A 138,999-nucleotide genomic window follows, 5' to 3' on the forward strand; every position below is an offset into this window, starting at 1 on the left:
AGATGTTTCGTATGCCTACAATGTATTCAATTTCTATTAGAGATCTCCCGTCTAATCTTTAGTAATTCTGAATAAAGAACACGTTTCTTCCGTTATTCTGAATAAAGAACATGTTTCTATCACAACGGAAGGTTATCTACTTTACATGTAATACTGATTATGTTTGGTCGCGTTGAAATAAAGATGATAATTCAACTCTTAAATATATTCAAAGATACGAATAAAAGAAGAGAAAATATAGATTGTAAAGTCAATACGAAATTTAACAAAACAAGAAGACATCAAAAGACTTAGTAATAGTCTTCAACAGTTTTAATATCGGATGTCCAGCCCATATCACCCCGAGGAAATACATTTGACAAAGACAACAACAGATTTATGTGATACTCTGAGGATCTGGGGGAGGGGGAATTGCCCTCACTTTTTTAAATGAACGACGACACTGACTAACTTCTGGACTATAATTTAATAGAAAAGATTTTGTTTCGCTTGTTACTTTCAGAAGTTTTATATGAACATGCGACAGGGATAATCAAGTACACCCACCTTTATTAATAAAAGCACAGGTTAAAAATGAGTTCAGAACTTTAAAGCTATGAACAATAAACTGAATTAAATCACATTTCTGAAAGACAGTTAAAAAGTACTAGTAATGTATCTTCTGATGTAGGAAGCTTGTCTTTTTACACTCTAATATCGGTCGCTGTACGAATTATGTCTAGGTTGCAATAGATCGATTATTTATATGACTGGGTTGTCTGGGCTGCTGTTTGTTTAGTTTTATAATGCGAATATCCTTCTCCCATTAGCTAAGAGTTATCATTTGCGGGATCAAAACAATTGGTCCATGATCAAGTTTATAAAAATATAATCATAGCTTTTTAAGAGCCCGTACTTTCCTCGCACATCCAACCATCTCGGTGGTCACGTGTTAGCGTGTTTTCCTCGACTAGTGCGTGAGGTTGTAGGTTCAAACCAGAGGCGGATTTAGGGGGGGGGGGGGGGCAGGGGGCCCACTTTTGCGGGAAAAATTTGGTTGATTACATAGGGAATCACTGAAGCGTGACTGGAGCGGGCCCCCTCTTAGGCAGTCAGTGGGCCTCCTCTTATAAAAATTTCTGGATCCGCCACTGCGAACCCTGGCAGGGTCAATCCAAAGACATGATAATCGGTATTTGCTGCGTCTCCGCTAAGCACGCCACATGTAGTGTAAGAGCAAAGACTGGTCGGCTCGGAGTTTTATAATGTGTCCGCGTAGGATGACATGTTTTCTTGTGGACTGTTTTAACTTGTGAACCAGCAGGTTAAAAATCCGACTCAGCGTAGGCGTCGGTCTAGTACAAAGCAGGGTTTACTCTCATATCACATTATCATGTTCTCGTCCTGAAAATGCACTTAATTTTCCACTGGACGTTAAACAGTCATATGCATCCATTCATTCTCAGTCAGACCCTACAGGTCGTGCCTCTTCAAATGTGATATGTCTAAAAACAAGAGCAATTTTTTGTTGATCCCCGACACAATTTCATGTTACTATTATAGTATATTTGTACAACTATTGTTACCTAGCATACGAAAGATAACGGACTTCGATAAGTCGGAGATATTAATAATAAAACCACACATTTCTCTTAACAGGTAGGCCACTTGAATTTTATGTTTGAACAAATAAGACTTATTCATTTAGGTAGCTTTAGATTTATTGAATATAGAAAACCCACTTCTATTCGTTAATTCGTACTATTGAGTTGATCAGAACCATTTTAAACCAGACATACGATCGATAGTAGTATTTTGAGGTGAACGCGCTCTTGGCATGATAAATTTGTAAATATTCATGAATTGTTATGAAACTTGGACAAAAGCTAATCTTCAAGATTAAGAAATCGTTTGGATAATTACATTTGTTTTCTGTGTTTATCTGATAATTGGACTTTCTTTTTACAGTCAACTTTACACTTTTACACTGACAACAATTATCGCAGACAAGACACAGGGCTCCACGGAACCGTTTTCGAATTGTTTTGTATGCATTGCAAATACATGAGTGTACATGTATGAACTATACCTGTTTGAATGGTTTTACACTAGTCATTTTTGAGCCCTTTATAGCTTGCTGTTCGGTGTGAGCGAAGGCTCCGTGTTGAAGGCCGTACTTTGAACTATAATGGTTTACTTCTACAAATTGTGACATGGATGGACAGTTATCTCATTGGCACTCATACCACATCTTCTTATATCTATGAACTGATATATGAACAAAACGATTGGAAAGGTCGCTAGGTCTGACCAAAAACCCCCAAAAAATAACACTCCCACTATTCATGCAGGAAAAAGTGTTGTTTGGCGTACAATTTACACTCTAAGGGTTCTTTAAATTTTGATATTTGAAATGGTGGAATATTAAAACATTGTTATTCCATATACGATAGCAAACGGAAAATCTTTCAATCAGCTGACTCGATGCGCGACTACAGGAGAATTTATTTTTCATACATTTAACCAGGACTATTTTGCGCGGTTTTAGCAGTATTTGGATAAGTTCTCTTGTAGAATTGTCGGAAAATGATAGACTTAATGAAAATTTTGTTATTGAGTTTTATGGGAATAAAACATAAAAATCATCACACGAATTACCGAAAGATATGATTCATATATTGTACAGTACGACAAACCACGACAGACCACGACAACCAACAACACCCGACTCATCCGAAAAAAAACAACCCCAAACAATCAAACAAACAACAACAAGCTACACATGGTCCAGATAACCAGACAAGGTATAGGCACACAATGTGGTGGGGTTAAACTAGTTTTACGTGCACATACCCCTCACCATCTGCCTATTTAGGCCAGTAAAACTCCTTATTGAAAAAGATTTGTCAAGTGGACCTACCAACAGGATTCATTTTTCTGTCGTTAAACATGGTTTACATTACCTGAGCTGTATTTGGCAAAACCTTTTGAAATTGGCCCTCAATGCTCTTCAACTTCGTACTTTAGTTGGCCTTTAACTTTTTTGATTCGAGCGTCAATGATGATTCTTTGTAAACGAAATGGGCGCCTGGTATTCAAAATTATAAGCCTGGTATCTTTATAAAACAAAGACGATGTAGCAAGATTTTCTGAGTTGATTCCAATTTTATTCAAATAACGCGGAAGGTCTGCAGTGTGGTTTCAAAGTTTATATTTGTTCCCCCTTTTCTAAATGCAAAATTCTTTTATTCTTAGAAAATGGAACAAAACAGAACCAAACTAAATTCAAGGTAAGAACATGTAACAATAAAAAGATGTGGTATAATTGCCAATGAGGGAGGCAAATCTCAACCAGAGACCAAATGACGTAGAAGTATAAGCAATTATAGGTCGCCGTGTGGCCGTCAACAATGAGCAAAACCCATACCGAACAGCAAGCTATAAAAGGCCACGAACAAGCATACATCACATCTTGTCCTTTTGGATTATTTGTGGTTACTTGCCTCTATCATTAACAATCCTTAACGCATGTGATCTTTTTGATTTTATGTTTTTAAATTGACATTTCACGTTTGAAGTGATGTAAGATCATTTAAATAAAATATGTAAAATTAACTCGTCGAAAGAAACACTTTCACAGAAACTGTTAGTACTGTGTTTTAATTATTCGCCCTATGCTTATCTGTACTAAGATCCATCCCCTGCATGGGTGGGTAGTGATTTTTTAGAGGGTGCAAAAAGCTTCTTATGTTTGAGTGTCTGTTCGTCTGTGACCATTTAACTGGACATTATTAATGATACTTTGAGTGTACTAGGTTTTAAAGTTTTGAGTAGTAACTAAAGTTGAACAAATTCGGCACTAAGCTAGTTAGGAAAATTTTCTTGTCAAAGATGAGGGTTTTGCGAATTTTATCTTGTTGTATTATAATATTTTAAAATAATATAATCTAATATCATCACTCTTTATATGAAATCATGAAATATAAATATAAGATTAATAAAAAATATATTTGAAATGAAATGATTCGCCAATTATTTCTTTAAATTTTAAATTTTCGTGATCTGTTAAAAGGGTGAATTTTGAGAATTAAATCTTATTTTTTGTTTGACTATAGATGTCATGATTTTAAATATTTGTCGTTTTTATAATTGTTACTCATTTGAACTTGGATTAACACTTTACTTCGTCAATGCATTCTTACATTTTATTTTCGTTTCAGGTCCATCAATTATTGGTTGAAAATTCTTTTACTTCTATTTTTCACAGCCTCTATATTTATACTTGGACAGAGCGTGAACTTTCCTTCGAACAACTTTGTCCTATCATTTACATCAAGATCAGAAGATGCCTTTTTAGTGTATACCTCCGCCTGCAAGATTCCAAGAGTAGATCCCTTTGATCCATCAGTCAAAAAACTATTAAAACCGGGAACAGTGTTGAGATGTAACCCGGATGTTGACATTGTTTACCAAAAAGACAACAAACTTATCATAAACCGGACGGCCGTAAATGAATCACGCAGATATAAAGATTTATCATACTGTAAATATGAGACAATATGGCGTCCATTTAAAAAACCAACGTCTCATGACTTTTTCCGGTACATAAATGAAAGCGAGGCTTTCACATCCGATATCAAACTAAGAAGTGAGGATGAATTTGTTAGATTGAATTGTTATGAAAAAGACGACACTAGTATCTATACCAACTTTTTTGCGTTTGTTCAGAGAAAAGATCAAGTTGAAAAGAGATGCAATAATGTGTATCAAAAACATTCGAAAAATCGGAATGAACGTTTAAGCGTCATGATGCTTGGAGTAGAATCTGTTTCACAAATAAATATGATTCGTTATATGACTGAAACACGTAAATACCTTCTACAAAATTTGTCTGCAATTGAACTTTTAGGATACAACAAGCTAGCTGATAACACTTTTCCAAATATCGTCCCAATGACAACGGGTAAATATCTAGAAGAATTACCATGGAACGAAACTGTTAAAGATGTGCCACTGGATAAACATGATTTTATGTGGAATAAATATTCTGGTGAAGGTTACCGGACGTTTTATGCAGAAGATGCACCAAAGATCGCCATTTTTGATTACCACAAAGCTGGATTTGAACGTCCTTCTGCTGACTACTATAATAGACATTTAAGTGTCGCCATGGAAAAGGAGTATGAACCGTGGAACACAGATAATAATTGTATCCATGCACGTCCGGAAACTGCTTTTATTTTGGATTATTTAAAACAGTTTATGACCGTATTCAAATCCGATCCGTATTTTGCATTTACTTTTATTTCAAGACTAACGCATGATCGGATGGAACGCCCTGCAATGGCCGATCGTTTGTATAGAGATTTCTTTGAAAAGTTAAACAAAGGCAATACTTTAAATAATACAGTGGTATTCTTCTTCAGTGATCATGGAATAAGATTCGGAAAGGTTCGGGAAACTTTTATTGGAAAATTAGAGGAGCGCCTACCGTTTGCGTTTTTGATGTTCCCAAAATGGTTTTATGAAAAATATCCAAAAGTAAAACGAAATTTAGAAACTAATTCACGAAGATTAACAACTCCGTTTGATATTTATGCTACTTTAATGAACATTCTTCATTTCAAAAGCAACAGAAAAGAGAAAATACATAAAAGTAGATCAACAAGCTTACTGGATGAAATTCCGGAATCTCGAACGTGTAATGATGTTGACATGCTACCTCATTGGTGCTCATGCGCAGATCACGAAAAATTGTCACCTAAAGCAGAGCGTGCAGTACAATCAGCAAGACAAATGATACAAGAGCTAAATCAACAACTGAATAAAACGTCTGTGTGTGAAACGTTATATTTAAATGAAATAAAATTGGCTACAAAACTGATATTGCCGAATAAGGTTCTGACATTTAAAAGCAGTGATTGGGACGTTATCAATCGAACCGTAGTGTTCGGTAATCGGATAGATTCTTATGTTGACTATCAACTTATGTTAGAAACTAAACCTGGTGGTGCTCTTTTTGAAGGAACCGTGCGCTACAATGAAAAATACAAAACTTACAAATTAATGGGCGAGGTCAGTCGGATTAATATGTATGGCTCACAATCACATTGTGTTAATGACTCTCATTTAAAAAAGATTTGCTTTTGTAAACAGCAGACTTAACTATAGCATATCTTACTTTAAGACACAAGTCCTTACTTGAGCTTAGCAATTCCTTGAAAGTTTTTCGTCAATGTGATTAACACGAACTTTCGAGCAAATCAACTGTACCGAGTACACATGGTTACTTATAATGTGATCGTTTAAAATCATTTTCCAAGACAATGTTAATTTTGACCCAGATTTCATGGTTCACTTAATATGGTAATATGATTGTGCGAGCAGGACATGATGTCCTACAGACTGATATTTTGTTTTTTAATGATTTACATTCCTTGTTGATAGAAATTCAAGAATTTTAGTTTTGCTGAAACTTTATCAATATATTATTGATCCCGTTTCATCAGAACTCTAGCTATCTTGACAAGAAATCAATAAATTGACTTATACAAATGTTGTATTGGAGGGAAGATACATGAAAGTTGCAGTTTTGATGCATGTACAATGGTTTTACTTCTAAGTGGTTTCTTTACAACGTGCTCGACTTGAGTGCGGGATGTAAAAGGTCCAACAGCAGATTGGGACAAGAGACTTTAAAATTGCTATGCTATGATTCCTCATGTACACACTGTACGCTACATTTAAGAGTAATAGCAAAGACTGGCATCCTTGTGATAAACGTAATGTGTCCCGGTCTATAGGGTTGTCAGACCGCACACTGTAAGTGTTTACTTGAAGTGTCGGTATGTTAATAATCTTATCACAGTACCAAATGTACGTGTAATATCTGTCGATTGACGTTGTAAATATCACTCCATCATTCGATCTATATTTTTAGTAGAACTAAGATAGGTAGAAGAATATATGACAGTTTAAACACTCTACACGATGGTCTGGATGGGGATACCTTCATTTCTTTGATTTTTAATTTTAAGCCATATTTCTCTATTCGTTTCTGTCCATCATTCTCTTTTGTCCCATTCTTCTCTATTTTTGTTTTTATTTATTTATATTTTGCACCTTTTGCCCATTATCATTATTTCTGTTAACCCCATCCAGAGCCTTCTACTCATTTAACTTTATGCCTGATATAAAGACTAGACAAAGAAAGACCAAAAACTGCTGTTTTCTGCGGGTGCAGATAAAATCTTGTTTTAGAAATCATGATTTTTTACAAAGCTCAGGTATCGACAATCGTAATTCTATATAATGAATTTGGTGGGCACATATTCCAGCAAACTATCGGAATTCCCTTGGGCACTTATTGTGCCACCCAACAAATAGAATTTGTTTTCACTCGTAAGTTACAGAATTAATATAAATCTGATAAAACAATAAAAGTTAAAACAAACAAGCAAAAAACAAAACAAAAAAAAACCCCCCAAAAAACCCAACAAATCATCCAGTTCCCGTGCGCATGGTACGGGATTGCTAATACCCTTCGTCATTTCCGATCTTGACCAAAAGTAAACATCTTCAACAGTACGATAATCATATTATGTGTCTGGTGAGAAGATTGGTCGGTCTAATAACAATCTAATTTAAATATATATCTCTGATTTCTTTATCCTTATAATCATATCCTCGACTCAAGTTACGATAGATCTAAGTTCCAATTAGTTTGGTATAGTAGTTTCAAGATAAAGTACTTTTAATCTTACATATCTACAATTTCTGATTAAAAACACTACGGAAAAGTTTGACGATGATGGTTGGTGTGGCCTATCCTCTAGTATCTTGCATTAGCTTTCAAAATTTTGGATATTCCTGCTTTCTTCTTTATGTATTACGGAGAATGGAAAATCATCTGTCTATTTAAGCTTAATTTGTGTTCAACAATAAAACAACAATTATTAGGACACAAATAAAGGAAACACATTAAAATGCCAACATACAGTATTCCATAAATGATAGAGGAAAGAGAAAGGCAAAGTATACCGAAAGGATGTTCAAACTCATAAGTCGAAAACAAACTGACATACCATGGTAAAAAACTAAAAACGACGAAAAGACAAACAACAGTACAAAAAACACAACACAGAAAACTAAAGACTGAGCAACACGAACCCCTCAAAAAACCGGGGTGATCTCATGTGCTCCGGAAGGTTATGCAGATCCTGCTCGAAATGTGGCACCCGTCAAGGCGAGATTGACATATGAAAGCCCCTGTGATATTGAGAAAAAAAGAGCAATAAAAGCGCTGTTCCTTTGTCTTAATTTTTCCAAGTTTGTGAGAAATTTTACATCCTTAATCAAAGCACCATATCCTAACTCTTCTTTTTTTTAAAGATTTGAAATATTGTTTGAGACACTAACTGTAGGCTCTACTCCAGATGGGTTCCTTAATTAACGCCTATTTAAGCGGGAGACGGGTTGTGACTGTTTTCTGCTCTTTGTTCGGGGGGTTGTCTCTTTGACACATTCCTCGTTTCCATTCCCAAATCTCTTATTTAGGGTTCATCGCTTTTCGGCGTTTGATACATTAGGATTCTTCACATTTGATTAAATACACCACTGACTAGGATTGTTCTTAATTAGCATAAATATCTTGTAAATTTGCATAAGCTGTATCTGAAATCCTCCACTGAAGCTGGGTTAGAGTACAGGTCACGTGTACATGTACTTGTTTACATCACAAGCTGCATGACTGGTCGTCCTTGGTATGCATGTAATACTTGCCAATGAACATAATTTGCAATCAATCAATCCGACTAAATCGGTTCTGTCTATCTTGTCAACCATTATAATATACTGGTTGTTTTATCCTTCTTTATGTATACCGGGTAAAGTCAGGGAGGCACTGTTCAGTATTTCTCTGAAATGTGTCTTAGTTAAAGAACTGAAAATTAGACTTTATACATTTCGTGCGTCCGAAGCGCTTTTTTTATTTTTTATCTTTATCAGTAACTCCCACATTTGAGAGCCAATGATGTATAAAAAAAGGAACGAAATCGGCCCAGTTTAAACGAGTGTTGATTTTTATGTCTTGATTTGCTTTCTCATAGACGTATATTCCATGTTTCTTTTTATTCGTCTGAGTTAATTTTGTGATACCATGTTTGTGTGAACATACAAGAGAATTAGTCCAATTTCTGTGAATGTTTGTTTGTGTCATGAAAGCAAATATTTTCTAAGCTTTCGTCGACCCGCATTCGACAGTAAGGTACAAACTTTTGTGCCATGTTGAAAACCTCATTGTGACTTCGAGATGAAGAATAACAATAAATGGCTTTGCTTTTGTTTTGGGTTTCGTCAAGTGCGTGTGAGATTTTGGTATACTACATTCCTTCTTTTCCTCCCTGTTAACGCGATAATAATTTCGTCTTACACAGAAGTGGACTTAAAATACGTAAAACATTTTATTGATTGCCATAGTAAAATTTCTTTATATGTAATATAAAACAGAGTGAAATGACATTAATTGATCACATGTTCTGCAATTCAGACAATAAACAAATTATTGTTCACAACACGGAATGTTTAAAGAAGATCGAATTGGACTTCTGATATTCTTCCTGTGCGCAGATCCCTTGCCCTGCATAGAATTTCCGTGTCACCGAATATAAGCGTTTCTTCTATCTCTAGAGTCTGCCCTGCAGTATGGGGCGGTAATTGGATGGTAAGGATGCCTAGCCGTTGACAACTCGGATCCGTGATATATCGCGGATTTTCGTCTGAAGATGTGTAAACGGTACATTCTAGCGTAGTTTCATCCGGTTTGAGAGCCTGGAATATTTGTGATACTTCATGGCCGGGTGTTATTTGATCTCCTTTCGTCATATACTTGAAGAAAACATCTTTGCACCTCACTTGGCCATTTATAGTGACTTTTTTTGTTTCCGGGTGCATATCCGGGTCCCAATCCGGCCAACTTTGAATACCATATGTAACTCTTGATATACGTTGGCTTACAACTCTAGGCTGGTGTCCGAATAAGACGGCTCCTTTCAGAACGGCAAGGCCTGCTTCTTCCGGAATAATCAATTTTCTTGGAGCACCAATCTTTGATCTTACAGCGTCTTGTAGTAGCTCACATTCGGAAAATCCTCCGACCATCAAGATAGTTTTTAGGTCCTCCAGTTTGTCATTATTAAGTAATTTTCCAACTAGTTTAATTATCTCATCGATCGTGTTTTTGAAAAGGCCACGGAAAGCATCAGGTGTTATATGAAGTTTTTGCTTTGCATAATTCACTTTTTCCTTGTGGCGGGATTTTTCAACTGCCATTTCAAACTTTGTATGCTGCTTTTTGACCAAATCCGTTAAAGACACTGGTAGTGTTATTACAATCTTGCTTGTGGCACTATTCCGAATGGAACGTTTCTTAGTTTCAAATTCGCGAAACAAATCAATATAATCTTCTAGTTCAGTCGATTTTAAATCTTGCATTACTTTTGTGCCACATATTTCACACAGAAATTTGTGAAATGCCTCATCGATGGATTTACCTCCCCATGGACCGCCACTAGGGGACACCACTTCTTGTATTGTACCATCCGGTTTTCTCTGGTGAACAGTAATGTCTGCAGTACCGCCTTATAATGTAAAAAAATATTTCTGTCAATATTCTGAAAATATCAATATAAATTGGTCTTTCCCAAAATTGCCAATATAAATTATCATGAATGTGCACTCAAAACTAACAAAATAAGTCGCCTACTAAGGAAATTTTTTGCCTTGGTTAACTTTTTCTTAACACATGAATTTTATAAGGAATTGATGTAAATCTGTATAAAAAGTATTCTACAATAAAGTAACACAACATGGAAACCAGTGCACCCAAAAACAAAACTAAAACAAAAACAAACAAAACAAACAAATAAATAAATAAAAAAGCTGCCGATTCTAGACATCTTGAATTTATAAAAAAATACCTCCAAGATCAATGACCATGTATTTCATCCCAGATTTAACAGTTTCATCAAATTCATTTCCAGATCGATCTGTCTTTAATTTCTGACAAAATATGGAAGCTGCTTCGGGTTCAAGAGCTATTGCAAGCTTTTCTTTCTTGATGCCTGCCTAAAAAATAATAATTCGTTGCATATAGGTTCTTTTGAATATATCAGCAATCCGACAATACCATACACATTAAATATGCAAATTGACCAACAGATGCATCATCTATATTTTGATAAATAGATCAAGAAAGACATGTTGTTTGGTCTTAAAACTTTTAATATATCATAAGGAGATGTAGTATAATTGACAATGAGACAACTATCCACAAGACACCGAAAGACGAAGATGTTTTTAACTATAGGTCAGGTTCGGATCCAGAATTTTTGAAAGGATGGGCGTAGAATATAATGTTTCAGCGAGCGGAGTTAGGCCAAAATATTTTTGACCTTTTTTTGGCTAAAAAACATAAAATAAGTGTAAAATGCACTAATTTAACGGTTCCTGACGTGGGGCATGTATATTTTATAGTTAAAGTGTAAGGGTTGGACATTTTTGATGACTTATTTTCCCGATTAATAGTCAATTATAAGATGATTGGATGGATCCAAAGCTATATACCAATATATTTGATGTGGGATTTGTCAGTAAAAAATGGACATGGAAAAATTCTCCCTAGCCAAGTCAGTCACTGAAATAGAGGTCACAACTAGCATCTGAAGAATGCATTGCAAATTTATGATTCGCACCCCAGATGCATCTGATCATACATACTAATATAATTGATGTTTTACTTTATTCACTTATCAATAAAACATGTATCCACAAAAACATTTATAAAGAGTTTCTAGTGATGACTTCTGTACAAATCTGTCGTCTAAGCCATAGGGTTCACCAGAAGCATCTTCCTGGAATTTTGTCGAGAAAAATCGTCAATGATTTTTTCATAGTCAACAGTCAAGTTCAATGTTTTTATGGACATACAAAAGTAACAGGGCATTTAAGCGTTCTTCTCCCATTGTACTGCGCGAGAAGGTTTTGATATCTTTTAACGACGAGTTTGCCCTTTCTGTGGAACTGGATGTTACGCTGGTCAATGAAAGTAAGCTTAGAACTTTAACGATGTTTGGAAAAATCGTGCTACATACTCTTGGGTCTGTTACGGTAGACGTTATTGTAGACGGTTTGTCGGTCTGGTCTCGCCATAACTCGTTCCTGATGCAAAACTCCTGTCTAAAAGAGTCAGGATATGGCATGCCAACTTCGTAGTAACCGACAATGTCTTCGATAGTATCATTTGATTTTTGGCGAATGTTGCTTGGAATCAAAGCCAATGCCCTTACAACTGAAACAGCATGTTCACTAACCGAATATTGAACTGCTGAATCATGGAGTTTAAGAACGGTAGAAAAACTGTACGTCGAAAATATACTTTTTCATTGTCGGCAGGGACATTACTTCGCTGGGTCTGGCGCCCACATCGTCTTGGTGCCTTGATACCATAAAAGGGGCGAATAATATCTTTATAAGTAACGAATTGTCGCATAAAGATTAAATATACGGGAAATGGCAAAGTTAACGAAATATAGTCTGATTAATCATTATACAGTCTTAATTAAAACCAAAAACAAACAAAAAACAAAAGTGCAAGAAAAGGGGGGGGGGGGGGGGGGGGGCGTTCGACTGCAATCCTAATTGACGAGGATTACCAGTTTGTCTATCGAAGGTCAGTGGTTCTCTTCGGGCACGCCTGGCTTCCTCCACCAATAAAATCTTGCCGCCACAATAAAGCTTACTGAAGTGGTGTTAAACCCCAACAATCTATCAATCAATATAGATTAATATTATGCAAACACAAAACAAAATAAAACAAGTACTCTTGAGAATCGTTTTGCTTAGACCAAAGCACAAACAGCTTTTTATTTTCATATCATGTGACAGTTAGTGCAAGTTTTTTTGGTACTTTTTCCTTACTATATTTTAAAGCAGAAAGTTGAATGCCTCCAACTCTACATAATTTATCGCAAGACTTATGAAATTGTACCTGGTACCCATGGCACAGTAAGACTGTGATTGAGGGGTTAAGGAGTTAAAGAGCATCTTAGAAATCTTACTGCTTCAGCTGCCTCTCTCATAAACTGTTTTGATGGATCGTCCCAAATGGCTGGAACTGTTATAACAAAGTATAAATCGTCATCTTGTAAGGCATTTCTCAGACGTTCCTGTATTTTCTTCAATAGGTGGTTCTTTAAGTATTCTATGGCAAGGCTAAATACTTTAAGTGCCTGCATTGGTTTGTCTGCCACATCATTGATCTCTGTTGTTCTGGTAACTCTCTGAAAAAATATCAAAATGATTCCAATTTTTGAAATACAAAAATAAAGTCTTTCGAACGACGTTCTTTTCTTTGAGGTAGATCATGTATCCGACAGTTATTTAGTTTATAAGGATACACGAAGCTAGAATTGTTCAGAAAACTACTTTTTCTAAAGTCTAGCGGTCAGTATAACAAGTTGAATTTGGTTGATTTATGAAGGCATTTACGCACTTAGACCTCCAACTTGGTGACAAAAGGGAAGTAACTCTTGCTCAAATTGTGTCAAGCGAAACCTACCTGTATTTCATTTCTTTAAAAAAGGAAGAATCATTTGAATCATTAGAATTGAGTCCCTTCTCGGAAATTTCCTGTAGATTACAGATCTTTGATAGTCTATATTAAATTTCGTTCTGCTTTTCTAAACTTGCCATAATTTAGAGCCTAATATATTGTATAGACATTTTTCTGTTATTGACCTCTAGATGTGTTTGTTTTCGTGTCGTTGGGTTGCTTATTCGTTGACGTGAATCCCATGTCTCCTTTTATTAATTTCATTACAACTCAAGGTCAATGTTCATAATGCACGATTTTTATAATCTTCATTTAGGATTGATTTTCAAGGTCAAGAGCCAAACTGATGTCAAACGTTTAGTTCAAAGCATAAGAATGCAAATAGATAATCGACAATCGACTCAAATAAAAATGGCCCCTTATATCAGATGTCAACCAGAGATTCAAGGTCAAAAAAGAGAGGTGAAAGGTACCAAAGGGATATTCAAACTCAAAAGTCTAAATTAAACTGACAACGCCCGAGCTAAAAAAGAAATAAGACCAACAGACAAACAACAGTACACAAAACACAACATAGAAAACTAAAGACGAAACAACACGAACCACTCCGGAAGGGTAAGCAGATCCTGCTCCACATGTTGCACCCGTCGTGTTGATCATGTTACATTTGTTGTAGTACAAAGATACAGACTATTCGTTTAACGGTGCTAATTAAACATCAGTTAATTTGTTTTTCCTTTAAATTTTCATAATAGGTACTTTTTTGTTAAGTTGGTGATTGGTTGAAGTTTTTTTTAGCCACCAAATACTGTCACAAAAGTGCGTATGAAAGGAAATCGATGCTACTGTAACACAAAAAAAAACCTAAATTTATGACGGTAATTGGAAAATACAGATGTGACAATTAGTTGTTAAAAGTTAAAATAAGAAGATGTGGTATGATTGCTAATGAGACCACAACTCTCCACAAGAGACCAAATGACATAGAAATTAACAACTATAGGTCACCGTACGGCCTTCAACAATGAGCAAAACCCATACCTCACTGTCAGCTATAATAGGCACCGAAATGACAAATGTAAAACAATTCAAAATAGAAAAATAACGGCCTGATTTATGAACAAAATAATGAACGAAAAACAAATATGATATATAGCAACAAACGACAACCACTGAAGTACAGACGCATACAGAATGTGGTGGGGTTAAACTAGTTTGAAAGCGCCAACCCTCCCCCTAACCTGGGACAGTGGTGTAACAGTACAACATACAAACAAATTATAAAAATCAGTTGAAAAGAGCTTCACTCATCAGATCGATACAAAGCAGAAATACATCTAACAAAAACTCAGACCGGAAGTGGCAGACGGTACTTATACATCTCCACAACAAAACAAAAAAAAAAACCACAAAGTACAGATCTGAGAGTACTCGCAGTTACTGACAGCTACTTTTGTACTTATTTCAATGTAAAAGCTTAAACTTTGCATACAAAAAAGATTTCCAAAATTAATTTTACATATTTATCAGGACAGCACTTCGCTTACATATAAGACTCGTCGTTGGCGCTCGAGAAAAAAAAAGAGATAAAAGACCAAATAATCACAACGAAGTTGAAGAGGAATTTTTAATCAAATTTTTTCAAAGGTTATAGGAAACCTGGAGCGGCTTTGGTTGTCGATGTCTTAGGTATAAAAAACTAAAAAAAAAAAAAAAAAAAAAAAAAAATACACACCTTATTATGCAGCAACATTTTGAACTGATGGAAGTAATAATAATCATCTTGTTCTTCACTCGACAACAATTCTGAAAACTGATTTTCTGCTTCGTACCCAAAAGCAACTAATTCTTTATCTGCATTTAATAAAACTGCTGTTGGTGCTTTAAGCGACAAAAGTTTACTCCCCTGCCATGAACTGGTACTGTATTTTGGTGGGTCATTAGCAAAGTCTTGTTTCGAAGCGAATGCATAACCGGAATATGTTGTTCCAAAATCAATTGCTACAACAAATATACTGTTTCCTAGATGTGTCATTTTTCTTTTTCTAAGTTTCTCTATTAGACATCACCTGAAATATGCAAAATAATAATTGTTCAAAAAGTGAGTGTAACTATTTTCCAAGAAAGGTTATACATGTACACATGAAGTATTTGAATGTTAAAACAAACATTCTTAGTATTACAGCTTCATGTTATGTAGTTCAAGGTTACGACTATATTATGCCATGCATATATCTAAACATTTCATCAAACAATACATGTGTAAAGGTAGGATAAACTTTGTAATATTTTGGCAAACTTGGAGTATTTATTTAAAAAAAAAATAAAATCAAGAGATTTCAAACCAAAACCAAACATTTATGACAAAAGTCAGTACCATTTTTACGAAGCTTTGAACCCCAGTCTGCATATTAAACTTTCCTCTGTTGTCACGTTATCATCATTTATCTTACCTCCTATACATTTTTAGGAATATGATTGGTTAAAAGCAACCGCGTATAGAGACCGTGTAAATTTCAAAAGGGGTCAGTAGGAGTGGTTTATTTCAATACACGGTTAGTAGTGGTGTTACGTCCCTTTGTAAAAACTACACGGTGCTGAGGAAAAATCTGAAAGATTTCAACAGACGAAGAAATTAATGATGAACGATTGAAATTAATGCAGAAAACACATTAAAAGCTAACAAGTTGTTATTTTTGGCATTTGTTTTTGTATAGACCAATGAAAGTAGGTTCTTAATATTGAAGAGTTGATCACTTTGATAGGCCATTATTCTAAATGCCACATGTTAAGATAGTCGGTAAGATAAATTCGTTACACAGTGTGCTAGTGACCTAATATGATATATATGGGGTCAGTAAATTTCATATGGGGTTCGAGCTTCGCTTTCACTCCATATATATCGTATTAGGTCACTAGTACACTATGTAACTAATAATATTCAAAGCGTTTTCTTCACTGATTTTATTTCTGCATGTGAATATACAGCTGCAACCACTAATGCCATTTCGGACTTGGAGCATGAAAAACAATATACTTATTTGACATTAAATTTATGCAATTGTGTTGACACTACTTACAATTTCATACTTAAAAGAGAAATGCTGTGTCAGGGTTTATGTCAATGAGATAGATATCAGACAACAAAATCAAATTAGATCGACTGATTGATTGATTGATTGATTGTTGACTGTTTAACCTCAAGCGCAAAGTATCTGCATAGTCATGATAACATTTAAAAACATAATGAATATACTCAACTTTGTACAGAACTTACATACTTGGGTCTGGTTTTTATTGTTCTTGCACATAAGGTAACAGTCTCGAGTACGACATGTTAACCAATTGTTATTTGTCATTTGGAAAATTTTAGGCTAATGGTGGATCAATGATATTCCATATTAAATTTATTTACATTTTGCTTTAACCGGACAGACACTAATCTTGATTATTGTAGAAGACTAAAATGTATGTTAACATCTAGTCTTTCGGATTTGAGTCGCTGGGTTGTTACCGCATTTAAGTATTCCCCTCAGCACCTTAAATTTGGTTTAAAAATGCAAGGCATGATAATATACATTCATGAAAGATGTTGGTATATGTTAATGAGGCTATATTTGGACAAAGTAACACAATCGAAAGGTCTACAAACTGTACATAAAAACAGTCAGGCCATAAAAAAGAATATGTTTGTTTGCCCTAACCCTACCTACCCAGAAAATATCTGCCTACTCAAAATCTTTTATTGTCTTGATGTGAAAAAGTTTTTTTTTAATCAGATAGGCATGAAGACTAAACAAAATCTGACACTTCAATTTCTCTTTGCCGAAAAAAAAAGAAAATGCCTACCTACCTACCCACTGTCTCTACCTTTGGGTAGGGTTTGGGCAAACCAAAATATTTTTAGGTGTGGCCTCAAGTCTCTATACTGTATAAGAGGGGTCGGACAGGGAAGAAGACACCTATTGATTAGGGGTGGAAGTGTCACGGAATAGAAGTTCCTTCATAATATAAGTTCCAAATGGAAACAATATTCTGGAATATTATTTCCACTGGAATAAATATTATAGTAAATGTTCCTAACGGAATAAATGGTATAGAATATTTGTTCCAACAGGAACAGATATTATGACATTGTTTATAACAAAGTTTCCAGTGGAACTTCTGTTAGGCGGAACAAATATACGTTGACAGAAGTGGTAGTCAATGTTGGGAACTGAGAGAAGAGGGGGATTAAAAGATAGGGATATGTTGGAAAACTTTTTTTGACCGATTTTCCAAGAGTTAGTGTAAGGGATGTGGAAATTTGGTGAGGTGAGAGGGAATCAGTTATCCCATTGCACATCCCCTTGTATAACCAGTTATAAATCGTCCCGAGGCGAGACAAGAAGTTCGCTCCTATTCATCAAAAATCTATGTGAACATAAAAAAGAACAATAACAAATCCCAATTATGTAAACAAAGATAACCAATGGTGAGTTTCCTCCTTTGAACAGACTTAGAAACTTGATTAGCACGGTCTTAATAGTTTCAAACTTAATCAACCTGTTTCCCTTTTACAAAACATTCTGATTGACTGACTGGTTGTCGGTGTAATAAGCCACTTTCAGCACTCTTTGCTTAATCGTAGCGATCAGTTTTTACTGTTGATGGAAGCCGGAATGCCCAGAGAAAACCTTCGACAGGAATACTGACAGTGCTAGTAAATTAAGATCGAAGTCGAATGCACTTGTCACAAGCAGGGCTCTAACTCACAACCTCACAACCTCAGTGTTGATAGGCTTTTTTTATTAGTTGTTATTGGCTTTATAACTGCAAGTACTCTAAGATCTGTACTAAAGTGTCATTTTGTTGTTGGGATGTACAAGTACCCGTCCACGTCCACTCTGTGTTTTTGTTAGATGTATTTCTATTTTTATCCATCTGATGAGTTAAGCCTTTTGCAACTGATTTTTATAGTGTGTTCTTATGTTGTAATGTTACACCACTGTCCCAGGTTAGGGGGAGGGTTGGGCGCCCGCTAACATGTTTAACCCCGCCACATTCTGTATGTGCCTGTCTCAAGTCAGGTGCCTGTAATTTAGTGGTTGTCGTTTGTTGCTGTGTTAGATATTTGTTTTTCGTTTATTATTTTGTAAATAAATTAGGCCGTTGGTTTTCTCGTTTGAATTGATTTACATTTGTCATTTCGAGGCCTTTAATAGCTGACTATGCGGAATGGGCTTTGCTCATTGTAGAAGGCTGTACGGTGACCTATAGTTGTTAATTTCTGTGTCATTTTGGTCTCTTATGGAGAGTGTCTCATTGGCAATCATACCACATCTGTTTTATAATTATGATCACTGTGGAACTTCTTAGATTAATCCACCACTAAGACCCTCAAAAGATACTGAGAAAAGTGAACAACATAAAGAAAAACCATTCAACTACTTAATATCGGTATTACAGTCAACAAAAAAGACACATGCAAGAGGGTCTAGATAGAGTATAATGGGCAACAAAAAAAAAAAAAAAAAAACAGAATAGAGATATATAGGCATAACAAAATAGAATAATTGGGGACTTAAATATAAACAATAGACAACAATTGGCAAAAAACATACAAAAAAATAGAGAAAAAGAAAGAACCCCATCCAGACCATCGTGCATGTAATCAACAGTATTAAAGATTGTTTTGAAGATTTTGAAAGTTAAACTTTGTTCAAAATACTTAATTTGTTGTTTCAATAATCATACCGTTCTACACTCTAATATCGGCCGCAGTACTTCAAAGTTAGAAACAATCTAAAAATGTTTGGATATTTATAGCACCTGTACCTCTGATATTAAAGAAGTGCATATCTTTCTTTTTTAATGCACCAATGAGACCCTCAACAGATAATAATTGATTTGTGATTGTTTTACGCCGCACCAGCACAGCACAACAATAAATAACGGTCTAATTTATACAACACACTATATACGAAAATCAAATATGACAGACATGGACAAACGACAACCACTGAATTACAGGCTCCTGAATTCGGACAGGCACATTAAACCTACGACGGGGTTAAACATGTTTGTGAGTGCTGAACAACAAACCACCAACCCTCCAACCCTACCGGGGACAGTGGTTTAACATGACAATATAAGAACAAGCTGTACAATTCAATTCAGTTGCAAATGGCTTAACTCAATAGATCAGTAAGAAGCACAAACAAACCAACTATTATATAACATAAAAACAATAAACACAAAGTACAGATACACGAGAGATGATCCGGTCCATAACTTTCGATATCATAAGCAAACATTTCAATCAAAGTTATAAACTTATGTTGAAAAACAAGGTTGAAAATAATTAAAAATACCTTGCTTTGTTGAAGAAATGATGTCTTGGACGTCTAAATGAGAGAATGATTTTCACCTGTCGCCATGTTCGTCGAAAAAGCATCCAGGAAGTAAAATTGAAATGTCCATAATAGACATTATGTTTATTGTGAAGGTCGTAAAATTTAAATAATAATAAAAAAAATATACCAAATGTGTGTACAGGCAATGTATATATGCAATGTATTGATTGTTTATCTATTTCCAGCAATTTTGGTCTTGTAAGGATATATTTTGCATAATTAATAATATTTGTTTAGGAAGTAGGACATTTATTTTTAATACGGTTTCAATGCTTCAAAAACAGGTACTTGTTTGGAAATTGCATTCTTTTTATGAAAATTTAATGCAAATATAAAATACGCATTGCCTCGCTTATGCTTCTCTCTTTTAAAGCATCCATTTGCAGAGTTGCGTGTCAGTATACTCTGCCTCCCCCTTTCAATCTCCAATAGCAAATAGTTATTTATATTTCAATGCGATCTACGTGTAAATGAAAGAGGCGTGATTCTCTGGTTAACACAACATAAGGTACAGGAAAACCACCCGTTGCTTGTCACAGTTCCGCTAGCAATGTTATAAAGTAAAGATTCATTTATTTCATATTTGCGACATACATGTATCTATATATTACATGAATATACATGTCCATTTTATAACCATTCGGAACCTACAGCTTTTACTGTCCAAAACGATGATAAAACCCTAAACACTTCTTGTCATTTAAATATAGATATTTATTTTTATTTTTACACTTGACCCGACGATCGATCGATCAAATAGTATACATAGTGACGTCGCAATTTTTGTAATCATTGTTTGTAAATCATGCGATCCAAGGCTACGTACGGCCGGATACGGAAACCGGATTAGAATCTATGAATTTTAAATAATTTGTTATGTCTATTTTTCGATTTCATTACAAAAATATAAAATTCATTATAACGAATGAAATCTGTCAAAAGGAACTTGTAATATACACCGTTCTGTAACTAGAACAAATTCTTAAAACATGTATGCACTAATGAATTCTTTAAAATTTGTGAAAATTTTAAATTCCTAATAAATATTTTTTTTTTATTTCAGATTTAATACAAAATTAAAAAGCTGTTAAAACGAATTAAAATATTTAATTTCGAAATATATAGGTCCCTTTTTTTTTGGCTTCGTGAAAAGCAGACGTTTGTCTTCAAAGCAATATAAACATTTTACATTTGTCATTTCGGGGATTTTTATAGCTTACTATCCGGTATATGGGTTTTGCTCATTGTGGCACGGTGACCTTTAATTATTAACTTCTATGCCATTTGGTATCTGGTGGAGAAATGTCTCATTGGCAATCATACCACATTTTCCTATTTTTATATGTATATAAAATAAGGAGATGTGGTATGATTGCCAATGAGACAACTATCCGGCAGAGACCAAATGATATATGCCCATATTTGGCCCTAAACTTAAATTGAAAATAGCAATACATGATCTTGCTCTTAAACTACTAAGATAACATATTTTTAGAAAACAAAAAACTTTTTTTACATTTTTAAATAGGAGTTACCAATGGCAACAAACCATGACGTTTATTGGTATATTTTTTGAAATTTCTTGATTTTTCTTGATTGGTATCAACTTTTGAGCAAATTTTGGATGGCAAAGTATTGGGACACCAAAAACACATACTCGATGGGATTATGCTAATAGCTTTAATGAAAAATATTTGTTTTATAACTTTTGTTACTAAAATGGATGGAATACTTCGAAAATCAGCATCCTGCCTCATTCTTGAAATTATGCGCATATGATGAAGTAAATTTGATAGTATTTTACATTATTAATATTGTCTAACTTATCTTTATATTTATTTTTATGCATTTCAATAAGTTATGATCAAATTTGAGTGAGGTCAACAAAACAAAACAAAAACCATTTTCTTTGGCAAAAAATGTGTCTTAACGCCCTTTCTCCTCTATTGAGTTACATCAATTTTTTGGTTATAATTGGGACCATCCACTTCACAAACACTGCGTTCAAAAGTACCTTTGAAATTTTATTATCTGAATACAGAATAACGTCTGTCGTTGAAATTTTACCACTTTGATCTGAGCTAGATTAAAACGGGTTTCAACTGTCCGTGATATTTTGTTATGTCCAACTTGTCTCGTACTGTATGTGGCAGACAAGTTGTCTATGGACAATAAAAAACGATTCAATATGACAGTCTCGGTGTGTGGAAAAGAGTACAATCTAGTAGTGTTGGTTTCAAATAAGAAAAGGGATATTCAATATTTTCAAATGGAGATCGAGTTCTGTAAACGAAAACGTGAGCTCGTAAACCAGTAGATTTCATTGTATTTTCAAATTGTATTGTTTGTTCAAATCTAGGAATGACAGAGCGTGCACATATCTCCTTTGTTTGTGTCTGTATAACATGTACATTGTATGATGGGTATGTCGATCGTTACAAGATTTGTTTTCGTCCAAAACACTCACGAAATATTTGCCACTGGACGTACAAGGCAAATAATTAATCAAATCCACGCGAATATCACGTGAAAACAGTTCTCGTTTGAAGTGAAATTCACGTGAAGTTCATGTGAGTGAAATTTTCATGTGCAAATTAAAGTTTTTTCTACCATACATTTGTAGGTCACCAGCGGCTTCTGGTTGAAATGGTTCATAATTCACATTGAGTTATTTCCCTTATATTATTATTTACTTCCTATTTACGAACTATGGCAAAAAGTACAAAACAAAATGAAAAAGGAAAAGACAGGTGAGTAAAATGAATGATTGAAGTATAATTTGCATTTTGAATGGTTATTTTTAGACATATTGTAAAGCTTTAGATCTTAAGATCACAAACGCTAGTATATTCATGGTAGTTTAGTACTCGTTATACATGTGTAACTATGTTAATCTGGTGTCACAGTTTTCCAACTTATCATACAATAGTTTTTAAATTGATCTTTATTCTATAATTCAGTATTCAGTTACAAAAAATAGGATAATCAAATATAAATTCAACTGATTATATTTGTTTTAAAGATGTCATTCTCGAAACTGAAAGTAGTTTCCTTCCTTCTCTTATAGTTGTGTCTAAACAAGAAAAGAGGATCAATATATTTTTTTATCTTACCTCCTATACATTTCTAGGAATAGGATTGGTTAAAAGCAACCGCGTGGAGATCGTGTATATTCCATATTGGGTTAGTAGTCGGGGCTAATTTCAATACACGGTTAGTAGTGGTGTTACGTCTCTTTATAAAAACAACACGGTGTTGAGGAGAAATCTTAAAGGTTTCAACAGACGAAGAAATTGATGATGAACGATTGAAATAAATTAATAAAACACATTTAAAGCTAACATGTTGTAATTGTTGGCATTTGTTTTTGTATAGACCAATGGAAGAAGGTTCTTAATACTAACGGTATTGAAGACTTGATCACTTTGATAGGCCACTAGTCTAAATACCACATGTTTAGATAGTCGATACGATAAATTCGTTACATAGTGTGTTAGTGACCTAATACGATATTTATAGATTATCTATGGTTATCTGAACGAGATTGATTTTCTCGCTTGAGCCGGTACGGCGAAAGCGAGAAAAGCAATCGATTTGAGATGACCAATGGTAATCTGTTTATCGCTATTTTACCTATGAAGACGTTGTTAATTTCCTTGACAACGGCACGTGTTCCCTTAGTTTCTAGCGATAATTTTCATATCACTCGACTCCATTTTCATATCACTCGACTCCGCTGAGAACGGAAATTATCAGTCAACAAGATCAAAGGAAAAATTCTTAAAATAGCGATAAACAAATTTATATGGCGTTAGTAAATTCCATATGGGGATTCCAGCTTCGCTCTCACCCCATATATATCGTATAAGGTCACTAGCACACTCTGTAACTAATAATATTATGCCCCATTTTTCACTGATGTAAAGTGATTTAATATTTAAAAGTTTATTAAAAATTTTGCAAGGATAAAAAGAAAGACCCATCGCTTGCGATCATAACTATCAGTCGATTTTACCAAAATCTCTGTATAAAGATGATAAAGGGACGTGATTTCTGTGTACAAACAATTGATTTAATGCTTTTTAACACAAAGTTGACTGCTGTACCCCGATTTTTGATATTTTTACCTATTATGTCTGTTTGTTTTGTTCACACATTGTTGTCAATATAATGGAATTTTATGAGACTGTCATACAAGTGAGAGGTTTAGCTAGCTATAAAACCAGGTTTAATCCACCATTTTATACAAAAGAAAATGCCTGTACCAAGTCAGGATTATGACAGTTGTTATCCATTCGTTTGAGCTTTTGATTTTGCCATTTGATTAGGGACTCTCCTTTTTGAATTTTCCTCGGAGTTCGGTATTTTTGTTATTTTACTTTTTAATATCCTAAGACGACGTAACAGTCGTAACCAGAAACAATTTGTTTTCCATGTTTGGTATCCAATTTGAAACAAAATTAAATTTCACGTGTAACACCCCCCTCCCCAAAGAAAAAAAAGTTGAAAAACAAAAAAAGAAGTTTACTGTACATAGTGATACATTAACATATTATGACACATTAATATTTTATAATATTTATTTTTTCAGCCATGAAATGGGTTCTGCCAAACTTTTTGTGGCTGCAATTGATTTTGGAACTACCTATTCTGGGTACGCATTTTCAGCCCGAAATTCTCCCGAAACCTTATACACGTGCGACTGGAAAAATAATAATTTACTGTCCAGGAAAGCTCCGACGTCCGTTCTTATTGACAATGACGAACAGTTTGTAGCATTTGGGTTTGATGCAGAAAACAAATATATGGCTAGTCTCGAGAATGATTCGGATTCAGATTCAGATGACAGTGACGAAGAGAAAAATCCTTCATGTAAAGCCGTATATCGTTATTTTAGTCGGTTTAAGATGGAACTACACGATAAGGTAATTTGAAAGGGTTTATATATTCACATATACTGTTTATTGATTTTTTTTTTTATAAATGACCAATGGGAAATGAGTTCAGTTGAAATTGTTCCCTTTTTTTATCAAAGTTTTTTATTACTTCGATCAGCTCTTATCAAAAAATGACTGTAGAAATATGGTTTCGTGTCGTTTAGTTTTTGCATGCCTGTTTCAGCAATTGCTATTTCCTGTCGTACATTTTTAAAATTTACAGATAACATTTATAGAGCTAATTGAAGGCACGGACGGTATTGCAATCAAAAGCCAGAATGTTTCTTGCATTTCTTGTGACCGATTATGATTTTTATAATTTTTCTACCATTACGAAGTTGGTCTTGTTCGCAAATTAGTTGTTTTGTTATAAATTACTAGGCCGTTAGTTTTCTCGTTTGATTTGTTCGACATTTTTCATGGCGGAGTCTTTTATAGCCAATTATACGGTACGAGTTTTCCCCATTGTTGAAGGCCGTACGGTTGCCTGTATTCTTATATTGACTAATCTTCTAAATTGGAATAGTCTCCAGTGCTTGGGATTCGATCCTAAAATAACTTGTATAGGATATAGTCTTTTTCCTTATTTCTTTAACGGTCTGGCTCTCATCGATGTATATTTTAAACATACTTGAATTAATGATTTCGTCTTTTTGATTTATTCGAAAAAAAGTATATGCATTGTGATATAAAAGTAAAATTTAACATTAGTGTTAAAAGGACTGAAAAAAAACCAGATAACTTAGTTTCTGAGATATGAACTTGGAAATTATTTAAACGTGATATATATCAATAATTACATTACATGTATGTTTCATTATTATATGTTATTTTGATTGGCTATCAGCAATCTCGCGTCATTATGAAATTTACCTTCATTTCAAAAAAATGAAATGTAACATTTATGACGACACGAGCTTCCACAATAAAGTGCTAAGGTAGATAAGAGAAAAACTTGATAGAAATCGTGTTTTCATGATCCTAGCAAAATTGTAATTATAATTATTGAATGCTTCTTTTAGTAATTTTATAGGGTCGTAAAAACGTTGACCGTGCGCACATTTTTAGCTCACCTGGCCCGAAGGGCCAAGTGAGCTTTTCTCATTAATTGGCTTCCGTCGTCCGTCGTCCTGCGTCCTGCGTCCGTCGTCCGTAAACTTTTACAAAAATCTTCTCCTCTGAAACTACTGGGCCAAATTTGACCAAACTTGGCTACAATCATCATTAGGGTATCTAGTTAACAAAATGTGTCCGATGACCCCGCCAACCAACCAAGATGGCCGCCATGGCTAAACATAGAACATGGGGGTAAAATGTAGATTTTGGCTTATATCTCTGAAACCAAAGCATTAAGAGTAAATCTGACAGAGTAAAACTGATTATCAGGTCAAGATCTATCTGCCATGAAATTTTCAGACAAATCTGACAACCTGTTGTTGGGTTACTGCCCCTGAATTGGTAATTTTAAGCAAATTTTGCAGTTTTTGGTTATTATCTTGAATATTATTAAAGATAAAGATAAACTGTAAACAGCAATAATGTTCAGCAAAGTAAGATCTACAAATAAGTCGTCATGACCAAAATTGTCAGTCGACTTCTTTAGGAGTTATTGCCCTTTATAGTCAATTTTTAACAATTTTTCGTAAATTTTTGTAATCTTTTACAAAAATCTTCTTCTCTGAAACTACTGAGACAAACTTAATAATACTTGGCCATAATCATTATTAGGGTATCTTGTTAAAAAATGTGTCCGATGACCCCGCCAACCAACCAAGATGGCCGCCATGGCTAAAAATAGAACATAGGGGTAAAATGTAGATTTTGGCTTATATCTCTGAAACCAAAGCATTTAGAGTAAATCTGACATGGATAAAACTGATTATTAGGTCAAGATCTATCTGCCCTGAAATTTTCAGACAAATCTGACAACCTGTTGTTGGGTTGCTGCCCCTGAATTGGTAATTTTAAACAAATTTTGCAGTTTTTGGTTATTATCTTGAATATTATTATAGATAGAGATAAACTGTAAACAGCAATAATGTTCAGCAAAGTAAGATCTACAAATAAGTTGTATGATCAAAATTGTCAGTCGACCCCTTTAGGAGTTATTGCCCTTTATAGTCAATTTTTAACAATTTTTCGTAAATTTTTGTAATCTTTTACAAAAATCTTCTTCTCTGAAACTACTGAGACAAATTTAACCATACTTGGCCATAATCATTATTAGGGTATCTAGTTTAAAAATATGTCCGATGACCCCGCCTTCCAACCATCATGGCCGACTTGGTTAGAAATAGAACATAGGGGTAAAATTCAGTTTTTGGTTTATATCTCTGAAACTAAAGCATTTAGAGCAAATCTGACAGTGGCAAAAATGTTCATCAGATTTAGATTTATCTGCCCTGAAATTTTCAGACGAATCCGACAACCCGTTGTTGGGTTGCTGCCCCTGAGTTAGTAATTTTACAGAAATTTTGCAGTTTTTTATTATTATCTTAGATATCATTATAATATCTAATATCTAATACTATTAATTATGATTTTAACCTTATGTTACATGATTTCCAAAGCATCAGTAAATACAGGTGAGCGACACAGGCTCTTGAGAGCCATTAGTTAGATTGAAGCGCTACCGCGCTTCATACAAAATGTACTTCGGTCAACGTTTTTACACCCCAATGAATTTACAAAAAGAAGCATTCAATTCTTAAATGAATTATTATGCATGGGTTATATTGATATCGGGGAAGGGTAATGGATTATTATGCACTGGGATATCGACATCGGGGAAGGGTAATAAATCATTATGCACGGGGATATCGACATCGGGGAAGGGTAATGGAATATCATGCACGGGGATATCGACATCTTGGTAGGGTCTTTAAGTGATTGTCTTGGTCTACTGCAATCGACCTCAATTTTTCTTTGTCTGTTTTATTTTCTATAAAGGATGATTTTGAACAAAGCGGCATAACTCAGACCTTAATATGTTAAAAACTTCTGTCGGATTTTATTCGTATTTGAACACATCAATAGAAAAAAAAACAATAATAAAAAAAGTCTATGCCTTTTGATATTCATAATATTCGCAAAGGAATCAAAATATAATCATTATGAATGTTTGATGCAGATAGCTATTCATGAAAACCATTTTGCAATTCCCTTTTCACTATTGAACATTTTGTAGGAATGCCTACTTAGTGCAGCCTATTGTGTCTGTTTGGGTTGCTTACCCAATTTTGTCAAAATTAAATATCTTCTTTGCCAATCAACCTCAAAAGAAGTAGAAAGCTTAGGGTCCTTTTTTAAACAGGCATTAGAACTAAGGACAGGGGACTCTTGATTTATTTATATAAATATATATAGATAGATTGTTTTGCTTTTTGACTTGTATATGTTTAATGGGATATGTTTTCCTATGGTTTTGTTTTTGAAATGTCTTTTGTGTATTTGCATTCATATAATTTGTCACAAACTTATTGTTTAGAGTTTATATGACAATAAATATTTGAATTGAATTGAATTGAATTGAAATATAATGGAACTATAAACAACTGTCATACAGGTTCGAGGTTTAGCTAGCTATAAAATCAGGTTTAACTCACCATTTTCTTCGAAAAATGCCCAGCTACGACTGGTGGTTAGATTGGTCAACAAACGATTCAATTGATATTGTAAAATATTAAGAGTGACTATTTTTCGTAATGAAAAAAAAAAAAAACTGAAAATAACACTTTGTAATTCTATGCGAAGAGCTTTTCTGGATTTATATTCATCAGAAACGTTCAAAGCAAACACACGAATATTTGGAAGCCAAGGAGGTATAAGTACCGAAACTTGCATTATGACCAGAAAGAACCTAAATATAATAGCCAAATCCATCTAAGGTCAACTTTGCCTGGGGCAGTTGGATTTTTTTCTAATTTCTAAATTTCTAAACCTACTAAAGGAGGATTTATGACATAATATGTTTTTTTAATTTTCAATTCAAGGGTCTCATATCTTCTTTGTTTTTTTTTCAATATTGCAGGCAGTAAATTTAAAAACTTTTATCAAAGACCAAAATGGCGAAGAAATGAAGGCAATAGATATTTTTGCATTTGCAATAAAATATTTGAAAGACCAAGCTATTGGAAAGTTAGTCAAAAGTTTGAAGAATGTGGAAACAAAAGATATACACTATGTTCTTACAGTTCCGGCCATATGGGATGACCAGTCAAAAATATTTATGCGGAAAGCAGCAGAACAGGTTTGTAATAGTATACATTTCAAATACGGAGCCTTGGCTAACACCGAACAGCAAGCTAAAAAGGACCACAAAATGACTAGTGTAAAACAATTCAAATAGGAAAACCAACGGTCATGTTCTTTTCTGTAATTTCTGAAGGAAACTGATTGTGGAAAAGTAGCGTTAGGATTTTTCTCAATAGAATTGTTTCATATTTTTCAAGTTTCATAAATTTAAAGTCGGGGCCTTTAATTTATATCCGATAATACGGTATGGGGTTTTCTCATTGTTGAAGGCCGCACGGTTGCCTATAATTTGTACATATTGGAGGGGGGGTCCTGATCCCGAAATCCCGGGCTTAAAAACATGGAAAAATTTAAATCCCGACAACCCAAAATTCGAAAAAAGAATTCCCGGATCCCGAAAGGATCAATCCCGAAATCCCGAGCTTAAAAACACCCGATCCCGGAGTCCCGATAAAGGTCCTACCCCCCCCCCCCCCCCCCCCCCCCCCCCATATTCATATCTCATAAACATGTTATCGTTCAACAAAGTAGTCACCAATCAATCATTTGTGTTTTCAATGAATGTTTATTTTCTAGGCGGGAATAAAAAGCAAGGATTTAATAATAGCTTTAGAACCAGAAGCAGCCTCCATATATTGCCAGGAACTTAGAACTAATGTTGATAAAAAGACAGATAAAACATTTTCGGAAACAATTAAAAAAGGAACAAAATATGTAGTGATCGATCTTGGCGGTAAGTTAATCTTCAAATTTTAAAATCTTCAGTAGGCTGGTTCTTTCGCCAGTGAATTCTGAAAAAGGGTGTGGTTCGTTTGAAGAAAAAGAGTGACTTTGGAATAAGTAACTGTCAAAGTGGGGTATATGGAATGCATGTGTGAACAAAATGGACAGGGATTCTCTATGTTTTTAGAGGGATGATTAAGTCAAAAGAAAATTAACCAAATTATATCCAAAAAAGTTCACACCAAAAAGAACATGTGTACTATAAAGTAACAAGTTGATGGCACAATGAGTTAACTACATTAAAGAAAAACAACCAAACCCCTTAACCTCAAAATTTACTGATTTCACACTTTTACGTTTCTGTAATCAGTGAACTCTCAAAACCTAATAGGCATACCATGTACATGTATATGTTAAAAAGTTTACATAATATAAAGATGTGTAAAGAACTTTCCAGCTTCTGTGACCAACATTTCATTGTAAACTACCTTAAACCAAAACTTTAACTTGATAAAGGACGGACTAACAGATAGGAAGATGCACACACGGGAAAAATAATTATGCTCCCTTGTGTCAAAAGCAACATATGTTTTAATGAGAAAGATTTATTAAATTTGTATTGAAAGTGTGGCAGTTTAATGGTGATGCCAATCTTTGATATTATATGTCAAACTCCGAAACAATGGAAACGTCGTCTTTGCTACGCTACGTTGACTTATTTAGGGTTTAGCAATGCAACGTCACCGCTGTTTCGGAAATTTTTTTTGGGTCAAATTATTGGATCATATTTAAATTTTAGGTGGTACTGCAGACATAACCGTACATGAACGCCAGTTTGATGGTTCATTGGAAGAGGTGCTCCCACCAAGTGGAGGAGACTGGGGTGGAACATCTGTTGACCGAGCTTATCTAGAATTTGTTAACTCGGTATTCACTAAGAGAGTCATTAGCGAGCTTCATTCAAATCAACTTGAAGACTATACAACTCTTTTCCATGAATTTGAAGTGAAAAAAAGAACAATTACTACAGAATATAGTACTGATATTGTTATTACACTACCTGTATCTTTGTTAGAAATTACACGGAAACATTGCACTTCTGTGCTCGCTGCCATTCAGAAGTCGATTTATAAGGAATCTGTTTCATTCAGTGGACAGAAACTTTCTGTAAAACCGGAGGCATTCCGAAAGCTATTCAAGCAGACAATAGATTCAATAATAAAACATCTTGATAAACTGCTAAAACACCCAAACCTTTCCGACCTACATCATATTATAATGGTTGGTGGATTTTCTGAATGTGAGCTTGTCCAAACGGCAATGAGACAGAAATTTTCAAAGATGAAAATAATTATTCCTGACGAGGCTGGACTTGCTGTCCTAAGAGGTGCTGTTTTATTTGGACATCAACCAAAGATTATAGGAAAGCGAATATTGAGGAAAACTTACGGAATACAAAGCTGGCCTGAATGGGACGCTGAACTACATCCGGAAACGAAAAGAGTGCGAATTGATGGAATTGACCGTTGCAAAGATGTCTTTTATAAATTTGCTGTCAAAGGTGAAAAAGTTGAAGACGGTCATTCCTCTGGACAAATATTTCAGGCGTTAAAAACAGACGAAAAAACTCTAGAGTGTACAGTATACATTTCAGATGACACTAATCCCCGATATGTCACAGATCCCAGTTGCCAACGCCTAGGGAATCTCATCGTCCCAATACCTCCCCTCAAAAAAGGAGAGACGCTTGAAATTGAAGAAACAATGATATTTGGTGGAACTGAACTCTTATTCAGAGCAAAGAATATGAAAACGGGTGAAATTTGTGAAAGTCAGTTTGAATTAATTTAGTGAATTATTAAAAATTATACAACTGTTTACAAGATGAAAACCAATAGTCATTTTCTACAATTAATTTTGTTATAAAATAATTTCCATTGTTAGTAAATGAGTATTTACTTATCAAATTGTTCATCAGTGACCGTGTTTAATGTCGTGACCTGTGCTCATTGAAAATTGAAAAAATTGAATGGAAAAATAATCAAAATAAATATAAGTTTAAATTAAAGTAAGAATAAAAGGTTTTTTTTTTCAAATTTCTCCAGACATATAAATCAATTGGCTCTATTTGATTGGAAAAACGCAACATTATCTTTTCACAATGATGACCGACGTTATGCTATCCCCAGAATTTACACAAACAGAATTTATTTAAAGAATGACTGTTAAACCAAAACCAAACAATAAACCTGCCAGTGGTCACCTGGACACGGTTGGTGCACTTTCAAACAACTGGAGATATTTTTTAAACGATTTTGTATGGAATAGTTGTATTGGAAGTATTACATACCATGACATCCACATATTTTTTTCTTAGTATTCCGTTACCTCTGCAAATGGACGTGCATATTGATGTCTAGTGTTAGTGTATTATATACCTAGACAGCTTCCTTTGTAGCGTAAGGTGTATGTGAATCGTGTCTGTTTCTAATTCACATATATATCGGGCTTTCAAATATCGGTTTTAGTCAAGTCTGCTACATATGCCATTGTTTGTCTTGTTTTCTTAAAAAAAAAAGGGGACACAAGTTCTAAATAAGCTATTGCTATTGTACTGATTGACATATTAACATAAAAAAAACTCCATATACTGTTGTGTTCATGCTAACATTTATGCATGAAGACTATTTTTCATAGTTCCAACAAACTCCTGGGTTTAAATAATCAGTAATGAATTTCATCATTTTTGTCGAGCCTTCGACTTTAGTCGAAAAAGCGAGACATAGCGATCCTACATTCCGTCGGCGTCGTCGTCGTCGTTGTCGTCGGCGGCGTCCACAAATATTCACTCTGTGGTTAAAGTTTTTGAAATTTTAATAACTTTCTTAAACTATACTGGATTACTACCAAACTTGGACAGAAGCTTGTTTATGATCACAAGATAGTATCCAGAAGTAAATTTTGTAAAAATAAAATTCCATTTTTTCCGTATTTTACTTATAAATGGACTTAGTTTTTCTGCCGGCAAATATTACATTCACTCTGTGGTTAAAGTTTTTAAAATTTTAATAACTTTCTTAAAATATTCTGGGTTTGTACCAAACTTGGACAGAAGCTTGTTTATGATCATAAGATAGTATCCAGAAGTAAAATTTGTAAAAAAATAAATCCATTTTTTCCTTATTTTACTTTTAAATGGACTTAGATTTTCTGCCAGGAAACAACACATTCACTCTGTGGTTAAAGTTTTAAAAATTTTAATAACTTTCTTATACTATTTTGGATTTGTACCAAACTTGGACAGAAGCTTGTTTATGATCAAAAGCTAGTATCTAGAAGGAAATTTTGCTTTCTTCCAGTTAACATTACATTCAGTCTGCAGTTAAAGCTTTTTAACATTTATTAGATTCATAAAATATCCTTAATTTTTACCAAACTTGGACAGAAGCTTCTAACAATCAAAAGATAGTATCAAGTGGAATATGTTTATTGATTTACTTCCTCATTTTTGTTGAGCCTGCAATTAACAGAAAAAGTAGGCGAGACACTGGGTTCCGCGGAATCCTTACAAATGTTTTCATTAAATCATGGACCGGGTGTTAACTTTACAGCACTTATTTCTCCTATATTCTTTAAGGAATTTTAACAAAACTTTCCCAAAAATATCTTTATATGTTGTCATATATTATTACATAGCTAAATATTAAATATGAATATTTTTGTCGATAATTTCCGTAGATAAAGATATATTTTTCATTTTCTTACATGTTGGAAGAGAGGGTGTACATCACTAATCTCTAGCAATCAGGCATACGTATGACTAGCTGAATAAGTGGAGCATTCCCAGAGCATGCTTCTATAGAAAAGAGTTCTCATTTATCAGGAGGAACTACCGAGAAATTGTCAAAAATGCCAAAAAATTGCGATTTTTAAAATCCCCCCTTTTGACTTTTGACCACAATTTTCAAAAATCTGCACCACTTTGGCACTCTACGACATACCTTAATCAAAGGGTAATACATTTATCTTCAAAATAAGACCAAAATTAGCCGTGAGGTATTTCGGTCCGTTAAATGTTTAAACTTACCTTACTTGTCACCGTACTATGATTATAAATGAATTAAACTGCTAAAAATGGATTCAACGTTTAGTCAATGAATGATCATAAATTCGGACAGATCGAAAAAATAAAACTAAAATAATAATAAATATTAGTTATTCTGATTATAGATGTTTTCTGGATATATGCAATTATCGAAGCTATGCATTATCATGGGCAAATGTTTCAAGCTCTTAAACGAGTTAAAGAACTCTCGAGTGTACTGTTAATGTATCAGAGGATACAAATTCTTGGTCTGCGCTTTGGATTCTAATAATACCATTACTTCCCCTGAAAAAAGGGAAGTCGCTTGAAATCGGAGAGATTGTATGGATTGATTGATTGTTGGTGTTTTAACGCCACTTTTGGGCTATTTCGTGGCGGCCAGTTTTTATTGGTGGAGGAAGCCGGAGTGGCCGGAGAAAACCAACGACCTTCGATAGGAAAACTGACAATCCTAGTCAATTAAGATTGGAGTTGAGTGCACCCGCAGGAGCGGGGTTCGAACTCACAACCTCAGTTTTGACTGGGTAGTGATTACAGAAGTAGAACTACGTAGACCACTTGGCCACCGAGAGAGATTATATGGAGGTACTGGACTTAATTCCTGTGCCCGAAAGTAAAAGCTATCTATATATATATAAGTACCGCTAGTTACATCTGACCTGTTATGACATTGATAAAGCCTGAGAACTACTAGTATATGGGAGGATTGCTGTTATTGCCTATCGCAATCAACAGTATATCCTAGAGCACCGTCCCTTGGTGTCTCCAGCAGATGAACAAATTTCCATCTTTATAGATAATAATTTAAGTATGTTCAAGTTCAGACTTTATTATTATATTTTTATTTTTATTTTATTTATATTTTTTTTTGTTTTTTATTTGTGCACTGCTGGACATAGAAATAGTAATAATAATAAGGAAGGAAGAAAAAAAAATACTCAAGAGTTCTTTTAATGTATTTTTGTTATTAATGCTTTTTTCATTTGTCTATTATAATATCTGTCACGTTATATACTGTACAATGTCTCATGTTTGTTGCTTAAAAAAAAGTAAAATCACAAAAATACTGAACTCCAAGGAAAATTCAAAAAGGAGAGTCCCCAATCAAATGGCAAAATCAAAAAAACAAACACATCAAACGAATGGATAACAACTGTCATATTCCTGACTTGGTACAGGCATTTTCTTATGCAGAAAATGGTGGATTGAACCTGGTTTTATAGCTAGCTAAACCTCTCACTTGTATGACAGTCACATCAAATTCCATTATATTGACAACGATGCGTGAACAAAACAAACAGACACAATAGGTAAAAATGTCAAAAATAGGGGTACAGCAGTCAACATTGTGTTATCATCTTAATCACTATAAAAACAAACAAATGTAACGAAGAAGCACAAATAGGCATACATCAAATTTAACATCCAATTATGCTTATATTATACGATTTTATTTATCTATGTAAAATCCACCCATAAAGGATGGAAGGTTTTAAGTACTGGCGTAAAATCGTATTATATTATCATAATTGTTAATTGTAAATGCCCCCCGTGGGACCCTGATTGGAATAATAAAATATTTGATTTATATGTATACAAGATCCTTTAATTTAACTGCCTCCCTATAATATTTCATTTGACAATTTCAACAGGTAAAAATTAAACACGTATGCATTTTGCATACACATTTCTGCGGACACTTGACTTTGCTGTCAGTCAGAAATGGGTAAGATTACAGTCAATGAAATCGATTAAATTACAATTACTTTGTCAATTGTACGATTAAATTAAATTAATGATTACACCATTTATCAAAGTAACTTATTAAGGTTCATGTGGACCCTTTTGCTAAAATGGCTGCGTTTTCACGTCAAAATTTACTCTGAGTACAGACAAACCTGTGCATCTGGAAAAGTTTTTTAAGGCATAGCATGCCCTAGATACATAAAATTCAAATGCATTGTATGTTTTAGAAAATTCAAAACTTAACTTGATTTTGCAGTGCACTTTTTTTCGTCCCTGCAGAAGATAATAAAATTAACAAACAGTTGAGTTTCACTTGATATGGTCCACTCAGGTACAGAGTTTAAATCACCAATTATTGTCAGGTATCTATTGTCCATCTATTGTCCATGTCAATTAATACAGCTCACTTCAATTATTACCTGTGGGGAAGTTCTCAAACCTCTTTCACAACTTAGTTTATTTTTGCACATTCTGGAGGAATGAAAAAAAAAAGTGCACTGCAAAATTCTGTAAAGTTTTTATTTTTTCCAAAACATAAAACATATTTGAAATTTATTTATCTAGGGCATGCTATGCCTTAAAACTTTTCCAGATGCACAGGTTTGTCTGTACTAGGAGTAAATTTTGAGGTGAAAATGCAGCCACTTTAGCCAAAGGGTACACATGAACCTTAAATGTGACAAGTAATCATGATTACATCTGATTACAATTAATTTCAAAATAACCCATTTGAATGATGTAGAGGAATAAAAGTTATAACTGTAGCACTTTTCGAGAAAGGATTTTAACTGATGTGTTATCAAATAATTATTTCAAACTTTATCAAATTAATAAACCAAAATGATTTTGTCACTGATTATGGCCCATTACGCTTCATCATCATCATTCTAGGAAATATTCTGACTTCGATTTAATAAAGATTTGTCAAGAGGATTGGTTGTGACCTTTCTGATATCTTCCAAACTTTATAGTCCGTCGGATGGGGATGTTAAATCCGAGGTCCCGTTTTCAGGGAGTACCACGCTCTTTGCACATTAAAGATCCTTCTCAACAAGCTCTTTTTGAGTGGTCCATAAGTGACTGGTTGTTTGGCAAAATTATTTCATACTGGTTTTGACTTTGATATCTTTTTCAATGGTTTATGATTTAACTATTTGATAATTTGGTTTTCATGGTCTAATTTTTGTCTAAAATCTGTTAGTATTCATACTTTGATGAGTTGAGCCTTTTTCAGTTAATGTTTTATTGTGTGTCCGTTTATGTTGTATTGTTACACCACTGTTTCAGCTTAGTGTAAAGATTGGCGCCAGATAAAACGTTCAACCCCGCTGCATTTGTTTGCACCTATCCTAAGTCAGGAACCTGATCTTCAGTGGTTGTCGTTTGTTGATGTGGTTCATAAGTGTTTCTCGTTTCTCGTTTTTTATATAGATTAGACCGTTGGTTTTCCTGTTTGAATGGCTCCGTGTTAAAGGCTGTACTTTGACCTATAATGGTTTACTTTAAATTGTGACTTCAATGGTCACGACTAAATACATATTCCAGTACATGCATGCAATTAAATTCGTAGGCAGTCTAACGCATCTTATGGACGTATATTGCAAAGACTAACTGAAACATCGATGTAGTCCGTGTTTTCACAATGCTTAACTTGATGTCCCAGTCCACTTTAGATAAGCGTTCTACCGATACTAGAAAGTCTGCTTCATATCTTCATCTGTTTGATTAATGTTGACACATATGGTCGAATTCAAACTAGAATCTTTGACAAATGTGATGATTTCAAACTTTTTTCAATAGTCAATTTCCTATTTCTCAGCTGTAACATAACTTCTGCCCATTGTTTGGCGTTTTTATGGCCGTTGAATGTCGGGCAACTTTTTTTTCACATTGCCCAGCCTGAGGACTTCCGTTGACGATGAGATATGTAACAGGGTCCAATCCAAATTTACTAACCTTCATTCCGGTCAACAACTATTACAATACATACCAATTGCATTTATTTTTTTTAAGTGGTTCTCGTCCTGAACATGTATGAAATATTTGCCCCTAATGTCAAACAAGCTTCAATTAATCAATTGTCTAAAAAATCTTAAAATACGAGCTTATTACTGCACATGAAGACATAACCGACTGTTTTTTTTCTCACTTGGCAATGCAATTAAATATCAAATTTCTATGACTATCTACATTTTTTAAACATTTTGTTTCAAACCAAAGACTTGTATGGTCATGGTTTTTGTCGGAAATTTATGATAACGAGATTGTGGAATACGTTTGCATACCCTCTTACCATGGGATGGAAGAGGTGGTTTTATACACAAACGAGCCATCATTCTAAAGGCAAATTAATTGTATGTATAGTGTGCAGCTTGCATTTCTGTACAATACAAGAGGTAGACATGCTGCTGACATCATTATCTCAATTGAATATGAAAGGAAACGGCGAAATGGCCTTATCAGACTAACATAGGTCACAAAGATTATGTAAAAAGTCATGCACGTAGGATAAAGTTGAAGATGAAAAACATTTTATATGTCAATGTCCGCTATATAATCTTTTGAGAAATGAGTTATATTATACAATTTCAATAAGTTGTAAAAAATTCGAAAAGTTTAAACACATGTGCCAAGTTTTAATTGGCTTTTTAATCAAGAAAAACCTAGAGGTATTAGAAATTATTGCAATTTATATTAATAAATGTTTTGAACTCCGAAAACTATCAATATAGTACAGATATGTTTTTATGTAAGCCTTAAGTATATTTGCCGGTTAATATTACATATAACTGTTATGCTTTTTACTTATAAATGTATACTTATATGCTTATGGCTCTGGTATGGCGATGGTTTAGCATTTTATAATTGAGATGATTATATTCATGTTTATACATATGATTTTCAATACTATTGTGTCAATTATCTAAATCATTGTAATAAATTATTTTGCTCTTCATGGGTCCTTTAATTGGAATAAAAATATCTCATCTCATCTTATCTTATGTTATTAGTAAATGTATACTCCATCGGGGGTGAAGTTGGTATATTGCTGCTAAGTTGATGAAGATATATCAATTGGACCAAATCAGAAAAGCTTGGATTGTTAATGAAAAAATCAGCAACAATATACCTAAATATGAAATTAAATGAGCTAGCTTCTTTGATCTTCTTGTTTTTGCTAGTATCCGAAGGAACTCCGACTCATATGAAAAAAAAGGTAGACCAGGAGAAGTGCACAGTTGGTTCCCATGGGAATGCCATACTAATAGTTCCAGCTCAAAATTTAACAAATATGCTGTCAATGAGAAAATATAGCATACTTAACAAAATATTTCGAATTGTATCCCAAAACAATAAATTTGCAGCGTTTGGTACCATTTTAATTGAGGCAAGCACAGTGGGTTTTTTCTTTAAAACTGGTTATTAATTTTTCATGTTAGTATGTTGGTACAAAATGTCAAAGGTTTTGATATAATTCACCTTAGAGAATGACCGAAATTAAAAAAAATCCGGAAGTTCTTTGGCATTCCTAAGAATCCATATATTATGGAATGCCACATCGCGAGTAAACAGTGTCACAGTATTTCTGTAATCGATCCCTGTTTGATTGCAGACAAAATTTTGACTATTTACACAAAAACGACGTTCAAGTTGTACAAGGTTAAGCATGTTTAGAGTGTACCACTGATAAATAATACGTCTTGGTCGCTTTCATATCGGACAAACGATACTGATGAAGTATATTTGTTTTCTTAATTTTTCATATATATATCTGGCCTTTGTTAGTCTTGTATGTTTTTTAATTTTAGTTCATTTATATGTTTTGGAGTTTAATGTGACGTCCATTTTCACTGAACTAGTACACAATTTTATTTAGGGGCCAGCTGAGGACCACCTCCGGGTGCGGGAGTTTCTCGCTGCGTTGAAAACCCATTGGTGGCCTTCGACTGTTGTCTGCTCTTTGGTCGGGTTGTTGTCTCTTTGACATATTCACCATTTCCTTTCTTAATTTTATGTTGATATTCCTTTTTTATTCAACTTATGTTGTTTCTGTAGACATTTTCCATTCCTCGTAAACTGAATACAGATGCTTTTCATTTTAGTTCTTTTCTAAGCCATATGCAATAATATCTGCCCTAAATCTCTTTACCAAATATTTAAATAAGAACCTATGTTTTATGCATGGTATTTCTTGAATGTGCGTATTGTGGACACAACATGTTTCTTTATTGCATTGAGAAAAGAGACATCAAGTTTTTTTTGTAATTCACATTCCACAGTGATTAACCTGTACCATGTCTACGTTTGTTGTAAAAATAAAATGTTGGGCAATTTTCCTTTTCTAACAATTTTCTATGATACAGATATTTTCAATAAAGTTTCTTCAGTGATTTCTGACTAATGTGTTCCTGGACTAATTTTGAATCGAACATGATTTAAAGCATATTTCATCGGTTCATCCTTGCTGCTCTAAATTAGTAAATACTTAGAAATTGCCAAACCCACCTGGTCGGTCAAAATAGGAATCAAATAGAGCCGTGAGGTAATCTTTAATGAAACAGCAACCCGACACACAATGATAAAACACAATAAAAAATGTCAAAGTATCCATGTGCATATAAAGTCTTCAATAATCGACACATATTAGAACAACGGAAATGTTGTATCAATGATCCATGACATAAAATCAGAACGCGCACATGAAATGATGAGAACACCACAAATCAAAGAAATTGCGCTTGTTCCGATTCATCTCAAATACATAATGCCTATATTATATACATATATAACATGTATAATGCGTAACATTTACCGATATAACTTCCAATTATTTTATGCTATTGACTGTATGTTTTAAAGATTCTGCGTCATTTGAGTTTTAAAAATAGTCTATTGTATGAATTTGTCAAAGGAACATGTGGGAGGGATATAACCAAATATGATCATTAGCAAATAAAGATTTTTGCATTATTCCCCTTTGAATAACACATCGATGTGTTTAATTCTTCCTGGTATTTTTTTCTGTTCTCTGTCAAAAAAGAAAGTAGTGAAAGACAAGAAAGACGAAGACATGGAAGACAGGTGTTTGTAATATCTTAAGGTGACTACAGAAATAATTCTGATGTTATTCTATGTATAAATATTTCTAGTTGCGTGTTCTGTAAAATATCGCAATATATGGTAACGTGTTCTTTGTATTATGATTTTTTCCTTAAAACATATTCTGATCCCCAATTTGATGGAAAAAAGTATTCTATTCAAGCAGATTGTGAATCCAGATTTCCCCCATACCTAATACTGTTAATTTTTGAAAAAAAGTAATTTGGTTGATAGCGTTGAAAAACTAAATAAAATTGTTCGAGCTTTGCGCGAAAAAATTTTCTGACTCAGACAAAAAAAACCATAACCCCCCCCCCCCTCCCTTGAAGTTAAACGGTTGCTCCCTTATGACATCACTATAGTTAACAAAAACAGACGATAGGGGTTCATACCCGGGGGTTCATATCATAATGAAAGAATCAAATGACAAGAACTTTGTTTGAATCAAAGAAGCTGTGGGTATATGTCAATTAGACAGTAACTCAACGACACAAAACGTGAAATTTCAACAAGGTCAAGCTTGAAATTGTTCAGAGTTTAAAAAGCTGTGAATAAATTCAACTTAAGACTCTCAACAAATTGCCTCCTACACCAAATTCACTAAATGGCATATAATATATAGTACTTATAGTTCATGAAATAACAAATGGTAGTACTACATTAAATAAAAAAAAACCCCGAAAGGTCCATAAAATGATCAGGATTATCAAATAAAAAAAGGTCCATAAAATAGTGAAAGTTCCATAAAATAACAAAAGGTACATAGAAATACGAAAGGTTCAAAAATAACAAACTAAGGAGTATAGTTGAACAGAAGGTCCATACAATAACAAACTAAGGTCAATAAAATAAAAAAAGGCCCATAAGACGGCAAAAGGTAAAAATAACTACAGGTCAATAAGATAACAAAAAGTCCATTAAACAACAACTTAAAGTCCATAAAATAACAAATATAGTCCATAGAATAAGAAATAAAGGTCCATAAAATAAATAATTTAACGGAACATAATAATAATTAATCAAGGTACTTAAAATAAGAGACAAAGGTCCATATAGGCGCATACATATGCAAAATAACAATCTAAGGTCCAATGAAAAACAAAAGGTCCATGAAATAACAAAAAAATGCGAGTTAAAAACAAAAATACGTACGGTGTATAAAACAACAATAGGTCCATGAAATAACAAAAGGTCCATAGTAATTTTGAAAAAGGTACTGAAAATAACAAATTAAGGTCAATAAAATGCCTATCTAAGATCCATTGAAAAAAAATACTAATATGCATGAATTATAAAAGGTCCATAACATACTAAAAAGAACATAAAATATCAAAAGGTGCACAAAAAGAACGAAAGATCCATAAAATAACAAAGGTCCACAAGATAGCAAATAGTCCATAAAATAAGAAAAAAATGCAGACGATAAGAAGAGGTTTCAAAAAATAACAAAAGGTACATATTAAGATATCAAAATAAGAGACATGAATTAACAAGTTGTCCATAAAATACATGTAACTATCTAAGATCCATTGGATAACAAAAGGTCTATGAAATTTAAATAACAAACGGTCCATAAAATAATTAAAGGTTCAAATAATAACAAAAGATCCATAATTTAACAAAAGGTCCACAAAAGAATAAAATGTCCATAAAATAACAAATGGTCCATAAAAATATAAATGGTCCAAAAAATAACAAAAAGTTCATACAATAACAAAAGGTCCATAGTAATAATTAACTATGGTACTTAAAATAACAAATTAAGGATGTACTTGATGAAATAAGAAAAAATCTAGAATTTAAAATTGATACTAGAAGTCAGAAGAGCATTAGTTAAGGAAGGAACAAAATAAGCTCAAAATATTGATAGGTTATGGAACTCATTTTTAGATATTTGATTTTATAAAAAGGCGCAAAAAGGCTGACTCGGACTTTACCTTATATTTAGACTAGCTATGGCATTATTATTGTCTCAAATCGTAAGAAAAAAAACCCTAAAATCTGCTTAAATTTTAGTAATGGCCTTTTTATGAGCTATTGTAGTCTTCTATGAAAAGAAAAGTGGGTGATATGGGGAAAAATATTTTATCCTGTATCGTAGGAAAAACCCTAAGCTGTCCGAACATATGACAAGAATTCCTAAACCTGACTGAGTACGTCCTTAAGTTCAATAAAATGCCTAACTAAGATCTATTTAATAACAAACTAATATGCATAAATTAATAAAATATCCATTACATACTAAAAACAACATAAAAAATCAAAAGGTTTACAAAAAGAACGGAACATCCATAAAATAACAAAGGTCCACAAGATAGCAAATAGTCCATAAAATAAAAACAGATGCATAAGATAAGAAAAAGTGCATAAAAGAACAAAATGTTAATAGACTAACTAAAGAGATATAAGAAGATGTGATATGAGTGCCAATGAGACAACTCTCCATCCGAGTCACAATTTGTAAAAGAAAAACTATTATAGGTCAAAGTACGGTCTTCAACACAGAGCCTTGGCTCACACCGAACAGCAAGCTATAAAGGGCCCAAAAATGACATGTGTAAAACCATTCAAACGGGAAAACCAACGGTCTAATATATATAAAAAACACTTATGAACCACATCAACAAACGACAACTACTGAACATCAGATTCCTGACTTAGGACAGGTGCAAACAAATGCAGCGAGTTTAAACGTTTTAATAGGTACCAACATTCGCCCATATCTGAAACAATAGTGTAACATCACAACATAAAAAAGACACACTATAAAATATCAATTGAAATGGCTTAACTCAATCAAAAGACATATTAACACAAGTGAACATACACTGAACGAATAAATTTGATCTATGACACAATGTAAATACAAAATCAATAAAATAAGGGATTATATGTTAAACAATTTCAGAAAAACAAAATTGAACAGATTGCCGCCAAATGAAATAAGGTAGAATAAAGGCCAAGAAATAATAAAAAGTGAATAAAACAACGTCAAATAAAAATCGGTACAGAGTATAAAGTTTTCAATAACCATTAATCGGGTATCTGTACATCAGCCAACTATTTAGTTGATATATTTTTCGATCTGATATAGTTATGCATAACCTTGCAAGCATTTTTACATCGCGATGACCTTGAGGTCATCCCGATGTATTGCTATCGCCTAGATTTCCATTATGTAAATTAGTTTTGGGTTTGTAACCGATCTATAAACATGATAAATACGCGCACATAAACGAGTGCAAAATAACATTCCTTATCGTTTGATATAAATACATCTCTTCAATGAATACTGATAAAAATATTTTTGTTTACAACATAAATTAATAATATGAAAATGTTTTGTAGTTGGATATATATATATAAGTAAAAAATCATTGATAATATCAATGCACACGTACCGAAAAATTGTTTTAAAGCATGCGGAAGAATATCTCAAAGAACATTTTGTGAAAATACCGTCAAGGACCGGTAACTCTGTAATTGATTTTGCGGGAAAATATGAATGCCTACTTGTATCCAATCTTAGAAAAATCGAATTTTTACAGAAAAGTGTCCACCATGCACTTGCATTGCACTATTTTTAGAATAGTAGAATAGAATGATATACAAATGGATTCAAATCATATATATATGTAACTGTTATTTTAATATAATATAAACAACAACTCAGTGTATACTGATTTGTATCACTACAATATAATAGTTATTAAGGTGAAGTTGAAGTCATCATCCACGCACGAACTTGTCTCAGAAAAAAATATATCTCTGTACATTAACCTCAGTTTTAGGTAAAGAGATATGTTGTTTTTTTCTGAGACAAGTGCTTTTGACCATCCTCAAGAACTTGTGGTCATCCGATGTTCAGTTCTTCAGTACTTTGATTTTAGTTGAGAGAAATTATGTTGAAATCATATATTAAGCATTTAGATATCATTTATTATATGATTTATATATTTGTCTAGCTAAATTACTATTTTGCACATCGATGGCACTACGAATACAAATGTATTTTTTGCTCTTCTTAAATTGCCATGTCACCTCAATATGTCCTCTAAAACCAGTAGAATAACATACCAACTTTCGTTTTTGCGTATTCAATTTATTAGTTTCATATCCAAAATATGGATGCAGTGAAGGAGCTTAATGTATAATTTCTACAAAAATAACGCTTAGTGGACTCCTTACGATGCAATTATCTATATTAACCCTGAGATAAACGAACTGAATGGCGAGCGTCTATTATACATGCTTTTCTCCTTTTATTTTTATATAGTAACAAAATGAAAGCTGCTAAACATTTTGTTGCGGCGATAGATATTGGTACTGCATATTCTGGATATGCATTTTCAACTAAAAGTGAACCTAACATTATTTACACGAGCGAATGGAAGAATCATGGTTTGCAGTCTTATAGAGCTCCAACATCCGTTCTTTTAAATCAAAACAAAGAATTCCTAGCTTTCGAATATGACGCTGAAAACAGATACATGGTATATCGGACGAGCCTTGAACACGATTCGGACGATGAAGACAGCGAGGAGGAAAAAGATGTACTGTATTATTTCAGAAGATTCAAGTTGCCACTTCTCAAAGAGGAAAGAGGTATGTAATACTAGTGTGTTGTGATTGGAATTTGTTCTCAAATTTATAATTTTTGGAAAAAGAAAAAAAAAGACCCACCTATACTGTTAAAACAAACTGTCCCCTGTTAATTAAACGTTTACGTTAGGAGGATGTCTTGATCAATAAGAATTTTCATTTGTCACCATGTTATGTGTGATGCACTTACGCAGTCAAACGTATTGCCATATTACACTTATTGATAATGCATGTGTGTTTTGCTTTGTATAAGCAGAAACTAAGTTTTTCCTGCATAATAGTTCTTGCTCCTTCTTAATTAGTTACATTCGCTAACACAAAATCACAAGGCTATAAAACCTGACGAGAGTGAATGACCTGGTCGGCATAAATTGAGACCCGAAACACCCGACTAGGAAGGAACTGACATATACTCGATTATTGAAAAATATATTATATTGAATTTTACTGGATTAGTATTTGACATGTTTATATAAAATAATTGGAAACAAAGTACAGTAGTCAATCTCAAAATGAACTATTAGAAATAATTGTATCTATAGAGACACATTTTAGCTGTTATAATATGGAAAGTTTCAGATTTATTTTCACTCATTTCAGTCAGTAGATATGGATTCTCTAATAAAAGACGAGTCAGGAACAAAGATGAAAGCCTTTGATATTTTCACTATTGTCATTAAATACCTCAAAGAACAAATTATTGCAAAATTGAAACAATCGTGTAGAGACATTCGTGCAGAAGAAATACATTATGTGATAACTGTTCCGGCTATATGGGAAGACAAGGCCAAATTGTTCATGAGAGAGTCAGCGAAAGAGGTTATACTTATTTGTTTATGTATCATTTCTACAAATTAAAGATACAATTTAAACCAAAAAGTTCCCTTTTCATGAAAATGATCTTAAATCCATTGGATGTTGGATGTATACTGATTGATATTTTAGTTTTAGATGCATGATATTTTATTAGTTGTTATTGGCTTTAAACTAGTTGTCAGTAACTGCGAGTACTCTCAGATCTGTACTTGGAGTCGTTTTATTGTGGGGATGTATAAGTACCCTGACACGTCCACTCTGTGTTTTTGTTAGATGTATTTCTGCTTTGTATCGAACTGATGAGTTAAGCCCTTTTCAGCGGATATTTATAGTTTGTAAAGGCGGATGATACCTAGGTGACATAAACGCTAATAAGTCGAAGAGAAACTGACTACGACATGGTTATGAGATAATCGCGATCCCCTTACGTAATAAACATTTACACAATAGACATTTACACAATAAACATTTACACAATAAACATTTACACAATTAACATTTACACAATAAACATTTACGCAATAAACATTTACGCAATAAACATTTACACATTTATGCAAAAAACATTTACGCAATAAACATGTACGCAATAAACATTTACACAATAAACATTTACACAATATACATTTACACAATAAACATTTACGATATAGAATGTAAAGAAACATATATTTGATTTTCAAACACATGTGCAGTAGTCGAACATTTCATGTCTTTGCTCCCATTGGAAACGTTTGCAGTTTCTCTATGGGAATTTTTGAAAAGTTTTGTTCAGATATGAAATGAACAAAAATGTTGTATATATTATATATACTTTTTCAAAAATAAGTTTTAAGTTGTATAACTTTAGTAAAAGACGAAAATAACACGTAGTAAATTCCGAAGCCCCTTTTCTGGATTTTCCTCCACCGGGAACGCTTTAATCCAAACAAACGAAAGACAAGGATGTAGAAATACCATAACTTGTGAAGAGCTATAAGACGAAAAAAATGACCTTTATATAAAGAATAGCCAAATTCATCTCAGGTGACCTTGCCTAAACATGCTAAAAGATTTAACAATCTTTTAGTCTACCTCCTTCAAAGTTTACACCCAGATTTAAAGATGTATTTTTTTAAATGTGTGCATTTTTCCCTTTAAAAGTGCCCGAAAACTACCGAGTAGTTAATGTAGCAATACATAACACTAGCTCACCAATGATTAAATAAACCAATACACCAAAATTAAACAGCACACTATTATCAATTTGTGTGGCGTATTGTGAAGGAACATGCAAATCTTTGAGATAAAGATGTTTTGTGAATGTATTTTACAGGCAGGAATAAAAAGAAACCAGTTAACAATTGCACTGGAGCCAGAAGCAGCGTCTGTGTATTGTCAAGAATTGAAGATAGATCGAGACATAAAAAACAATATTACTTTCTCAGAAACAATCATGAAATACGTTGTGGTGGACCTTGGAGGTAATTACAAATCATATTTAGTAGATCCTACACTGAATCGAAACATTATTGAATCTTCTTCTTGTATGTAACAGCCAAAATATCTTCTTTTCTGTTCCCACTTTTGTTATAAATAACAAATGCCATTGCTGATTTATTGAATTAGCTAACTCTTTTAGGATTGGGGGATTTTTGGAATTTTGAACAAATAAACTTTGAAGATTTGTAGAATTAATGAAACGAAGGTTTCAGACTTTGAAGATGCATCCAAGAGAAAATATTCCTTTTCTGTTTTGTGATATGTTTACAATAGTCTTTGAACTTGAATGAAAAGTTGCAATTGCAACCATCTGTCCTTTCAATGGCATGTCTACATCCAGCACTTGCTCCCCTTGTCAGTAAAAACATTGCTTATATTAATTCTTAAACTAAAGGGAATGTAAAATTTATCAATACAATCTCACAAAATTCACAAATATTTCGATGAGGTTAAAAAGGTTTTTCATGCTTAACACTGACATATTTACTTTTATTACTGTTGTCCTCTTATTTATCCACTGGTTTGTTGTTTATATCTAAAACTAAATATTGAAAACATTCTAAAAGGTCATGTTAAAAATCCAAAGTCAAATTTTACTTGTATAGGAGGATGGAAAACAGTTATTCACGTGGTGGGAGTATATAGTAATAGCCCGAAAACAAATTTGACAGTCGCAAGGAGCAAATGTAGGATCCTATAAGATTTTAAAATATTTATGGACATCAAACATCGCAAGTCAAAGATATTGATGCAAATCTCTTAAAGACAGCAGCTTAACATCACATGGCACATAACTTCACATGACAGACAAAAGCTCGTGCTTTTGGAATTTGCTACTCTTCTGTTTGCAAATTTTTATACTGATGACGATTTCGAGCTTGGCCATGTTGCTCTCTGGTTGTATTTTGTTTATTTCTATTGTTTGGATGCTTTTTCATTGATGTTTACCTCAGTAATGTCCTTGTTTTGGGATGTTTTGCTTCTTACAGATTCTTTTTTTTTAATTTAGGTGGAACATCAGATATAGCAGTCCACCAACGACAGCCAGATGATATTCTGGAGGAAGTTGTTCCGCCAAGTGGTGGAGCTTGGGGTGGTATTGCTGTTGATGATGTGTTTCTACTATTTTTGGAAAATGTATTAGGTACAACAGTAATGAAGGACCTAAAGCTAACAGAATTGGAGGACTACACTGCACTTATGCATGAATTTGAAGTTAAAAAACGATTGATCAAATCAGATACGACTTCAGACATAGTTATTACAATGCCTGTCGGTCTTTTGGATATCATCAAGAGACACTGCGGAGGAATAGATGCAGCTATAATGAAATCCAAATATGGTGGTTCCATTTTCGTCAGTGGTCAAAAATTCTTTATAAACCAACAAAAGTTTAGAGAACTGTTTAAGCCTACTATCGACGAATTATTAAAATAACTTGACCAACTTTTCCATCATCCGAAAGTTTCAGACATACAAGATATCATAATGGTTGGCGGATTTTCAGAATGTGAACTTGTACAAAGAGCAACGAAAGATAAATTTCCTAAAAAGAAAATAATCATTCCTGACGAAGCTGGCCTTGTAGTTCTTAAAGGAGCCGTGTTATACGGTCATCAGCATTTATACGGTCATCAGCATAAACTAATACGCAGGTAGGTTTATGTTGTTCTATGGTAAAAAGGAAGCTTTCTGATGGTCCAAACAAGTAATTTCATTTTTACTTATATGCAGATCAAGAGTAAAAAATCTGAGGTAATAACATAAATCCATACTGAGAGAGACTAGGTACGCAATCTGGGTAAGTTAATCCTGCTAAGATGTAAATCATTGTTATGAGCTACATTCAAAGATTGTATTTTGTAGATACTAAAATTTAGATTGGAAATGGGAAATATGTCAAAGAGAGAACAACCCGACCAAAAAGCAGACAACAGCCGAAGGTCACCAATGGGTCTTCAAGGCAGCGAGAAAATCCTGCACCCGGAGGCGGGCCTCAGCTGGTCCCTAAATAAAAATGTGTACTAGTTCAGTAAAAATGGACGTCATACTAAACTCCAAAACATATAAATGAACTGAAATAGAAAAAAAACATACAAGACTTACAAAGGCCAGTTCTTTTTCAATTTTTCAAATCGAACTTTGAATGTTGAAAATTAAAGGTTAATTATTAAAATCCTAACGCTGATTATTGAAAATTAAAGGTTGAATATTTAAAATCTAAAGTAGTAAAAAGGTCAATGGTGAAAGTTTAAAGTTAGAAATAGAATGAAGAATGTTGGAAATCGAAAATTTTAAATTTTAACATTGCATGTTGAATGATGAAAACTGAATGTTGAATGATGAAAACTGAATGTTGAATTAAATGCTGAAAATTAATTGAATGTTGGAAATAGAATGTTGAATATTTTAAAGTTGAAATTTAATGTTGCATGTTGAAAATCGAAAGTTGAATGTTGAAAATCTTATTGATAAACGTTGAAATAAAATTTAGAATGTTGAACATCGAATGTTCATAGTTTAATATTAACTGTTGAAACAATAATGGTGAACATTTTGTAAGCTGAAAGTTTAAATTTTGAAATTGAATGTTGATATAAAAAAGAAGATGTGGTATGATTGCCAATGAGACAACTCTTCACAAGAGACCAAATGACACAGAAATTAACAACTATAGGTCACCATACGGCTTCAACAATGAGCAAAGCCCATACCGCATAGTTTGATATAAAAGGCCCCGAAATGATACACTCGTTATTCGAAAAATCTGTATTTTTTTATAATTCATTTTGAAAGATTTATGGAATATATCATTTTGTTTGAACAGTTTCAGAAATATAGATTTAGTGTTTTCGTCGATAATATCTTATTCAGTTTCAAATGTCATGACAGACATTTTTCGGTCTTTCTATTGTAAATTATTTCCATTTTACCTCCATACGGTGGTTGAACAATAATACGCACCAGGGAAAATAACTATTTTGCGAAAATGTAAAATTTTAATCACATTAAGTGTGCACAATAGTAATGTCCGGTAAAGGGACAGGAGTTGCAAACCGACAGCCATTATAATAATATTTGCATCGTAGAAATTACAAAATTCATTTCCGCAATGTGATGGACAAATAAAATGGAGAATGGAAATGGGGAATGTGCCAAAGAGACAACAACCCGACCAAAGAGCAGAAAACAGCCCAAGGCCACCAATGGGTCTCCAACACAACGAAAAAATCCCGAACCCGGAGGCGGGCTTCAGCTGGCCCCTAAACACAAATGTGTAGTAGTTCAGTGCAAATGAACGTCACACTAAATTCCGAAACATATAAATGAAAAAAAATAATAAAAAAAAAAAAAAAATCCTTAACTTATGTCACATCATTCTTATTTTTAATCATTTTAATCTTTTTACAGTGAGGCCATTGATGCAGCGAAATTATTTGTGGCGGCAATTGATTTTGGAACTACTTATTCAGGGTATGCATTTTCAGCTAAAAGTACGCCAAACGACATATTCACATGCAGTTGGCAAAAGAGTACTTTGGTGTCCATGAAAGCTCCAACGTCCATTCTTCTCGACAAAGAAAGAAACTTTGTGGCTTTTGGATTTGAAGCCGAAACTAAATAACTTGACAGCCTCGAAAATGGTGATTCTGATTCTGATGACGAGGATAGTGGTCCTAAAGATGTGTATCATTACTTTAATCGATTTAAAATGATGTTGCATAATCAGGTATCATTTTATAACTTTAAAGATAATTTACTTATTTTTATGGTGCAATATCGTAGTCATAATAACAAGTGAAGTCTTGGTAAATATACAATATATGTACATTGTCGGAAAATATAAAATGTATTTGTACGAATTTTAGAAATAGGACAAAAGGCGAGGCTTGTATTTCCGACCATGTACATATATTGCTTTCATCCTGCAGTTTAAACCCGACACTTTAACCTTTAGTTGTTTAAATCCAAATAGTTGTCTCGGATTTTTTTAAAGAAATCGACAAAGGTTTAATGCGGACCGCGTAGAGGACCCCAAACTGAACTGCCGAGCAAAAGGAAATACTCACATGACCGCGTGCTCGACATGGAGAGGGGTTAACTGGAGACTTTATTTGTACAAGTGCATATAAAGTAAACAAATATTATAGTAAGTTGGTTGCAGGATACACCGTACAGGTAAAAAATCGATTCTGTGTGTCAAGCTGTGCAATTACGTTGTTGCGTATGCTTATTTTTTAAACGTCAGAAACTGCTGCACGGTAAAAATTTAACATTTACCTCAAACTAAACATAAAAAGCTAAATTCAAATATTCCTTGGTTGATAGGATTCAATTATCATAGATTTATTTCCAATTTATTTGTGTCATTGGTTTGCTGTACTCTCCTTGGTCTCAAAACAAATTGCTCTTTCAGCTGCTAAAGTAATGTGCACTTTTACAGCAAATAATGGTAATTCCGGAAAAAATATAGGTGCCTGACTGCCGAATAGAAGCACCGCAAGCTGTCGCTTAAAAAAACAAAAAAAAAAACAAAAAAAACGTCGTACGATTTACGATCACTAATGATTGTACACTCCGTTAAGGTTAACAGCTTTTTGTGCAACACTTGTTGCTTATAACGTATATATAATTTTTTACAGACGGTGAATTTAGACACGACAATTAGAGACCAGAACGGTTTGCAAATGAAGACATTTGACATATTTTCCTTTGCAATCAAATACCTGAAAGACCAAGCCATTGGAAGGCTAGTCAAAACACTTAAGAATGTGGAAAAAAATGATATTCACTACGTTCTTACTGTTCCGGCCATATGGGACGATCAGGCAAAAATATTTATGAGAAAAGCTGCTGAAAAGGTACGGGTTACTTATATATAACAGGTGTGAGGTCACATTACTTCAAGGATCCAATGATCCAATGACACTAGTAACCAAATTACATTTAGAGGTAAACATGAATTTCTTCTACTATAAACGATATGTCAAGATCTTAATCATCTGAAGTGTAAAAAATGTTGCGAAGGAATTACATATTAACTATCACAGACTTTGGACAGGTACGTGCATATGTGAGAGTTAAGCTAGTTTCTCTGTCTACAAAACTATTTGTATATAAAGAAATACAATTCCTTGGGTTCAAAGGACCATGTTCCTTATGTTGGTTATCTCGCCTACAAAAATGACAAGTTGGCTTACATCTGCAAACCAACGCTACCATAATGCAGATTATCCCGCGCACGTCATAGTTTAATTGGATGCGCAAATTGCGTACTAATTATCGTTTGCCAAATTTATTCAGGAATAAAATTGAGAATGGTGCGTAATTCGTGTAATTTTGTAAAGACTACACCACATAAAAAAATAAGACCAAAATATAGCAAACTATAAAGTTGAGGTGTGATAAGGATATCGAATAATCAATGCCCTTCTACACCATTTATGCATGCGCCGGATACAGGTGGAAAAGGTAACGTGTAACCATTGCCGAAACTCGGACCGACATCTTACACTCATCAGGTCTTGAACTTAAATAATATGAAAAAAAAGGAAATTTAGTATGATTACCAATGAGACAACTATCTACCAGAGTTCAAATAACGTGAATGTAAGCAAATAAAGGCCACCGAACAGCCTTCAACAATGAGAAAAACCCATTACGCAATAAAAGTCCACGACAGGAAAAATGTGAAATAATTCAGACGAGAAAACTAAAGGCATACTTTATAAAAATTCAATTTACGAAAAAAACAATAGTATAACAGACATGAACCAACGACAGCTACTGAATTCCATGCTCCTGAACAGGCACATAAATAATGTGGCTTGGGTATACACAAAAACAATCGTCACTAAGCACCGATATACAAGTACTCGCAGGTAAGGAAAGCCAGTTCAAAGCCTATTGCAACTAATAAATAAACATAATCTTCCAGACTTATGTATCAATAAGTACATATCCAACGGATTTAGTGTGAAAACGTCACACAGTCTGCGAAACGCATGACCTTGGTCAATGCAAAAATGTAGTAAACATAGTCGACAGGAAGAACATTATCATTTTACACTACAAATTACTCAATACAATCAAAGTTGGTTTTTGACCGAAACAATTTGTGTACTGTAACTTATAAAATGTTACATTTTTATTCTGAAACTAATTTTCAAAAGAAATAAAGTATTTTTTCTTTCTCTTCTGAAACAAATATCTTTTTTGAAGAAATTTAGAATCAAATAATCCAACAAAAAATCCCATGCTGATCCTCCTTTCAAAAGATGTAAGGTCCATACTTTCTAGTGTTTATTTATTATTATTCATTTAAAACCAACCAACGCCAGTATTATTTTTGTAGGCAGGAATAAAAGGCAAAGATTTGACTATAGCTTTGGAACCAGAAACAGCTTCCATTTATTGCCAGGAATTGCGGACAAACAGGGATGGCAATTCAAACAAAACCTTTTCCGAAACAATCAAGAAAGGCACTAAATATGTAGTAGTAGATCTAGGAGGTTTGTTAAAAATGCTATACTTATTCATTTATTAGATATCATATTTTTAAAAATGGACAATAAAATGGCAAATAACAACCGGTCGTCGTTTATATCTGATTTGTTTAGTCATTTAGCACCAATGTTAGCTGGCACTGGTCAAATCAATCCAAAGACTTGAACTTTTCCGCTGAGCATACGACACTTAGGAGTAAGAGCAGTCCTGCGGACTGTCAACTTGTGAACAAGCACGTCAAAAATCCGGCTCAGCCTGTCGGTCTTGTACAAAGCAGAGTTTATCTTCGTATCACATTATCATGTTTTCGTCCTGAATATGTATTTAATTTGCCAATGGACGTTAAACATCCATCCATCCATCTATCAAATCTTAGTTGCACAAATAAGATACTTTTATATTGGCATTTTTAAAAACCTCCAAAATCAACTTATTTACATGTGAGAACACTGCACCGATGGTTTAATTTATCTGTGAAAAATACACTAGCAATGAACCGCCTCAGTACTGTGGGTTCAATCACCAGCCAATTCAACCAAAGACAAAAAAATGGTATTTGCTGCTTCTTCGCAAAGCATGGCACATTTTTGAGATAGAGCAATAACTGTAAGCCTCGGAGTCAGAGTTATGGCTCCTGGTGGAGAGGTATGTTTGGTGCTACATGTAACTGTTACCTGGTGTACTATCACGATACAAAATTCGGATAAGCTTGTAGGTTAAGTACAATGCAGGTTTTTTTTTATTCATATCATATTAGCATGTTCTTGCCCTAATATTCAAGTAATATTTGCCACTGGACATTAAGAACAAATCCATCCATCCCACTAGCAAAGTGAAGGTACATATGGATCTTTATTTGTTCATTCATCTGTCCGTTTATTATATATCTCTATAGCCATTTATTGGAGTTTCTTCAAATTTTAAGAAAATCTCAATACTTTATGACATTGTTTACCTCTGTTATATTTTTTAAACTGATCGTTTTTGAAGTTTTTCATAGCAAAACAAGGACCAAATCATATTTGAAATATGACGAATGAGATAAAATAGTTAAACATGCTGTTATTGCTTTATTTTTGAATGTGATATTGACATGCTTCACCTAAATAAAACTTACAATTTTTTATGCTTTTGAATTAACTTGGCTACTGTCTTGACTAAATTAAAATCCTTTCTTTCATGTTTCATTTATTTCTCAATATCGGACTGTTTTAGGCGGTACAGCTGACATGAACGTCTGCTAGATGATTCCTTAGAGGAGGTGCTCCCACCAAGTGGAGGAAACTGGGGAGGAACGGCTATTGACCAGGCTTATATAGAATTTCTGCACTCCGTTTTTACTACTAAAGTCATCAAAGAACTTAAATCCGACGAATTGGAAGACTACACTACCTTGTGCCATGAATTTGAAGTAAAAAAGCGGTCAATAACGTCAGAGTTAAAGACGGATATAGTCATTACATTGCCCTACTCTTTGGTTGAGATAACGGTGAAACACTGTAAATCGGTGCAGTCTGCCATCACGCAATCATCTTATAAGAATCAGTTTCTTTTTCCACGCCTCAGAAACTTTTTGTCAATCCTGAAGTATTTAGAAAACTCTTTAAACCAACTATAGATGCCTTATTCAAACATCTAGACAAACTCTTTAAGGATCCAAATCTCTACGACCTCCATCATATCATAATGGTAGGGGGATTTTCCGAATGTGAGCTTGTTCAAACGGCAATGAGGAATAAATTTCCAAATAGGAAAATCATTATTCCCGACGAGGCTGGACTAGCAGTTTTAAGAGGTGCCGTTTTATTCGGACATCAACCAAAGAAAATAGGAAAACGAATATTGAGGAAGACTTACGGAATACAAAGCTGGCCTGAATGGGACGCTGAATTACACCCGGAAACCAAAAGAGTGCGAATTGATGGAGTCGATCGTTGTAAAGATGTCTTTTATAAATTTGCTGTCAAAGGTGAAAAAGTAGAAGACGGACATTCTTCTGGACAAATATTTCAGGCGTTAAAAACAGACGAAAAAACCCTTGAGTGTACAGTATACATATCCGATGACACTAATCCTAGATATGTCACAGATCCCAGTTGCCAACGCCTCGGGAATCTCGTTGTCCCAATACCTCCCCTCAAAAAAGGAGAGACTCTTGAAATTGAAGAAACAATGATATTTGGTGGAGCTGAACTCTTATTCAGAGCAAAGAATATGAAAACGGGTGAAATTTGTGAAAGTCAGTTTGAACTATATTAGTGAATAAAAATTTGAAGCTATTGTATACTATATACACACTGCGATTGACCTATTTCAGTTAATTTTCGAAAGTAATTTCCATTGTAAATAAATGAGTATTTATATAACAAGTTTGTCCATGGAAAATGTGTAAAGTTATATGAAACGAGTTTATATAGTAGTTATACTATTGAGAAAATTATTGAATTATTGTATGCATACTCGATTTTAAAAAATTATTACGAACCAATAACGTATAATTGACAAAATATATTTCATTCAGTGATTGTTGATCGCAAACTGTTTATATTCGGTTATGTTGCCGAAGTTTACCGGAATGTAACATTGATAAACAATCAACTCAGAATCATAAAGCACGTGAAAAAAAAGTGAGCTGATAGAGCGATGCTATATAGTTTTTAAATATTCCATGCGTTCCCATTTGTTTATTAAACTTTGCCATAGCAGTTATTCAATGATTTGGTGTATTGAATTATAATTTCAGAATTTAATTAACACCTTTAACCTTCCAGTGCACGTTTATTCGTATCGTTTTTAATCACAGTATTTCTTCGCATTTTGTGCTGTTCGGTGCCGAAGTTCTGACGAGAGGTCTAGTGGGTAAGATAACTGTATACAGAAAAATAAAATATGAATGTATAAAGGCAAATTAGAGTACGAGCAGACAATAATTCAATAGCAGAACACAAAACATAGTTATTCAATTAGACAAAACAGATCTAATATATTCGTTCAGTGTATGTTTACTTGGTTTTATTTATATGTCTTTTGATTAAGATAAGCCATTTCAATTGGTATTTTATAGTTTGTCTTTCTATATTGTGATGTAACACTTTTGTTTCAGGTTGGGTGAAGGTTGGCGCCTGTTAAAAGATTTAAATCCGCAGCATTTGTTTGCACCTGTCCTTAGTCAGGAACATGTTGCTCATTGGTATTTCTCGTTTCTCGTTTTTGATATAGATTAGATCGTTGGTTTTCCTATTTGTATGGTTTTACACAAGTCATTTTGGGGCCCTTTATTGTTTTCTGTTTGATGTGAGCCAAAATTCCGTGTTGAAGGCCGTACGTTGACCTATAATGGTTTAATTTTACAAATTGTGACTTGGGGGAGAGTTGTCTCATTTGCACTCATGTCACACCTTCTTATATCTATCAACTTTATAAAGGTTTCATACATGACTTTAGCATCTCAACCTGTGATTATTAATATGTAGTATCGATGAATAAACCCACTATTCTTTTATCTTTATCTATCAAGTGATTTATTTTTCTTATCTTAAAGAATGAAGAGGTTTTTCATTTCTCTTTTAGAAGAATGATTTGAATATCATTCATTTCTCATTGGGAAGAATAAAGCGATTACTTGTTTTTCATTAGGAAGAATTGTGCAGTTGTTTATTTCTTATTTGGAAGAATAAAAGTTTTGTTTATTTCTCATTTGGAAGAATAAAGCTTTTGTTTATTTGTTTCTCATTTGGAAGAATAAAGCTGTTGTTTATTTCTCATTTGGAAGAATGAAGCTATTGTTTATTTATCATTTGGAAGAACAAAGCGTTTGTTTATTTCTCATTTGGAAGAACAAAGCTTTTGTTTATTTCTAATTTGGAAGAATAAATTGGTTAATCATATTTTATTTGTGACAATATAGATTAGTTTTTAATCCCTATGTTTCACTTGTTATGAAAAAATGATGGAACTGTAAACGTTATAAAAATAGATGAATATTTTTTCTCTCTTTTAAATAAGGTAACAATTCCTTTCTGTATACAGCCAAACCTACTTAACGATCACCTCGTTTCAACACTCACCTGCCTCTAACGGTCACTTTCAGACTCTCCAAAACATTTTCTCTTTATAATTTAACTTTTTTCAGCATTAATCTATCTGAACCGGACAGCGGTCATCTAATTTTCACACGTAATCGTCACTTCAACTTTTGATATATAAGTTGACAGGAATTACCTTATATATATAAAAAGGAGAACAAGAATTAACAAAAATACAACAGGTACAAGTTCATACATGTACCGTACAACAAACTAAGGCCGTGTTCACATTGAGCTAAACTTGGTGTGGTGTAAGTGTACTCTACACTTAAACTAAACTCAATTACGTTCCCATTGATAAAAATCAATGTTTACATGTAGTTTAAAACAGGTTTTGACTACACACAGTCGGTAGCCAATGTAGACCTTGTGTGGGTTAAGTGTTCATTTAACAAGATATTGAGAATGTGGATTTTATTGTGAATATTGAAGGAAGTTAGTATTACATATATTGAATACATAGGATACTATGAATAAAGTTATTCTTCTATTTATATGTGAAAAAACTAAAAATATGTTCTTTTAAAAACATGATTAAAGTTAATATTCTTAGTGGACCATTTGATTTTTTTTGTGGGAGGGGGATTTTTTTGCTGATAGAATATTAATTTTACCCCGGTTAATAGTACGTCTAATTTATTTTGCCCGAAATTATTTTCACTTTTTGTACATAACTTTTTCTTGCAAAGTCCTGCATTCTGAAGGACAAAATATTCATTTTCATCATGTTGTGGACAACGTTATTTTGACAGTTAGTACCAGTCCAGATTATTCATTCCCAAAATCACTCCATGTGTGACTGGGGAATAGAAATATGGTCACTTGCATCTTCGACCGATCGGCCGTAAAACCCTTACCAAAGTAATGCTTCCGTTTGGCTGTGCGGGATGTACACGTACTTAGCCACGTCCATCTTCATCTCGGACGGCCTCTACTACAGGAACTACCTATTGTTTTTATTGTGAATTTGTTCTCGCCCTGAACATGCATGAACTATTTGCCACTGGATGTTTAGTAATCAACAATCAATCACTTTCAAAATCGTTTTTTCGCATAAGGTTGCACTGTTTGAGCAAACGTAACCGTTCTCCTAATTAATAGAACGATTTTCTGAAGGTACGATGAGTGACCGACTCTTCATTTTCGTGGAACAAACCATTTTCTTATTACTTAAATACAAAAAAACAACCTATGTTTTTCAATAATATACAGGAACATTTTTAAAACTCCATGTTGAATCCCCGCGCTTTTCATTTTCAACAAACCAAACAATTTTCTCACTTCCCTCCTGGAACAAATATATTTGTACATGTAAATTATGTGTACATGTTGTTTACTGATGTGAACAATTTTCATGTACAGGTAATTAAAACCGATGTACAGATGAGAACAAATTTAATGTGAAACTAGTGTTCACTACATGAAACTAATTGTAAACGGGTTTACAGTACGCGACGTTTGGTGTGAACACGGCCTAACATCTGATTACTAATGGAAATAGTGTTCAACCAATGCTCTTCGACCTCGTATTTTATATCTTTTTTATTCGAGTGTCACTGGTGAGTCTTTTACAGACGAAACGCGCAGCAGACGTACCCAAGTCTAATCCTTGTATTTATGATAATTTTATTGACAAACAACATTTTACAACACATGTTAACGTATATTAAATTCAATATGTTTAATGTAAAGTTGACTCAAACTATATAGCAATAGGAGTACGAACCAAATCTGGTGGTGTCATTGACTCAATATCATCCACATGACTTTTTGTTACAATACAGCCATATACATGTAATAAATATCCTGGTGTCAAGATATGAAAACTATGTTAGTGGGGTAAACAAAAATTGAGACAACAACTTAACAATACAGGAAATAAGAAAAACCCCGATATACTTTGTGAATCTATTGCAAGATTAAAGTCTTCAACATTAGCTTAGTGTTCATCCAATGCGTAAAGCGCATGAAAAGCCAATAACAGTTGAAAATGAATTAAACAAATATTATAAAAGTTTATATCATTCACTGAGCTCTTGAGGTTTGAAAACTCGCACAGGGTGTCAATTTGGCAGCACAGGCAGGGATCAAATGGTACATATTGGTAAAGGAAGTTCTAGTTAAAGAAATTATAATTAAGTAGTTCCTGATGCCGATTTTATGACGTTTTTTACCCTATTTCCGTTGTGGAAACATTGGCTGCAAGCAAATAGCAACAATAAAATATCTATAGATAAACATTTTTATAGTGAATGTAATATAATAAAAGATGTTAAAATCTACTTTATTTGGAATCTTATCTTTGATTGGCAATTACACCACATATCTATTTCTTTATAATGATATAGTGAACTTTTATCAAGTAAAATGTTTTGCAAATCTTTCATTGTGAAAATTTTGTTTAATTTGAATATGCTTGATATAAGAATAAGAAAATGTGGTATAATTGCCAATGAGAAAATCTCCCCCAGAAACCAAATGGCATAGAAGTTAACAGCTATATGTCATTGTATGGACTTCAACAATGAGCAAAACCCACATCGCACGTATAGCAGGTTACGCCAACACTGTCGACGTAGTTCATATTTCATTTATCCGATTGATCTTTCGTGCATATGATCCTTTTTAGTGAAGATCTCAGTATATGTAAAATAATACCGATCGCTTTCATCAACCTTAAGTACGAGCGTAAAAGCTATTTTTGTATTAAAATTGTTTTCAAGAATCAGGCCAACAGTCTTATCCCCCCATTCATATACTATTTAAGGTACTTGTGATATGTTGTAAATTTAGGTGTTGCAAATCTTTTTTAATTGCTATATAAACAAACTAAGGTTCACTTCGAAATAATCAAACCAAATCAATATGTTACATTGAGAAGTTTGTCTATGGTTTGATTCAACTAAGGCGCGCTAATTTCTATTTTGTGTATTTGTATTTGGTTGTTGTGTAATAGACGCACCATACAACTTCTTCTTTTTCACTTCATCTGGCGCAAAGCAATCGGCAATCCTCGGGTGAATCCGTTACTCGTCTTCTATCCGTTAGATGAAAGTTCGGAATCGGCCGAGTTGTGACGAATGGGCTCAAATGCCCAGTGTAACCTATTGCTATCACTTGGCGTCCGTCATCTGTTGTGCATCGCGTTTTACAAAAATCTACTATAAAACAAATGGGCCAAATAAAACTAAACAGTGGCAGGAGCATGTAATTTAATGGTTGCCGTTTGTACCTATATATTTTATTTGTTTTTCATTTATTGTTTTGTACATAAAGTAGACCGCAAGTTTTCCTTTTTGAATTGTTTTACATTTGTCATTTCGGTATCTTTTGTCGCTTGCTATGCGATGTGGGGTTTGCTTATAGTTGAAGGCCGTAATGTGACTTATAGTTATTAACCATTTAAGTCATTTGGTGGATAGTTGTCTCATGGGCAATCATACCACATATCCTTATTGTTATATTGGCTACTATTGGGTATCTAGTATGGAGATGTGTCCGGTGACCCAGCCTGTCAACAAAAAATGGCCACCAAGTCTAAAAAATAGAACAGAAGGGGGGAAATGCTAGTATTGTTTGTCCTCTTGTTAACCATTATAGTTAGATAAAATCTTACAAAGCAGATATCATGCATTCAAAATGATGAGATCTACATAAATGACGATGTTTACCATTCTTTTTGTGTATTTGCCTTTTATCTTGAAAACCATAATAGGAAACTATGGAAAGCAAAAAAACTACAAGTAATTTAAACAAACCGAGATGGTTATTCAATTCCTTAGGAATTATTGATCTTTAAAGACAAATTTTAACAATTTTTTCCTCCGTTTTTGTCTTTTATCTTGAGAACTATCAAAGAAAGAGAGAAACTTTCAATAACAAAATTGATCAGCAAGAAAAGATTTACTAGTAGACAAAAAAAATATACATGTATTATTAGTCGACTCTTTTGATAAGTTATTGCCGTTAAATGAAATTTTAGTACACATTTTTCGAATATTTGGCAAAACTTAGGAAGAGAGAAACTGTAATAACAAAACTGACCGGCAGAAAAGAACAGTTTAGTCAAGAATTATATATATGCTAATCTATAACGTGCGGTCATTGTTGAAGATTCATATAGATTCAGAAAAGCGACATAGGCTCTTTAGAGAAAAAGTTCAAACTGTATTTACTTTGGTATAAAAAGTCATCCAATTGCCTTCTTTCGAGCAACAGTAAAACCCTTGCCAATGTGGAAAGTTCTTTTGGCTGTTCGGGATGAAATTATAAATTTGCAGCCAGAATGGGGATATTAAATCCGATGTCTTGTGTACAAAAAGTGCCACGCTCTCAGCATGTTAAAAACCCTTCCAGCAACTCAATTTTTGAGGGGTCTGTAGGAGGCCTGTTGCAAGGCTTAACTGATGTACCTTTTCACTTTACCATCAGTGGCATTTCCAAATTCATCGCCCATCAGGACCTACATTAATTTTTAGCTCACCTGACCTGAAAGGTCAAGTGAGCTTTTCTCATCACTTTGCGTCCGTCGTCCGTCGTCCTGCGTCCGTCGTCCGTCGTCCGTAAACTTTTACAAAAATCTTCTCCCCTGAACTACTGGGCCAAATGCACCCAAACTTGGCCACAATCATCATTAGGGTATCTAGTTTAAAAAATGTGTCCGATGACCCCGCCAACCAACTAAGATGGCTGCCATGGCTAAAAATAGAACATAGGGGTAAACTGTAGATTTTGGCTTATATCTCTGAAACCAAAGCATTTAGAGTAAATCTGACAGGGTAAAACTAATTATCAGGTCAAGATCTATCTGCCTTGAAATTTTCAGACAAATCTGACAACCTGTTGTTGGGTTGCTGCCCCTGAATTGGTAATTTTAAGGAAATTTTGCCGTTTTTGGTTATTATCTTGAATATTATTATAGATAGAGATAAACTGTAAACAGCAATAATGTTCAGCAAAGTAAGATCTACAAATAAGTCAACTTGACCAAAATGGTCAGTTGACCCCTTAAGGAGTTATTGCCCTTTATAGTCAATTTTTAACCATTTTTCGTAAATTTTTGTAATCTTTTACAAAAATCTTCTTCTCTGAAACTACTGAGACAAATTTAACCATACTTGGCCATAATCATTATTAGGGTATCTAGTTTAAAAAATTTGTCCGATGACACCGCCTTCCAACCATCATGGCCAACTTGGTTAAAAATAGAACATAGGGGTAAAATGCAGTTTTTGGTTTATATCTCTGAAACTAAAGCATTTAGAGCAAATCTGACAGGTAGCAAAAATGTTCTTCAGATTTAGATTTATCTGCCCTGAAATTTTCAGACGAATCCGACAACCCGTTGTTGGGTTGCTGCCCCTGAGTTAGTAATTTTTCAAAAATTTTGCAGTTTTTTGTTATTATCTTAGATATCATTATAATATCTAATATCTAATACTATTAATTATGATTTTAACCTTATTTTATATGATTTCCAAAGCATTAGTAAATACAGGTGAGCGACACAGGCTCTTGAGAGCCTCTAGTTTTATTGTAAAATTGATCTAGTCCTGAACATGTATGAAATATTTGTCACTGGACGTAAAGCAAACAACATTCAATCATTCAACATTTTAATATATACTTTTTACATAAGTTAGGCCGTTAGTTTTCTCGTTTGAATTCAACAGATTTGTTTTACATTGTCATTTCAGGGCCTTTTATAGCTGACTATGCGGTTTGAGCTTTGTTGAATGCCGTACGGTGACATATAGTAGTTGTTAATTTACGTGTCATTTGATCTCTTGTGGAGAGTTCAACCATTGGCAATACTACCACATCTTCTTTTTTATATTAATTTTATTTGTTAATTCATATTCTATATACTGTAAAAACTAACTAAATGGTTATATTGATAGCATGTCAATCCTTATACTTTTCAAAGATGGCATATGAACATCATACTAACAATTAGTGTCGTTACTCAATTTGGACAATATACCGACTATAATATTCATCTTTCAATTTTTTATATTTTTTTTGGGAGGGGGATTGGGAGGTAGAGGGGAAGGGGCATGTTTATTTCTAAATAAATAGGTTCAATTTAAAAGTAAAACAAACAAATTGTGTTTATAGAAGGTAAGTGAATAAAACAGTTGGTGTCTAGTGCACACATTTGGTACTAACCATACTGACTATTAAAAGAATTCCGAGACATTGTATTTTCATATTTTATTCCACTTTGTAAATACTTTTTGTTTTGTTTTATTGTGTCATGATAAATTTGAAATAATTTGGCAAATGAATACCGATGGAAGTTCATTCGGTTATTTTCTTATATGAATAAAACCTAACCCAAAACTGGATGCCTTCAATTCGGATGTAGTTGTCTTCTATAACTGCTTCACTCACTGATTTTTATTTTTTCATTTTCAAACCATACAGCTCCTAACGGTTCTACGTATTTACATAATCGAGCTTTCAAAATTTAGGTTTTAGCGTTTCTGGTGAAGTTAATCCAGAAAAGCTCATCGAAAGAAACAAAACTTAAAAGTGATTTTCCTTTTCTGGTATTTGTTCAGATGCCATGTCTGAAGATTCTCTTCGTTTTTGTTTTTGTTATTTTTATTTCGCCAGAAGTTCAATTTTTTGGTTAAAGTTTAGGTTCCGACATTTTCCGCAAGTCAATCGTCTCTGTACGTTTAAATATATTGTTCATAAAATTCTTTCCAATACTCTCTTTATCAATGACGACTTCACGTGCATCTGAAAAGTCTATGTATAGAGTTATGTAAGCTCATGAAAAGAAGAAATCTAAGATCATATATATTATCGATTCAATAAAATGCTTCTATACTTAGATAAAAGGACGGAAATTCTCAGTGCATGGTAACTTTTTCTACCATATGTAAAGAACTAAAGCCACACAGGGAAATTCGAGTTACCTGCTCTTGTTTATTTAAAACTTTAAATAACCGTTCATTAATCTTAAAAATAATTATCATATATTATTTCCGTTCAAGTAGGAGCTGAACTTTACTTCCTATTATATGAAGACAGAGGATAAAACTTGCTTATAAGAAAGGCGCGATAAAGAAATAGTAAAAGAAAAAGTCAGGTATAGTAATGAAATAGAATAATTTTTTTTTCACAAACTTGTATAAAATTCAGTCCCTTTTAGTCAAGTTTAATTAGTTTCATTTTTGTTTTTCCTTACCATGGTTACGGATCAGTGATGAGAACTTATTTAGATATAAGAGACAAGACAAAATGTGAAACAATTCAAACGAAAAAAAAAACAACGACCCGAGTCAAATTAACATTTTAATAACATTGTAGCTATGCACTAATATTTATTTCTTTTTTTGTGTATAGGTCTTCTGTAAATAGAATCATCTCCATATGGAGTATCAAGTAATTTAAATCAATTATGTACAAATGTCCACAAATTAATAAAGAATTAAAGTCTAACAGGGACATTCGAGTTACATGCCCTTGTTTTTCTAAAGGTAATTATAGAAACTTTGAATATCCGTTAATTATCATGTATTATTTCTCTACAAGGAGGAGCTGAATTTTACTTCCTATTTTAGAAAGACAGAGATCAAAACTTGCTTAGAAAGGCGATAAAGAAATAGTAAAAGAAAAAGTCAGGTAAAGTATTGAAGTAGAATGACTAATTTATTTTCATAAACATGTAGAAAATTCAGTCCCTTTTTGTCAAGTTTAAATAGATTCATTTTGTTTTCTCTTACCACGGTTATGGGTCAGTGATTAGAACTTATTTAGTTATAAAAGGCTCCATATCTACGAACCTTAATCAAGGAACATGGAGAAAGGGTGACAGCAGAAGAACAAAGAAGAAATGAGAAACAAACAACAGTTCATAAAGCAATGAAGAACACGTTATATTGCAGACCATGAGTACCTTACATTCATTTTGACCCTCTATGAATTAAGAAATATTACTAAGAAGCTAAGGATCCAACTGCTTCGGTCAAATCTGTCCTTAGATGACGTTCAATAATTTGTGTATGTCCCTTTAGCTTGTATTATATAGTATACTTGTGATCAATTTACGTAAGCGCAAACAAGCCTATTTTCTCTTACTGTTTGTAATATTGAATATATATAAGACATATAAATATACAGAGAATGAAAATAAATCTGTCCAAGTTAAAACATTAATGATAAGTTTAACTGAAGTACAGAAGGGCGAAAGATACAAGAGGGACATTCAAACTCATGTGTCGAAAATAAACAGATAACGCCATGGCTAAAACAGAAAAAAAACTATTGACAAACAATAGTACACAAAACACAACATAGAAAACTGAAGACTGAAAAACACAAACACCATCAAAAACTGATGGTGACCTCAGGTGCTCCGCAAGGATAAGTAGATCCTGCTCCACATGTGGCACCCGTCGTGTTACTCATGTTATTACAAATTACAATTGGTTATTAGGAACTATCAATCAACGTATACATGGTATTTACATTTCAGCAAACGACGAACGCAATTTTGTAGGAAAATGTCGATATCTGGTGAAATAGCAGGTTATACGCTACTACACATACTTGACGTTTTATATCCACTAATAATTGGTTATCAGGCACTACAGATCGTGGTAGTCGTGTGTTGTGTGACGCAATTGGTCATTGTAAAACAGAATGATGCTCAACAGCCTACAAATTTCTTCGCTCGGCTTAAGGTTTGTTTGAGCTATGTTGTACAACATTAACTTGTACACAACATATATGTATAAAAGTGTTAATTATTTATACCGTCGGGTCGATACCACTGCTGAAAAGTTCACATAAAAGCATCGATCTATGCTTCTAAAAATAAGAAGATTCAATATGATTGCCAATGGGACAACTCACTACGAGAGACTAAATGACACAGAAATTAACAACTATAAGTCACCGTACGGCGTTCAACAATGAACAAAGCCCTCACCGCAAAGTAAAAAAAATAAAAAACAAACAAGAAAACTTACGGCCTAATTTATATACAAAATAATGACAAAAAAACACATATATTACACAGCAACAAATGACAACCATCAAATTCTATGCTCCTGACTAAGGACAGGTACATACAGAATGCGGCTCGTTTAAACTATTGGTTGGAATGCACCAACACTCCTCTTACAAGGGACAGTCGTTTAACATTAAAACATAATACACAAATATCTTCCCTCTATAAGAAATTTGCAGTTGCTGATTTTTTTATTGCTTCTGTGAATTAAATGCACAACTATTGTGGACTAGGACTGATAAAGTGCTTGCTATATGGACGAAAATTGATTGATTGATTGTTGGTGTTTTAACGCCACATTTAAGCGCCAGTTTTTATAGGTTGGGGAAACCGGAGTGTCCGGAGAAAACCACCGACCTTCAATAGGGAAATTGACAACCCTAGTAAATTAAGATTGGAGTCGAGTGCACCCACACGAGCGGGGTTCGAACTCACAACCTCAGTGTTGACTGGCTAGTGATGTCAATAGTAACTACTTGACCACTAGGCCTATGAATCAAGACAGTTTGTTTTTAATTCTACAGCTGATATGCAACAGTCCAAGAGTAAAACAGCTACTGTGAATCCGCTACTTATAGAATAGATATTATATCCTTTAATTTTATTGTAAATGCTACATAAAAAATAATCATATCATATATAACAAGCTCGTTTTTTTATTGTAACTCTGATTAAAAGGAAGCTAAAGATTAAAATCTAACTATGTACGATTTATTACATATTTTCTCCTATCTATTTTAGACAAAAGTATTTTCCACAAAAGAAGACATCATGAAAAGAAATTTTGAAAAATTGAAGGTTCAGCGAAATGTGTTTGGATTGGTAGCATCATTCGTCATAGTTGAAATTTATCTTTTATACCAACTGTACTCTTATTTTGTTATTGGGACTTCAATTTTTCTGATTGGGTATCTAGCTTATATCACAATTTTGAGCATTCGCCTTATGATGTCGAATTCAATCAGAGAATCGAATAAGTCCGATGAGAAACCAGCAATACGAAAAAAGGTAAGACATTTGTTTAAAGTGTGACTCCATCGTTGTCATTATATACATCGTTAACACAGATCGTTCTCAATATGATGGAATTTGATACGACTGTCATACAAGTGAGAGGTTTAGCTAGCTATACAACCAGGTTTAATCCAGCGTTTTCTACATACGAAAATGCCTATACCATTGTTCAGAAATATGACAGTTGTTATTCATTCGTTTGATGTGTTTGACTGAGCTATTTGAATTTTCCCCGGATATCAATATTTTTATGATTTTACTCGAAAAGAGAATACTAGTATACTGTTTAAGGCTTAAAATAAAACATGATTTAGACTGTCGCTGATTTTAAGAATAACTGTATTGTATTTATAAGCTCCGACGGCATCAACTCACTAATTGATGATGTCAGAGCTTAAAATACAATATGGTTATCTCCATTCTAATGAAACTGACAGAAAACAACGTCAAATCATACATTAAAATTCTTGCGCGTACGTTTTTATAGCATCAATTGTGTACAGCCATTTCCTTATGTAGACATTGGTGGAATAAACCTGGCTTTGACGCTAGGTAAACCTCTCACTTATATGACAGTCGCGTAGAATTCCATTATATTGACAACAATGTGTGAGCATGTTTTCAGGTCAAACTAATTTATTGGAATCATGAAACAGCAGTTTTTAAATGTTTTAAATAATGGACTTATTAAAATTTTGACAGATTATCAAGTTTCGTTCGTATGGAAGAGATAAACACTTGTTTTAACATTTACAAACATCTTTTAAAACCTTAACAGGAATAGTACCTCACATTGGTTGATTATCAAAACATTTCAAAAAGGATCTCAACTGATAAATCAAAACTGTCTACTCCTTCGATTTTGAGCTTTAATCCAACATATTTTTGTAAGGTAATAATGTGTTTTGGATTCATAGTAGGTCTTTTGGGAAGGTCTGATCCTGGATCTAGTTTATCGTTTGTCCCAGTCCCGTATCCCACTTATCGTTGTTATAAGTGTTATAATAGCCAGACTTTTCCCTGTTTTCCCGGAAAATTCACGTGTCACGCTTTCAAAAAATCAAGCAGTCCAGCATCACCCTTACATCCCAAATGAGACCACTTCATAATGTCGTTAAGGTTTGCATACATTTTGATTTACGTCCATTAGCAATTGTTCAAACAGTTTGACTCCAAACTCATTTACTTTAGGAAGCAGAACAATTTATGAAAGATTTGCACGGAGCGGGCCAGACATTACGTTTAGCAATTGGAGTTCTAATAGCTAACATAGTGACTTCAGGTGATCTTCTAAACTCAACTTTACAGTCTATTATTATTTCATTTTTCCTGGTTTTGTGGATTTTGGATTTTAATAAGAAATAGGTTTGTATTAATATTTATTTACTGAACGTACTGCAAGGACGAAAAGTTTAAGTTTACGGATTTGTTCAAAAGAAAATGGGTATTGATGTTTAATTCTATATTTTATTTTTAGAACAGTAATATGTTAGTCCACCAAAATCGTAATTTTTTTGTCTCCAAAGAGACAATTCAAGAATTGATCAAAGCGAAATATACATTAAATTTTGCAATTAAAATGATAATTATAAAAAGAAGATGTGGTATGATTGCCAATGAAACAACTCTCGAAAAGAGACCAAATGACACAGAAATTAACGACTATATATATATATATATATATATATATATATAGGCGGTGGAGGACATATTAGCGCATTGATAGGACATTTAAGCGAGAAAACAAATCCAAAAAAAAAACAGACGTTTAAGCGCCAAAGTAAAACCCATTTTAGCGCCTGATTTTTAACCCATTCTAGCGAAAATTAAAGTTGTCTATGCCCATTTTAGCAAAATATTTTTAACCCATTATAATACATGATATGTAATAAAAAAAAAACTTTAATAGACTCAAGACAGCACAATATAAAACATATCATGTCCATTAAAATACAGCACTAAAAGTCTAAAAGATAAAATCAAATGTTAAAAGTCCGTTCTTGTCTGAAATTTATATCTGTAGATAAAATACAGTAAAATACACTAAAAGTCTAAAAGGTTAAATACAAAACTTAAGCTTAAAAATTAAATCAGTATAAATTACTGTTCATGGTTATAGTAAGGTGAGTATTATTTAACCAAGTAGGTTTTCGCTAACATGAGCTATCGAAAATACAGGTGAACTGATTAATCCGGCGCTAAAATGGGCTCTGATGTCGGCGCTAAAATGTCCTCTAGTAATTTAAAATTTTTCGCTGAAATGTCCTGCGTCCATATATAGGTTACCATATGGCCTTCAACAATGGGCAAGCCCTCGCCGCATAGTCAGCTAAAAATAGCCTCAAATGACAAATTAATGTAAAACAGTTCAAACTAGAAAATCCATGGCCTAATTTATGTACCGAATAATGTACAAACAAATATGTTACACAGCAACAAACAACAACCATTGAATTATAGACTCTTGACTTGGGACAGGCACATACAGAATGCGTCGGGGTTAAACTCGTTTGAAGGCTGTAACCCCACCCTTACCTTAGACAGTGATGCAGATCTGAGAATACTTACAGTTTCCGAAACCTAGTTCAAAGCCAATATCAACTAAAAACAAAATCATGCATTTACGACTAAAATATCAAATCAATACACATCCAACATCTAATGGATTTCGCGCAAAGACGTTATAAACAGTCAGAGAAAAATATGACCTTCTGCAATACAAAGATGCAGGTATCGACAGATTGTAGAGCCTTGAATGTGCATATGTATATAAACATAATATTAAATTTGATTTTAATTTACGGATAACAAAATTAATATCAATACCAATGAAAAAAGTATTTTAATATCTAATTAAAGTGTTGAATTTGTAACCTTTTATAATTATTTTATTTAAAGGATCGATAGGTTTACCCGGGTCGTTTTTAATTTTCAGGGCTCGGTAAACAACATCTCCGTAAAAATTACAAAGTGCTATCCTGTTTGAAATAATTAAGTTTTCTTCATGTACAACCAAACCTCAAAACCAAGTCTTTATATCTATGGAAGAATTTAGTTTTGGTGTCTTGATTATTAAACGATAAAAAAACTAATTAAGATAACGGTTAGTGTTGTTGAATTTATCAATTAAATGCAATGTATACTGGTCTGTACTGATTTTGGTCATAAACTTTGATTCATAACAGTTTCAGAACAAGAACAAGTCTGCTATTAAGGAGGCACAATTGGTGCCCATATGAATATCTACAACCTGTCGATACACTTTATTTCCGAAACGTACAATAATATCATCAAGGAGAATATTTTTTAACACTCATATATCCACAACATTCATACATTTATTTCAATAAGAATCAGAAGATCTTTCCTGTCTACAAAAATATGAATTTTTCAAAATACTAAGGAATTTCTCATCCCAGACATAGATTTCCTTAACCGTATTTGGAACAACTTTTTGACGTTTTGGGTCCTCAATGCTCTTCAACTTTGTACTTGTTTGCCTTTGTAACTTTTTGTATCTGAGCGTCACTGATGAGTCTTATGAAGACGAAACGCGCGTCTGGCGTAATAAATAATAATATTATCAGATTATTTCCGTTGTTTACCCCAGTTTTTACAGTGCGATGAAAGAGCGACTTTGTGAACTAGCGACACTGATTCCAATATTTTTTTTAGAGGGAGGACGATAATTTGGTCCTTTTTTTAAAAAGTAACAACCTGTACATGTTAAAAATAAAATCAATAATAACTTGCTTATACATGTTTATTCCTAACACTTATTTACAATGTAACTTCGAATCATTGCATTTAGAAAGTTATTTAAAATTGAAACACCAGTCCAAAAAATGCATTCAACAGCAAAAATTATAACGAATCATATTGTAAAAGTTAATTATGCACCAATTTTAAAAACGCTTTAACAGAAGATTTTATCTTTCAGGGCAAATCAGTGATACATTAATGAGACAGAGGATGTTAGAGTTTGATTTATTTGCTTAGTTATTAATATATTACAAATTAACTTTAAGGATAAAATGTATATGAAATGAGAATTTGAAATTGAAAGTGATGTGCTCTTTATACTGAAACTAAGTTTGTAAATTTAAAATTAGACAATCATACAATATTTGCTAAAAATCACTCGGGACTTCCTGTTTACAACATTTTTATGTCTTCAGATAAAAGTCAGACAAAATATTGTATTGGGTAATGAGACGAAAGTTATAAATAGGACAAAAAACTTCAAAAATAGAAAAAGGCAAAGAGTACTACATCATGTCATAAATAGAAATACCACTAAAATATGTTTGAATACTTATAAAAACATCGTCTTTACTTTCAATTTTATACATTTGATTGCTGATACGTTTCTTTGAAATACTATATTTGTATACTTTCTAGTTGTTTAATTGCGGTGTATTTATTTATATTGAGATTATTAATAAATTGTTTGACTATGTAAATACTGTTTGTTTCATGTATTATAAAGTAATTCTTTTGCAAAATTAAGGTATCATTTTACAATTTTGAAAACATATTAAATGCAGCAGCATCTGAACCGATTGGGGCCTTAGATTAACACTGATGAGGGGATATGGACGATTCTCTATAATTACAAAACTACTTGTAACTACTCTTAGAGATTAGTTCATTGCAAGATGCATAAATGCTAAGTCATTTCTGTATGGCCTTGGAAATTCACAGTACAACACTTATGAGCATTTGACCTGAACACCATGACGGGTGCCACTAGTGGAGCATGATTTGCTTACTATTTCGGAGCACCTAAGAGCTTCAAAGAATATTTTAATGCAGTTCGCATTGCCCAGTATTTAGTTTTCTGTGAATTGTTTTGTGGATGCATTTATCGTTTTGCCGTCTTATGCTTTTCTCAATGTTGTTGTTAGTTTTACTACGACTTATGAGCTTTGAATGTCACCTTTGAATCTTCCGCCTATTTGTTTGACACCAAAAGACGTAGTTACAATTTGAATAATTGACGTACATGTGGGCAAAATCCCTGCAAAGCATGATTCAACCTTTCAGTGTCAATCTATACGATCGTAGGAGAGTTCCCAACGAACTTGATTATCTTGTTTCACTTCCTATAAGCATATACCTATCAACCTCTTTTTTGATAATTTATTAGTAGTAACATTCTACTGAAAAAAAAATATAAAACAACTCCTCATAAATTTCATGCGTCCGAAGCGCTTTTCTTGATTTACGTTCATCAGGAACGCTCAAAGCCGAATATTTGGAGAGCAACAGATGCGTTTGAACCGAAACAGTTGAAAAGCTATATAATCAAAAATGACCTAAAGTAATAGCCAAATCCATCTAAGATCACTTTTGGCTGAGGGAGTTCAAACCTTTGTTTTTTTTTTTATAATTTCTAAATTTACAAATGGACAATTTTTTAAATGTTTGCTATAAATCATGTCAGTACAAAAGCACTGACTAGTGAGCTGATGATACCCTCGGGAACTGATGGTCCATCAGCACCAGTATTGATCCAGTGCTGTAAAAAATGAAAAGTTTTTATAAGTTTCATGCGTCCGAAGCATCAGAAAATTATGAAGTGATAGAAAAATGTTACATTAATAGCAGACTATCGAAATAACTTATCTAAGTAGTTTATGAGTTCGTATGATGCAAAAGTTAATCAAATTTACCAGAGGAGAAGAATATTCTAAGCACATGTTCAATGATTCTTTCCTAAAAGTTTGTTTTTATTGGTTCTTACATTGAATTAGTTTTTGAAAAATTAAGAAATTACTATATATTTCTATATTTGTACAGTTATGAAAATTCATGATCATTCATCCTGTCGATACTGGTTACTTATATTTTGGCATAGCAAAATGCCATGTGTTTCCCAGACGGTTTACGTCGTCCTCACACAAAATCCGCTTGATGTGCGCTGATTGATACTTTAGTTTGGGAGAACATGTTTTATTTATTACTTGTTATTGGCTTTGAACTAGCTTTCAGTAACTGCACGTACTCTGCTTACGTTGCTTTGTGTCTATGGTTTTTATGTAAGTAAGTGTTTGTGCCTCGTAGCGATTGTTTGAGTTACATGTAGATAAATGTTTTTTCTATCTTCTTTATATGGGAATAATTCCTTTATGTATATATAATTCATTAACTTCCTTTGACAGGATTACCTTATACATAAAAAGGAGAACAAGAATTACAAAAAATACATATACAACCAACTAACTAACATCTGATTACTAATGAAAATAGTGTTTAATCAATGCTCGTCGACCTCGTACTTTATTTGGCCTTTTTATTTTTTTTTATTCGTGTGTCACTGATGAGTCTTTTACAGACGAAACGCGCGTCAGGCGTACCCAATTCTAATCCCGGTATCTATGATAATTTTATTGACAAACAACAACTTACAATTCATGTTAACGTATATTAAATTCAATATGTTTAATGTAAAGTTGACTCAAACTATACAGCAATAGGAGTACATACCAAATTTGGAGTTGTCAATGACTCAATATCATTCATATGGCTTTTTGTTACAATACAGCCTTATAAACATCCTGGTGTCAAGGTATGAAAACAATGTTAGAGGGGTGAACAAAAAACGAGACGGCAACTCAACACAGGAAAGACGAAAAACCCCGATATACACTGAGCAAAACCCACACCGCATTTATAGCAGGATAGTACGCTCACACTTTCGACGCAGTTCAAATTTCATTTATCCAGTCGACCGTTTGTGCATAGCCTACCCTTTGTATTGATTGTAAACAGGTTTTCGTCCTGAATATGCTTCAAACATTTGCCACTAAAAGTTGAGTAACCAACAATCAATCAAATAGTCACGAACAGTTGACTGATTTGCCAGAATATTTGGTCATTACAAAATACTCATCATCGCTCTTTAGAAAAGATTTTTTTCAATCAATCCCAGCATATGTAAAATAATACTAATCACTTTCTTCAACCTTAAGTACGATCGTTTAGCGTGTACATATAACGAAGAAAGGAATTATCATTGTCTTACAAGCTATTGTTGTAAATTTAAATAATTTTTATGAATCAGGCCAACAGTTTTATTTTTGTCCCAAATTCATATATTATTTTACGACCTTGTATTATGTTGTTTGAATTCAGGTGTTGCAAAACCCTTTTTATTGTTGTTATGTATGAAACACTTCGAAATAAACAAAGCAAATAAATATGTTACATAAAGTAGTTTTTCTAAGGGTTGATACAATGAAAGCGCACTAATTTCTATTATGTGTTTGCATTGGGTTGTTGATAGACGCATCATACATCTTCTTCCCTTTTACTTCATTCGGTCCAGAGGGCCAGTGTGTCCTATTGCTATCACTTGGCGTCCGTTTTACAAAAATCTCATCTGATACTAATCGGCCAAATAAAACTAAACTGAGTCAGGAGCCTGTAATTTAGTAGTTGTCGTTTGTTACTGTATATCATGTTTGTTTTCCATTTATTTTTTTGTACATAAATCTGGCTGTTAGTTTTCTCTTTTGAATTGTTTTACATTTGTCATTTCGGCACCTTTTGTCGCTTGCTATGCGGTATGGGGTTTGTTCATTGTTGAAGACCGTACGATGACCTATAGTTGCTAACCTTCAAAGTCATTTGGTCTCTGGTGGAGAGTTGTCTCATTGGAAATCATACCACATCTCCTTATTTTTATTTTGGCCACAATCATTCTTGGGATATCTAGTTTAGAAATGAGTCCGGTTATCCAGCCTGTCACCAAGTTAAAAATAGAACAGAAGTTGTAAATGCAAGCATATGTTACTATCTTGATAACCATTATAAATAGATAAAATCTTACAGAGGCAGAAATGTTCAGAATGATGAAATCTACATACCCTCTATCTAAACCAAAACAGTCGGACGACTTCTGAAAGGAGTTATTGCCCCTAAATGACGAACTTTTCCAATTTTGTTTTCGTTTTTATCTATTATCTTTAACGCTCTAATAGATAGAGAGAACCTTTAAATGGCAAAAGTTATAAAAAAGACAAGATCTACAAACAAAGCAAACAATGCAGCTGCACATGCTACAGGAATAGCTGATAATCAAGGGAAATAACACACTTCGTACGAATATAATTTGATACATGTGTTTTACACCATTAATCAGCAGCTGGTCATTAATATGCAAATAAACAGACAAACATATTTTAAGAAAAGCATGAATTGCTATAATTTAATGCACAGTAGCAATTTGCCAAATCACAAGATATTGTCTTTTCTCGGTGAAAAAGGGGGAGGGTCAAATCTTTTAAAAGCATGTGCCTCACCTATTCGGCTATTAAGCTATTAAAAAAAAGAGGGACGAAAGATACCAGAGGGACAGTCAAACTCATAGATCGAAAACAAACTGACAGGTCATGGCCAAAAATAAAAAGACAAACAGACAAATAATAGTACAGATGACACAACAAAGAAAACTAAAGACTAAGCAACACGAACCCCACCAAAAACTGGGGGTGATCTCAGGTGCTCCGGAAGGGTAAGCAGATCCTGCTCCACATGTGGCACCCGTCTTGTTGAGTATGTTATTACAAATCCGGTAAATAGTCTAATTCGGTAAGTCACATTCGTGAAAAGGGAAGGGTATTGTAGTTACGACATAAGGAACATATCCGATATCATCTGTGAAACGGTTATTCCATAACGGTCAACCAACTCGTGACGGCGTCCGTAAAATTTACGAAGGGATGACTTCACCATTTGAAACTCTTGGTTTAATAGCTTCCTTGTGAGCAGCAATCCTCTATCAAGGAAATCATGATAGGAAACACAGGCCGGGAATATCGTATCAATTGGGAGATATATACTCCGTATGCAGGCGCTGGAATGTTGCTACATAGAAATGGAAAGTTCACAATTGGGAAGCTGAAATCATCTCTTTTGTCGTAAAGTTTTGTTTTCAACCGACCCTCATTGTCAATTGCTAGATGTAAGTCAAGATATGAGGCAGACTTAACTGTATCTGTAGTATCCTTTATCTCTAGTTCGATGGGATAGATTCGTTCAACATAGTCACCAAATTTTGTATTATTTAGTGAGAGAACATCATCTATAAAGCGGAACGTAGAGTTAAAGGATATTGCTAACTTCTTATCTCTCTTCCTAAGAGGCTCCTGTATGAAGTCAGCCTCATAATAATAAAGAAACAAGTCGGCAAGAAGAGGGGCACAATTGGTTCCCATTGGAATTCCGACAGTCTGTTGAAAAACACGTCCTCCAAACGTAACAAATATGTTGTCAATCAAGAAATCAAGCATCTTGATAATGTCAGTTTCAGAGAATTTTTTGTTTGAATCAGAGTGATTCTTTACAAAGTAGGATTTATCCCTCCCCAAGACAAGATACTTGTATCTACGTTCGCCATTCTTTTTAATGAAACAAAGTAATACCAACTCTTTCAATTTGTCTTTTAGTTTGGAATGGGGAATACTTGCGTAAAGTGTAGAAAAGTCAAATGTTTTAATACTATTGCAAGATGAGAGAGTCTTAGATTGTATGTATTCTAAAAGATCTTTGGAATTTTTTAGTATACACATCTGATTCACGCTACATAGGCAGTTTCACAATAACTTTGGAGCCCGGCTTTGATTGCTGATAAAATAGATGTTAATAATTTAGAAAGAGGTTTCGTGGAGCACATGGAAGACCCAGCAATATACCGTTGTTTGTAAGGACACTTATGTAGTTTAGGTATCCAATACAGTGATGGAAGATCCAGTTCTTCGTCTTTGGTTGAAATTCCAAAGGAACATAGAACAGACCTATGATTATCTAGAATTTCCTCCTTGGTAAGTGTCGTGAGGGTATATGTTGAGTTTCCAAGTGAATTGTCAATACCTAATTCATTTATCAAGCAGTTTATGTAATGATATTTACACACAAAAACGATGTTGTTTGGGGCTTTATCTGCGGGGACAACAACATATTTGTCATGGAGGTAGGACAAGTGTTTTGCATTATTTGGGTCTTTAAAAATTGATGTAGCGTGGATATTGATATGCTCATTTAGTTTCTCAATTCGGATTTGTATCAACGACCTCACAGCCTTAATCCATTCGGAAAGAGTATCTACGTCTTCTTTCTCGCGTTTAGCCCATTGCCTATCATAATCCTCGACTGAATCCATCAGTATTTTGAAGTTGTATTTCCAATTGATGGATTTAGGCTCACGATATTTCGGACCTTTGGATAACAAATTTCGCAGGGAAGTGTTATTGACAATGTTGAGGTCTCCGGTAATAACGTGGCCAGCCGGATTATATGTGAATTGGGAACTAGCACAGGTGCAATCAGGAGGTTTAGACTTGAAGTCGTCAATGTTGAGATCCTGCAAAACGTGTTTGTAATTGAAAATTTTAGTTGCAATTGGTTTGGTATAGGTATAAGAAATTATTGGTACAGACTGATCTTTAAAATAAGGAGGTATTTTCGACTGAACTAATTTATGATGAAGGATATTGCCTAAGTTGATGCCATCGAGACCTTTGTTGGCAAAGGAAAGTTTAAGAAAAGATCTTTTCTCTTTTTCATCTTTTCCAATGCGAACTGGTTTGAAAAGTCTGTGACTTGCAATATCCGAAATAATAGCTGTAAGTTTGTATTGGTTTGAATGAGGGTTTGTAACAGTGGTTTTCAAACATAAATTGAACAGAGAATGAAGTTTTGAAAGGGGTAATGAATACAGTTTCGTGCGAATGTGATGAATACCTAACGGCTTTTGTATAAATGGCAGCAAGTCATTAATAGAGACATCATGCAAAGTAGGTGATGTATAATGACGATGACCATGACTGCGTCTACGTTTTGAGGAGTAGAGTTGAAAATATTCATCACATTCACCGAGCTACAGGAAGGACTAGATAGAATACCTATACCATCAATTTTGTCATGATTGCAACCATATGGTGTCGCTTTTCCCAATTGTCGAATCCAGTAGTCCTCTTTTTGTCTATGGAGAGGCGTTGCAAGTTGTGGATTGTTAGTCTTGTGGTATATTTTTTCGATTATACGAACTGTCATAGAAACGATGGAATGATCATGCTGATTAAAATGCTGGTACAGCATGTCGTTTGCATTGAGGTTGATATCTGATCTATGGCCGCACATACGTTTGTTTAGCCTTCCTTTCGTTTCACCGACGTAAACAAATCCACAAAGGTTACACTCTAATCCGTAGACGACATTTATAGATTTACAATTCAGATCATCGTAACTTCTAGTAAAGTAAGACTTTTTAGTTAAATTGCTAGTGAATTGAGCGTGTGTAATTAAAATTTCAAAAGTTTTGCAGCCATTAGCTCCACATTTCGAAATGAGACAGTGTTGTTCAGAGTCATCAAAATCCAAAATGTCTTTAAGGAGAACTGAACATGGCTGTGTACTCTTGCTATTGTCACTAGTATGATGATCTGAATGAGTCATGTTTGGAATATTTGTCATGTCTGGAGATGAGGGGACACCTGCCTTATCAGACGACACCGTGTCCATGGTGACGTCTGTTTCGGACCTTTTTATACTGGGCGACGTCCGAGCCAGTATCCTGTTAGATCTTCGTAAATTCATGCAATTTTGCTACTGGGCGAATGATGTCCTCGGGGACAAAATGTCCACCAGCAAAGACATCGACCCAGTGGTTATAAAAAGAGGGACGAAAGATACCAGAGGGACAGTCAAACTCATAGATCGAAAACAAACTGACAACGTCATGGCCAAAAATAAAAAGACAAACAGACAAATAATAGTACAGATGACACAACATAGAAAACTAAAGACTAAGCAACACGAACCCCACCAAAAACTGGGGGTGATCTCAGGTGCTCCGGAAGGGTAAGCAGATCCTGCTCCACATGTGGCACCCGTCGTGTTGCTTATGTTATTACAAATCCGGTAAATAGTCTAATTCGGTAAGTCACATTCGTGAAAAGGGAAGGGTATTGTAGTTACGACATAAGGAACATATCCGATATCATCTGTGAAACGGTTATTCCATAGCGGTCAACCAACTCGTGATGGCGTCCGTAAAATGATTGCTCCTCATAATAAAAGGTTAAAATGAAGGTTGAGAAGCCACAAAGGAGAAGCTTCTTTTTTTTATGTGATAAAACTTTGAAGAATTTGATTTTTTTCTCTCTCAATAGTACAGTTTGTATTTAAATGAAATGATCAAACAACCTTAGTCAATTTTTTGTCTTATTCCAGTTTCAAACAATCATATCATTCCAGTTAAACCTGAGACGGCAAATTAGAGATATTAAAAAGTTGTGAATCGATGGTAAGCATTTTGTTTTATTAGGCAAGCTCTAAATTGTTTATTTATGGTATTTATGCGATTGAAATAACAGTCATGTTGAAAATATGCTAATTTGAAAACTGTTGCTATGGTCTTGATATTCTTTTAAAATGCTTAGTTACTGATCTTTTCGATTCGACATTTTCAGTTAAATCCTGAGGCAACTGTTCGTTATGTAACACGGCAAACTGTGCTTAGCATTATTTTAATCAGTCTTTATTTAATGACATCATCATACGTGTGATGTCATAATGTTTACTTAAAAGCCTAATGTGCATTTCTCACTGACAAATGGTTTTCACTGAAATACATTTAAAAAAAACTTTTTTTCTCAGTCAAAATGCACTTTTAGACATCAGAAAATTTTATTAAATGCTTATACAGGGTCTGTATATTGTAATTGAAGGTTATCATCAGATGTTGTATCCATATTTTGACTTGTGAAGGTATACTGAAAGAAATCAATTAAACTTACACATAGTATTTAGAATTAATAAATATAGCGATAAAAGGGTCATTGCCTTATAGTGCTGAAACAACTTTATTTTCTTTCAGAAATGGACTAAAATACACAGATTTATTCAGAAAGTCATACTGATGAAGATCACACAAGAATATTTGGAAAAAAACAGAACTATGGATTTCATTATGGGTCAAGATCCCTAATGCGCCTCAAAGTGAGGAACTCAAAAGTTGTGCGTAAACAAAAAATCTCTGTGTAGTGATATTGGACATGTTTCTATTTTTAACAAGTGACTCAGCTTAACCATTTGTGTTGATTTGGAAAGTATAGGACCATAGAATAAATGTGTAAAAACTAAGGAGTTATTGAATGTATGCAAAGTATTAAATTTTCAAAAAACTTATTGTGTATAAAAAAGGAATTTTTTTACCACGAGGAGCCGCATCACAAAAGGATTTTCGGGGTGTGCTAATTTACGGAAAAATGAATCTCACTTCATACCCCGAAAATGTAACCACATATGTGAAAATGTCTCAGCTTTGAAACGAGCCATCATACATATCCAAGTTTACGATACGGACTGATCTACAGAAGAAAACGTTACCATTACCGGCAATGGGAAATCCTGACCCTGATGCACATAGATTCGGGAAAGCGACACAGGCTTTTTAGAGAGAAAGTTCAAATTGTTTTGATGGTATAGAAATATGGTCATCTATTGGTGTTCTTCCGACCAAACAGTAAAACCCTTGCCAATGTTGAACGTTAAATACATAGGTTGATTCTAAAGAAAAACAAACAAATTGTGTCAGAAGGTAAGTGAAGAAAACAGTTGGTGCCTAGTGCACAAATTTGGTTCTGACCATACTGACTATTAAAAGAATTCCGAGACATTATATTTTCATATTTTATGTACCTGTCTGTGAACTTGAAAAAGTGAGGGTCATTCCACTTTGTAGATAAACGTTTTTGTTTTATTGTGTCATGATCAATTTTAGATAACTTGGCAATGTCAGGGATGGAGGTTCATTCAGGTAATTGTTTTATATAAATAATTCTGAACCAGAACTGGAAGTCTTCAATTCTGATTTATAGTTGTCCTTGCATAACTTAAGTCAGTCTCCATGATTTTAACTGTTGCACTCACTGATTCGTCCTTTTCATTTTCTGGTCATATATAGCTCCTAACGGTTCTACCCGACTTTTAAATGGTCAGATTTTGAGTGTTCCTGATGAAAGTTAATCAAGAAAAGCACTTCGGAAGAATAAAACTTAAAAGTGTGATTTTTCTTTTCTGGTATTTGTTCAGTTGCCATTTCTGAAGATTCTCTTCATTTTATTTTCTTTTATTTCGTCAGAAGTTCTATTTTTTGGTTAAACATGTTAAAGTTTATGTCCTTTTTCTCAACGAAATCGTCTCTATAAGATTGAATATATTGTTCATAAAATTCTTTTCAATACTCTCTTCATCAATGACGACTTCACGTGCATCTAATAAGGGCATGTATGGAAAGGCATAGATAGGGCTATGTTAGTTCATGAAAATTTGTAATCTCAGATCATGGAAGTAATGTTTTGTCAATAAAATACTTCTATGTTCAGATAAAAAGTACGGGAATTCTTATCCTATCTAATGTTAGGAATTAAATCCTTACAGGGAAATTCGAGTTACCTGCCCTTGTTTATTTAAATGTAATTATAGAAACTTTAAATAACCGTTAATTAATCTGAAAAATAATTATCATGCATTATTATAAGTAGGAGCTGAATTTTACTTCCTATTTTAAGAAGATCGAGGTTAAAACTTGCTATGAAAGGCGACAAAGAAATAGTAAAAATGAAAATTCAGGTAGATTATTGAAGTAGAATGACTAGGGGGACTGGCTAGGATGAAAAAGTTTTGTCCAGCATTTTTTTTAATTGAAGTCTGTCCTGCCTTTTTATTTTTCACTCTATTTGGTCCTGCCTTTTTATTTTTCACTCTATTCGGTCCTGCTTTTTTTTTATTAGTTTATCCTGACTTTTTTGACAGAAGTTGTCATCCTGCCTTTTTTTTTTACTCAAAACTCCTGTCCTGCCTTTTTTCAAATTTCATCCTAGCCCCCCCCCCCCCAAAAAAAAAATCAAATGGTAGCTCCCTTAAGTATTAAAGGCTCCGACATGACAAAATGTGAAACAATTCAAACGAAAAAACCAACGGCCCGATTTATGACTAAAATAAGAACCATAAATTCACATTTTTTAATAACTATTTACATATACTAATGGCTTGTTAACACACGTGTGACACAGGTGTGGAGTTGTTTCCCTAGTACAATCATAGTTTAAAATAAAAGCGTCTTGCTTAACATGTGAGCGTTCTGGGTGTAGGTAAATCAAGAAAAACGCTTTGGATGCTCGAAATTTATTTATCTCAGAACATAAATCAAGGAACACGAAGAAAGGGTGACGGCAGTAGGAACAAAGGCGAAATATGAGAAACAAACAATAGTTTACAAAACAATGAAGAAAACGTAATATTGCGGAACATGAATACCTTACATTAATTATGACCCTCTATAAATCCAGAAATTACTAAGAAACTAAGGTTCCAACTTCCTCAGGCAAAGTTGTCCTTAGACGAATTTTACTATTTTTTTATGTCCCTTTCCGTTATTAAGCTTGTGTTATATTTTTTACTTGTGAACAATTTTCGTAGGCGCAAACTATCCTATTATCTCTTACTGTTTGCAATATCGAATATATTTAAGAAATATAAATACAGATAATGAAAATAAATCAATTTCTCGTTACTGTCCAAGTTAAAACATTAATCATGAGGTTAACTAAGGGAACTATCAATTATTTATATACATGGTATATACATTTCAGCAAACAACGAACTCAATTTTGTAGGAAAATGTTGACATCCGGTGAAATTACAGGTTATACACTACTGCACATACTTGACATTTTATATCCACTAATAATTGTTTATCAAGCACTACAGATCGTAGTTATTGTATGTTGTGTAGTGGAATTGGTTATTGTCAAACAGAATGATACTCAACAGCCTACAAGTTTCTTCGCTCGGCTTAAGGTTTGTTGAGCTAAGTTTTACTCCATACTATATATATATAAGTGTTAATTGTTTATACCACTTGGTCAATACCGCTGTTGATGGGAAAATTTCACATAGAAGCATGCATTCTTTCACAAATTTTTGTTGCTTACAAGGAAGTCACTATATCACGGGCTCTAAATTGTACAATTTAAGTAAAATTGTTCATAATGATCGAATTGTTGGTAAACATTCTTCTACAAGGACTTAATTTAAAGATGATGCTGAACACACAATGTTTTAACTTTATGATGACTTTCTAAATTTCACATGAAATCTTTCTAAATTTCGGTGTATATCTGCATCCAGTAAATGTTTAACTACACATGTTTCGGTTTTTCTGACTTATGTTTTTATATGTGCAACGTACCGCTAAGGAACTAGTAATTAAATAAAATGACAAAGCTTGTGTCAATATTGGTACTAGCTATTTCTGGACTGTGAAAAAATCTTTGAAATATACAAAGAATAAAATATGTTATGATCGCCAATGAGACAAATATCCACTAGAGACCAATTGCTTCCTGAAAGTCTTGGATTACCGACAAAGATTTAAAGGTCACTCTGCCTCTGTTAACAGTTTAAGTTTGATTTCTATTGCATTGGGTCCATACCGCTGCTGATTTGGAAAAGTTCAACTTAGATTAATTTGGCTATTCTCTTTAGGGTCTATTTGGTCATATAGCACATCGTGTTTTAAAGTACTAATACATCCTTGATTTTCAAATTTTGGGTTTTAGTGTTCCTGATGAAGATGAATCAAGAAAGCGCTTCAAAAGCAGCAAATCAATGAAGTTTTATACTTATTTCACAAAATGCAAAGAATCAATAAAAACATTTATTGCTTGCTTTATAATATATATGTTCATCTTAGAGATAAGTATACCGACACGTGATTGGTTTTTCGATGGCGACTAACTGTAACTTTCTTATTACAGATTCCTTCATTTACTGTTATGCATTACAATTCATAACAGCTTCCTAAAAAATAAAAAATGCAACTGATAGATATTTTTTTAATACAAGCAGAAATTTAGATGATATATTCTTTGTAAACAGTCCGAATGTCTTTTTTTTCTTAATATACACACGAAATCCATCCACCGGCACTCATTCAACTGTACTAACATTTATAGTGACCGATTTCCATATTATACCTTGATATCAGCATTTTATGTTGTTATATACAAATGTTGGGGATTCGCCTGAGCTCAAAATGGAGCGATATAGGATGCGTCGACAGATCAACCATCTCCCATATGCATGTACCACCAGACATGCGGATCCACACTCATAGACAATAGGACACACTGGGAAAATATACAGATCAGACGAGTTTTCTAGTGTCTATAGATTTAAGACAGCCAAAACATGTTTCTGTGAGATGAGAAACATATACATCGCATCTGTCAATCAACTCGAGATGGGGAATATACCACTGTCGATTTTCAGTCGTGTTTTTTCATAACCCTGCTGGGGGAGTTTTAGCGTTAGAAGCACACATCTCTTCATGACGTTGTTGACTTTTCCTTTCTTATTGTTAATTTTCCTTTCCTTGATGGCGATGTACCGTTGGCTTATTCTTATGGGATGCAAATTACTCAGTTACTAGTAGTTTGATATGCGTGTGTTTGCAGTGAACTCTCGGATTTCAACGTACTCAATATTTTCATTACTTAAAAAACTTTAACAACAATGATATAGATATCACAAATTGGTCAAAGATTATTTTCGAACTTTTATGTTAGTTTCGAGCGCCAGTGGAGTATTTTCAGTTATTTATTTTGTGTTACCTATATATACTCTGTGTTTTTGTTAGACGTATTTCTGCTTTGTATCGATCTGATGAGTTAAGCCCTTTTCAACTGATTTTCGTAGTTTTTAAGTTGTACTGTTACACCACTGTCCGAGGCTAGGGGAGGGTTGGCGCGCCTTCGAAACATTCTGTATGTGCCTGTCCCAAGTCAGGAGCCTGTAATTCAGTGGTTGTCGTTTGTTGCTGTTTATAATATTTGTTTTTCGTTCCTTATTTTTTACATAAATCCGGCCGTTAGTTTTTTCGTTTGAATTGTTTTACATTTGTCATGTCGGGCCTTTTATAGCTGACTATGCCGTATGGGTTTTACTCATTGTTGAAGGCCGTACAGTGACCTTTAGTTGTTAATTTCTGTGTCATTTGGTTTCTTGTGGAGAGTTGTCTCATTGGCAATCATACCACATCTTCTTATCTTTATATAAAGTCGTTATTAGTGTTTTCCCAAACTTTATTTTATTGTTATTCTATTTAAAACGTTTTGTTAATGTACTGATTCGGGTCACATAAGGAGAGGGTAGAGATTTTAAAAGAATTTGTAAAATCGCGATACATTTTCACGTGCCTGTCATAAGTCTGTTACTATCGAGGTTTTATTAGTTCTTTTCAAATCTCTACACTCTAAAAGAATGTTGCAATTGCAGCTTTTTTTTTATTGCTTCTGCGAATCTATTTCACAACTCTTATGGACTCGGGATGATTTAGACATATGGATGCTGACAGTTTTTCTTTATTCTACAGTTGATATGCAACAGTCCAAGAGTACAAACAGCAATTGTGAATCCGCTTTTTCCTGCTTATAGAATAGATTGTATCTTATAATTTTATTATTTGTAGCTAAATATAAAATAATTACATTATATATAATACGTTGTTTTTTCAATTGTATCTCTGGTTGAAGAGAAGCTTAAAATAAACATCCTTAACTGTGTACGATTTAGTACATATATTTTCCTATTTATTTTTAGAAAAAAGTTTTTACCACAAAAGAAGACATTATGAAAAGAAATATTGAAAAATTGAAGGTTCAGCGGATTGTGTTTGGATTGTTAGCATCACTCATCATAGTTGAAATTTATCTTATATATCGACTGTACTCTTATTTTGTTATTGGAACTTCAATTTTTCTGTTTGGGTATCTAGCTTATTTTACAATTTTGAGCATTCACATAATGTTGAATTCAATCAGAGAATCGAAAAAGCCCGAAGAAAAACCTGCAAAACAAATAAAGGTAGGACATTTTGTTATGAAATGTTTGTTTTATGTGCGATTCGAAAGGACTAGGTACTATTTGGGGCTTTAACATGAAATTTGGTTCCAACTGTCTCTGATTTGCAGAATCAAATGATGAATCTACGCACTTAATAGAATGTATTTCAGTTTATTAGATAGAACATTTTCGTAGGTATAAATGTGATTAAGTTTTGTTAGGTAGAGAAATAACGCAAAATCTTGACGATTTGATTTGCATATGCTTAGATATAAAAGAGGGACGAAAGATAACAGAGGGACAGTCAAACTCATAGATCGAAAACAAACTGTCAACGCCATGGCCAAAAATAAAATGGAGAACACAACATTGATCTCAAAAATATATTCATACAGCTAGTGTAATTTTATGCGACTTTCATACAAGTGAGAGGTTTAGCTAGCTATAAAACCAGGTTTAATCCTCTTTTTCTACATAAGGAAATGCCTGTACCAAGTCAGGAATATGACAGTTGTTATCCTTTCGTTTGATGTGTTTGAGCTTTTGATTTTGCTATTGGTTAGGGACTTTCCGTTTAGAATTTTCCTCGGAGTTCGGTATTTTGTGTTATTTTACTTTTTATTTCTATATATTCGGTGGCACATAATATTTTGGGTCGCCGTTTGTGCTACATGTTCATTCAACCAAAAACGATACTGACATTATGATTAGCTGTTTTTGCAAAATATATAAAATATCTCCCCTTTGAAGTTAGTTTAGCGAATAGAAATTGTCACCGAATTTTACTTGAGCATATGTGATCGCCTGATGTATTCGAGCGCTTCGTGTTCCTCAATCTTTAATTTTCTGTGCATTATTTTGTGAAGTTTGTCTTTTCGAAGTTCTTAATTCTTTCAAAATAATGTCTATTTTTCTTCAACGTATAGTGTGTGATTACCCTGATCGTAATTATACATTTTCTTAATAACTTCACATTCAAATCGTGTCATCAATCTTAAGCACCAAATGAGGCTGAGTTTAAAGTGTTTCTCCTGCGAACCCCCCCCCCCCCCCCTTTTCCTTTTCTACCCCATATGTCTCCTAAATGAAGCAACATACAAAAAACCTGCACAGACCAGCTACAATGTACCAACTGGTTGAGAACGAACATAAACAAGGAAATTAAGGTGGTACATAACACTACAGGGTGATAACTCTGTAAAAATCAGCTGAACATTTTAATCACGTTCTATAGTTAAGGAAATATTAAGCTTCTCAATGACCAAAAATTGTTTTTGTCAAACTGCTATATATCCAATGAAATTTTTCCGATAATCAAGTTTTTTGAAATTTTTATGTTTTTGTCGAAGTGGTTAATCAAGATTGTTGATTTTGTCGATTTTGTACATACGTTTTCATCATACCTAACAATAAGTTTGATAATTTGTGTTTAGACGACATAATATATAAAATAGTTATCAACGTTAATCCAAGATATTTACGTAAGGTAATGACGTGTTTTGGATTCTCATTTGGGGAGGGGGGGGGAAGATCCCGGATCCCCCTTATCGTTTTTCCAAATCCCATATGCCCCTTATCGTTGTTATAATAGCGCTTGTAATTTCACGTATCCCGCCCTACTTTTTTCCGTTTTCACGCAATATAATTAGACTTTTCACGTGTCACGTTTACAAAAAATCGGCCAATCCAGCATCACGCTTACATCCCAGTGAGACCACTCATAATTTCGTTAAATTTGCATACATTTTGATTTACGTCAATTTTGTTTAAACGCTTTGACTCCAAACTCATTTACTTTAGTCAGCAGAAAAATTTATGGCAGATTTGTACGGAGCTGGCCAGATAGTACGTTTAGGAATTGGAGTTCTAATAGCTAACATAGTGACTTCAGATGATCTACTAAACTCAACATTACAGTCTATGGTTATTTCATTTTTCCTGTTTTGGTGGATTTTTAGTAAGACATAGGTTTGTATAATGCACTTACTGAACATACTTCAAGGACGAAAAAGGTCACGAAGGTTTGATTTTATGGATTTCTTAAAAACTAAATGTATTGATGTTTTATTTTGTATTTTAAAATGGTAATATGTTAGTCCTAATATTTTCATTAAAACCGTTTTTTTTTATTATCAAAGAGATAATTGAAGGATCGATCAAAGCAACATACATTCAATTTTTCAATTTAATAATAGGTCTGTATATGTTAAAAATAAAATACCGATGATACCAGGCCTATACATTTTTATTCCCAACACTTATTTACAATGTTGTCGAATCATATAACATTTAGAAAGTTATTTTAAATTGATACAGCAGTCCCAAAAACTTCAGTTAACAGAAAGAAAAAAATAACGGCTGATATTGTAAAAGTTAATTATCCAATTTAAAACACTTTAACTGAAGATTTTATTTTTCAGGACAAATCAGCGATAAATCAATTAGACAGAGGATAATTTTTTTTCTCTAGTATTAAATATATTAAAATTATGTTTAAGAGTGAAATGTACAGAAATCAGAATTCGAAATCTGTTTTGGAATTAAACTTGTAAATTTGAAATTTGACATACAATTTAAAATTGAAATCATTGAGGAAGTAGTTGTAGGGATTTCTCGCGGTCTTTTTAGATTAAAAATCATACAAATCAAACCTCGTTACGCATAAAGCTTAATATTCTGTATTGGATCAAAAAAGAGGCGGAAGTTACCAGAGGGACAATCAAGCTTCAGAAATAAAAATATTCGGAGAGAACCGGACTACACCATGCCAAAAAAAAAAAAAAAAAAGATCCACGAAAGGACAAACGACAGTCTACTATTAACTACAGAAATGTACATAGAAAACGGGCGACAAATCTAAACTAACCCGTGTGTGTCAAAGAAGAGTATATTTTTCATACTCTGCTTTGTTAACTAACGTAATGTGTTTGTCTTGTAAAAAAAGAGAAAACGACGTCTTTTTATTATTTGCATTTGTTTCTTGGTAGTTTTATTTATTTTACTTTGTTTGTGAATTTTCAAGCTATTTAATTGCGGTGTATATATCAGTACTGGTGTTATTGATAAAAGATGTTATAAATAAATTGTTTGAAAATGTTAAGTACTGGTTGTGTTATTCATTTTATAGTAATTGTTTTTCATAATGAAGGTTTACAGTTCTGAATGCATATTAAATCCAGCAGCAGCTGAGCGAACAGGGCAATTAAATAAAAAAAATGATTCGGGGATATGGAATCTTCTCTATATGCACAAAACTACCTGTAGCTTATCTTTATACGGTTAGTTCCCTTGTCTTTACAGGATATATAAATGCTCTGTATGACTTTTGAAATTCACATGCAGTATAATACTCACCATTTTAACAATTTACCTGAAGACCATGACTCTTCCTAATAGTAGAGCAGGATCCATTTACCCTTTCGGAACACTTGAGATCACACCAATTAATTGGTGGGGTTTGTGTTGTACCGTCTTTAAATTCTGAACGGGTTTGCCCTTTCGTCGTCTTTCGTTTTTTTCGTTGGTATCTAGATCTTTTGACTCTTCCTCCATTATTTTTTACTCCAAGAGACATAACTAAAAGTGAAAAGATTTGAATAAATGTTGGGAAAATCCCAGCAAAACACGATTCAACCTTCCATTTTCAGTCTGAACGAAAGCGGGTCCTCAGTGTACCAGATTGCCATGTTTGAGTTCCTATTTACTAACTGACTGATAAAAATAGGTTTGATAGAGGAGGGAAGTCACTCTACACACGGCACGCATATTTGTCTTATATTATCGATCGGTCGCGATGAGAATGTGGCATTTGTTACAAGCACGTCATGGCCAGCATGACCATTACCGGGACACTCGAAATTTGTGGAATGAGTTTAAAAACATAAAGCAGTAATATACAGTTGTAATTATCCAACATTCTAATATGACGTTCTTATTTCGCTTTGGAAACAAAGCCATGTTCTAATTCGAATAAAACAGGTGCTGTGCGTGATTGATGTCATAATTGAAATAACAACGTCAGTTGTATTTTAAACAACGTCGGAGATAAAAATAGACATTTTTGTTGGTGTTGCTCGCTATGAAATTAAATAAAATCATCATAAAGTAAGTTTACTTATATGTCTAATGTAGACGAAACGTGCGTCGGGCATACACACTTGTAATTCTGATATCTTCGCGAGTTTTTACACAGCCACATTATGTATGTGTCAGTGAGAAATTAGAAACCTGTAATCCAGTTGTTGTCATATGTTTCCATGAGGGTTTGCGCTCGCGGGATAAAATTATTGCCAAACTAATATCGTTATTGGCAAAAAACTATTGCAAAAAGATTATAACGGTTCGATGTGGTCCATCTTGTCGGGTTCCTCTCTGGTTTTTCCTGTTTTCAGTCAACACTCTTTTTTTTACGTAGAACTAAAAAAGGTATTTTTAAATTGTAAAAAAAGAATGAACCGATCATTTTCCTACGTTGGAGACCAATAAACAGCAATATCAAATACTATTCTACATAGGGATACATGCTTTAACAATGATTACATGGAACTGTAACCAATAAAGTCTGTCAAGATTTTTTATATATGTCACATAACACATCATGTTGTTACCCTTGACATACCTATATTGTATAAGATACTTTAACACTTGTAAAAATGTGTTGCGTTAACAATTATCATTTTCCGTTTCCGAAATTTGATAGAAGCAGGTACATACACTTTATTTCTTCTTGTCCACCGTGCCATAACAGATCAGCTGTCTAGCGTAACACTTTGACGCTATAATAGAAATCCCCTGCCGACATGACCAGTTAATAACTATATAAATATATAATCATTGACACAGAAAAAAAGTGTTTTCTAAGCTGCAAGATAGTTCTTTAATTTTGCAAAATAGAAACCATCAAATGGAGTGGTTGTAAATGCGAAAATAATACCTTTATTGGAAAAGAGGGACGAAAGATACCAGAGGGACAGTCAAACCCACAGATCGAAAACAAACCGACAACGCCATGGCCAAAAATAAAAAGACAAACAGACAAACAATAGTACAGATGACACAACACAGAAAACCAAAGACTAAGCAACACGAACCCCACCAAAAACTGGGGGTGATCTCAGGTGCTCCGGAAGGGTAAGCAGATCCTGCTCCACATGTGGCACCCGTCATGTGGAACTTGCGCCAATACGAGTCAAACAAAAACAAAACATAGCACAGATAAGATATAAAATTAAGAAGTACAAAAATAAAAACATTTAACAAAACAAAATAGTCTTGATTATGTAAATGTTGATGGTCATGGACCTTATTTTAGCAACTCTTAAGTGTCGCTTATAAAGTCACATTATGTGGCTGTCTGTAATATCATCTAAGATCTCATTACTATAGACACCATGTGCTATCTCTGTTCAAACTTCAGTAGTCAGCACTTCCGTGTTGATATGACTTAACTGTTTACAAAACTTTGAAATTTCTCAAAGTACCAAGAATTCTCTTACCAGGAATAAGTTACCTTAGCAGTATGTGTGAAAACAGTCCGGAATTTTGGGTCTTCATGTCTTCAACTTCGTATATTATTATGCCTTTCGAACTTTACTTATTCGAGCGTCACTGATGAGTCTTTTAGAGACAAATCGAGCGTCTTAACCCTGGAAACTATGATGAGTTTAATAATCTTTATAGAATATTTAGTTTAGCAATATGGTTTATTATAGGTTTCAAAATTTACAACATCCGATCCTTTCTATTCAAGTATATTTGAAACTTAAATACCCAACCAAAATATCAACCATTATGCAGGAATTTATTAAATTCATATGCTTCTTTTAGCAGATAGTTAACAGCATGGGTATATTAAATCTGCAACAATATAAACGTTGGTTTTCCTGTTTGAAATTTTTTTCACTATTCATTTTGGGGCTTTTTATAGCTTGCTGTTCGGTGTGAGCCAAGGCTCCGTGTTGAAGGCCGTACTTTGACGTATAAGTGTTTACTTTTTACACCTTTTGACGAGGATTGAGAGTTGATTCATTGGCACTCATACCACATCTTCTTATTTCTAATTAATCGGTAGTTCAACAAATTAATCCACAGAAAATTTGCCATGCTCTGTTTCAACTGAAATATTGCATGTTTTTTTCCAGTCGTAGAACAGATTTATAGTATTTGTCATGTACTTATAAGACTGGTATCGTTGATAAGTTTTTTTTGATAGCAACATTTATCTTTTAAAAACAAAATATCACAAACTTAACCTTTGTTTTGTCACATACACATACGCATAAGCATATTTGATTTTAATCCGATCATTGAGCTGCACAATCACACGTTACTGATCATACATACACATTGTTGTAATAAATAAAAGATTACTCTTTCGAATGGTGCTGATATGCGGAAGCAAAACACCCTTTCCTCGTTTTTATTGTTTTGTTATCATCAACATGGATTCATCTAAATTGGAAACCATATAAAAACTCCATCTTATTTTATGAAATTACATGTCATTTAGACAGGCTATGCAGCAGTAATTATACTACCATCCTCCTTCATATAACTTTGCACAACTTTCAAAGTAAAGACCATTGTCCTGGTTGAAGGTAGAACAATTCTGTCTGCTATGAAAACTGCTTAGGGAGTGTCCTGTAAATGAAGCATTCTATCGCAGTACAAAAGCGTAAACATAAACTACAAACAATTCTAAAAAAACACCATTAAAAGTTAATATCCATGTTCAAACAATTCGTGATATTTGCATTTTTGGAGTTTTCGAATATTAATAAAAAAATGTCTGAAATATACTTTTTGTAACAATTATGGCTCTGATGATTAAGCACTTGTAGATTGGAGTCTCTTATCAATTGAATATGTAGGAGCTGGATATGTAACTTATATTTCTGATCAGGTTTGATTGATTTAGCCTGCAATATATCATAGTGAATTTAACAAACGAATTACCAAATACTTTTTCTGATATCTTATCATTTCTCAATTCAAAGAAGGAAAATTGAAGGGTGTATTGCTTTAAAATGTTTCATAAAAAGAATTGTTGATTATGAGTAGTACGAAAAAAACATAATTGTTTAAAAATGTCTTTGTTAAATAATCTGATATATCAGAAAAAAAATTTTGAACTGTAAGAACTATCTAATTCATTCAATCCGAAAACTGGGAAGAAGAGGAATGCTGGGAGTATTTATAAAACTACCATGCTCTGTCTACAGATCCAGGACATGTGCGTTGACGAGATATGTATTTTAAATAACTAAAATAGGAGAAACATAAAGAATTTTAATCATTGAGAGAGACATGTCTGTAACTTTTGAAAGTAATATTCAGATAACCATCTTCGAAATCAGAGACTTCTGATCGAAATGAAAGAAATGAAGAGTACTCGGGTGTGATTGTATACTATTATATTTTCGGTTGCCTTACTGTGAAAAGTTGATGTATGGTGCATCTGTAGGCAGCATTTGCAGCGTTTTTCATCACACAAACGACATACTCCAGGACCAGAAGTTCCGCAGACTATTGGGTTGCCTAAAAGCTAGCATGGGGGACTCGGAAAAAATCTTGGATAGTTTGGATATTTTTTCAATTGTTTTCCAATACTCACGAATGACACCGAAGCTTTTTTTGAGAGATGGGTGGTAAGTTAGAACCCATGGAGTCCTTTGATTTTTCTTTTTATCTTTGTATTCTAACAGTTTACCCCTTGGGATAGTTTCCGCTTTCTGAAAACTATATAGATAAAATATATATAAACGCATAAACAGTGTACAAAACAACATCAATATTATAAAAAGGAAACATTAAATGTAAGTATCAATAAATATTTCGGATGACAGATATCCTTCATCAGTATGATTATGATGTAAAATGAATCATATCAATCTATTCTGATTTAACTTTAACAAACTTTAAATTTATACAATTAAAACCGAACAACGTTTGTACAATTCTCAAGTTTCAAAAATAGACACCAGATTTAGTTATTGTGGTATTGTGATTTTTATGAGAAAAAGGCACAGATGTAAGTTTTTTGCCAAAAATATTTATTAGTTATTTTTCATTTTTGTGTACTTCTATTCTGCTTTCATTTTTACTATTATTAGTTATATTATACAAAGAGGGACCTACTAAATAATCAGGCTTGGTTCTGAGAATCACTGATGACATGATATATACCTGCGTGCTATTTTTTATGCTTACTAGTATCTAAAAGAGAGACGAAAGATACCAGAGAACCATTCAAACTCATAAGTTGAAAATAAACCGACAACGCCATGGCTAAAAAGGAAAAAGACCAACAGACAAAAACAATAGTACACAAAACACAGCAAAGAAAACTAAAGACTGAGCAACATAAACCCTACCAAAAACTGTGGGCGATCACTGGTGCTCCGGAAGGGTAACCAGATCCTGCTCCACATGTGGCACCCGTTGCTCATGATAGTACAAACCCGGTTATAGTCTAATTCTGTAGGTCACTTTCGGAAAAAGGGAACGGGATTATAGTTACGACATGAGGAACATATCCGCTATCATCTGTGAAACGGATATTTCATAACAGTCAACCAACTTGTGATGGCGTCCGTAAAACATACGAAGGGATAATTTCAACTTCGCCACTTGAAAATCTTGGTCCAATAGCTGCCTTGTGAGCAGCAACCCTCTATCAAGGAAATACAAGCCCTGGAATATCGTATCAACTGGGAGATATATACTCCGTATGCAGACGCTGCTGGAATGTGCTACATAGAAACGGAAAGTTCAAAATTAGGAAACTGAAATCATCTCTTTTGTCGTAGATATAAGGTAGACTTTACTGTATCTGTTTTATCCTTGATCTCAGGTTCGATGGGATAGATGCATTCAACATAGTCACCAAATTTTGAATTATTTAGTGAGAGAAAATCATCTATAAAGCGGAAAGTAAAGTTAAAGGATACAGCTAATTTGTTTTCTTTCTTCCTAAGAAGTTCCTGTATGAAGTCAGCCTCATATGAATAAAGAAACAAGTCGGCTAATAACAGGGGCACAGTTTTTTTCTCATAGGAATGCCGATTTTTTGTTGAAAAAACACTGTTAATGTGCCGTTATCGGCTGTCTAAATTTATGATAGTTTAACAAATTACCGTAAGAAATAAATATCTAATCATTACGCATCAATCAGCATCGAGTAAAGGCATCAGCGATCATCTTTATATGGTCTGCGACAATCACTTTTATTTAATAATCTTTCAGATAAACCGGGATAACCTGAACTTAATTCAATTTCGGTATTATCCGGATTTCCCTAAAAAAATGTCAAAAATCATTATAGGGAGAAAATCCGGGTTAATCTAAAAATTGCAAAAATCTAGGTTTATTTGAAAAAAAATCAGAATATTCAAGATTTAGTTGAGATAAAAATAAAGAAACATATATGTAAGTACCGAACTCAAAGGAAAATTCAAAACGGAAAGTCCCTTATCAAACGGCAAAATCAAAAGCTCAAACAACAAACGAATAAAAAACAACCGTTTATCCCACTTTATTTGATACTGGAAGAAAATGCAGGATTATCTAAACTCCAAATGAGAATTATGTTACATACATTCTCATTGGACAAGCATTTGTAATACATTAAATTTTTGATAATTGAAAAAAAACCCAAAAAAACAAAGATAAGCAGTAAAATTGATTTTATTTTCAATTTTTAACAGAAGAAGTATCTTTAATAATTTTAATTTACTGAACAAATCCTGCTAAAAAGATGAACGTTATTTTAACGATGCTAAACATTTTTGTATTCCTTTTTAGTGTACTTTTTTGTTTTTTTTATTATTGTCGACAATGCCTAACACAACTATATATTTACCATTTAATATTGAAATTGTGGTACTGTAACATTGGAAATAATGTAGATAAAAGTAACCGTGTATAGCAGCTTCGGCAATAATAATAACAAATAATTTAATTCTGACAATTAGACTTTAGTGTGAAACTGATAGCAAATAAAAATAAAAACAAAACCCAAAACCCAAAACACCAGAACAAAACCCAAGCATACATATAGAATAATTTTATTAACAGTACCAACTTGTACTGGACCATTTCTTAAAATGTCACCCGAACGCATTTCGCATGACACATTTTTTTTGCATTATTCTTATTATTGTTCATCCATACTAATTGTCCGGCATATTTCTCGTAGACGACAGTGTCAACTTTGATGAAACTGTACACTATAAATGATTGATAACCACCATGTGTAAATGTTAAATTTTGTGAATAGCGGCGATTGCAATTGAAACAGCAAACATGTGAATAATTTGAAAGCGCTCAAAAATGAATTAGACTTTACAGAAATGATACCAGTCATATGTATATTTGCAATTTGATATTTGAAGTTTGAAACAGCTACAGTAGCCATGGATACAAAAAAAATAATTTGAAATTGTTCCAACGTAATGAAACTTTACAGAAATATGACTGGCTACGGTAAAATACGTAGAAAATGAGAAAAATTTCGAATGGCTGCCTATGAAAATGTAAATCCATGCAATTGAATAGCCTGTTCTTATTTTGTCACCCTGAACGAAAGTCACATTTACATATCAATTATGTTCAGTTTCTCTGCAATTGTTAGTCAAAGGCCGTCAACGAAAATGTGGAGACTTATTGTATTTGTTATATTTCTTATCATGTCATCCCGAAAGAAAGTAGAGTAAGATATTTTTATTGTTTGTTTCTGTTTATAATTTTCCTCCGAACTTTTGTCTGCTCTTTTACTGGAAGATTAATGAAACAATATTGCTTGAACTTACTCGTAAATGTGTCTCAGTCTTTGTCTGTGATTTGTATTGCAATCTTCCAACCAATCGGACCGACGAAACTGCAAATGATGTTCTAATATATTGAAATCTCAGGAAAAATCGGATAGGAGAGAAAAGACAAATATTGGATTTTCATGGAATATTTTCCCAGGCGACTGGTTGATAATCCCGTTTTATTCAGATTGCCGTGAAAGCAACACAAGCTACTTTATGCAGTATCGGGTCTTTAGACGCTAAATTATCAGCATCGAGTTTGTAATCGATATGGTCGTCTACCTTTTGACTATTGGCCAACATGTTTGTTTTTTTTTCAATTTTTGATTATTACGTTTTGTTATCATTTTGAAAAGATGTATCTGAATTTTCATATAATACATTGGAAGACGTTTAACACCGATATTATAATCTTTAATACCGACCGTCAATGTTGATATGAAAGATGAAAACGCTTAGATAGGCATAAATGCATATCACAGACATCCTTAGTTCTTGCTTCAATTATTTGATTTAAGATTCAACAAAACCATAATATTGAATTTGCATGGTATTTGCAAATCTTGCAAAATCGTCTGAACAATGACTACTAGATCTTTTTAACAACCTTGTAACTGTTGTATGTTAATGGTGTTGTCCTTTATGAAATTAAGGGTTGATGGTGGATCTTTGATAGTTTCACAACATGTCTTGATCATGATCCATTTGAAATTGAAATGTTAGATTAAAGTTTGTCTATCGTTGAATAATCTTTCATTGTTATGTGTTTGTCATTTGGCTAGATTTCTCATTGACATTCGCCCAACATAGCACTTAATTTATACCGCTTCTGAAAAAATGCTATGACTTGAAACGATCGTCCACTAGCACTAGTGCTTCTGTACTGATATGATATTATCATCATATATATATTGATAATACATTTTTATCTGTGTATTTCTATTTGAACATATTTTCATTGTATATTCTTTTATTAATTAGATAGTGTTTACCTAAGCGTATTTGATAAAAGAAGTACAATATATATATCGGTTATCTAATTCTACCTGATCAAATAACTATGTATAAAATGGCGTCTACTCCCGTTTGAAGGTAATTTATTTGAAAACAAATATTTGTGCATTCCGTATGTTGGTAATGTGGTCTTATTCAACAGATAAACGGTCTTATATTTTGAGACGATGAAATAAGTTCATCAGTTTATGACAAAAGTAAAACAATTCAATTCATATTCTTACTATATACCATAATCTATTGAATAGTTTTAATCACGTGCAACACCGAAATACAATCAATGTTTCTATATCTGCTGCCAAGATGGGAATACGAATGGCTCTTATGCTGACATTGGGGGTTTGTTCTTAATGTCACTGATGGATTGATGATTGATGCTCTGTCTTTAGGGGTTTTTTTTGTATTCTTTCGTAGAAATTAGTTTTTTATTTAGTAGTTTTTGCAATGGTACTGTTTTTGTTGACTTATAAATTTTGCATGTCGCTTTATGGGTTATGTTCTTCTCATATATTTTATGATGGTATAATACTAAACCCCTAACGGGAGGGATTGTGCTTGATTTTTATATGATGAAGACATAATCTTTCAATCAGTTTAATTGAGGTCTAGAGCTGGCATGTCAGTAACTGCTAGTAATCCTTTGTTAATTTATGTATCATTGTCATTTTGCTTAGTTTCTTTTGTTACCTATTCTTACATCGGACTCAGACATCTTTTAAATTGAGTTTTACTGTGCGTATTACTATGTGTTTCTTTATTCTACATTGGCTAAAGGTATAGGGGAGGGTTGAGATCTCATAAAACATGTTTAACCTCGCCGCATGTTTGCGCCTGTCTCAAGTCAGGAGCCTCTGGCCTTTGTTAGTCTTGTATGTTTTTTCAATTTTAGTTCATTTATATGTTTTGGGGTTTAGTATGATGTCCATTTTCACTGAACTAGTACACATTTTTTTAGGGGCCAGCTAAGGCCCACCTCCGGGTGCGGGATTTTCTCTCTGCGTTGAAGACCCATTGGTGGCCTTCGGCTCTTTGGTCGGGTTGTTGTCTCTTTGACATATTCCCAATTTCCATTCTCAATTTTATTAGTATCTTCCACCTCATTTGGAGCGCGACATGCCGGGTGTATTGCGATAATCATTGTAAGGAATAAGAGCAAAGACAGGTCGATTAGGAGTCAGAATGAAGTGTCTGGGTAAGGTCACGTGTATTCCACATCACAAGCACTTCAGCTTTTTAGGTGAAGTACAAAATAGGATAAATATTTATATTACAATAACAAGTTCTCGTCCTGAATTTGTATTCAATTACCTTGCACTTGAAACTGGATCCTCCTCCTCCTCCTCCTCCTCCTCCTCCTCCTCCTCCTCCTCCTCCTCCTCCTCCTCCTCCTCCTCCTCCTCATCATCATCATCATCATCATCATCATCATCATCATCATCATCATCATCATCATCATCATCATCATCATCATCATCATCATCATCATCATCATCATCATCATCATCATCATCATCATCATCATGGCAGACTTATACATTGTATTTTCATTTTCAGATAAAATGTACAAGTACAGGAGCGGAACATCATATTTGATTACGATTACTTTCATTTTTCAGATGAAATGTACTAGTACTGAGCGGAATGTCATATTTGATTATGATTACTTTCATGCTTCTGTCTGTTCGCCAGGTATGTGCAACTAAAGTATACAATATCTTTATTTCTTTTATCTTTTAGCGTTTTCTGAACCATATCTGTTTATATCTCTCTGTGAAGCAAAGCCATATAATGTGTTTTCGATACAACTCATCTAGATTGTATGTCACTATTTTGATTTTTAGAAAGTGAGTGATTTCTTGTTCCATCAATTATTAACAAGAAACTTTCGGATACGATTGGATGGTGTTTTATAAAGGCGGCATTATTTTTGCGATGTTGAAATCTTGAAAATAGACACGATGAGACAAATTTAGGCAACCTACATCAACTGAAATAGTTGCATGAACTAAAATAAAAGCGAGACAGATCTATAGTGCGTCGACAAAATAATTGTCTCTTTCTATGCGTGCATCATCTGCATGGGAATGCACGCTCACTTAAAAAGTCACTATCGAAAAAAGTACACAATCGGTTCTATTGTAGATCAGACAGCATGACTGGTAGCCAATGAACTTAGACGCGATAACATGCCGCTAGTGAGATTGGACACCGACACATCAGACAGGTCAACCAATTTGTGATGTGACCGTAACGTTGATTTCAGTTGATAATCCTGATTACTCTGTTTGATTAGTTTTTGTTAGGAGCACAGTCTTGTCAATGAATTCCGAACATTGTTAACTTGCACGATTATCAACTGAGATATGTTAACGCCATATGATGGAGCAAAGAGAAGGTACTGTTGACAAATGGGAGGTTGACCATTGAAAAGATGAAATCATCACGATTGTCATAGATTCTAGTTGGTATTCGTATATTTTTGCCAATATCGAGGAAAAGATCTAGATACGAAGCAGAATTTTTCTAGGATTATCCTTAATATCCATTTCACTAGGATATATGAGATGAAAAAACCTCATTACAGATAAAAGAATTAATATATTGTACGCCAGATGATTGTTTCGTCTACAAAAGATTCGTCAATGACGCTCGACTAAAAACAAAAAAGCCAAATAAAGTACGAAGTTAATGAGTATTGAAGAACTACAATTCCAAAGCACGTGTTGTTAAGTACCAGGACATCATATATCTGTAGGTAAAATAACAGAACTGTGCAAGATTCTTTTGTTTGTGTTTTAGAAGGTTTCTTTGAAAATTCATTTTCATATGAGTACAAAAACAAATCGGCCGTAATTAATGCTAAATAAAAACCCACTGGAAAACCGACTGTTTCTGAAATACCAATGCATAAAACCCAACAAATGTGTTTTGAGGTGTATTTCTGAAAACCATCTTTAAGAAAAAAGACTAAAGATAATAAAGGGATAATCAAACTCATAATCGAAAACAAACTTTTAATGCCATAGCTAAAAACGAAAAACAACGAAATGACGAATGACAGTACACAACACACAACAAAGAAATTTAAAGACTGAGCAACTTGAACCCAACCAAAAAGAGTCATCGGGGAGAGAATGCAAATCCTGATGCACATGTGGCACCCGTCGTGTTCCTTTTGGAAGTACAAACCCAGTTTTAAGTCGAATTTGGTAGGTCACATTCAAAAAAAGGAGAACAGGATTGTGTTTACGACATTTGGAACATACCCATCGTCATGTGTGAAACATATAATCGTAACGGTCAACCAACTCGTGATGAATGATTTCTACTTCAACACATGGAACTCTTGGTTTAATAACTTTCTCGTGAGTAGCAACTTTTAATCAAGGAAATCATGGTAGGAAATGCAAGTTCTTGAATATTGTATCACCTGGGAGATATTTGCATTATCATGCGCTGCTGAGATGTTGCTACATATTCAACCAACCCTCATGATATTGTCAATTTCTAGATGCTAGTCAAGATACGATGCAGACTTAACTGTATATCTATTATTTCAAGTAACTTGGCAATCGCCCAGCTTCCATCTGTAGATTTATCTAGTTATTGACATTAGTGAAAGTTTAGTTTTTGTTCATTCTTTAAGCTCTTAAAAAATCTGTCTGTTATATGCACATTTATTTTGTTTTTATTCGAAGCGTTATTACTCTCTTTGTGAGATTTCAATATTCATTAACATACAAATGAAGGAAAAAGTACGATCTTTGCAATCTGTATTCCTTTCTTTGAATAAACAATATTACTTCAAATATCATGATTATGATGTTTTTCTTTTTTAATGTAGGTGTTTTTGAATGACGCTTACGACTTCTACTGTCCATCCCAGGCGCACTGGAAGCTTCGTGCTAAATCTATGTGTATGGCACAAAGAAATTATTCTTGCTTATATGATGTAAATTTTCAAATCAATGTGTACAGAGATAAATGTATTAGACCAAGAATATTAGGACCTGGTATATATCTTTTAAATATTCTATGTATTTGATTCTTAAGACAGGTATTCTTAGATTGATATCACACTCTACTCTGAAATAGTATATATAAATCAAATATAAATTTCTTTCGTCTGAAGCGCTTTTGCTGGATTTACCGTAAAACTCAATCATTTGAAAGCAAAAAGTATAAATGACAAAAATGGATATAGAATAATAGTACACTCCGTACTATTTTAATGTAATATGCTTTGTATTGAAAATCTTGTACTAAAGCATTGTAACATGTGTGAAAAACACTTTTTAGGTTATAATCATTAATATAAAGATAAAGAGATATGGCAGGATTGTCATTGAGACAACTATCCACCAGAGTTCAAATGTAGTGCATGTTAACAATTTGAGGCCACCGTACGGCTTTCAACAATGAGAAAAACTCATATCGTTTAGTCGGCTTAAAAATCGACATTAAAAGAGTGAAACAATTTAAACGAAAAAACTAACAGTCTAATTCATCATGTTCATTACAAACAATTTTTAACAGCAAAGGTGACATACCAACGACAACCACTGAACTACAGGCTCCTGACTTGAGATGGACACAGAATGTTATTAGGTTAAATACGTTTGTGAGCGCTCAAGCCTCCTTTCACCTGGAACAGTGGTGTCACAATTGACTTAACTCAAAAGATTGGCACAAAAACAACATACAACTAAACAAAAGACAGAAGGCACCACAATAAGAGTACTCGCACATTCTGAAAGCTGCTTTAAAGACAAATACAACTTTTGCATACATAATGTATCAAGTTGTTCCAGACTAAAGCATCAATTCTTGCACATGCATCCAGCGGATTTAATGTAAAGACGCCCTAAACAGCATGAGAAAGGCATGACCTTAATCATATATGTGGCGTATAGGTAAACAAATCTTCATTTATACTGTATACATGTAAGTATTTATGATTGTAGGTTATAAATACGTCTTACAACCCAATCCAAACAGAGGTAACTGTAAGCTTTCCCGTTTTCAACCATTTATTTTTAATACAACTGGTTATAGTGACTGTGCCATTATTAAATCACTTTGCAACAGCGAAGGTCAGACCGTGTATACTGATGGTACGACAAAGACTGACAGAGCATGTACTTGAAATTCTGAAATAGGATATAACTTTGTATGCAACCCGAAACATGGATGCTTTTGTGACCCTTCTAGTGAAGATTGCTCCTGCTATATCAGAATCAATCCAGACAATAGGGCTATAACCTCGAAAGGTTTGATACAATCTTTTGTTTTAGTATAAGCATAAAGTGAAGCGGTATAGGTGTGAATTAGCTGAAATAATTATTTCGGATTGACAAATCTCTATCAAAGTCTATAACTGCCAGAAAATTTTGTTGATATAACTAAGAACCTACCGAAATAAGACCAAAATTCATTTTTTGTTTCGTATTTTAATATTCTAAAATCAATCAAAGTCTTATACACGTACAGCTTTGCGTGCATTTGCATAAGGTCGCTATTACGCAACTCCTGTTACTGTTAATTTTGTTAAAATTGTATACGAATAGATTTCAGGTGAATCTCATGTGAAACACACATGAAAATCAAATGATTTTTTTACACGTGAAATTCACGTGAATTTTCAAAATGAAGTTATTCAAGTAACATATATTTATTTCCAATCCACGCGAGCAAAATCTGCCTGTGTATACCATGTTTAGTTATACACAAGGTGATAATAACACCCTGTACTTAACTCTCACTAGACTATGCATAAAAGTAAAATCATAAAAATACCAAACTCCGAGGAAAATTCAAAACGGAAAGTCCTTAATCAAACGGCAAAATCAAAAGCTCAAACACATCAAACGAATGGATAACAACTGTCATATTCCTAACTTGGTACAGGCATTTCCTTATGATAAGAAATTGTGAAATAAACCTGGTTTTATAGCTAGCTAAGACATTACATTGCAAGTAGCTGTAGTATACCTTTTCATATTCTAAGTTAATTACTTGTAGCAGAGCTGTCATACATATATAGATGACTACAAACTTATCGCATTCTTCGTAGTTACAATCTTTTTCCTGTGTGACTATCACGTGATATTTCAAATATTGAGCCATTAAGGTCATTCATAAAGGATGAACAAAATGATTCAACTAAACATTTTTGGAAATAATAAACTGAGATGTTCACTTTTTGTCCTCAATGATCTTCAACTTCGTTCTTTATTTGGTTTAATATTTTTGATTGAGCGTCACTAATGAGTTTTTTGTAGACCAAACGCACGTCTGGTGTACGCAATTTCAAGTCTTGTTTCTTTGATGAGTTCATTTGGTATAGATTATTATCGTTACATGCATGCCGTCTGTCTTTTCACCAACATGTATCTGATGATTATGTTGTCAGACGTTTGTGAGTGCGTTAAGTTAAGTATTTAAAAGCTGAAGATATTCAATGTTTCTAATCAGTATTATTTGACTAACAGGCTCATGATTGTAATATCTATATCATATGTATCTGACAAACATAAATCTGGAAAAAGTAAAATAACAAAAATACCAAACTCAAAACGTAAACTTTCTTATCAAATGGCAAAATCAAAATCAAAAGCGCAAATACACTAAACGAGTAGAAAACAACTGCTATATTCATAAATTGGTATAGGCATTTCCTTGTGTTGAAAATGGTGAATTAAACTGGTTTTATTATTTAGCTAAACCTCTCACTTGTATAACAGTCGCATAAAATTCCATTATATTGGAATTGATTCCCTTAATTCCGTTGCACCTGAGGTTATGCAGTTCATGATGCTGAACACTACTTTTTCTGCAAGTTTGTGTCGTTTTTATTTGCGGCCATGCTGATTGTTATTTCAAATGAATTATAAAATGCAATTGTTCCTTTGTATTTTCGCTCTTTTTTCATTGTACACGTTTGAAATATAAAATATTTTCATCTTGCTTCAGATTTGAAATGCCATGGTGAAATAAACACTAATGCAAACCGTTCTCTTGAAGATGCGTAAGTCTACTTCTTTTCAGTTTTCAGATTCTATTACTTATTGATGTTGCTCATTCTTTATAATTTAGTTAAATATGTCGGGTTCATTTAACACACTTAATAACATTCCATAATAAAGAACACCAATTTCGCCATTATACTTAACCAAGAATGTATCAAAGTGAACAGTCTATAACAGAGCAGCCAACTGAAAACAATTTAATTGTAAAACAAATCTACGTTTGAGTAGAATAACATAATCTATAAACGTTTATATACGATTAAGTATTGATGTGTACACTAAGTGCAAAATAACCATTTATATATATATATGTTTTAATAGGTTGACAAAATCGCCGAAATTAAAGATCAACGACTTTGACAACTTCAAATACAACCTAGTTTGTCCTACAAGTAAGTTAAACCATATAAACCCAGAAACCATTAAACAAAAAACGAATTACTATCAAAAGAAAAACAGCAGTCTACAAAGCACAACAACGAAAACTAAACTCATACATCATTTATTCTCAGTTAAAGATGAAACTCTTGTGTTATATATCGGTCTATGAAATAAAAATTCATTTGTGTTTAATTGCAGATAGGTCTCGTTCCAATGCAGTCCTATGTATTATGGTATTAACATTAGCCTACCCTCGTAAGTAGATAAAAATGCATATATATATATATATATGTCTATCCTAAATTGAGGTAAATTGTATGGCTTTCCAAATACTGTTCGATTCCTAACATCACTGAAGAGACATTAATTGTCGAAATCCGGATATGGTGTACAAAAACCTTGGCACCTTTTGTTTGCGGTATACCATCTTTTCCGCAAGTTTATTGTTTTCTGTTTAGTATTAAATCTATAATTAAGATCCATTTATTCCATCGGTGATCCGTTTATTTGGCAATCGCCAATGGCAGTCAGCAGGGTTTAAGAACATTTGTTGTTCGACCTGTTAGTCAAATGCGTTTTGTTAAAATATACTTTTTCACTTTTTTGGTCTTTTGGAAAATGTTGTTTGTGCTGTATTTAGACCCCTCTAACAAGAAATTTGTTTTGCATGAACACGTATAAAAATTGCGGTTTTCATCCAACGCAATCATAGGTTTGAACGTTGTTTTCAATTTAGACTTGTTTATATTTTTTCGTTTGGGCTTGTATTATATTTGCCTTCGGGTTTATATGATCCGTTCATCCTATTTTGACTCCTCAAAATTCAAGAGTCTATCCTAAATTGAGGTAAATTGTATGGCTTTCCAAATATCGTTTCGATTCCTAACATCACTGAAGAGACATTAGTTGTCGCAATCCGGATATGGTGTACAAAAACCTTTGCACCTTTTGTTTGCGGTATACCATCTTTTCCGCAAGTTTATTGTTTTCTGTTTAGTATTAAATTTATTATTAAGATCCATTTATTCCATCGGTGATCCGTTTATTTGGCAATCGCCAATGGCAGTCAGCAGGGTTTAAGAACATCAGTTGTTCGACCTGTTAGTCAAATGCGTTTTGTTAAAATATACTTTTTCACTTTTTTGGTCTTTTGGAAAATGTTGTTTGTGCTGTATTTAGACCCCTCTAACAAGAAATTTGTTTTGCATGCACACGTATAAAAATTGCGGTTTTTATTCCACGCAATCATAGGTTTGAACGTTGTTTTCAATTTAGACTTGTTTATATTTTTTCGTTTGGGCTTGTATTATATTTGCCTTCGGGTTTATATGATCCGTTCATCCTATTTTGACTCCTCAAAATTCAAGAGTCTATCCTAAATTGAGGTAAATTGTATGGCTTTCCAAATACCGTTTCGATTCCTAACATCACTGAAGAGACATTAATTGTCGAAATCCGGATATGGTGTACAAAAACCTTTGCACCTTTTGTTTGTGGTATACCATCTTTTCCGCAAGTTTATTGTTTTCTGTTTAGTATTAAATTTATAGTTAAGATCTATTTATTCCATCTGTGATGCGTTTATTTGGCAATCGCCAATGGCAGTCAGCAGGGTTTAAGAGCATTTGTTGTTCGACCTGTTAGTCAAATGCGTTTTGTTAAAATATACTTTTTCACTTTTTTGGTCTTTTGGAAAATGTTGTTAGACCCCTCTTTTTGAGCATTTGACTAGCACATCGAACAATTGATGTTCTTAAACCCTGCTGACTGCCATTGGCGATTGCCAAAAAAACGGATGACAAGATGTAAAAAAATAGATCTTATTATTAATTAATTTTATTACCAAACAGAAAACAATAAACTTGCGGGAAAGATGGTATACCGCAAAAATGAGTTGCACAAATTTGTACACCATATCCGGATTTCGACAATTAATGTCTCTTCAGTGATGTTAGGAATCGAAACGGTATTTGGAAGGTCATATAATTTACCTCAATTTAGGATAGACTCTTGAATTTTGAAAGAGTCAAAATAGGATGAACGGATCATATGAACCCGAAGGCAAATATAATACAATCCCAAACGAAAAAATATAAACAAGTCTAAATTTAAAACAACGTTCAAACCTATGATTGCGTTGGATAAAAACCGCAATTTTTATACGTGTGCATGCAAAACAAATTTCTTGGTAGAGGGGTATAAATACAGCACAAACACCATTTTCCAAAAGACCAAATGAGTGAAAAAAGTATATTTTAACAAAACGCATTTGACTAGCACGTCGAACAACTGATGTTCTTAAACCCTGCTGACTGCCATTGGCGATTGCCAAAAAAACGGATGACAAGATGTAAAAAAATAGATCTTATTATTAATTTATTACCAAACAGAAAATAATAACTTGCAGTAAAGGTGGTATTCCGCAAAAATGAGGTGCAAAAACTTGTACACCATATCAGGATTTCGACAATTAATGTCTCTTCAGTGATGTTAGGAATCGAAACGGTATTTGGAAGGCCATATAATTTACCTCAATTTAGGATAGACTCTTGAATTTTGAAAGAGTCAAAATAGGATGAACGGATCATATGAACCCGAAGGCAAATATAATACAATCCCAAACGAAAAAATATAAACAAGTCTAAATTTAAAACAACGTTCAAACCTATGATTGCGTTGGATAAAAACCGCAATTTTTATACGTGTGCATGCAAAACAAATTTCTTGGTAGAGGGGTATAAATACAGCACAAACACCATTTTCCAAAAGACCAAATGAGTGAAAAAAGTATATTTTAACAAAACGCATTTGACTAGCACGTCGAACAACTGATGTTCTTAAACCCTGCTGACTGCCATTGGCGAATGCCAAAAAACGGATCACAAGATGTAAACAAAATAGATCTTATTATCAATTTATTACCAAACAGAAAACAATAAAGTTGCAGAAAAGATGGTATACCGCAAAAATGAGGTGCAAATATTTGTAAACCATATCCGGATTTCGACAATTAATGTCTCTTCAGTGATGTTAGGAATCGAAACGGTATTTGGAAGGCCATATAATTTACCTCAATTTAGGATAGACTCTTGAATTTTGAAAGAGTCAAAATAGGATGAACGGATCATATAAACCCGAAGGCAAATATAATACAATCCCAAACGAAAAAATATAAACAAGTCTAAATTGAAAACAACGTTCAAACCTATGATTGCGTTGGATAAAAACCGCAATTTTTATACGTGTGCATGCAAAACAAATTTCTTGGTACAGGGGTCTAAATACAGCACAAACACCATTTTCCAAAAGACCAAATGAGTGAAAAAAGTATATTTTAACAAAACGCATTTGACTAACACGTCGAACAACTGATGTTCTTAAACCCTGCTGACTGCCATTGGCGATTGCCAAAAAACGGATCACAAGATGTAAACAAAATATATCTTATTATCAATTTATTACCAAACAGAAAACAATAAAGTTGCAGAAAAGATGGTATACCGCAAAAATGAGGTGCAAAAATTTGTACACCATATCCGGATTTCGACAATTAATGTCTCTTCAGTGATGTTAGGAATCGAAACGGTATTTGGAAGGTCATATAATTTACCTCAATTTAGGATAGACTCTTGAATTTTGAAAGAGTCAAAATAGGATGAACGGATCATATGAACCCGAAGGCAAATATAATACAATCCCAAACGAAAAAATATAAACAAGTCTAAATTTAAAACAACGTTCAAACCTATGATTGCGTTGGATAAAAACCGCAATTTTTATACGTGTGCATGCAAAACAAATTTCTTGGTAGAGGGTTCTAAATACAGCACAAAAACCATTTTCCAAAAGACCAAATGAGTGAAAAAAGTATATTTTAACAAAACGCTTTTGACTAGCACGTCGAACAACTGATGTTCTTAAACCCTGCTGACTGCAATTGGCGATTGCCAAAAAACGGATCACAAGATGTAAACAAAATAGATCTTATTATCAATTTATTACCAAACAGAAAACAATAAAGTTGCAGAAAAGATGGTATACCGCAAAAATGAGGTGCAAATATTTGTAAACCATATCCGGATTTCGACAATTAATGTCTCTTCAGTGATGTTAGGAATCGAAACGGTATTTGGAAGGCCATATAATTTACCTCAATTTAGGATAGACTCTTGAATTTTGAAAGAGTCAAAATAGGATGAACGGATCATATAAACCCAAAGGCAAATATAATACAATCCCAAACGAAAAAATATAAACAAGTCTAAATTTAAAACAACGTTCAAACCTATGATTGCGTTGGATAAAAACCGCAATTTTTATACGTGTGCATGCAAAACAAATTTCTTGGTAGAGGGGTCTAAATACAGCACAAACACCATTTTCCAAAAGACCAAATGAGTGAAAAAAGTATATTTTAACAAAACGCATTTGACTAACACGTCGAACAACTGATGTTCTTAAACCCTGCTGACTGCCATTGGCGATTGCCAAAAAACGGATCACAAGATGTAAACAAAATATATCTTATTATCAATTTATTACCAAACAGAAAACAATAAAGTTGCAGAAAAGATGGTATACCGCAAAAATGAGGTGCAAAAATTTGTACACCATATCCGGATTTCGACAATTAATGTCTCTTCAGTGATGTTAGGAATCGAAACGGTATTTGGAAGGTCATATAATTTACCTCAATTTAGGATAGACTCTTGAATTTTGAAAGAGTCAAAATAGGATGAACGGATCATATAAACCCGAAGGCAAATATAATACAATCCCCAACGAAAAAATATAAACAAGTCTTAATTGAAAACAACGTTCAAACCTATGATTTCGTTGGATAAAAACCGCAATTTTTTTACGTGTGCATGCAAAACAAATTTCTTGGTAGAGGGGTCTAAATACAGCACAAACAACATTTTCCAAAAGACCAAATGAGTGAAAAAGTATATTTTAACAAAACGCATTTGACTAGCACGTCGAACAACTGATGTTCTTAAACCCTGCTGACTGCCATTGGCGATTGCCAAAAAAACAGATCACAAGATGTAAAAAAAAATAGATCTTATTATTAATTAATTTTACCAAACAGAAAACAATAAACTTGCAGAAAAGATGGTATACCGCAAAAATGAGGTGCAAAAATTTGTAAACCATATCATGATTTCGACAATTAATGTCTCTTCAGTGATGTTAGGAATCGAAACGGTATTTGGAAGGCCATATAATTTACCTCAATTTAGGATAGACTCTTGAATTTTGAAAGAGTCAAAATAGGATGAACGGATCATATAAACCCGAAGGCAAATATAATACAAGCCCAAACGAAAAATTATAAACAAGTCTTAATCGAAAACAACGTTCAAACCTATGATTGTGTTGGATAAAAACCGCAATTTTTATACGTGTGCATGCAAAACAAATTTCTTGGTAGAGGGGTCTAAATACAGCACAAACAACATTTTCCAGAAGACCAAATGTGTAAAAAAATATATTTTAACAAAACGCATTTGACTAGCACGTCGAACAACCGATGTTCTGAAACCCTGCTGACTGCCATTGGCGATTGCCAAAAGAAAACGGATCACAAGATGTAAAAAACAGATCTTATTATTAATTTATTACCAAACAGAAAACAATAAACTTGCGGAAAAGATGGTATACCGCAAAAATGAGGTGCAAAAATTTGTACACCATATCCGGATTTCGACAATTAATGTCTCTTCAGTGATGTTAGGAATCGAAACGGTATTTGGAAGGCCATATAATTTACCTCAATTTAGGATAGACTCTTGAATTTTGAAAGAGTCAAAATAGGATGAACTGATCATACGAACCCGAAGGCAAATATAATACAATCCCAAACGAAAAAATATAAACAAGTCTAAATTGAAAACAACGTTCAAACCTATGATTGCGTTGGATAAAAACCGCAATTTTTATACGTGTTCAGGCAAAACAAATTTCTTGGTAGAGGGTTCTAAATACAGCACAAACAACATTTTTCAAAAGACCAAATGAGTGAAAAAAGTATATTTTAACAAAACGCATTTGACTAGCACGTCGATCTACTGATGTTCTTAAACCCTGCTGACTGCCATTGGCGATTGCCAAAAATCGGATCACAAGATGTAAAAAAATAGATCTTATTATTAATTTATTACCAAACAGAAAACAATAAAGTTGCAGAAAAGATGGTATACCGCAAAAATGAGGTGCAAAAATTTGTAAACCATATCCGGATTTCGACAATTAATGTCTCTTCAGTGATGTTAGGAATCGAAACGGTATTTGGAAGGCCATATAATTTACCTCAATTTAGGATAAACTCTTGAATTTTGAAAGAGTCAAAATAGGATGAACGGATCATATAAACCCGAAGGCAAATACATTACAATCCCAAACGAAAAAATATAAACAAGTCTTAATTGAAAACAACGTTCAAACCTATGATTGCGTTGGATAAAAACCGCAATTTTTATACGTGTGCATGCAAAACAAATTTCTTGGTAGAGGGGTCTAAATACAGCACAAACAACATTTTTCAAAAGACCAAATGAGTGAAAAAAGTATATTTTAACAAAACGCATTTGACAAGCACGTCGAACAACTGATGTTCTTAAACCCTGCTGACTGCCATTGGCGATTGCCAAAAAACGGATCACAAGATGTAAAAATAGATCTTATTATTAATTTATTACCAAACAGAAAACAATAAAGTTGCAGAAAAGATGGTATACCGCAAAAATGAGGTGCAAAAATTTGTACACCATATCCGGATTTCGACAATTAATGTCTCTTCAGTGATGTTAGGAATCGAAACGGTATTAGGAAGGCCATATAATTTACCTCAATTTAGGATAGACTCTTGAATTTTGAAAGAGTCAAAATAGGATGAACGGATCATATAAACCCGAAGGCAAATACATTACAATCCCAAACGAAAAAATATAAACAAGTCTTAATTGAAAACAACGTTCAAACCTATGATTGCGTTGGATAAAAACCGCAATTTTTTTTACGTGTGCATGCAAAACAAATTTCTTGGTAGAGGGGTCTAAATACAGCACAAACAACATTTTCCAAAAGACCAAATGAGTGAAAAAGTATATTTAAACAAAACGCATTTGACTAGCACGTCGAACAACTGATGTTCTTAAACCCTGCTGACTGCCATTGGCGATTGCCAAAAAAACAGATCACAAGATGTAAAAAAATAGATCTTATTTTTAATTAATTACCAAACAGGAAACAATAAACTTGCGGAAAAGATGGTATACCGCAAAAATGAGGTGCAAAAATTTGTACACCATATCCGGATTTCGACAATTAATGTCTCTTCAGTGATGTTAGGAATCGAAACGGTATTTGAAAGGCCATATAATTTACCTCAATTTAGGATAGACTCTTGAATTTTGAAAGAGTCAAAATAGGATGAACTGATCATATTAACCCGAAGGCAAATATAATACAAGCCCAAACGAAAAAATATAAACAAGTCTAAATCGAAAACAACGTTCAAACCTATGATTGCGTTGGATAAAAACCGCAATTTTTATACGTGTTCAGGCAAAACAAATTTCTTGGTAGAGGGTTCTAAATACAGCACAAACAACATTTTTCAAAAGACCAAATGAGTGAAAAAAGTATATTTTAACAAAACGCATTTGACTAGCACGTCGATCTACTGATGTTCTTAAACCCTGCTGACTGCCATTGGCGATTGCCAAAAATCGGATCACAAGATGTAAAAAAATAGATCTTATTATTAATTTATTACCAAACAGAAAACAATAAAGTTGCAGAAAAGATGGTATACCGCAAAAATGAGGTGCAAAAATTTGTAAACCATATCCGGATTTCGACAATTAATGTCTCTTCAGTGATGTTAGGAATCGAAACGGTATTTGGAAGGCCATATAATTTACCTCAATTTAGGATAAACTCTTGAATTTTGAAAGAGTCAAAATAGGATGAACGGATCATATAAACCCGAAGGCAAATACATTACAATCCCAAACGAAAAAATATAAACAAGTCTTAATTGAAAACAACGTTCAAACCTATGATTGCGTTGGATAAAAACCGCAATTTTTATACGTGTGCATGCAAAACAAATTTCTTGGTAGAGGGGTCTAAATACAGCACAAACAACATTTTTCAAAAGACCAAATGAGTGAAAAAAGTATATTTTAACAAAACGCATTTGACAAGCACGTCGAACAACTGATGTTCTTAAACCCTGCTGACTGCCATTGGCGATTGCCAAAAAACGGATCACAAGATGTAAAAATAGATCTTATTATTAATTTATTACCAAACAGAAAACAATAAAGTTGCAGAAAAGATGGTATACCGCAAAAATGAGGTGCAAAAATTTGTACACCATATCCGGATTTCGACAATTAATGTCTCTTCAGTGATGTTAGGAATCGAAACGGTATTAGGAAGGCCATATAATTTACCTCAATTTAGGATAGACTCTTGAATTTTGAAAGAGTCAAAATAGGATGAACGGATCATATAAGCCCGAAGGCAAATACATTACAATCCCAAACGAAAAAATATAAACAAGTCTTAATTGAAAACAACGTTCAAACCTATGATTGCGTTGGATAAAAACCGCAATTTTTTTTACGTGTGCATGCAAAACAAATTTCTTGGTAGAGGGGTCTAAATACAGAACAAACAACATTTTCCAAAAGACCAAATGAGTGAAAAAGTATATTTTAACAAAACGCATTTGACTAGCACGTCGAACAACTGATGTTCTTAAACCCTGCTGACTGCCATTGGCGATTGCCAAAAAAACAGATCACAAGATGTAAAAAAATAGATCTTATTTTTAATTAATTACCAAACAGGAAACAATAAACTTGCGGAAAAGATGGTATACCGCAAAAATGAGGTGCAAAAATTTGTACACCATATCCGGATTTCGACAATTAATGTCTCTTCAGTGATGTTAGGAATCGAAACGGTATTTGAAAGGCCATATAATTTACCTCAATTTAGGATAGACTCTTGAATTTTGAAAGAGTCAAAATAGGATGAACTGATCATATTAACCCGAAGGCAAATATAATACAAGCCCAAACGAAAAAATATAAACAAGTCTAAATCGAAAACAACGTTCAAACCTATGATTGCGTTGGATAAAAACCGCAATTTTTATACGTGTGCATGCAAAACAAATTTCTTGGTAGAGGGGTCTAAATACAGCACAAACAACATTTTCCAAAAGACCAAATGAGTGAAAAAGTATATTTTAACAAAACGCATTTGACTAGCACGTCGAACAACTGATGTTCTTAAACCCTGCTGACTGCCATTGGCGATTGCCAAAAAAACAGATCACAAGATGTGAAAAATTAGATCTTATTATTAATTTATTACCAAACAGAAAACAATAAACTTGCAGAAAAGATGGTATACCGCAAAAATGAGGTGCAAAAATTTGTACACCATATCCGGATTTCGACAATTAATATCTCTTCGGTGATGGTAGGAATCGAAACGGTATTTGGAAGGCCATATAATTTACATTAATTTAGGATAGACTCTTGAATTTTGAAAGAGTCAAAAAAGGATGAACGGATCATATAAACCTGAAGGCAAATATAATACAAGCCCAAACGAAAAAATATAAACAAGTCTTAAACGAAAACAACGTTCAAACCTATGATTGCGTTGGATAAAAACCTCAATTTTTATACGTGTGTATGCAAAACAAATTTCTTGGTAGAGGGGTCTAAATACAGCACAAACAACATTTTCCAAAAGACCAAATGTGTGAAAAAATATATTTTAACAAAACGCATTTGAGTAGCACGTCGAACAACTGATGTTCTTAAACCCTGCTGACTGCCATTGGCGATTGCCAAAAAAAAAAAAAACGGATCACAAGATGTAAAAAATAGATCTTATTATTAATTTATTACCAAACAGAAAACAATAAACTTGCGGAAAAGATGGTATACCGCAAAAATGAGGTGCAAAAATTTGTACACCATATCCGGATTTCGACAATTAATGTCTCTTCAGTGATGTTAGGAATCGAAACGGTATTTGGAAGGCCATATGATTTACCTCAATTTAGGATAGACTCTTGAATTTTGAAAGATTCAAAATAGGATGAACGGATCATATAAACCCGAAGGCAAATATAATACAAGCCCAAACTAAAAAATATAAACAAGTCTTAATTGAAAACAACGTTCAAACCTATGATTGCATTGGATAAAAACCGCAATTTTTATACGTGTGCATGCAAAACAAATTTCTTGATAGAGGGGTCTAAATACAGCACAAACAACATTTATGCAAAACAAATTTCTTGGTAGAGGGGTCTTAATACAGCACAAACAACATTTATATATATTTAGAGAGATTTTGGATTGCTCATTGACCATTGTTTTTAATTTGGGATAAAGTTTCATTCTATGACAATACATGAAAGTTCAGTAGAGTTGTAAAAGTGAATATCATTCCAACATTCCAAGTATGACAAACATTTTTCCTTAAAAACAGAATTTGTGGAACAAACTACTGAACCTGTAGGTTAGTATAAGAATTATATGGTGATTACAAATAATGAAGACAAAACTTGATAAACATGCCTTATACCGGTCTCGTAGCCTAATATATTTTACAAACGTGTTTTCAACAGATATGACACAATGTAATTTAAAAAAATCGATAAAATGACTTTGATTATTTATTAATGGATACAGTCTCGCCTTTTATTGTATTGTCTATATAGCATAATTATGTTTTTTTGTGGGACTTAAGTATGCTTTCCCATAGTAAACTTTATTGTTTGCATTTTTTTTATGGAGGACATATTACTGTAAAAAGAGGCTAAAGAAAGATAAATACAGTAAACAAAACAAGATATAGAAAACTAATGACAGATCAACACAAAACCCACCAAATGCCTCAGAAGGGTAAGCAGATCTTGCTCCATTAATACTCCTAGTTCGCTAGGTCTCTTTCGAGGAAAAGAGGACTGGATTGAGGTAACGACAATTGGAACATATCAATATGTGAACCTATAATTCAATGGTTGTCGATGATTCAAGACTGTCATATTTGTTTTGCGTAAATTGTATATTTATAAATCAAATAGTTAGTTTTCTCATTTGGATTATTTCAAATTTTCAGGTCGACGCTTTTTATAGCTGAAAATATGGGTTTTTGCAATGTTGAAAGCCGAAAGGTGACCTATAATTGTTTATTTCGACGTCATTTGAACTCTGGTAGATAGTTGTTCCATTGGCAATCCTACCACACATCTTTATTTTTATATTGGTTTACAAATACGAATGCCAAAAGACAATACAAGACACGAAGCGGCTCAAAATATGCATGCTTAACTTTTGATTGGATTATAATGAAGCTGTTGCATAGCTACCTTTATGATAGTTACATTGTTAACTGTTACATGGTTTATGCTTTTAAATAGATTTCAAGATTCATTTTAATAAATTAGTAATATTTTTTCGAATTTGTAAATGCAGTTGTAGATAACGAAATGTTCATATGAACCACAATAGTTTTAGTGTCAAGTTTCTATACAAAACCTTTGTTTAATGAAAATATGGAACAATTTAGAAATAGATAAAAAGTGTGCTTAGCCAACAATGTCCGTAACCTTGAATGTTTATAGTAGTATTTCTCATGAATAGATCACCGTAGCTGTATTTGGCAATACTTTTAGGAATTTTTGGTCTTCAGTGCTCTTCAACTTCGTACTTCATTTGGCCTTTTTAACTTTTTTTTTATTCTAGCGTCACTGATGAGTCTTTTGTAGATGAAACGCGCGTCTGGCGCAAATACAAAATTTCAATCCTGGTATCTATGATGAGTTTATTTATGTACTGTTTATGACGTTTTTGTGAGAATGACACAACTAAGAGTTCATGTCAGAAGGATTTGAGTACGGTATTAACTTTCTTTTTTTGTTCTAATTTCTATTGACAAAAACTGTTTGCAATTAATATGATTTTTTCGTAGAAGTGTATTATTCAAACCACTTACGCAATTTCTGTATGACATAACATTTCTCTTTTTAGCCTTTGCTGTTGTTGTTTACATTATTCGAAGATTTATAAGACGATGGAGGCAAATTAATTGTAAGTGCATAATCGTTCATCAGGTTAAGTGGATACATGTACCTTCTTTTATGGATTTAGGAATTTGATGTAGTGGTTACGGCTTTGCATACGTGAATGTATTTAAACATATGATTTGTTGAACGATCAAATATTGTTTAATTTGTAGTGTGGGGTTTAATTTTCTATGTTGTATTTTGGGTGATGTTGTTTGTTTGTTTTGTCTTTTTCTTTTTTAGCCATGACGTCTAATTTCGACTTATGAGTCTGATTGACCTTTAGTATCTTTTGCCTTTTTTTAATTATCCTATAACCACAATACACACTGGAACTAACATGACTAGTGTCATATGAATAATAATGAGTTCCAAAAAAATCTTTACCTGTTATAAATTATGTCTATTGTCATAGACCTGTGATTTTCAGTGATGCACGGAACACAATAAACGCAAAGAAAAAAAAAACGCAAAACAAAAATCTATGTAGATAGTATTTTTTTTTATTTGTTAAAAAGGATTATTGGTCCAAATTTGAAATGTCATCAATTTGTTATCCCTTCCTTAGCCTTATAAAACACAAACCTGTGTGCTGGACTTAAATATTTTCCTCAAGTTATCTATATGATATATTGATGTGCATCGTAATTTTCTAAAAGTAATTATTTACTATGTATTTTTATTGAGACGTGAACCCGTCATCTCCCTTCATAAAAAGTTCAAAAGTACGAAAGACAATATATATTCAGTGAACAATAGAAAAGTTTGAAATTATACTTAAGTCCAATGTTTTTATTAAACTCCTTGGTTTTAAAGCAAAAAAGTCCTGCCCTGAAATAATTAAACTCTTTGTTAATACAAAAAATATTAAATAAGACCTATAAAAAGAAAAAAATGAATAAATAAACTCATCATAGATACCAGGATTGCAATTTTGTATTTGCGTCAGACGCGCGTTTCGTCTACAAAAGACCCATCAGTGACGCTCGAGTAAAAAAAAGGTGTGTGATTCCGTCAAAAACTGTAATGTATTGTTTTATTTCTCATATTTATTCGAAGAATACTCAGATGCCTTCGTTTGGTTTTTATACTGTTGTTTCTTTGGCATAATACTTAGTTCTTAACTCTTTTAAGTACATGTGTTATATTTACTTATATGCGCATATACATTATTTCAGCTTTACCAGAAGACGTGAAACGATTGAAGGAAGAAGATAGAGATAGGTATATCAGACTTATGCAGAGTGAAAAGAAAGAAAGACGGTATTTTGTAAGAATAATGATCGTGGGCAAAGGAAGAGTGGGGATGACTTGTCTCATGAGGAGATTATTAAAGGAACGCATTAAAAAGAATGAACCCAGTACAGATGGTGTTGATATTGTTGTTCAAAGATGTAAAATTAATATAAATGATGGTAAATGGACATTTGGCAAAGGTAGGTTTATAGGATATCAATTCAAAATTGATTTGTTACAGGCATCACAACGAAACAAATGTAAGAAAAACATGTGTGTATTAAAACAAAACATAAAAGATAACTAACTTTTCCTGACCTGGGCTAGAATTGGAAAAAGTAAAATGTTTTGAAAACTGTCATATACATTTGTTTGGGAAATATGACTATTCGGATTATAGAGGTAAATGCTAGAGGGTTTTTACTGTTTTCGAATCGTTATTTCTTACATAACCTTGAATAATGATGTAAAACAAAACCTAAATAAATCAGATGGAAACGGATTTATCCCAAAAATCCAAAAAGAAGCACAAACACAATTAACACAAAACCCAGATATTTGGTCCAAGTTCAAACCCGACGTCGATTTACAGTTATCCGGTTTACAATTATTGTCATTTAATGGACACTGTATTTACATTAGATTTGTTCTCATCTTTACGCCGGTTTTATTTCGCGTCTGGCGTACTTATATAAAAGCTTAATATTTTTGACGAGATTCAACAACTCCTTGGTCGGTTCAACTAATTGTGAACGTTTTGTCCCCGTGGTTATGACCAATCAAGTCATCAGTTGTGTGTTGACATGAAATATCATTGATATTTTGTTTTCCATAGATTTACTGTTAAAAGAATAGATTTCCTTAGCTGAATTTGACTTGATTAGTTTTAAATGCTCTTCTTGATTTGATCTTAACTTCAAAATTTGTTTTATTCGGGTGCAACTGATAAGTATTATGTAGACAAAACGTGTACCAAATTATAAGCCTGACATCTTTGATGAGTTTAATAACCTGTACATGAGATTTTTCAAACAGGAAACTAGAAGTTATTGAATGTTCTTTACATATCAACAGATATCTTATAAATGTATTCGGGTATATTAAATGATTCCAAACTTACCGTAAACGTAACACTGCGATGAAACGACTTTCTTTTAAACCCCGACTGTTGAAGGACGCTAAAGAACAAACTACTTGAGTGGGAGGTTTTACCACAGCATATAATTAATCTTTATGGTACTGACATTCATGTACCTGTATTGGTGTTGCAAATTTATTGAAACCAGTTAACATTATTTTCTTTTTCAAGATAGAAGCGATAAAACACTTGTAAATTTAATTGCCTTATTTAAATAATAATATGCTTTAAGAGTACATAAGTCAACCGTTGCGCTCGTAGAGAATCGTAGTTCGCAAATTTTCTAACAGCTCTTTCTTTTATTAATTTTAACTAAAAAAGTTAACAGGCTTGTAATTTGCGCGCGTTTCAAAACAATTATTTTACTGTTGACAGTACAAAGTTGTGTTACTGTTGAAAAGGATTACATAAAAAAAAAAATTCCTTTTTGCAGATACATCTGATGGTATGGCAGAGCGATTTCATAGAGCAATGATTCCAAATACAAACATGGAACATGTGACACAAATTCAAAATGAAAGCAAAAATAATGAGAGTTCAATTACGGAAGTATCAATAGAAGTTGCTAACAATTCCCGTAAACAATCAGAGAACAGTCAAGCTGAAGATCACAGTGACATAAGTAATCACAGTTGGACAAATTCTGAAATACATGTAGAATACAGTACAGAAACGTTCAAGGAAGAATTAGAATCCAAAACTGTAACAATCCACGAATTACTTACAAATGAAACAGATGCTAAAAATTTGCCTTCATTTACAAACGATATCAAAAATAATATTGAAAACTTAGAGAAAAATGAAAACACTGATAGTGAAGTACCCGTTAATGACGCCAGTGACACTTTGATAGAAAATGTAGATGAGAATAAATCATCATGTCTGATAATGCCAATGGACTTGATGTCTCGTGTGCTATCTAAGACGCCAAATTCCAATATTTCCTCGAATCAGCATGCATTATGTAGTTTATGGGACGTTGCCGGACAAAAGGAATTCTATGCTACACATCAGGCTTTTTTGACAAGTGCTGCAATATACTTGGTCGTTGCCGATATTGAAGACGACATTTCAAAGCAAGATGTTACACAGCATTTTGCAGATTTTGGTGAAGTTGGAGGTATACCTATCATTCTTACAGATCTACAATATCCCAATAGCTATAATACCAACAGCAAGATTTTATTTTTTCCACAATACCAACCAGTTAAGCCTAAGGCCATAGTTATACACTGTCCTTCATAAGATTAAAGAGCACATTTTCGATGGAGTAACAAAAGGCAATAAAATAATAGTGTGATGAAAACTTGATACCAATAAACATTTTGTTACCAGGGCAAAATATTTTCAAGTTCTAAAATGATCAGATCATTGCCATATGCATGGCATACATAAAGGCAACAGTGGTATACTGCTTAATGTAATTCAATTTTTAAAAAATTGTTTTCATTTGTGAATAATAATGATTAAGTCGTGAGAAATATACTTCTAAATTTCTGAAATTAGTATCACAAATACCAGTGATGTGTTTTCTTGTCAAAGACATTTATCAGGTCATATAAATATAAATTTGGGGTTATCATGACAGGTACAATATGTGGATTGGACAAGGCCATATCAGTTTTCACGGGGAGTGTTTTATTCATACAATCTTAAGTTATTGTACATTTGTGGTTTGAATAATTATGTAAATTTTGGCACGTCTGATATTACGGGAATGCAAAACAGTTCTAGCGATAGTAATGGTAGGGTCTGTTCTAGTGTGGATCTGACATACTAGTTCTAGGTTTAAACTTTCAAAAACTGCTTTAGGTTAACACTACAAATTTACTAAAGTCTGAAAAGACCAATTTTTGTCTCAATTTTCATGAACAATTACTCGACATTCTCAAAAAGTATGACTTGTGTCTTAATTTTTCTTTACAATTTCTGATTTATATTAAATTTGTATTAAATTTACTCGACAAATTCTCGAGACTCTGAATATGGTCTTAAAATTTCTTAAATTTACTTGACAATTCTGAGCTTTACAAATCATTACCAATATACATGATATATCTTTATCAGTATTTCTCTTTATAGAATATACTGTTATTTCAAGTTACACTTATTTCAACAAAAACAAAAGTTGAGCATGTAAATATTTTTATAATTTAACATTTTGTATATAAAATTCAAATATTTTTATACAAATATGGGTATGAAATGTTAAATATTAACAAATACAAATGTGATTATGTTGATATAAAGCAATTTAAATGACGGTTTGTAAATAATTGCTAAATGATTGAAACCAATCATACTGTAGACATATTTCATTTTTCATACATATGCATAATATTCAATGTTAATATGGTAAATAACCAATTATTGTTCCAAAATGTGGCTTTTTATAATTAGCAATGTATTATTGTATCTTAATTCTTCTAAGTTTAGTTTAGCGATAGAGTATAAAACAGCATGAGAAAGTGATTAAACTGTCAGGAATGTGTCTATACACAATTCAGGCGAAATTTATACTGTTGAGATAGTGTCAAGACATCTTTAAGACCGCCAAGAATGTGTCGAGATATATTCAGACATTATTAAGAATGTCAAGAATATGTCAAGACTGATCGAGACAAATTTAAGGCAGTCAAGAATTGGTCGAGACTAATCAAGTTACTTGTCAGATGATAAAGAAAGTGTCAAGAAATTTTTAGACAATGTTAATACTGTCAAGAAATATGTCAAGAAAAAATAAAGAACTTTATTAGACAACTTCAGACTCTGTCAAGAACTTTAAAAAAATATTCCAGATAAAAAAAGAATGTCGAGTAAAAATTCATGCAAATTCAGACAAAAATTGGTCTTTTAAGACTTTTTGACTTTTGTAGTGGTTGGAACTGACAAAACATGTTTAAGGTTGGACCTGTCAAAATGTGTTCTAGGCTATAACTTTTTAAACTGTTTTAGGATAAAACTGTTTCTTTCTAGCACTTCTCAAGTTTCCTACGGACTAAAGCTAGAAAGTCTTCCTTGTACATCCGGATAGTTTTTTATTGTGTGGTTAGAATTTATAACAACTGTATTTAATTTAATTTACTTCTTAACATTACGTATAAAACAATATTTGTTGTTACAGGGTATGTTGATTTTTGGTTTGATACTATCCATTGCCATCGAACAGCAGACATAACAGCATATCAACCAGTTAACCTCCTATTATTATAGTTTTCACAGGAAAAGACAAATATAAAAAGGTAATAATTCAATAGTAATACGTTTCTGATTTTGTATCTGAAATTGTTTTTCAATATATAAAAGACAGTTAATTGATTTGAATACAATCATAGCAGATGCCCAGACGGTAATTAAAGTATTACAAATATATAGAGCGGCTAGCTATAGTATGACAGCAAGCATTTCAAGCCATGAGCACTTCAAAATTGCCATTATTTGTAATGTCAATAACCTTTTCTAAGTTACGTTGCATGCTTTGTCTATTTTAATGGGTTTCAGTTGTACAGTAATTCTATCTAGCAAATACAATGTTTGATTGATTTATTTTTGGTGTTTAACCACCCGACATTCGAGGCCTCAAAAAGGACAAAAACCTAGGAAGAATACATTTTCCATCATATTTTGTGAACAGAAAATGAAAAAGAAATTTTAATCCAAAATGTCACAAATTTTGATATTAACACTATTGAACTCCAATTGTTTTAACCCCAATCCATCATATTTACCATCGGATATGATATCAGTTAATATGTGCCTACCATGAGCGGCTGCTACATTTGGATCAGGATCTTCCGGAGCGTCTGAGATCACTGTGATGTTAAGTGTTGTTCATGTTGTTCGTGTTGCTCATGATCAGTCTTCAGTACAGTAGACTACTGGAGGTCATAAATAATGGAAATATGAAACTGTTATGATCAATAGATTTCTGCATGATTCAAACGTTTTATTGTATCCTCGTATAAGTATTTTATTGGTACATGATCTATGTCATGTATGTACTTGAATATAATAAATGAATGTGCATACAATGATATAGTGTACAACTATTAAAACAGGAAAACCAACGGAATCATCTATATAAAAACGACAATCTTCACCCTAACCTGAAGTAGTAGTGTAACATTACAATATAGAAAGACACACTATAAAACATATTATGCTATTCAATTATCAAGTTATCAACGAGTTTTTAATTAATATTTAGGAAAATTTAGATGAGAGAATAAAAGACCTTCAAACTCAGCTAGGTGTAGTTTTGGGAAATCAAAGTATCATCACCTACGAGATATATTTTGTTTATCAAACATCATGGATCCTGACGAGGAGTTCGAAAAACTGCGAGAGAAAATATCAGAAACCGCGAAGCAGATGAAAAATTGGGGTGAATTAATGCCTTTGAAATGGATTCTTTTAGAACATATAATTGAAACCAATAAGAAGCAAAATGATTTCATTAGTTTTTCTGACATGTTCAAGATGGCTAAACATTCTGATATCGGGATGACAAATATTGAGGAAACGAAAGTATTTCTTCATTTCCAGCATAAAGTAGGCAACATTATTTTCTTTGATGATATACAGGATTTTATTATTTTAAATCCACAATGGTTAGTAGATGCTTTCCGATGTTTAGTGTCAGATAAAATTGATCCTAAACTGCAGCATTGTGAGGATTGGATAATGTTTGAACGAAATGGGCAAATAAGTGAATACTTGATCACAGAACTTTTTAAATCAAAAGGAAGGAGTCGCTTTTTAAGTCAAAGAGACAATTTGATTAAAGTAATGGAAAAATTTGACATATTGGTGAAAATTGGTGAAACATGTTATATAATGCCAAGTATGATGCCATCTGTCCCTTTTGATGAAATATGCGAAAAGATTGGTGTAGAAAAATCTAAAAGAACTTCCTGGCTTTGTCTAAAATTTGCGTTTCTTCCACCTGCATTCTTTAATCATATTTACGTGTGGTACATTAGAAAGTACACACCTATGGAAATGGACAATCAAAGACAATCATTGTTGTCATTATTTCGAGGTATAGGTGTATTTGACATTGATCAGTCAAAATGTAAAAAGCTTTTGGTTACCACGTCTACAGACATAATTGCTATTCAAATGGTGTCGTTTTCTAAAGAAGAGAAAGACTTCGGAAGCATTTGTAGCAATATCCGCACCGATCTGATTAAACAAATTGAAACAATAAAACAGAGATTTCACTTGCAAATATCTTATAAACTGCATTTCAAATGCAGTAAAAGCGAATACTTTCACGACACATTGCCTTACGAATACTTGAAATCTGTAACGGAGTACAGCTGTAAAGAACATAAAATGGCACACTATTCTAAAGAGCTGTATTTGCCTTGGATGACATATGTAGCTCAGGTAAGGTTCAAATTGATATCATGACAAAATACTGTTTAATCAATGATGTTCTTAATAAACTGAAAAAGAAAAAAAAAAACATTTCGCTACTGTAAAGTATATTTTTCCGAAAAGTTAAAATCTCTGTGTTCAATTCTGTTTGCATGGGTTTATTTTAGCATAAATGACCCGAGTCTGTTTGTCATCTAAGCTCAAATTAACGTTTTGATAATTTTTGCAATTTTAACATATAATATAAAAATTTTATAATCGTTTAATCGGCTTGTATTATAATTTTTGTGTATTTTGCGTGATATAAACAGCTTAACAGAAGATGACTTGATAAGTTCGGGTCAACCTAATTAAATTGGGTTCATTCATTATGACATCGGTGATATGTCCGGGTTAAGGTAACTTGGGCGAGATAAGAAATCTGACGTCACAAAGCCGTGATATGCATTTTTACGAAGAGCTGAATACTGTAATACAGATTGGGAACACCGATAACTTGTAACATCGGGGCTTTAAATAGTGAAATGCGGTATGAGATTTTGCTTATTGTTGAATTCTATACTAGAGTTTCTGTGGCCTGTAGTTGGTAATATATACGTCAATTGGTCTCATGTGGATAGTTGTCTCATTGGCATTTGTACCACATCGCCTTACATGTTTATCTTATACTTGTATTTCTTTGATGTTGTTACTATGCAACTCTTCATTGATAAAGCACATTTGATTTTCCTAAATTTCATAAGGGAAAAAAAGAGCTCCTGCCATTTTCATCATAAAGTAGCTTATCTAATCACTTTACAAGTTGCTGTAATTGTATATCAGATGACCAACATCAGGCATGTGGTACCTTTGAATAATGTCGAATATTATAAAACAAAACAAAAAATGTAGTATGATTGCCGATGAGGCAACTATTGTGAGGAGCTAAAATGATGTAGAAATGAGCAATATAAGATCGATGTGCGGACTTCAAAAATTAGAAAAATACGTACTATATATTCAGCTATAAAAAAGCCTACATGCGAACCTGTTCAAACGAAACAATTCAAGACCAAATCTCAACAAATTAATTAAATTAATATAATGCCTTTATCTCCTTTGGTAATATCATGAGAAAAGAAGATGAAAACCTAACATCTGTATCCTGGATATCAAAATGTCACAAAATCCTGATAAAGAACGACACATAGCTGGCTCTTAAGTTTTTAATTACTTGAAAAGTTAAGTTTAAACATATTTTATTTGCTTAAATATGCAAAGGGAATGACACCCAAGTTAATCAAACTTATAAAGTCTTCTTCTAGAAAAGTCTTTAGACCTGTACTTTTGCCTGTGGTTTACTATTTCCTATTGTGCCATATTCACTGAGTGTGACAAGGATATGCAATGCAGTTGATGTTTTCGTAGCAAGAGACGCTTACCTTTCGACCTTTTTAATGATACCGATTAAGTCACGCCGACGTATCTATTTCAGTTTCATGTAGAAATAATTTTCATTTCAATCAAAAAATTCTTTATTTAAATAACAAACATTACCTTAAACGAATAGTGTGTACATTTTTTGCATATACATTGACGGCGTTAAGAAAAGCATAATAACTTGATCAACATCGGGTGATTCCGTATCTCAGCTCACTTTTCACTTTTTACTGTCTTACATTGCTAGCTTACATAGGTAGTTTTCTTTCACAGGTAAAACCTGCCTCATATTACAATATGATATATGAGTTAAATCAGAATTTTTTATTCATATTTGTACATGTTGAATTTACACTAATTTGGTCAAGTATTGGATCTACTTTTCTTGAACAGATAAAACAAATCAAATAAATCTTAGGCTTCTTTTTTACCGAAATCAATATTTTAATCTGGTCTTATCTTCATGATAATTGGTAGGATACACTATTCCATGAACAAAGCTGCACATTAAATGGAGGTAAAGAGGAGGGTTGAGATCTCACTAAACATGTATAACCCTGCCACATTTTTGCGCATATCCCAAGCAGGAACCTCAAGTCTTTTTTAATCTTGTGTGTGTTTATTGTTTTAATTTTTGATTCATTTGTATGTTTCTGATTTTAGTTTGGTGTCCATTTCGCTGAATTAAGACCAACTGGAGGCCTTGGGTATTTTCTGTTAATTGGTCGGGTTGTTGTCTCTTTGACACATGTCCCGTTTCCATTCTCTTTTATATTATTCAATTGTAAACCGTCATTGAAACAACGTCTTATAGTGTATATTTACTTAACCCTCTTTATCCGCTATTTTGTATTCGATCATTGTTGAAGAGACAATGATTGTTGAAATGCGCATGTAATGCAGTAGAGTTATTATCGTTAATGTTATCTAGTTTCAAAATTTAATTTGATTAATTTTGATTTATTTTGTATGCTCGTCTTTATGCAGGATGTAATTGTTCGTGTATATTTTTTTTTATTTAGTTACATTATCTTTTCTTACAGGACCAGCATTTACTTTACGACGAGGGAATCACGAACTCTGAACAAGATGAACTTAATTCAGAATATACAATTGGTAACTGACGCATATTCATTAGAACCTGTATGGGGTACAGAGTAGAGAAAAATAATGAATGAAGAAAAATGAGTAAAAAATTAAAAAATAGAGAAGAATTGGGTGAAAGAGTATAAGAATACTTGTGGGAAATTAAAAATATAGTACAAGTTGCAGAAAAGATTGATGTACAGAATAAAAATAAATCAACTAGTGATAAAAGAAAGTAATAGTAAAATTATTTACACGTGGATTTAAGATAAAGAAAAATGCCGTAAGATTTTAAACAATACAGAAATTCAGGACAGTTGGGGAAACTTAATCTAAGTCACAGTAGAGGAGCACTGAGATCCAAAATTTCTGAAGAGAAAAATGAGTAAAAAATTAAAAAATAGAGAAGAATTGGGTGAAAGAGTATAAGAATACTTGTGGGAAATTAAAAAATATAGTACAAGTTGCAGAAAAGATTGATGTATAGAATAAAAATAAATCAACTAGTGATAAAAGAAAGTAATAGTAAAATTATTTACACGTGGATTTAAGATAAAGAAAAATGCCGTAAGATTTTAAACAATACAGAAATTCAGGACAGTTGGGGAAACTTAATCTAAGTCACAGTAGAGGAGCACTGAGATCCAAAATTTCTGAAGAGAAAAATGAGTAAAAAATTAAAAAATAGAGAAGAATTGGGTGAAAGAGTATAAGAATACTTGTGGGAAATTAAAAAATATAGTACAAGTTGCAGAAAAGATTGATGTATAGAATAAAAATAAATCAACTAGTGATAAAAGAAAGTAATAGTAAAATTATTTACACGTGGATTTAAGATAAAGAAAAATGCCGTAAGATTTTAAACAATACAGAAATTCAGGACAGGAAACTTAATCTAAGTCACAGTAGAGGAGCACTGAGATCCAAAATTTCTGAAGAGAAGTGCCAAGTATGGCTTAGATTATCTGAACTTCATAGAAAAAAATCCTCGGTAAAGCTTAAGACATTTCAATATCACTGTATACATAAATTGAATGTGATTTAACACATAGTTAGGTCTTCAATGGTACAATAACAAATCATATTTTTGTCATTTTAGATTTTTATGAGAATAAGACAGAAGAATGTGAACAAGAGAGGTAAGGTTTTGTATAGAAACATGCATTTAACTTTTCTTAAAGGGTTTGATAGTGATTTAAACTCCAGGGATGATAAAATATATGCTTTTGTTCAAATAACCTCATCATAGATACCAGGATTCAAATTTTGTATTTACGCCAGACGCACGTTTCGTCCCCAAAAGACTCATCAGTTACGTTCGAATCCAAAAAGTTAAAAATGCCAAATAAAGTACGAAGTTGAAGAGCATTGAGGACCAAAAATTCCTAGAAGTTTTGCCAAATACAGCTAAGGTAATCTATTCCTGAGATAGAAAAGCCTTAGTATTTCAAAAATTGAAAGTTTTATAAACAGTAAATTTATAATTATGAACATATCAAGCCCGCATAAATTTCGAAGGACTTATTCTGTATGCAAAATTTACTGAAATCGCGATAATTAATTCGCATTGTTGTCCATTGTTCATAAGTCGAGGTAATAAATAAACGTAAAAACTGCTGAATTTTCAGTAAAAAAATAGTACTTTGAAATGAATTCAAAAATTAAAAATTGGTCACAAACGTCGCCTCAAATAATTTCTGCCAGAGATAGATAAACACAAAATACACTATTGGTTTAACATGTATATCTTTTATTGTTGGGGGTCGCGTGCTTTATCATTTCAAAACAAGTACATATTTACTAGTAAAAAAACTTAGCTTAGTGTTATTATTCTAATTAATCTTATGTCATCTTATGAATGCATTATACATGAGACGTTTTTCATAAAACATTTGATTCTGAAACTTTCAGATGGTTCAAAAATAAATTTGAACTAAGAACCAAGTTTGCCACTAGTTGCAACTTCTCTTTATAGGTGAATCTGGAACTTGGTGATTGTAAAGTAAAATAACAAAAATAAAAAACTCTGATGAGAATTCAAAACGGAAAGTTCATAATCAAATGGCAAAATCAAAAGTTTAAACACATAAAACGAATGGATAACAAATGTCATATTCCTGACATGGTATATACATTTTCTTATGCAGAAAATAGGGAATTGAACCTGGTTTTATAGCTAGCTAAACCTCTTACTTGTATGACAGTCGCATAAAATACTGAGTGATCGAACAAACTTGCAACTGTATCAATAGCCTGTAAAAACTGAGATTATGAGTTTGATCCCTGCACGTGGCGATTCCGTTTGACTCCAATTCCATTAGACATGGATTTCCAGTTACCATTTACATTTAAAAACAGAACTAAAAAGAAACACTAACCAGTTCACTCTGTTAAACGAATGAATTTTATTTTTTACAAATTTATGAAAAGGTTTAATTGGAGTCAAAGACATTGCATTTTAACAAAACATCCTAAACTTCATATATTGTATATTTAAGTTTATTGATTCTTGTCTTCTTAGCATGTTCTAATTTCTAAAAAACTGGTGAAAGTGTTTAACATCAACTGTATGATATTATTTAGAGTCATATGATACTTCAAATTAAAAAAAAAGGTTGAATATACCCTAACACGTGTACATGGATTTTCTTTAAAAAAAATCCTTTATATTACTAGTATCCAAATTTTAAGAAATGTACTGATATTGAATAATTGTCTTTTCGCACTTTTATTTTCCGATGGCTTTTTTTTATGCAGTAGCCTTTTATCGTGAGCTCTCTTGATAGTACTTCGGCAAGTCCACGGAGCAAGTGCGAGGGGAAATCTGCTATGAAAGAAAAAGTAAACAAACGTGGAAGCTGAATAGTATTAATTGGTTCAAAAAGGAAAATTCTAATGCAACAAATCATTTAACAACCGTTATGACAAAGTTAAATTATTAAATGGAAACACATGGGACTTGAAAAAAGACAAACATCTCTCTATTGCATTACTATCATCTCACCTGTTTGTATGTGCCCCATGATTATGTGTTGACTGTTTATTGAGGTTACGATCGGTAAACTTCGTCAATAACATGCAAAAGTTTATTAGCAGGCTAAATTTTTACTCATTGAAGTATTTTATCGATTATACGTTATGGATTCGTAATACATATAAATAATCTTTTATAGAGGACTTACTTTGATAATTATATAGGTATTTGTTTAATAATTTCCATGATATAAATAATTCAGGAAAATTGTGTCATATGACTTTAATGTAGGCTATAGTAGTTTTACCGATGTTAAAATTTCATAAATTAATTAAGAAGACAAATCAAGGTAAATAAACTAAAACTGGAGGAATCGCATCAACTCCAAAAAGGAATCGAGACTTGCTTCGTCGATTTGGTGAGCGTCTCCTACTTCAATGTTCTATGCAACTTGTTAAATGTAAGTACATGTCGCGTGTCGCACCAGCGAAACATATTTTAACCGTTAAACTGATGTAGTATTGATTCTAATTGTTCTCACTCATATAATTCGACTGGGACCATTTTAATGTCTCCAGAGCGACGCTTTGCGGAGGACATACACATATGGGGTGTTTCTTCGTTCGTCCGTTCGGTCTTGTAAGCGCTCTCACATGTACAATGCTAGCCAGATGTTTATAGGTTTATATAAGCAATGTCGTGAAATTGTTGTGCGGATCAACTATTTTTCAAAAAACTTAGGCTGACATATACTGATTGCGGTGTTCTTCCTGGCTTTACAATAATGATGGAATTATTTTTGACACCTGCGAACTATAGACAATAACAAGCGTTTCGTTACCACGATCCAGAATCTTGTGAAGTGGTGACCATGATATTTGATCGTATCATGGAAGTGTCGGACGAATAGTGTTGCTTTATGATGGCGTTCGGTGACGCTCAATGTTGTAATGTCTTTTCCCTTAGGTTCAAGTCTGATTATACGATATGGCTCCTTTTCGTAGAAGTCCCCCTTAAAAACAGGTTGAGGTTAGGTATCTGGCTTCTATCAATATTTTGTTCCTTTTGTCGAAAGGCATTTATTTTGTCTACGTCAACTTTGGATTGTTCAGAAATGAAATGAAATTTTCGTCGTTTGAAAAACGTTCTGAAAAGCCCACATTTGCTGTCAAATTGCAGAATTATTGGAATATAAACGCACTTAAATTTTTACGCTTAGGTAGAGCTTCCGTCTTTGCAACATTGATGGTTGAACGGATTTCTCTGTCGTCATAAAGATCTTCCTTGCAAGGTTTTTTTTCAGTTTTGAGGAAAGAAGTTGATTGGGTCCTAGTAGCTATTGTCACTATCATGAGCTGGCACTAATCTTGTCTTTGAATCTGCATGATGCGTAATTCCAAAGAAATTAAACGCTAAACTTTCTTGTTCTTTCTACTCTATAAGTAACGTAGATATAGAATCTTCTTGTTTCGTTACTGATGTAACCTTGAATAACTTTACTGTCTGTTTAGAATATCACGGGGTGTCTGTTTGTAAATCATGATTATCCACGAGGCATTGTGCGAACTCAACGGCTTATACAGCAGCAAATAGTCCCAGAATGGTGGGATCACTTATTGGTGCAACATTCGCCGAAACAAACGTGAACCCTATTTTTGGTTTATCCCTACTTTTGGTTGTGCGTAGATATGCAACAGCGGATACAGCCGTTACAGACGCATCAGAGAAGACATTTAGTTTCTCGGTGTTAGTTTTGCTGAGATAACATGGATAAGGCACGTAGATACGTGGAATGCATAGAGTTTCAATACATATCAGAGCATATCAATTGCTGTCTCATTTGCGAGAGGTTAATCCCAATTGACGGTTTCTGACACTGTTTCCCTTAGTAAGAGTCACATTCATTCATTTAGATTTCACTTTAACAGAAGGATTTAGACAATTAAAATGGTCTTTTATGTCTGTATGTTATTTTAACATCTATTGTTTATAATCTTCAAACTTTGAATTGTATCTTAAGTATGGAGTTCTTCAATTTGGCAGTATTGTCCGTCTGAAAAATTACAAATTCAGAAGTGCGCATTTTATTGTGTGCACATAGCTTATTAGAAAGATAAGTTACCATAGGTAATTTTTCAACCAAGTGTGTTTTATTTTGAAAATCTCATGGTGAACATTTATTGATAACTCTGTTTAACATAGAGATGAATAGATCGGCTTTCATAAAATTCTTTACCAAAGGAATAACTTGAGAAAAGTTCACTCAAATCAGCCGGCCTGACATGAATTTCTAATGCTTGCAAATTGAAAGCCATATTTTCTTTTTGTCTCTACAGTGACCCAATTGATGTTGTCAGAAAATTTGTTGCGGCGATAGATTTGGGAACAACGTATTCTGGATATGCATTTTCATTTCAATACGAACCAAATTCCATTCCAAATTCCATTTACATGTGCGAATGGAAGAATGATTCTTTACTGTCGTATAAAGCTCCAACTTCAGTCCTTTTGAACAAAAACAAAGAATTCCTAGCTTTCGGATATAATGCAGAAACAAAATATGCGAACAGTTTTGAAAAAAATACGGATGATGAAGATAGTGGAGACGAAAAGGATGTACTGCATTATTTCAGAAGATTTAAGATGGCAAACAAGGAGGTATATGCAATATGAATGTGAAAGATTTTCCATTCTTTTTCTAATCGTAGAAATTTTATCATCATTTAATTTTTTTTTATCAAAACGAAATGGATGAATATGGCTGTTTAAATAGCAATGCATAAGTTAAATGTTTCACAGACTGAAAATACAGTAATATTAACTTAGTTTACAAAAGTCATTACCTTCTTTCTAGTTTTTGGTTCAGAGATTTCACACCCTCCGAGAAGTTACAGATTGTAAAAGGATTTTGAAGCTTTTTGACACATTTTACCGATAGGAAAGCTAGTTTAAATTTTACCATATTTCAGATTGACGATATAGATTTCCTGATTGAAGATGAGACTGGAACCAAGATGAAAGCCATTGATATTTTAACTGTTGTCATTACATATCTGAAAGAACAAATTGTTATGAAAATCAAAAGCCTTTACATATTGATTTAGCAGACATATATTTTGTCTTGACTGTCCCTGCTATGTGGAAGGAGAAGTCTACATTTTTCATGAGAAAGGCAGCTGAAAAGGTTTTAGACTACTACTATATGATCTAACATTTATTTATGGATCACACCAAAAAGTTCCTTTAACCAATTATGATTTGATTTTGATTTTTGGTGTTTTAACGCAACTTTTAAGCATCGCTTTTGGGCTATTTCGTGGCCGCCAGTTTTTATTGATGGAGGAAGCCGGAGTGCCCGGAGAAAACCGACGACCTTCGATAGGAAAACAAACAATCCTAGTCAATTAAGATTGGAGTTGAGTGCACCCGCACGAGCGGGGTTCGAAATCGCAACCTCAGTGTAGACTGGCTAGTGATTACATTAGTAACTTCTTAGACCACTCGGCCACCGAGGCCCCTTTAACCAATTATGAACTTATGAACTATTCATAAGTCATGTTTGGTAAAAGTTAAGACATACAAAAATATAACATACAAAAAATAATAGTTTTTTTGAATTTCAGTTTATCAGTAATTGGTGTAGCCTTGAGCTTTGATCTCTTGCACTAAGAATCAATAGGGGTTCCCTGTACCCATGAACCATTTCTCATCCAACTTTAGTAACTATAGTCTGTATAGCTTGAACTATTATGTCCGGAAACGGAAAGATGGACTACTGGAAGTCGTACTTCTAAATAGCAAATATCTTAAATGTATTATAAGCCGAGATCGACTTCGTCGTAACTAGTCTAAAAAATGATTTTATTATATATTTCTTTGTGTTTTCCATTGTACAAGTTGGCAAGGTTATTATAGACATGGGCAAGAATCTATACGTGTCCAATCGCTTATTTTCAACTACTAAGACCAGGAAATAAATTTACAATTTCGTTCTTATCTCATGATACTGAAAACAGTGGGGTGTTTTTTTTTAATTTTCTTAAGATGAATAAAACTCTTTCTGAAATAAATTGTTGATGAAATGTTTTACAGGCAGGGATAAAAGAAAACCAATTGACAATTGCTTTTGAAGCAGACGCCGCATCATTTTATTGCCAAGAATTCAAGACAGCTCGACAAAATGAACCTGATATTACTTTTTTTGAAGCAATCAAGACAGGCGTGAAATATATGGTGATGGATCTTGGAGGTAAATCACGTTTTGCGATATGATTTTCTTATGACATGTTTTGATACATGCTCTTAAAAAATCTAGATTAGCATAAAATCTCTTTTACCAGGAAACAAAATATATCGAGTGCAGCATTCTATATTCGACGATAGATATGAATTTATACATATGATTTGTGTCAAGCTCTAAACCACCCGGAATGTAGACAAGTAATTTATAGCAGATAATATCCCAGAAATACCATGAAAACTGAATTTTGTAACTGGAAAAACCATGAAGATAGAACTAATAACAAGGACGTCAATGTGAAGTTATGGACGGACTAAACATTTTATTAAGTATGCAACAATTTCCATTTGCATCTTCATCAATTGAACAAGAAAAATACACAAAAGAACTACATTGAAAATTAGCAAACAAAAAGCAAATTTTTCAATAATATCACCACGATTGACCCTTCCTTTCTTCCTCCACCCCCGACCCCACCCCGAAGTGAAATAAAAAAAACAATGGTACGGGAAAACAATGTTCTTCTTTATTTCTATTAGGAACACTTGCAAATATCACTCTCTATGAAGGACAGCAGGATGGTTTACCAAAGACATTTATTTCATCATGTATCGGTCCTAGGGGTGGTGATGCTATTGATGATGCTTTTTTGAACTTTATGGAAAATGTAGTTGGTGCACAAGTAGTGCAAAAACTGAAATCAAAAGAATTAGAGGACTTCACGTGCTTACTTAATGAATTCGAAATTAAAAAACGATCGATAAAATCATATACGATTTCAGACATAGTTATTACAATACCAGTTGGTTTGATGAATATTATCAGAAAACATTGTGGAGGAATAGATGCAGCTATAAAGAATTCCATATATCGTGGATGCATTCACGCCAGTGGTCAAAAGTTATGTGTTAACCCACAAACGTTCAGAGATCTTTTCAAGCCTACTATCACCGAATTATTGAAATACCTAAAACAACTGTTTAAGCATCCAAAAGTTTCAAACATACAACATATTATAATGGTTGGAGGATTTTCAGAATGTGAACTTGTACAAAGAGCAATTAAAAACAAGTTTCCGAAAAAGAATTTTTTCGTTCCTGAGGAAGCTGGTCTTGCAGTGCTTAGAGGAGCTGTGTTATACGGTCATCGGTCTCAACAGATACGCAGGTATGTTTTGTTAGTTTCTATTAAAATATAAAACCGTTGTCTAAAGAATCAACAGGAGTTTAGCAATGTTCCAACCGAGTAATTTATTTTTACCATTAATAACAAGTTAAGAAAGCGTATTGGACTAGTATGAACTACAAACTGAGCAAGCAACCGTTTTTGAGGGATAAGGCGACTATTCTTAAAAATGTACATCTGCCCAACACCCTTCGTTCCACTTTCAAGATCGTACAAAAAATGTATTTTTTTGACGTTCTAAACTACACTTAGAAAAATAAACAATTTTTACCAATATTTTACTTTTTTTTTGCATATTATCTTTAGTAAATAACAAAAAAAAAATAGATAGACACTTAAAATTTTGTAAAAATGATCAGCAAAACAAGATCTACAAATAAATCAATTTTTGCCAAAATCTTAAGCAGACTCTTTGTAGAAGTAACTGCCCTTAGCTGATAATTTTATGCCCTATTTTGTGTTTTGGGCAAAAAATAACGAAGGTAGAGAAGAAATGTACACAGAAAAAAATATCAGCAAATAACAGATCACCATAAAGAGAATTTTGTCATGCATTCTATTCTAGTCCACAATGTTGAAGATGCGCATAGATTACGGTGAGTGTCATAGGCTCTTTAGAGTCTCTAGTTTTAATTAACGATCACTCTTTTTCTTAATTAAAAGTTTGACATAGTAATTGTTTTATTCGTGAAATATACTGAAAATAAAAACGAATAGTTTGACACACCGTTCATTAACAACCCTTGATAGAATACTTTACTTTTTATATTAAAGATACAAAACTTTTAAAAAAAAATCGTTTTGTTTGTGTGTTATCTAGGGTAATAAGTCATCAACCTCTGAAATTTTATAGTCTTCCTTTCCACGAAATATCTAAAATAAAAAAAAAAAAATTTGTGTTTTATTGAACTTTTGAAAATAACCCCTGACAATAGGCTTATGTACAGTAAATGCTTTTTAATCATGGTGTTAGAACTTAGAACTTTAAAAGAAAAATTTTGACTGACCTAAGATGGTATAGTCGGTCAATGTTCTATCACACAACATCTTTGTACGTTTCGACAGAAAAGTTTTATCGACAGGTGTAATGTATTCTTATTGACATAAGTAACGTTCCTTATAAAGCAGATTTTTTGTGTTGTTATTATACAAACCACCATCGCAATTTAATATCAACTATCGTTACCTTTAGTTTATGATATATTTGCTTTTAATAATCAAGATTGCTTTAATTGTAATGCAGAAATTAATTATTTTGATGTTTTAGTTTCAGACGGGAATCTCTATAATGGTTTACGGCAAAACAGACACATTTTTTTCTATTTTTTTTTTTTATCAATTTTCTTTTTTATGGAGATAAAATTGAGAATGGAAATGGGGAATGTGTCAAAGAGACAACAACCCGACCATAGAGCAGACAACAGCCGAAGGCCACCAATGGGTCTTCAATGCAGCGAGAAACTCCCGCACCCGGAGGCGTCCTTCAGCTGGCCCCTAAACAAATATGTATACTTGTTCAGTGATAATGGACGTCATACTAAACTCCAAATTATACACAAGAAACTAAAATTAAAAATGATACAAGACTAACAAAGGCCAGAGGCTCCTGACTTGGGACAGGCGCAATAATGCAGCGGGGTTAAACATGTTTTTTGAGATGTTCTTTTTGGTTATGTTTTATGGCCAGTTTATTAGTACTTGG

At 33.2% G+C, this 138,999-nt stretch overlaps 4 protein-coding genes and 2 long non-coding RNA genes across 9 annotated transcripts; 5 read left to right on the plus strand and 1 right to left on the minus strand.

Moving 5' to 3' along the window:
- The first annotated feature begins 4,278 nt into the window (after positions 1-4,278).
- Positions 4,279-6,515, plus strand: LOC127715316 (uncharacterized). Its single transcript, XM_052221358.1, has one exon. It carries the CDS (start codon positions 4,786-4,788, stop codon positions 6,142-6,144), a length of 1,359 nt encoding a protein of 452 aa, XP_052077318.1. The 5' UTR covers positions 4,279-4,785; the 3' UTR covers positions 6,145-6,515.
- Positions 6,516-9,421: 2,906 nt separating this feature from the next.
- Positions 9,422-20,056, minus strand: LOC127715315 (heat shock 70 kDa protein 12A-like). 2 transcript variants are annotated; one of them, XM_052221356.1, is made up of 5 exons: positions 19,942-20,056; positions 15,324-15,657; positions 13,095-13,316; positions 10,956-11,103; positions 9,422-10,616 (listed from the first exon to the last, which is right to left on the minus strand). In XM_052221356.1, the coding sequence occupies exons 2-5, from the start codon at positions 15,621-15,623 to the stop codon at positions 9,562-9,564; spliced, it is 1,725 nt and encodes a 574-aa protein (XP_052077316.1). In that variant the 5' UTR covers positions 15,624-15,657; positions 19,942-20,056; the 3' UTR covers positions 9,422-9,561. The 2 variants fall into 2 exon arrangements, with proteins under 2 accessions (XP_052077316.1, XP_052077317.1); XM_052221357.1 differs by having other exon boundaries at positions 19,998-20,039.
- A 2,615-nt stretch (positions 20,057-22,671) lies between these two features.
- LOC127715314 (heat shock 70 kDa protein 12A-like) lies at positions 22,672-35,028 on the plus strand. Its single transcript, XM_052221355.1, has 5 exons — positions 22,672-22,733; positions 24,575-24,908; positions 28,951-29,169; positions 29,751-29,907; positions 30,697-35,028. Exons 1-5 carry the CDS (start codon positions 22,693-22,695, stop codon positions 31,746-31,748), a joined length of 1,803 nt encoding a protein of 600 aa, XP_052077315.1. The 5' UTR covers positions 22,672-22,692; the 3' UTR covers positions 31,749-35,028.
- A 10,971-nt stretch (positions 35,029-45,999) lies between these two features.
- Positions 46,000-54,277, plus strand: LOC127715325 (uncharacterized). The gene is made up of 6 exons (XR_007988296.1): positions 46,000-46,269; positions 47,582-47,729; positions 48,758-49,403; positions 51,160-51,478; positions 52,392-52,610; positions 54,104-54,277. It is a non-coding gene; the product is annotated as an uncharacterized LOC127715325 (long non-coding RNA).
- Positions 54,278-54,882: 605 nt separating this feature from the next.
- On the plus strand, positions 54,883-56,532 carry LOC127714046 (heat shock 70 kDa protein 12A-like). The gene is made up of 2 exons (XM_052219994.1): positions 54,883-54,970; positions 55,796-56,532. Exons 1-2 carry the CDS (start codon positions 54,883-54,885, stop codon positions 56,512-56,514), a joined length of 807 nt encoding a protein of 268 aa, XP_052075954.1. The 3' UTR covers positions 56,515-56,532.
- Positions 56,533-65,182: 8,650 nt separating this feature from the next.
- LOC127715320 (uncharacterized) lies at positions 65,183-72,842 on the plus strand. 3 transcript variants are annotated; one of them, XR_007988287.1, is made up of 6 exons: positions 65,183-65,439; positions 65,915-65,975; positions 66,829-67,036; positions 68,107-68,373; positions 69,571-69,744; positions 72,320-72,842. It is a non-coding gene; the product is annotated as an uncharacterized LOC127715320 (long non-coding RNA). The 3 variants fall into 3 exon arrangements; XR_007988288.1 differs by lacking the exon at positions 65,915-65,975 and having other exon boundaries at positions 65,185-65,439; XR_007988286.1 differs by lacking the exon at positions 65,183-65,439 and having other exon boundaries at positions 65,726-65,975.
- Positions 72,843-138,999: the final 66,157 nt, after the last annotated feature.

This window comes from Mytilus californianus, unplaced genomic scaffold (genome assembly GCF_021869535.1).
Source record: "Mytilus californianus isolate M0D057914Y unplaced genomic scaffold, xbMytCali1.0.p SCAF_9, whole genome shotgun sequence".
NCBI classification, from domain to species: Eukaryota; Metazoa; Mollusca; class Bivalvia; order Mytilida; family Mytilidae; genus Mytilus; species Mytilus californianus.

Coding starts and splice junctions, on each gene's coding strand:
- LOC127715316 (XM_052221358.1), top strand. CDS start 4,786: ATGATGCTTGGAGTAGAATCTGTTTCACAAATAAATATGATTCGTTAT.
- LOC127715315 (XM_052221356.1), bottom strand. CDS start 15,623: ATGACACATCTAGGAAACAGTATATTTGTTGTAGCAATTGATTTTGGA. Junction 11,104..13,094: donor TGAGAGAGGCAGCTGAAGCA/GTAAGATTTCTA, acceptor ATTATTTTTTAG/GCAGGCATCAAGAAAGAAAA. Junction 10,617..10,955: donor CATGGTCATTGATCTTGGAG/GTATTTTTTTAT, acceptor TTACATTATAAG/GCGGTACTGCAGACATTACT.
- LOC127715314 (XM_052221355.1), top strand. CDS start 22,693: ATGGCAAAAAGTACAAAACAAAATGAAAAAGGAAAAGACAG. Junction 22,734..24,574: donor AATGAAAAAGGAAAAGACAG/GTGAGTAAAATG, acceptor TTATTTTTTCAG/CCATGAAATGGGTTCTGCCA. Junction 29,908..30,696: donor TGTAGTGATCGATCTTGGCG/GTAAGTTAATCT, acceptor TTTAAATTTTAG/GTGGTACTGCAGACATAACC.
- LOC127714046 (XM_052219994.1), top strand. CDS start 54,883: ATGGCTCCTGGTGGAGAGGTATGTTTGGTGCTACATGTAACTGTTACC. Junction 54,971..55,795: donor AAATTCGGATAAGCTTGTAG/GTTAAGTACAAT, acceptor TCATCTTATAAG/AATCAGTTTCTTTTTCCACG.